Genomic DNA, 144,179 nt, shown 5'->3' with positions numbered 1-144,179 from the left:
TCCTTGTCTTCTGCAGATGGTCTTCTTGCAAGAATGTCTGAGAAAAGTTTTGGTGTTTCTATTGCTCAGTGGTACGCCTGCATTGACCAGGTCACGTGGAAGGTTGCTTGCAGTTTGGTCCTGTCCCTAAAGTGTGTGCAGAGGGAAACACATGCAAACACATTTTTTGAAGCATTTTCCTTTCGGGGAGGCCAGATCCCATTGTTCAGGAGTGTGTTGGCCCACCCCTCAGCTCCTCTTCTTCCCCTGACTCGGTCAGGTGAGCAGAGCCCCCAGGGCCTGCCTACAAGGAATAATAACAGTAACATGGGTACCTGTGTGGTTCAGTTGGTTAAGTGTCTGCCTTCGGCTCAGCTCATGATCCCAGGGTCCTGGAATCAAGCCCCTCATCGGGCTCCCTGCTCAGCAGGGAGCCTGCTTCTCCCTCTCCCTCTGCCTCCCCCGGCTTGTGTTCTCTCTCTCAAATAAATAATAAAAGCTTAAAAAAAATAACAGTAACACTGTCCCAGCAGCTGCCATTTGGGTCCTTAGGGTGCCAGGCACTCTGCATGGTGCTTTAGGTGGATCTTCTCCCTTACCCCAAAACAGCCACTGACTGAGGCAGGACTTCCTTGTGTCCTGCACATTGTATAGACCGGGAAATCGAGAATCAGAGAAATTGAGAAGTTAGCTCAGTGACACAGCTAGTTAATGGTAGAGCTGGCTTTCTGCTCCAAATCCCCACCCCTGGCCTTTGGAGCTCTCAGCCTCTACAGCCTCTACCACTGAGGCTTGGTGCTTGGGGTCCTTATAGCATGTCCAGCAGCACAATGGTGTGGTTTACGTGTGCCTGCAGACGGAATCTCCAGTAGAGCTTGTTAGAAATGCAGATTCCTGGGCCAACCCATGGAACCCCCACCAAAGGATCAAATCTGACATTTATGTGGCACCAGGAACTGCTCTAAGCTCTTTCCGTGTGCAAATTCACGTAGACCTCACAGCCCAACGAGGCAGGGGCTACTATTATTGTTCCCATCTTATACATGGGGAAACCGGCACAGAGAAGGTGGGCAACTCATCCGGGTTACACAGCTCATAAGTGGCAGAACCGGGATCTGCACCCAGGTTGCATTGCACAGCTCCAGCACCCTCTGCCCAGACAGTCTGAGACCCTACTGTCTCAGACAGAGAAGCTTCTCCACGCTCAGGAATGGACAATCTACTTTCAATCCACTGGGCTAATTAGTGCTCAATTGCAAGTCAAAGCTTAAAGAAAATCTCATTAGGCTATAATATTCATATTGGTTCAGCAATCATGCTCCTTGATATTTACCCAAAAGGATTGAAAACTTATGTCCAAACAACAACATGCACATGCAAGTTTATGGCTGCTTTATGCCTAATTGCCAAAACTCAGAAGCAACCAAGATGTCCTTTGGCAGGTGAATGGGTAAATACACTGGGGTCCATCCACACAGTGGAATATCATTCAGCACTTAAAAGAAATGAGCTATCAAGCTATCATGAAAAGATATGGACAAACCTTAAATGCACATGACTAAGTGAAAGAAGCCAATCTGAAGAGACTCCATACTGTGATTCCAACTCTATGATATTCTAGAAAAGGCAAAACCATGGAGACAGTAAATATATCAGTGGTTGCCAGGGCTTGGAGGGAAGACAGAGATGAATACATGAAGCACAGAGGAGTTTTAAGGCAGTGAAACCACTCTGTATGACATATTTTTTTAAGATTTATGTATTTACTATTAGAGAGCATGAGTGCAGGATGGGGGAGGGGCAGAGGGCGAGGGAGAGAGAATCTCAAGCAGACTCCCCCCTGACCGTGGAGCCCGATGTGGGACTCAGTCTCATGACCTGAGCTGAGATCAAGAGTCGGGCACTCAACCGACTGAGCCACCCAGGCGCCTCTGTATGATATTTTAATGACGGATACATGTCATTACACATTTGTCCAAACACATAGAATGTACAACCCCAAGGGCAAGCCCTAAGGTATCCTGCAGACACAGGGTGATTATGGTGTGTCAGTGCAGCTTTATGGATGATAACAAAGGTACCCTTCTGTTGGGGGGGGGGAGGATGCTAACCATGAGGGGAGGTTGTGAGGGCAGGGAAGGCAGAGGAAGTGTGGAAAATCTCTGTACCTTCCACTCATTTTTGCTGCGAACCTAAATCTCTTAAAAGTAAAGTTTATTTTTTAAAAATCACATTTTAGTGGTTCTTGGCTGATCAGCCACCTCGCTGTTCTCTAAATGAGGTGGCATGATCTTCCTGAACTCTGTAAGGACGTTCTTAACCTATCAGGGAGTCAATTCCCCTTTTGGGAATCTGATTTAAGTGAGGACTGTCTTCACATAAAAAAAATGGCACACACACACACACACACACACACACACACAGGCACAGTTTATATGTAATAATGGCAGGGGTTCCCAGGGAACTTACAGACCCATGTTGAAAATCACAACTTAGACAAACACATTAACCTTCTCTCAACCATATCCCCACCCCCACCCTGTGCTCATCTGTTTAAAAATTCTTGATAAGAAAGAAAGAATACATGGGAAAATTATTTGGTTGGAGACAAAGTAGTTTAGGCACAGCTTTACTTTTCTTTGGTTCTTATAAACATTCACCTTAATTAAAGCGCTCATTTTGAGACAAGAGCACCAGCTGCCAGGAGGCAGGATGAGAGGGAAAACCCCTAGGGATTACACACGGCCCCCTGCTTGCTGAACCCAGGATTCTTATTAGTCAAGTGACCCTCTGCCTTGACTAGCTTAAACAGATTTTATCTGGCAGCAGATGTGGGGAACTTCTGCTTTTTCTTTGAAGTCAGCTTTTGCCATAACCTGGAGAATTATGTTCCTGTGTGTTATTCAACAAGTGTTCTTTCCCTACAATTCTACCTTGGGTAGGCAGATTAAATCGATTAGGAAACATCCTCTGATGGTTAGTTTCATGCATTAACTTGGCTAGGCTACCGTGCCTGGTTATCCAATCAAACACTCATCTAGGTATTGCTGTGACGATATCCTATAGGAGTGGCTGACATCTACAAGCAGTTGACTTTAAGTAAAGGAGATTATCCTTGATAAAGTGGAGGGGCCCCATTCAATGAGTTGAAAAGCCTTTGCAGCCAAGAACTGAAGTTTCCTCAAGAAGAAGAAATTCTGCCTCAAAACTGTCGCATCAACTCCTGCCTGAATATCCAGGCTTTCAGCCTAATCTACAAATTTTGGACTTGACAGCCCCATGATTGCATGAGCATATTCCTTTAAATAAATAAATCTCTTTAGAAAGATAGCATCTGTCTATCTATCCATCCATCCATCTGTGTGTATATCCTTTTGGTTCTACTTCTTTGAAGAACCCTGATTGATACACATCCCGAAGAACCCAGCACTCCATGTGGACGATTGCTTTGTAATGAATGATCTGTACGTTATCAAATGTCACCTGCTTATCCCCATCCCACGCTCAGAGCCCCTGGCCCCTGGGAGGAGAGATGTGAAGTCGGAATGCTGAGCTGGGGATGGGCAGTCACCCTGGTGCTTCTCCAGCTCTGCTGGGCAGCTGTGTCACTCTGGCCAGCGTGGGAGGCATGGGGGAGGGAGAGTTTGTTAAAAATGTAGATTCTCAGAGTCCCATCTCCCCAGATTCTGAGTCTATGTGTCTGGGTCCAGAACTCTGCATTTTAACTATCAGAGCGATTCTGCTGCAGGTGATCCTTTGAGAAAGAGTTTGCCAGGATGGCCTCCAAGCCTCCAGATCAGACCAAAGTCCATTCTCCACCCCCACGTCCCCCACCCCTGCCCCAGGACCTTTTACTTTACCATCAGTCCCTCATATTCCAAAGATGGGAGTAGGGGGTCCAGTTTTTATCCTCTGGGTCTCTTGACAAGATTAGTGGCCTGGCCTAGCCATGCCTGTTGAAGGGCAAATGCTTAATAGCAAGAGGTATACACATGAGGCTTTATGGCTTCCATGGTGTGGTGGTTAAGGCGATGGACTCTTAGACCAGCCTGCCCAGGGTTCAAATCCCCACTTAATCCTCTACCGATTATTCTTTTTTTTTTTTTTTTATTCCTTTCGTTGACTTATAGTTGCATGTCACATAATTTCTTTCCTCCTACAACTGTGGGGCTGACATATAGTGGACTTGCTTGACTTGCCAATCCACTAGGAGTGTTGGTCCCCACCCCCAGCCCCAAATTCAAAGTTTAAGCAGCAAAATACGAATGTCTTGGTCTTAATATTCTGGTGGCTTCACAGTTTGATACTGATCTGCAGACTCATTTTATGACGCAAAATGTAAGTAAGATAGAAAGGAACCCGAGACCCATCCCAGGCACTGACCCTGCCACCACGACGAGCTCTGGGGCCTCCTTCCCCCTGACCAACCTCACCAGGCCTCGTTTGCTTGCATTTGAGAACGAGGAATGGGCCTGACCTAACATTTCATTGGAACTTTGTTAAAGTCTTTACCGGGAAGAAAGCAGTCAGCCTACTGGGTGGTGACTAGGGCAGAAGGAGGAGGAGAGCGGGGGTAGTGGTGGTCATAACACGTGAAGATAAGGAGGCACAGGCCCCTTTCTGCAGTGTTTATTCAGTTGACACAGATCTCCCCACCCCCGGATGGCGTTCTGGTATCCAGCTTTCCCTTAACCTTCCAGCACTTGCTTCCTTGCCCCCCCCACTCTTCACCTCTGGCCTCTCCGAGAAAAGGGCCCGGACAACAACTGGAAAAACAGTGCTGGGCTGCCTCAGCCTGCAAAAGAGGTCTCATAGAGTCTATTTAGTTTCTAAGCTCTGATTTTATCTCGTGTATAAAATCCATATGGAGAGAGAAGGGAGGGGAGAGTGAGTGCTGGGGGACAAAGCAGGGGCTTCGACTACAGTAGGTCTGTTTCTGGCACCTGTGGCATCTCTCTCGGGGCTGGGGCTTTGCTCTGTCCTTGCCTTGCTCACAGCATCTCCTCGGGGCAAGCCTGTCTGCTGCTTTGAGAGTAACTGGTGGGAACATTTAGTGGAGGAGGAGGTGAAGACTCAAGGCTTCAACTCCAGTACTGGGATTGCTACCAATGCCATCATCCAAGCTCTACCTGTCTCATCAGCTGGAGAGACCATGAATGTGCGTAACCTGGACCGGTCCAGATCCCTGCCGCCAGCTAGTGTGACCCTGGGTGAGCTCATGAACCTCTCTAAATCTCAGTTTTCTCATCCAGGAAGTAGAGTCAATGTCTCATGAATGGCTTGTGGGAGCCTGGCACATGGTGAGCTAACAAGATGTTAGCTATTCCGTGCTGTTCCATGACCCCGAACAAGTGCCATATTTCCTTTCCTGGCATTTCCCTCCCCTACATTATGGGGTTGTTGGAGAATTGATTGAAACGAGTTGTCAACACACCCTGCAAACACAATTAGAATTTCACACTAGTGCAAGGGGTTGTGATCATTACCTGCCCAAGCCACACCACGTTATTGCTCATCTTTGCCTCTCTATCTGGAATATGCTCCCTCTTCACCACTTTGTGCTTAGCAAATTCTTACTCAACTAAACATACTCCCTCCAAGAAACTCTCTCCAGCCTCCTCAGCCCTTTGGTTATTTCCCTTACTGAATACATGGAATTATAGTTACAGGTTTCCAACCAGACTCTACCTCTAGAATCCAAGCTCTTCTAAGGATAGGAACTATGTCTTGTTCTTTTGTAAATCCAAAGGTCTAGCAGAATATTTTGCACGAAGTAAGGACCCAGTAAATTAATGGATGGATGGGTAGATAGATGGATGGATGGATAGATGGGCTAATAGATGGAGAGATGGACAGATAGATGGGTGGTTGGATGGATGTACAGATGGAGCGACAGATTTTGTAGACATGTCTCAAGAACCACCAACAGTTGATAGCTGTTTTCTGAGCTATCTCTGAATATGGTGTTAAAATGATTCCCTTCTCTTTAGCTGACATTAATCAGTGATTGGTATAATAAACATAGGAGGACTGATGGACTTTTAGCAAAATGTTAGTACACTCAACTCCACATCTAGAATATGCTCTTGGGAGATTTCAGCCTACATTTGGTCTTCCTCAAGGGAGTTTGCCTCCAACAGGCTGAAAGCTTGTCCCGATTGGGAGTCACAGTATCTGTCCTGCTTTTCAAACTTCCCTGAACGATCTGCCATTGCAAACCCCACCAAGTACATCACAGCCTTAGTGACCAGAATGGGTTTCTTGGCATCCTTTATGAGTCTCTCAGGCTGTGGAAAGAAAGCATTCCCTCTCGTTAAGACCGAACATCGTCTTTAACAAAGATCGCTGGATGGGAAACCGGGACAGCTGCTCTTGGCCTGGTTCACCACTAATTTGCTCTGGGATTTGGGGCCAGTCACACCACCTCACTAGACCTCAGCCTCTTTGTGAGAAAAATGCGGACTGTATGAATCTCAACCTCTGTACGGTGTGATTTTACATTCTGCAGGGCCACTGGCCTCCAGAGGGACACAAAATGCCCATACCGGGCCCTCAACCTCGCTCCTCACGACATCAGGAGCCCCTCCCAGTCCTCCCACCCTGCCCGCTCTCTGCCAGAGGACCAATGTGGGGGGACACAGCAGAGGTGGAAGCTGTTCGGCCCAGTGGCTTGGGTCCACCATCTATCAGCTCGGTGGCCTTGGGCAAGTTCCTCCACCCTCTGCACCTCAGTTTCCTTATGGGTAAGATGGAACAATGAAAGGACCCACCTCCAGAGCAGTTAAAAGATGAAAAAGGCGTAACACGCAGGAAATGCCCATGGTGGGGCCTGACACAGTCAAGTGCTGGAAAGATACTGTTTGTTATTAAGGCGTCTGTGAGAGACGGATGCTGGAGCCACGGGTTCGAGCCTCTCCACCTGGGTCCTCCCCGAGGGCTCAAAGCCATGATGCTTAGGTCTGTAGGTTCTAGTTTTTAAAGGTGTGTTCAGCCTACACGCTGTTGGCATGAGCCTGGGCCAAAGAGGGGAGCACGTAACAAGGTACAAAATAGGCCACTGCCCACAGAGAAGATAACGTGGCTGTCCCACTGGCACGGGGTTGATGTTTCCGTGTGCTCGGGCTGCCATTACAAAGTGCCACACACTGGGGAGCTTGTACAACGGAGACTGATGGTCTTCTAGTTCTGGAGGCAGGAAGTCTGAAATCAGGGCTCTCCCCGATTGCTTCCTCCTGAGGGCTGGGAGGGAGAGTCTGTTCCAGGCGTCTCCCCCAGCTTCTGGTGGTTTCCTGGCCCTCTTGGGTGTTCCTTGGCTTGTGGATGGGTCACCCGCCATCTCTGCCTTCATCTTGACATAATGTTTCTCTTGCGTGTGTGTGTGCGCGTGCATCTTTGTCCTGATTTCCCCTTTTTATGAAAACACCAGTCATATTGGATTAGGGACCACCTTACTCCAGTGTGACCTCATCTTAACTAATTGCATCTGCAATGACCCCATTTCTAAATGTGCTCACATTCTGAGGTCCTGGTGGTTAGAGCCTCAACATAAGAATTCAACTCCTAACACCTGGTTTTTGCCTAGGGAGGGGGGCGGCACTGTGTCCACCTATGTCTGTGTGTCCAAGCTCATGGGAGCCCCCCACTGAGTGTGTGCTAGGCCTCGGCTTCTCCACATAGGAGCTTGGAGGTCAAGGTGCTCTCTCCTGTGTTGATTGGCCACCTCTCTGGTGGACTACTATATTTCTCCTCTTTGGGAAACTCTTTAAACAGAGTAGAAATCTTTCCTAGTAGCTCCACCCAGTTTATCCTCTTTCTTCCCTTTGGATCAGAAAGAGCAAATGGAGTGCCTTTAACCTTGGCCTTCTTCATCACTATAGCTGGCATTTATTGAGCACTTGCTTGAGTGCTTGAAACTGTCCTAAACATGTCACACCTAACCTTACAACAATCTACCAAAACAGGTGCTACTATTATGCCCCGTCTACAGATAAGGAAGCTGAAGCACAGAGAGGTCCAGTAGCCTGCTCACAGTAACAGAAGGCCTGTGAGGTGGCCTTGGAGCCACTAGGCAGGGACTTCCAGGCCAGGAAAAGCTGTCCCCAGGAAGTGGCAAGGATCCTGGGATAAAATAGCTGCTTCTAAGTGTCTGTTCTGCCTTTTACTGAGAGGGGTGGCTTCAGACTTCCTTCAGCTGCCCCGTGAGTGGTTAGATTCCTTGCCCTTAGCTGCTGCCAAGTTGGCCTCCTTTGTGAGGGAAAACCCAGTAAACATCAACCCTCGTCCCTCCTCTGCTTGAAGGACATGATTGCTCTGAAACCTTTTCTGAGAAGGTGCTAGAGAAATCCGCAAAATTAACCAAGGTCTGCAGAGGCCTCAGACTCCCTATCCACACCCTTTAGGACTATCCTGGAGGGGTTAATCTTAGGTTTCCCGCTGCTTCCAGAACTTCTGGGAGATCTCTCAATCTGAGCAGCCCCAGAGGCCCATGTGGGAGGTGGGGAGGTCCCCACAGTTCTTGTCATTATAACATAGACCAGACTGGGAGTGTATGAGGCCCTGTGGGGTGTGAGAGGTACCCTGGGCTGGTGTTGGAGGATCCCAATGGTATCCTGTCTTTGTAATCCACGCCAAGAACTTGAGGGATATCCTTGGACTGGTCATCCGGCCTCGACAAGATGGGACATTGTCAGCCAGCCCTGTGAGAGTTGACAGCCCGTAGTGGATTCTCAGAGGGGTGAGGTGAGCTGGGCAGAACCAGGGAGGCGGGATGACCACAGACAGGTGACGGTCCTGGTGTGGGCCTAATGGTCCCTGCTGGGAGGGCGGGATTCTTGAAGAATCTGAGCACCCTCTGTTTACAGCAGCCAATATTAGAAGTGTAGACCGCAAGCAGGAAGCCCACAATGGTGTTCTCCCAGATGCCGTGCACTCCAAGCTGGGGGCAAGGCATTGGCTCCTTTTGTGTTCCTGGTCCTCAAAGTGAAGTTCAGGAAAGTAGGGTGTGAAGTGAGGAAACACTTGGATATGATATGAAAACTAGGAAGTGCTAGCCAAACTTTGTTATTTCACTGGATTCCACTTCTTAGTGGACGAACGTCCTTTGCTGCATGCTTTCTGGGCTAGCTCCCCACCCATGTTGTGAAACTTCTAAAGAACGGGGATGGGCAGGCCAAGGTCAAAGTCACAGAGGGAAGGAAGGCAAATCCCTCGTGTTCTGTCCTCCCTACCATGACTTCTCCTAGGATGAGGTCACTGGTTTCTTCCATGCTTTGTTCTTCTCTATCTCCACACACCGCAAACCCAGAGACCCTCGGATTCCAGACACCCTCCAACCAAGGACTCTCCCTGCCTCCCCCCAGCCCGCAGTCCTCTCCTCCACAGGAAATCTTAGCTGAGGTCAAGCAGCAAAGCAAACAAGTCAATATTAGCTTTGTAACCATCTGGTTACACTAAATTTGTGTTAAACAAAGATTTTAAATCGTTTATAAGGGCTCTCCAGAAATATACTATTTGTTCTTCCATGGAAAGCAAGCAATTTGAATTTTTTTTTTTTAAAGCAAGGATAAAAGGACAATACAATATGTCAGAATACAAGGCTAAAAAATATTTTTCTGGAAAAACAATATTTATAGTATATTGCTGATGGAGATCAAAAAAATCTTTCCGGGACAATTACTGGTGATGTGAAGAGCCACAGTTGAGCATCTTTATACAGAGTGTGGTTGACATCTAAACATAACCGAAACAGTGAGAAGATCATGGTTTCTCACACTCCGTCCCCTTGTCCAATTCAAATTAGCAAGTAAAAACAGTAGTAAACCATAAAGGAGCTTCAACAAGATTCTCTTTGTCTATGATGATGATTCTAGTATTTTTTGAAATATCAAGTATGTAATTCTCGAAAAAAAAGAAAAAAGATTTCCTTGATTTGCTAACATCCAAACACGTACTTAATTTTATCTCTTTGTGCCTTCATGCCATCATTTCTTAGAATGACTCCCCCAAAAGGAGATTGCTGAGCTCAAGGACATGCATCTTTGTAAGGTTTTGAAGACCTGTGGCCAAACTGTCTTCCAGAAACCACACATCAGTTTGTATTTTGGGGGGTGAACTTAGCGTCATACCCTGTTCGCTAACCCAGTTAGGCAAAAAGTGGTTTCTCTTTGTTTTCATATATATTCTATTGACTAAGGAGGTCGAACCCTTTTTTTCATATGTTACTTGGCTATTTCTATTTACTGTAAGAATATTTCTTATTCTCTCCCTTTAATTTATTTTTTAAGATTATATTTCTTTATTTGAGAGAGAGCACAAGCAGGGCAGGGGGCAGAGGGAGAGGGACAAGCAGACTCCCCACTGAGTGCAGAGCCCAATGCAGGATTCGATCCCAGGACCCCGGGATCATGACCTGAGCCAAAGGCAGTCGCTTAATGGACTGAGCCACCCAGGCGCCCCTCTCCCCTTTATCTTATGCTGAACTATTTGTCTCTTTCCTACTGTCTGTCGAAGTTCTTTTTATTTTAATTATATTAAACCCAGTGTTTGTCGTATGTTACAGCTGTTTCCCCAGATATAATTAATCTTTCATGCTTTTTTTAGATTTATAAGAATAAAATATATTTTTTAAAGATTTTATTTATTTATTCATGAGAGACAGCGAGAAAGAGAGAGAGGCAGAGGCAGAGGGAGAAGCAAGCTCCCCGCTGAGCAGGGAGCCTGACGCTGGACTTGAACCCAGCACCCGAAATTGTGACCTGAGCCGAAGGCAGATGCTCAATGACTGAGCCACCCAGGAGCCCAAGAGTAAAATATTTTTTAGAATCATTTCTCCCAATATGTTGTTTTATTGATTTTTTTCCTTCGGTGTTATGCTTAGAACATTTTTCTTATTACAAGTGTACATAAAATCTTCCTTCTTTTTCCTTCCAGGACTTTTATGCATTTTTTAAAATATATAATCCATATGCAAATTATTATCATGGGTGTTATGAGGAGGGAGTCTGGCTTGATTTCTTCCACATGGTTAGCCAGTTATTCCAAAATCATGTATTGAGTGATTTGTCCTGCCCCATTAATTGGAATACCATTTTTATTTTACCTCCTGATTACTTATGTATAACTAGAGCTGTTTCTTTGGTTTTTAACCTACTTTTCATTTATTGGTTTCTAAGATAGTATCAGTCTGTTATATTTTTGTCATTTTAAAAATATGTTTTAATATCTGACAAAACAAGTGCCCTTCTTTCAAAAAAAGAAAGAAAAAGAAAGAAAGAAGAAAGAAAGAAGAAAGAAAGAAAGAAAAAAAGAAAGAAAGAAAGAAAGAAAAAGAAAGAAAGAAAGAGAAAGAAAGAAAGAAAGAAAGAAAAAAAAAAGAAAGAAAGAAAGAAAGAAAGAAAAGCAAGAAAAATCCCAAACTGACCCAATTCACACATTCTGCAGAATCAACTTGGAAATCATTGTCAAGTTCCAAAAACGACTTTATTTGGGATAGAGGCTGAAATTCTAATGAGTAAATGCAGTTAGTTTGGGATGAATAAACATGTTTTCAGTGGTAAGCTTTCCCAACTGTGTTCTATTTATGAAGTGAATTTTGTTTTTAAACTTATTCAGTAAAGTTTATGATATTCTGATCTTAGATCCTATATATTCTCCCCCTCGATATTTTGTATTTTTCTTGCCAGTATGTGTGGATTTCTTTTTTTCCTTTATGTTTTCCTAACACGCATGTTGCTGGTGGGGTGCTAGTCCATTTGCTTTCCTTCTCCTTGGGGGCAAGAGCTCTAGGCCCACAGGCCTTATGAGATCGTCTTTTCTCTCAGTGTCAGAGCTGAGAGAGCTGACAGCAGATTCTTCATAGACTCAAATTCATTGGACACTTCTGGGAATCTGTAGAACACTCTTTCAGAATCTCTTAACACCCCTTAGATGTGACAAAGCAAAACACAGATATCCTGGACACATTTCATATGTTACTCTCTTCAAGTGGTCTGAACTCAATTTTCTCTTCAGCCTCTCCTTCAAGGAAGAACGGATACCCAACACCACTGTAGGATGTCCAGATGGAAAGTTCCTTGATGGTCTATTTCACACTTTTGTGCATCCCTCATGCCTAGCACCATGATGGGCACAAAATCGGGACTCCTAGCATAAATCCCTGATTTGGAACACTTGGAGACCAGACTCTGTTCAATGGTTTGCAACCCTGACTCAATATTAGAATCACTCAATATTAGAATCTTTAGTATCACTGATACCTGGCAATGCTGGTTTAAGTGTTCTGGGATTGGACATCAGTATATTTTAACCCCCCACCCCAACCCAGGGGACTCTAATGCAGCCAGAGTTTGGAAGCATTGCTTTAAATGATGCCCAACCTTTTTATCAAATTCTTTTTTACATGCAGCAGAAATAACCTATGGATGATTTGTGCAAAAAGGGAATTATTTAAATAATATTTAAATTTAATATTAAAATATTTAATATTAAAATCTAGGGGCTCCAGGTCCACAGGCCATTTGAGATCATCTTCTCCTGGGACACCTGGGTGGCTCAGTCATTAAGCGTCTGCCTTCGGCTCAGGTAGTGATCCCAGGGTCCTGGGATCAAGCCCCGCATCAGGCTCCCTGAGCCTGCTTCTCCCTCTCCCACTCCCCCTGCTTGTGTTCCTGCTCTCCCCGCCTCTGTCAAATAAATAAATAAAATCTTTAAAAACAACAGCAACAACAACAACAGTGTGTGAGATCATCTTCTCCCTCAGGTTTTGAGGGGTTGTTCTTAAGAAAAAAATACAAAATCACAAACAGAAAATTAGGCACAAGAGTAAATATGTAGAATGAGGGGGGGAAAGTACCTCATAAACATGAAATTTAGAAATACTACATAATATTTTAATATTTTAATTTTTTGCCTGACATGCTGCTACAATGGATTTCTCCATTTCCTTTTTGGTTGTGGAAACACAGGGTGATAAAATCTAATTCTATTACATTTTCCATAGAAAGAAGAGATAAGTCACGTGTTCTTTTAGCATGGTTGATCTAAATGTTTTTTTAAAGTGGTCTTTTTAATATAGAGTAGTTTTAGATTTACAGGACGGTTGTGAAGATAATACAAAGAATTCCTGTGACCTCTCACCCATTTTCCGCCATTTTCCGCCATTTGCATTTGTTACCACTAATGAAACAACATTGATTGATACGTTACTATTCACAGAACTCTGCACTTATTTGAATTTCATTGTTTTCCCCTAATTTCCTTTTTCTGTTCTAGGATGTCACCAAGGATAACACATTACATTTTGTAATCATGGGTCCTCAGGCTTTGCTGGACTGTGAGTTTCTCAGATTTTCCTTGTTTTTGGTAACCTTGACAGTTTTGAGGACTACTGGCCAGATATTTTATAGAATGTCCCTCAATTTGATTTTGCCTAATATTTTTCTCATGGCGAGACCGAGATGGTAGGTTGTGGAGAGGAAGACCTTACAGAGAAAGTACCACTTTCATCTCATCAGATGTTAAATGCGGTCACCTGGCTGAGATCCAAATTTGTTTTATGTTACTTATAATTTTTATTTATTTTTTTATTTTTTATTTATTTATTTTTTTATTTATTTATTGGACAGAGAGAGACAGCGAGAGCAGGAACACAAGCAGGGGGAGTGGGAGAGGGAGAAGCAGGCTTCCTGCTGAGCAGGGAGCCCGATGTGGGACTCGATCCCAGGACCCTGGGATCATGACCTGAGCCGAAGGCAGACGCTTAACGACTGAGCCACCCAGGCGCCCTGTTACTTATAATTTTTAAAAGTTCCTTTCAGCTCATACCCATCATTGGCCGTGTCATGAAAAGTTGTTGTATTATTGTCAGATTTGAGAAAATCTGTTGAGATTTAGGAGGACTTTCCATAGACCAGCTCCTGGCTCTGTGCATTTTTAATCTTGCTGTCCTCCACTCTCCACGTAATCCCAGGGCCTGGCTCTAAAGGCACATCCATACTACAGTACAAAACCTGACCCTGTACCTTCATGTCACGAGGCTCGGTGAATTGGCATAATGGGTGGTAGAAATGTTTCTGGCCACCATTCTGACCCTAGGGTGGCTAGGAAAGACTATGGAAGTAATCATGAACCACATAAATGTGTCACACTAACCCCAAACTAGATGTATCCTAACCCATTTCCCCTTAGCTTGTTCCCAAAAATGCGACAGCCATGCCAACACCATGTAGCACCAAAGGAAGTGTGACAAATGGGTAGTTGGAGTGGAAGGGGACAGTTGTCTTAACCAACTGCAGTTAAAATAGCTTGCTTTTACAGATTTTATAAAAATGTGAACATGATTAACATGACATAATAAAATTTAAAAAATGCAAAAAAACCCACACATATGAACATATTGCTAGAACGCCCTTTGGATCCTAGGAAGAGGCTCATTCCAGTGAGGAGCCCTGAAATTTAAGAGTCATTAGACTGAACATAATCTAGCTCTGCAAATGCCTTCACTGGCCCTGGATTCAAGAAGCTGCAGCTTGAACCACTAGCACCACCGTCTCTGGAAATGAAATGTAGAAAAGATTCTCCCCCATGCTTGCTTTGCTATGTCACCACCTTCTGATTCAAATCACATGTCATCACCCTGGCTGCTGGGGAGGCTGGGAATGTAGCTGTTAATTTGAGCCTGTGGTGGGGAGGCAAGCTCTAGGTAGGATCCTCCTAACTAAAGAGGAAGATTCATTGCTTGAATTTGCCTAATGAAACATGAAATGATAACAAAAGTGGTTACCTGAAGGAGGAGGGTGGATGTGAGGAGATTAGGAACACAACTTCTTAATGTGAACATTTCTGTATCATTTTGAGGTTTTAAACATGTGCATGTATTATCCAGTGACAAATAAAAAATTTTAAAGGGTAATATAATCACAGGACCAAATGTCACAAGTCGAGGTCACATCTTTCTTTGATCAGCATTCTCAGCAGGGATTAAAGACACAACAACACAGTACACCACGTTTAAATCTGTGTTATTTAATACCACCAAATCCATCAGGCCAATTTGCTGTCCTCCTTTCTTTGCCTATTTTGGCATGCTCCCAAATGACTCATTTTCACAATAGCACCATGAATTGGCAGTGATTACCTAGCTAGGGAGGGGAGAAATGGTGTGGATTTCCCATACAATGCGATGTAATATGACTTGGTTTCTTGCCAGGAGATTTCAGAACAGCTTCTCACACACGATAGAGCCCTGTCAGAACCAAACACCATGCTGGGCCCTGAGGTAGAATGAACCAGTGAAATGATTCTGAAGATTTGCTTATTTTCCAGAGGTGAATCCTTAGGGCTTGTCACGTTGCGCTGGGGGTAGGAGTGGGGGGCGGGGGTGTGTGCAGAATTACCATCCAAAAAGGAAGTGGAAGTTTCCAGAAAGTGTCCTCTGAGGCCATATTTGTCCATCAAGAAGACCAGATTCCTCTTTGAGAAGATAAAGTCCTGGGTGGAGAGGACAAAAAGAGGAGCCAGATAGGATGATATTCAAAATATTTAACAACTTATATGGGATGAAACTGACAACCAGAGTGGACTCCTTGTTACCCTAGTATCAGCTGTACTGCTGATTTTTTTCAACCCTGTTCTTGATCATCCACATCAGCATTTCACCAGGGCTTCTAGAGCTTCTTCAAAGCTCTAAAACCCATGGGATCTAGGAAGAGGAAGGAAAGAGGCAACTAGATCCTAACTACTACCTTTCATGGGACAGTCAGATGATACCACATATAATCCATATAGACCCTGGACAAATAATGGACTGTGCTCCTAGCACTTAGTGGGTGTTCAATAAATATGTTTGACTTAGGGAGAAACATAAGTTCTCCCTAACAGTATGAGTAAGATTTAAGGTGATATCCCTGAAACTCAGTCTATTGCCAGGTACATAGAAGGTGTTCAATAAGTATTAAATATAAATTGATTAAATAAATGTGTTGGCTACAGGCTCTGCCAAAATCTTTACATAAGGATCCTCCACCTGATTTTTGTCTTAGAGACACTCAATACTCCCATTCAAATCCAATATGACCTGGTCAGAGAGGTGGGGGCAGTGGGGAGCTTGCTTCTGAATTGGATTTTTTTTCTTGTCAGGATAGGCAGGAATCTCCTATTCATAGGCTTGTGAAGAATCTTCTTGAGGATGCTTGGATTCACCCGTGGTCACTCTTGCTTCCCACCCCGATGAGAAAGGAAACTTGTCCTCTTTGGATACCATTTGGAGCCTATAATCTGCTCCCACACTCAAGCCCTGTGCCTGACTGTCAGCACACATGGAGTGTCCGTTATCATGGAAATAATTATCTGCTCCACAGCCAGCTCAAGCTATATATAGCTTGGAAACTCTCAGGTGCTTAAATTAGTTGTCATAACCAATGTGATTCCAAATACCTGTTTCGCTGGAGTTTAAAAAAGTTTTTTCCAGTTGGACCACTCCAGTCCTGGATTTTTTTAAACAAAGATACACATCCAAGCATCATAGGATAAGAACTCAATAAAAACAAGCTCCTGGTATCTCAGCCCTGTGTATGACCCCCTTCTTCATGTCTGCTCATTTCCCTATCCAGGCTTTGGGATTTTATCTCCTGTTATAATCCTGAGATTGCCCCTTGGATACAAGGACAGTTGAGTTTCTATCTGATCCTCTGCCACATATTTGATCCTTTGATGTGCCCTGGGGATCCAAGAATAGGCATCCCTGATCAAGAATGGCACCCGTGTGCAGTATAGGATTTATCTTGTCAAATAAAGATTTGGCCTTTGCCCTCAGTTCCTGGAAGATAACCTCTAAGTCCTTGGAATGTCCTGCCAGATAAGAGTGCCTTTGTTTACCTGGGGGCCTTAGCCCATGCCAGAGAGTCTTTGCTAATGATGTGATTTATAGTGGGGGGCCTTGGGCCATATGGTATTAATTTGATGTCTGGGGGGAGCTGGAGACAAAGTTCAGCCATGTAGATGAGCCACAGTAAAAACTCTGGACACCCAGGCATGAACTTCCTTGGTTAATAATAATCTGTTGCTTGTCACCACACATAATATTGTATCATGGAGAAATAGGTGCTCTTGGCACAACTCATGTCTGATGACTCCTGGACCCTGCCCTATACACCTCTTTCTTTGCCTGATTTTAATCAATATCATTTTGCTGTAATAAACCATAACCATGAGCATATGACTTTCCTGAGTTCTGTGAGGTCTTTTAGCAAATTACTAAACCTGAGGGTGGTCTTGGGGACCTCTGAACTTTGCAACCCTAAAAGCAGAACACCAGCATTAACCCACCTGGCCAGAACTCCCATGGGGAGCAACAAGTATCTTATCCCAAACCTTGGGGACATTCTATTCTTACTCTCATCCTGGTTAACAGGTGTCTTCTTAGTCACCCCATGCTTAGAACAGTCTCTTTCTACCACTGAACTTTGCAGGCTTCTCTGCCTCATTCTCAAACCGTGTCAAGCCATTCCTCTTTCTATTTATCTTCTTGTAGAAATATCTCCCTTTTCTGTATTACTACTTTCTTTTGTCAGGCACACATCTCAGGTTCATACCTCTCTAAATGAGATCCTCTTTCTAACAGTCAATTCCTGAACCATCAGAATTCATCCTAGCTTCATGCTAGCATTTGCATATCATACCAGCTTGCTCAAATAAGTTCCAATATACAGACACAAGGAAATCTAGTCAAAAGAACCCAGGAAATTCACTATTTATCACAGACCTACATGTGGAGGTCTTGATATAAAGGCAAAAAGGCAGGAAGCCCCTTTGTTGTACAGAAAGAAATGACATGAGAATTGGAAAAGACAAATCTGCAGGTTTTATAAGACAAATCCATTAGACACAGAGGGAAAATTAGATTTCCTATTCTATTTTTTCAATAGTGATCCAATTAATACTTGAGCTAAATGCCATCTACAACAGTATCATGTTTCCTTAAATCTCTGAATTAAATGCTAAAGAAGTGCAGTAAAAATACATAATTTGAATCGATTGGTAAAGAGCTCCATATGAGTTAATGACAATTAGCATTACAGAATACAGTGGAAGGAAAACAATTATATCACTTCCAAGTACTTACATAAATTTTTAAAAAAATGGTAACCAAATAAACGTCTTAGGGGTCAATTGTAATAAGTAGACAATTTTCCTATGCCATTTCACATTATTTTAATCCAAACTGGTGTTACTCAAGTGCTTTAATAATGTGGAAAACCATTTCTATTCTTAGTTAGGTTAAATATTTTCCTTCCAAGTAATCTCATATTGTTTGGTAACCTTTGCAAAATAGTAATTCTTGTCTCTTGTGAAGTTAAAGTTTGAGGGAGGAGAAAAGATGGGAGGGAGGCTGAAATTAATAACGAATTGCTTGAGTTGAATGAGTTGGCATATATTTTTAAATATTTTATTTATTTATTTATTTATTTATTTATTTATTTATTTATTTGAGAGAGAATGATAGCACAAGCGGGATGGAGGGGCAAGAGGGAGAGGGAGAAGCAGACTCCCCAGTGAGCAGGGAGCAACTGCAGGGCTCAATCCTGGGACCCCAGGATCATGACCTGAGCAGAAGGCAGGCACTTAACCAACTGAGTGACCCAGGCGCCCTGAATGAGTTGGCATATTACAGATCTACAAAATCAAGAGATGGTTGCTTTCCACAGATAAAGTAGATACATCCTGGGAAATGTATGGTCCAAGAAGGTACTATTAACTCTTCACCTCGTTCATTTATGTATTCTTCCATAAACTCATTCATTCAGCAAACATTTCTTTAAGACCCATGTCATGTCAGGCCCCATGTTTAGTTTTAGAAATTCCAAGTTGTGTAAAACACCATGTCCTCAGGGAGTCCACCAGGGGTTCCAAATAGCTACAGTTTGGCATAAGTGGCCTCCTGGTGTGTTCTCAGAGAGCCCAGGGTGGGAAAAACTCACCTTCTTCCTGAGTTTAGAACTAGATATTTTCTAGTCTTCCTTTAAGGTCACATGGGGCCCCATGACTCAGTTCTCACAATGGAATATAGACAAAAGTCATGCTGTCTACACCTGGGTCTAGGCTTTAAGAGATCAGCATACCTACTTCACTCTTTCTCCCCCATGAAACTGAGACACAGTGGTCCAGTTTGGGCCACAAATGAGGACAATGTCCTTTGGGTCTAGGGAACGATGGAGCAATGACTAGACAACCTGGAAGAAATTGAGTCGCTGCCCACCAGCCTGGCACCCCTGAAGGAGCAGATGGAACAGAACTGCCCACACACTTGGCACACTCACTTCAGTTCTGTCACTTGAAGGGGAAAAAAAACAACTATAGTTTTAAAACCATTTTATGATCGAGTCTATTTATTTTATTACGAAAATTTTTAAACATAGAGCAAAGCTAACGGAATTATACAGGGGACATCCATATGCTCCCAACCTGGATTCTACCACCGACATTTTACTATACTTTTCTTCATTATTAAAAAATCTATCCAACTCTCCACCCATCTATTCATCCATCACCCATCAGTCCTTTTTACTTTTTGGACATAATTCACAGTATATTTGCAGACTTCTCCTAAGTACTTCAGCATGCATATTATGAATTAGACTTTAATAATTCTTTTTCTCTTGAAGAAAACTTCATATACAAAGAAATACAGAAACTGTAATTGTATAATAATTGTTGAATTTTGACAAATATTATACCCATATAACCCAAATCCCTATCAAGTAAAGGTCATTTCATTCCTCTAGATGTTCTTTTAGAGTATTTCTGTTACAGCAATTTAGCTTTACCCTAACTCACACAGAGTAATAATTTTAATAATAGCTCTATGAGCTGAACATCTTTTATGTGTCAGGAATTATATATACATATCTTATTTAATTTTTACAATAATGTTATGATGGAGGATGATTAGTTCTGTCCTACAGATAAGAAAAATGAGACATAAGAAATTGTCCAGGTTCACCCAACTGGTAAGTGGCAAAGGTGGGCTCTTGCAACCAGGTATGTCTGATTCCAAGGTCTGCTAACTTCTCTCTATTCTCAGTGTGACTGACCTTGCCCGGGGGCTCAAAGAAGCTTAGCTTCATACAGTAAGGACACTGGAGCTATATCTTGAGCCTCAGTCCTTGAAGACTGAGCTGAATCCACTTACCAGAAGGACAAAGCAGGGATGAGCCTTCCAGGCAGGAAAAGCATCACATACAGAGGCAATGAAGTGTGAGGTTGTAACATTCTGAGAATTGCTAATGTCTTCATCTGCCTAGAGCTTAGGGTAGTGATGTAGGGGCAGCAGAAGATGAGAGTTAAAGGTGACCAGGATTCCAGTGCTTTGCCAAGCAGATTGGACTTGGTTCCCCGGGCAGCGGGGAGCCATCAAAGGGGTCTAAGCAGGGAAATGACATAATTAGATTTGCATTTTAGTATGCAATTTTAGAATACTGTGGGTGATATAGAAAATTATATGGTAAAGATACAGGAGCTAAGGAGACCCATTATGGTACAGGGGAAATAGTCCAGAGGCTTAAGGACCCAAACTAGGGCAGTTGCAATGAAGACCAAGGGCACAGCTGGGGACACAGATCACAGAGTCCTGATAAGGTTATTCCAACTTCCTGAACCAGGCTTCCATCTATTCTGTATGTGCTCTGGTTAAGAAAATCTCTATTTTGTGGTGAGGACCCTAACAACATCCTTTACTCCCTTCCATAGTCTGTGGCTTCTCTTCTAATTCTTTTGTTACTGTCTTTTGCAGAACAGAAGTTTTAATTTTAATGAAGTCAGCTTCTCAACTCTTTCTTCCATGAATTGTGTCTTGGCATCATATCTAAAAAGGCTGGGATTCATACCTAAGTCATGTAGGTTTTCACCTACATTAGCTCTTAGTTTTATGGTTTTGCATTTTACATTTATGTCTAGGATTCGTTTTGAGTTAATTTTTGTTGCTGTCTGATTTTTCAACTCTTGTTCCCTCTTCTTGCCATCCCTGAGAGAGAGAGCAAGGAGACTCAGTCACACATGTGAATCCCAGCCCCATTGCTAATAAGGTAGGCACTCTTGGACAGGGTAAATGATGTTCATGGTCATCGAAGGGCTCAGGGCTTCTGCAAGTCAAACGTACTTGGTTTGGGTTTGGGTTTAGAGGGTAGTCTCGGTGTCTAAACTGCCAATCTTGCAGCCTTGTCTAGCCAGGGAGACTGTTGATGCACAAGCTATAAGGAAGGAAAAGGAAATCTGTGTTTCAGGATGGATGTATACCCTTTCCTTCTGGGAAGTGCTGGGTCTGCCTTCCCTTTCCAGGAGGAATCATGTTGTCGAGTAAGAGCTCTTCCTCTCTTTAGCTTTCTGTCTACAGACCTCAGACCACAAGTTTTCACTTCAGAGTGCACTAGCATCACTTGAAGAGCTTTGAGAAAACATCAGGTCCCTGTACCCTTTCCAAGGAATTAGATTCAGTTGATCAATGGTGCAGCCCAGGACTTGATATTTCAAGAAAAGCCCTCCTAAGTCAGTTTTTATTGAGAATGCTCTAGATAGAATGCATGGGCACTAAACTTGATTAATACTTTTTGTAGAATTAACATTTTGTGACATAAACATTTCTGATAGAGAAAGAATGGCAATACCTTCTTTTGCCCTGGCAGCTGGAAAGCCCAGTGTCCTGGGTTCTCCCCATTGCTGCAATACCTCCCCCTTCCCACCCGCTGGGAACTTCACTCATTCTGAGAGCAGGGACGGAAGGATTTTCATTTCAACCCATTTTAGACTCAGGGTCTGTTAAAATGAAGGACATTGAGAAACCCTGAAGTCAAAGTTTCCACCCAGATGAAATTTCAAAAATTTTCAACCCATGATCATTTTCCTGACCACAAGTTGAAGAGAGACACAATTTTCATCATTGATTTGTGAGAAGCAGACCACATGCCTCCTCTCTCTCCCTTTTTTGCAAACCTATCTTTCTTTTTAGTTTTTTTAAATATTTTATTTATTTATTTGAGAGAGAGAGAATGAGAGATAGAGAGCACGAGAGGGAAGAGGGTCAGAAGGAGAAGAAGACTCCCTGCTGAGCAGGGAGCCCGATGCGGGACTCAATCCCGGGACTCCAGGATCATGACCTGAGCCGAAGGCAGTCGCTTAACCAACTGAGGCACGCAGGCGCCCTATCTTTCTTTTTAGATGTGTCATTTGGCTCTTGGTGGGGACGGGGCGGGGGCAGGGTGTGGTGGGGGGTGTGGTCTTTCCCAGGCCGGAATACAGGCACTCCATCTCTTGTAAGAAGCAAGTACACTTTCTTGAAGAAGAACCCTCCCTGTTCCCCTAGCAATGCTCTAGAAACAGGAACTTCTATTTTTTTCTCCTGTGGACTTTGATGTATTCTGATTTTAATGAACAACCAAGGATTTTCCAGATCTGGGCACAAAAACATCTGTAGGGGAAGATGAGAGTTTTTATTAGAAGGGATGTAGGTAGAGGTGGAGGGTAGTTTAAGGGAGTCTGAAAACATAGCCACTACAAAGCTACAAGGGACACTGGTGTAGTGTCCAGGAGCCACCGGGCAGCAAGGATCACAGCCTGCTGACTGCCCCAGCCTCATGAACTGTGAGTGTGCCATCACCTGTCAATGTCCTTGCCCTGGGCCTTCACCTCTTCTGCCACCAGCCGCCTAAGAATGGGTTCTTCACCAAGGACCCTCTCCATGATCACTCAACCCCCATGGACCCATTTACCTTTGACCAGGATCAGCCAGCTCCACTGTGGGTCACCTTCTTCAAGGAACCCTCGTCCTCATCCCAGAATCTCATGTTCCAGTTTCTTAGAGCTGCTGTGACCAAGTACAATGAACTGGGTGGCTCAGAGCAATAGAAATCTATTGTCTGGGCACCTGGGTGGCTCAGATGGTTAAGCGTCTGCCTTTGGCTCAGGTCATGATCCCAGGGTCCTGAGATCGAGTCCCGCATCAGGCTCCTTGCTTGGCAGGGAGCCTGCTTCTCCCTCTCCCTCTGCTTCTCGCCCTGCTTCTTCTCTCTCTGTCTCTCTTGCAAATGAATAAATAAAACCTTTAAAAAAGAAAAAAAAAAAAAGAAATCTATTGTCTCACAGTTCTAGAGGCTAGAAGTCCCAAGCTGTCAGCAGGGCCCTGCTCCCTCTGAAACCTGTAGGGGAAGGATCTTTCCTTGCCTCTTCCAGCTTTTGGGGGCTCCGGACGTTGCTTGGCTTGTGGCAGTGTCATTCCAATCTCTGTCTCCTTCTTCACATGGCCTTCTCCCCATGTCTCTGTGTCTTTTTAAAAGAACATCAGTCTTGTTATCTGCAACAACATGGATGGCTCTATATAATGGAAACTGAAAGAGAAGGACAAATACCATACCATTCATATGTAGAATGTAAGAAATGCAAATAAATAAAAAACACAGACACAAACAAAAACCCAGACTCTTAACTATAGAGAACAAGCTGGTGGTTGTCAGAGGGAAGGTGGGGTGGGTGGGTGCAATAGATGATGGGGATGAAGAGTACACTCATTGTGATGAGCACTGAGTAATGTATAGAATTGTTGAATCATTATATTATACACCTAAAGCTAATATAACACTGTATGTTGGTTATACTTGAATTAAATAAAAGGACAGCAGTCATATTGGAGTAGAGTGGACTCTATAGTATGACCTCATCTTAACTAATTACATCTGCAATTACCTTATTTCCAGATAGAGTCACATTCTGAGGCACTCAGGGTTAGGAGTGCAACATATCATTTTTTCTTTTTTTTTGGTGGTGGTGGTGGTGAGGATGTGTTATAATTTAACCCATAACAACTGGGATTAGAAGGAGTTTGAATTGGAAATGCCTGAACCCCTACACTGAGTTAATAGGACTCACTCCTTCCCTCCCTCCACTCTTCCTTCCTTGATTTTCCTGCCCTCCCTTACCTTCTCTTCTTCTTTGCCTCCCTCTCTCTTGTCCCCTCTGTTTCTTCTCTCCATTACCTGTGGCCCTGCCTGTTCCCTCATCTATCGGCTCGTCTGTCCATCTGCTTGGGAGGCACAGTGGGAGGCACGGAGGAGGAATGTCAGGCTGCCAAGAATGGCCCCAGCCAAATGCAGCTCACAGACAGTTCACAGACCCTAGGGAAGGGGGGAGGAGGCCAGTCTCAATCTGAATGTCCTTCTGCTTTGCAAACCTTGTCTCCACTGCCATTTTTAGCAGCCGCTTAACTTGCAGAGACTGCTCTGGCCCTCATGCTGTCAGCCCAACCCTGCAGGCGATGCCTTGGCTCTCCCTCCCCACTGTCACAGGACAGCCAGCCTGCTTTTCTGACATTGTGAGGCATTGGCCTGGACAGCCGAGGACAGTGCTGCAGTTGCCATGGAAACCTGAGTGCCTGGGGGTACTCTAGTGGGACTCTGATCGACCACTGGAAAGGCCCTGGACAAGATGTCAAGAGTTTAGGGACAGTGCTCAACCTCTGTGTTAGGTTGTCTGTGGCCCAGGGGACACCCTCACCTTCACTGGGTGCCAGCTTGCTTCTCTGGTGAAGAATTATAAAGCCTGGCTACCTGCTGGAAATGGGGATAATGGGTAATATACAAAACACCAACACAGACTCTTAAATACAGAGAACAAACAGGTGGTTGCTAGAGGGGAGCTGGGTGGGAGGATGGATGAAATAGATAAAAGGGATTCAAAATAAATAAGTCCAGGAGATCTAAAGTATAGCATGGGGAATACAGTTAATAAGACTGTAAAAACGTTGTTTGGTGACCAATGGTGACCACACTTGTGGGGAGCACTGAGCAATGTATAGAACTGTTGAATCATTATGTTGTATACTTGCAACTAATGGAACTGTATGTTAATTATACTTCCCTAAAAATAGAAAAAGAAGCACCAACACAAACTAACATTTAAATGGATTATCTTGCCAGTTGCATGGGGGCTTTGGGTTTGCTGCCAAAAAGCTGCTGGGTGTTTGGGGTTATACTTATAGGAAGGAGTGATGGAGAGAGGGAGAGAGATGGAAGAGAGGAAGGTGCCGTGTTCCTCTGTAGAGAGAGATGCAGGACAGAAGCAGAAGGTTTGGTTTTGAAGGGAGGCATTTGAATCCTGTAGCCCCTACAGTACCACCTGGGGCCTTGGAGATGCAGTGGGGGAGGGGTTCCCATCTCAAACGCCTTCTTTTGCCCTGGGGTCATGGTGTAGCTCAGGACCTCTGAAGGCTTTGCTGCCCTGAGTAGAGAACATCAGGACCAGGCAACATGTGGCTGACGGGCCACTGAACAAAGGGTATGTCCCTTCTGGATCAGCTAGAGCTTCTTATTTAGAGGCTCTTGACAACATGAAATAGTTGTTTATCGATTTACTGGGCTACATGTCATTTACTGTTTACTGAACATGGTCCAGGATCTGCCCTCCCTTCCTCCTGGTAGGAACAGAACTGCCCAGCTGCACTACATTTCCCAGCTTCCCCTGCAGTCACCACAGCCATGTGACAATGCTCCAGCAAATGGGATGTTGTAGAAGTGATGTGCTCGGTTCCCAGGGTCCTGCCCCTCAGGGAAGCTGTTTGCCCTCCACACTTCTTATCTGTGTTGGAAAGTGGACTTGGGAATGGTGAAGCGGTTCCATTGAGGATGATATCACAGGGAGCAGTGGCACAGAGAGAAGGAAGAAACCTAGATCCCCTCCGTGACCCGGAGGATCACAGCTGCTGCACTCCCTACACCGTGGACTGCCCCGCACAGCTCAGACCTTAAACGAGAGAATGAGAGAATAATCAACCTTCTATCTTGTTTTAAATCACTCTTATTTTCATATCTGTTAAAGCTGCTGAACCAATACATCCTAACTGGATCAATAAGTAATCTGCTTTTTATCACGCGTGCTTATTGAGCTCCATGAGTGAAACTTGAACCTACCTTTTCTTGCCAAAATGTCTGCCCACATGTTGCCTGTTTTTTTTTTTTTTTTTCTTGCTAACCAACACAATCTACCACTTCCCCCAAAGGGCTTCTTATATCCAGGAAGTTGGCCCAGTACTCTCTTAAAAATATTCAGATTCTCAAATAGTCCATGGAGAGGTCAAATCAGATGGTTCCAGCCCAGAGAAGAAACTTCAGAGCAAACCCTTGTATTAGGAATTGTAGGAGGCCCTCTGGGCTCCATGACCTTACATCCCAGATTTTTATGACAATTTTAATTTTACATCAATGTCTTTGTAAGTGTGTGTGCCATACTTTTTGTGGACAAATGTGGTCACGGTCCCTATGGCCCCTCAGCTGAATACCATTGCTTTATGCATTTTGCCTTTCTGGTCCTCTTGACAGTTAACCCCAGAAGGCATAAACCCAGCAGACTGAGGACCACTCCCCCTGATCCACTTACCTTGGTCTGCTCCTTGACTTACTTTTTCTATTCTAAGACCTGAACTGAACTGCACTTACCTGTAGAGAAGTGCTTTTTTTCTTTTTTTTTTTGAGAAATTAAGCTCCTTTAGAGATTAAAGTTTGGCTCTCCCAGCTTCTTTACAAACTCACAGTATTAAAAAGTAGGTCATAGAAAATAGTTGTTCCATTTTCTAACCAGACAGTCGCTTCAGGCAGTGCCAGGTCCCCCTCCTCTGGGCCCACCTTCTGGACAGGTCTCCTCTGCAACCCCTCCTCCTCTCTGGGCCAAGGGCACTCACCCTTATCAGCTAAAGCTGTGCTGTCCCCTTTTTCTTGTCATCACTAATTTATGCTCTTGGCCTCCAGGGGGCTCCTCTCTGCTCCCCATCCCTTCTGCTCCTCCCTCCTCCCCACAGGATGCATTATGATGAAGGACAAGGACATTTTATTGGGTCATGGTGCTAGGGCTGGAACTTTTTGTCTGTCCTCAAGGGTTTAATGTTTTGAGACCGTCTTAGATGGTATCATTCAAAAATATCTGCTGGCCCTTCTAGAAGGAGATTATGCTCTGTTGTTCTCCTCCCTACCCCCAGCATCAGGTTTAGCACTGTGATTTGCTTTTGCCGACAAATGCAAGCAAAAGTCCTGTGACCTGTGTGATGTCCAGCAAAAGCTTTAAGAACCTGTGCATGGTTTGCTGGGTGTCTTCCCTCTTCTACAAAGGAGACATGATCCAGAAAGAGACTGCTATATCAGTCTAGATTCCAAAAAAGAGGACAAGAGCAGGGACATAGTCAACCCAAGATGGACATGCAGCTTGACCAAAAATAAACTTTTGTGGCTCTAAGTCATTCTAGGTTAGGGATCATTATTACTGAGCTGGTCTCAGATTGGACAAGCAAGGAGACTGTTGGGTCATGAGAAGATGTTGTGGAAAGATTAGTTTACCTCTGTTCTATGCCTTAGAAAGAATCTTCCCCCCCCCCTTGTTATAGCCTTGCTGTGACCTTGATGTCATCTGCTTTCACATGTGCCTTCTGTTTCCATCACTGCTCCACCTTAAGGCAGGACACAGCATCTCTTCCCAGGCTCCAACAAGAGATCTTACAGCAGAACTGGTAAGCAAGAGTGGTTTTGCTGAACACTTCATAGGGAAGAGAGAGGTTTACATCACACATCTCAGTGCCAACCATCCATTCATGTCTTAGGCAGTTCTGCGTGATACGGTGCATTTGAGCCAAAACACAGGTTCAAATGCCCACTCTATCACTTACTGTGTGATCTTGGGCAAGTTACTTAAATTATATGTCTGAGTTTTCTCTTAGGTAAACTGGGGACAGTAACATTTCCTGCCTACTAGGGTCATTATTATTGGCCTTGGAAAAGCATGAAAGGTAGACTGGAACCCAATTCTTCCTGTTGAAAGCCTGCTTCATGCTTTACTTGGTTTTTCTTGGTAAGCTGAGATATCCACATAAAATGAGGCTGAGTGCAGAAACAATGGCTGACACACATAAATGCACACTAGTGTTAGTTATCACTGCCATTCTTTCTGTTACTTAAAATTCTTCATCAGAAATGGTTGCTTTCCTCCCACCATGTTGTTCATGGTCACGTCTTTCCTTTGACCTTCCCCACAGAGCATCCAGCCTCATGGGCTACAGTCTCCTCCCTTCTAGGTTGTGGCTCTCCCACCCTCTGATTCCCTTGTGGTTTGGGAATCTGGGCTTTGTGCTTTCTCTCTCTCTCTCTCCACACACTTCTCATTTCTCTCTCTCTCTGTCATGTTCCACCTTGGAGAAGTTACTTAGTTACTTGCAGAGAACGGCCTGGAACTTGTACTGCAGCTCCAGTAGGAAGAGACAGTCTTGAGGGATTACATCTCACAACCCCAGGCACCAAAGATGAAAGCTGGATTCCCTCAGAGCCCCTAGCCTCCCAAGCTGGGTCTTCTCACCTCCTCTGAGATTTTAGGCAGTTTGACACGGATCAGGCATTCCTTCAGAGGAAAAGATGTTGGCAATTTGCTCCTCAGTATCTGTGAGTTTCAATGAAGTTACAATCCAGATCTGGAGTATTTGCATTTCAAGGATTATCTCTAAAATACTGGTTAAAGGTATTCCAGGACAAGGGAAAATTCTAGTTAACTCAGGCCAACCAAAATGTAACTGTATTCAAACATCCAGAGCCAGTCTGGGGTGGGGCAGATGACAATGAGAACATGCCCAGAATTGTCTGAAATGATCACATTTACTTTTTCACTAGCTATGTCACAGTTCTGGCTCATTTAGTGTTGTGGTACATTAAGACCCTCGGATCTTCCTCATGGGACCCTTTGATTCTGATGAAGTCAGTCTTCAGGGACTCAGAGGCTGTGTGCCTTTTGGTTTAGAGCATGGGGGTGAGTCAGCAGACGTCCATTTCAATCCAGGTTTCACCCTGAAAAGCAGCATGAGGTCAAACAAATTACTTCTGGGGCTGGCGCTCATGTTCTTCATCTGTGAAATGATAGTGGTGGTCATGATCATGATCATCCCTGCCTCATAGACTTGTTAGGGTTCAATAGGATAATGTACACAAAGTGTTTGGCCCAGGGCCTGGGACATAGGAAATTCCTGCTGCTTCTGCTGTCGCTTTTGTTGCTACTGTTATTATTACTTCAGGTCACCTGGCTCTCCTTTCCACACTTACAAAGTGATCTCTGACTCTCCAAGCCTGCTTTTACTGGAAACTTGGGGAAAAATAGTATTGTGAAGCCAAGTACAGTTGACCCTTAAACAATGAGGGCATGAGGGGTGCCAACCCCCACACCCTGCACAGTTTTGACTCCCCCAAAACTTAACTACTAAGAGCCTACTGTTGACCAGAAGCCTTACTGATGGACATAAACAGTTGATTAACACATAGTTTGTATGTTATATGTATTACAAATACACAGTAGAGGAAGCTGGAGAAAAGAAAATGTTATCGAGAAAATCATAAGGAAGAGAAAATACACTTATAGTACTGGACTGCCTTTATCGAAAAACATCCACGTATGAGTGGACCTGTGCAGTTCAAACCCATGTTGTTCGAGGGTCAAGGGCATTCACTCTTGCTTGTCCTCTGGCCTGCCCCACTTAGTTTACATGCTGCCTCACATCATCCTCACCTGTGGGGTCGGCATTCCCGTTTCCATTTCATGGTTGAAGAAGTGGCCCAGGGAGGTTGAGATACTTCCCAAGGTCACACAGCCAGAAAATGGCAGAACTGGGGTATGAACCAGAGTTTATCTAACCTCGATTTGTTGTGTGTCTGTGTGTGTGTGTGTTAAACAATTTTCTAGCATTTTCTATGCTCCTGGCACTGTTTTAACTACTTCCCAGGTACTACCATGTCCTAATCCCCAGAACCTGTGAATCTGACCTTATTTGGAGAAAGGGTCTTTGCCGAAGTAATTAAGTTAAGGGTCTTAAGATGAGATCGTCCTGAATTACCTGGGCTGACCCTAAATCCAATGGCAAGTATCCTTCTAAGAGACACACAAAAGAGAGGAGAAGATGACCGTATGACAACAGAGACAGAGATTAGAGTGACATAGCCACAAGCCCAGGAATGCTGGCATCTGCCAGAACCTGAAAGAGGCAACAAACAGGATCTCTCCAAGAGCTTCCTGGGGGGCGGGGAATGCAGCTCTGGGGATAGATGTCTTAATTTTGGACTTCTGGCCTCCAGAACTGTGAGAATAAACTTCTATTGTTTTAAGGCACCAGATTTGTGGTGATTTGTTATGGTGGTCTTGGGAAACTAACACATTGCTCCATTTTTGTCAGAGGGGTAACCAAGGGGTGTTAGTTGGGCCCTGATCTCCTATAATGTTTCAGACAACAGGGACTGAGCCAACAGATGCCATGCTATATTTTAGATTGCCTATTCCCTCTAACCAACATAGTTTTCTCGCTGGTGTAGTCTGGGCATGCCTGCCTCATTCCTCACTTGAAATGAGTTATCTCTCAGAGGTCCCCTTAAAAATAGGTTCCTGGTAAGTCTGTTTTCCATTCTCCCTACTTTACCGTAGGATAATGTTAGCAGCTCAGGCATTAGAGTTGGCTGGAACAAGATTTGAATTCTAGATTCCTGTGAGATCATGGACAAATTGCTCTACATTTTGGAGCTCCAGTTTCTTCAGTTGCAAATGGAGATGCTTAACTCACTGGGTATTATAAAGATTAGATAATACATGCAGAGCACAGAGCAAGTGACCTTGGCAATGGTCCAAGGTCCATGGTCCATTTACTCAGTAAAGATAAATGATATGTATTAGTTCAGGCTGCTATAACAAAGATATCAAAGACTGAGTGGCTTAAGCAACAGAAACATTTCTCACAGTTCTGGAGGTTGAAAGTCTGAGAATAGGGTACTAGTATGGTTGGGCTCTTGAAGGACCCTCTTCCTGGCTTCCAGACAGCTGCTCTCTTGCTGTGTGCTCACATGGCAGAGATGGAGAGAGACAGAGAGAGAGAGAGGGAGAGAGAGTGTTCTCTGGCCTCTTCTTATAAGAGCACTAATCCCATCATGAGAGCTCTACCTTCATGACCTAATTACCTCCCAAAGGCCCTACTACCTAATACCATCACACTGGGGATTAGGGCTTCAACATATGAATTTTGGGGGTACACATTCAATTCATAGCACTATGGCATGTTGCTAGATATATTTAAAACCTAGCCTAGGACTTTGTTCAGATATTAAGCAGCAATACATTTAGAGAAGATGTATTGAACCTCATGATTTGCCAGTGATGGTTTAAGAGTGGGCATGGGACCCAGTCTGGGCCAATGAGATGAGAAAGGCAGGTCTGCTGGGGTTTTCTGGGAAAGATTTCATTCCTTATCGGAAAAATAGGCACACGAAGAGGTTCCCACTCATACTTTGTGCCGTCAGATACTGAGATGTAAAGATACAGTGCATAGAGTCCTGGAAGCCATCTTGTGACCACGAGGCAAAAGCCCCAAAATACCTCAGGCATAAAGCTCGGATGTCAGCAAGCTGTGGAGTTCACCAGTTTTGCAAATGCTGACCTCCAACCTCTTGATGTATAAGAAAATAAACGCTGATTGTCTAAGCCACTCTTGTAGCTGAAAACCCTAAATGTTACCCAATGACTTTGCATATTGTATAGCTGTTCTTGCTAGTCATACATTATTTTTAGGCTTACGGGACAACACCTTAAAGGAGTTCATGGCAGCTACTACTATCTGTCACTCTCTCCTCAAAGCTGAAACCAAATTAATTCTCATCCTCAGTTCTCTATCTTCTATTGAAACATTTTCTCATCACTTTGGGGAGAGGGGGCACTTTTTTACCAAAATAATTTTTCCTGTAACTGCTGATACATGGTGATCAATTTCTGTGATGGAAATCTTTCTCACATAAAAATCCAGTCTCAGGGGTGCCTGGGTGGCTCAGTCGGTTAAGTATCTGCCTTTGGCTCAGGTCATGATCCACGAGTCCTGGAATCGAGCCCCGCGTCGGGCTCCCTGCTCAGTGGGGAGTCTGCTTGTCCCTCTGCCCCTCCCCACCCCCACTCATGCTCTCTTTCTCTCTCTCTCAAATAAATAAATAAAATATTTTTTAAAAATAAATAAATAAAATCCAATCTCAGCATGCACTTCATCTGGGGATTGAGTGAGCCAGAGAGCAATTTTCCAAAACCAAATGCTGAATCAGACACAGTTCAGAGCTGTGTTACCTAGATGCTAAATCATGTTCAGCTTTGACGGCGAGCTTTGTCTTGTTTCTTTTCAGTCTGCCCTGCATTAGTTCTCTTGAACAGAGGCCAGATTCTTCCCTCTTCCCCTCAGCAACAGGCAGGCCTCCCTGGAAGGGGCTCCAGAGTCCAGGCTGCCGGGTGGACTGATGGTGACTAATTTAAAGGAGGCTGGGGAGGGGGGGTCCCACTATTCGTGCATGAATACTCTCACTCTGCCCAGTGCAGTCACCAAGGGGCCACACTCCTTGAATTCTAGGACAGCCCAAGAGAATGGCTTCTGACAGAGTGAGAGTTAACCCTTTGCTGCCACATTGCGTATGAAGGGGGTTTGGATGCAAGGGGGCCACTCCTGTCTCCCCCTCCCCATCCCTCTCCCTCTCTGTTCTTATCTCTTCCTCACCTCCCCATCCCCATCTTCACTCCTTAGACAACTACCATGGCTGCCCAGCTGGTGTTCATATTTCCATTCTTGCCCCCTACAGACCACTCACACAGAAGGCATAAAACTGGAAATCACCTGAAATAATCCTGCCAACCTCTTCCTCAAAATGCTCCAGGGCTTCTCCTCTCTCCCCTTGTAAAACACAAAGCCCTCACCATGGTGCTTAGCTCTGCTCCCAGCTCCCCTCTCCCTCCCTTCACAGACACACAGCCCTGGTCCACAGAGGTTTCTCAGTCTCCAAGGTGGCTCCTTGCCCTTGGGCTGGTCACGCCCCAGATTCCTACATGGCTAATTTCCCTCACTTGTGTAAATACCATCTTTTCAGACTGCCTTCCCCAGCCACCTAATTTAAATTGGAACCCTGGCCACTCTCTGTCTCCTTACCTTGACCCTTTTTTTTTGGTGGGGGGCGAGGGGGTGAATCTGAAGATATTTCTGCTTTATTATTTTTTATTGAGATATAATTGATATATACCATTATATTAGTTTCAGGTGCACAATATAATGATTTTATATTTGTATATATTGCAAAATGTTCACCACAATAAGTCCAGTTAACAGCCATGACCACACATAGTTACAATTTTTTTTAAAGATTTTATTTATTTGAGAGGGAGAGAGAAAGTGAGCGAGTGAGCGAGCGAGCCTGAGTGGGGGGAGGGGCAGAGGGAGAGGGAGAAGCAGACTCCCTGCTGAGCAGGACTGCAGGATGACGACCTGAGCCCAAGGCAGATGCTTGCTTAATGGACTGAGCCACCCAGATGTCCCCATAATTACAATTTTTTGTGTGATGATAGCTTTTTAAGAACTACTCGCTTTAAAAAAAAAGACGTACTCGCTTAGCCACTTTCAAATATACAACACAGTATTATTAACTATAGTCACCATGCTGTATGTTCCATCTCCATCCTTGACTCTTTTTTTTTTTTTAAGATTTTGTTTACTTACCTGACAGAGGGAGAGAGAGCACAAGCAAGGGGCAGTGGGAGAGGGAGAAGCAGGCTCCCCACTGAGCAAGGAGCCCGATGCGGGGCTTGATCCCAGGACCCTGGGACCACGACCTGAGCCGAAGGCAGACGCTCAACGACTGAGCCACCCAGGCGCCCTTCCTTGACTCTTTTTAAAGTTGTGTTTCTTGAGGCATAATTTACAAAGACTAATATTCACCCTTTTGGGGTGTACAGCTCTTTGTGCCACCACCACAATCAACATGGAGAATATCTCCGGTACCCCGAAAATTCCCTTGTGCCCCTTTGTAGTCAATTGCCTCATCCACTCTAGGTGGAAACCACAGGTCTGATTTTTGTGGCTCTACTTTTGCCTTTTCCAGAATGTCATACTAACGGAATCATACAATGGGTAGCCTTCTGTGAATGGCTTCTTTCACTTAGCATAATGCTTTTGAGATTTATCTGTGTTGTGTGTATCCACAGTTTGTTCCATTTATTTGCTGAGTGGTATCCCATGCTATAAAATGTACCAAAATTTGTCTAACCATTCACCTATTGAATGGCATTTTGGTTGTTTCCAGTTTCTGGCTATTACAAATAAAGCTGCTATGAACAACTGTATACAGATTTTTATGTGCTCTATGTCTCATTACTCTGTGATAAATGCCCATGAAACAATTCCTGGGTCATATAGTTAAGTGTATGTTTAGTTTTTTCTTTCTTTCTTCTTTCTTTCTTTCTTTCTTTCTTTCTTTCTTTCTTTCTTTCTTTCTTTCTTTCTTTTTCTTTCTTTCTTTTCTTTCTTTCTTTCTTTCTTTTCAGCTGTCAAACTACTTTTCAAAGTATCTCTACCATTTTATACATTAATTTTGATAAAGACCTATGTATCAATACTTTATTTTATGGATCATGCTTTTGATCTCATGTCCAAGAACTTTGACGAACCACAGATAACAAAGATTTTCCCCTCTGCTTACTTTTAAAGGTTTTACACTTTACATTTTGAGCTTAGATCTATGATGCATTTAATTTTATTATTTTTTTAATCAAACGTGAAGTTTAGGTCAAGGTTTATTTTTTTGTTTATGGGTATCCAGCTGTTGCAGCATCATTTGTTGAAACATTAATGTTCTTCTTTGAATTGTCTGTGCATCTTTCTCCAAAATCAATTGTCCATATTTGTGGGGGCCTATTTCTATTTTGTCCCATTGACCTGTGTGCCACACTCTTAATTACTGTGTCTTTATAGTAACTCTCAAAATCAGGTAGCATGATTTCTTCAACTTTGTTTTTGAAAATCATTTTTGCTATTTTAGTCCCTGTCCTCCTTGCCATATAAACTTTAGAATCAGCTTGTCTCTATCTATAAAAAATTATGCTCCTGTAATTTTGATTGGAATTATGTAAACTCTATACATGAATTTGGGATGACTTGACATCTGTGCTATGTTGAATCTTTCAACCCATGAATATAGTATGGTCTCTCTATTGATTTGGATTTTCTTTGTTTTCCATTATCAGAAACCAAAGCTTTTTGTGGTTTTTAACATAAAGATCTGGCGCAATTTTTGTTAGATACATGCCTCAGTATTTTATTTTGGGGGTGAGAGGAGCTATTGTAAAATTTCTTGATTTTTAAATTTCAATTTATACATTGTCAGCATATAGAAATATGACTGACTTTTTTGTGTGTTGACCTTGTATCCTGCAACCTTGTGAACCTCACTTATTTGTTTTAGAAGCTTATTTGTAAATTCCTTGGGATTTTCTACATAGACAACCAAGTTGTCTGCTAATAGGGGTAATTTTTTTTTTCAATCTGGATGCCTTTTATTTCTTTTTCTTACCTAACTACACTAGCTGGGGTCTCCAGTACAATGTTGAATAGGAGTGGTGAAAAGAGACAACTTTGTTCTTGCTCTTAGGGGGAAAACATTCAACCTTTTATCATTAAGTGTGATTTCAGCTATAGTTTTTCAACAAATGCCATTTATCAGATTGAAGAACTCCTTTCCTAGTTTACTGACATTTTTACAAATCATGAACAAATGTTGAATTTTGTCAAGTGCTTCTTCTATAACAATTGATATGATCATGTCGTTTTTCCTCTTTAGACTATTAATATAGTAGAGTGTTTTGATTTTCTAATACTGAAGCAGCCTTGAATTCCTAGAATAAATTCCATTTGATTGTGTTATATTATTCTTTTTGTATGTTGATGGATTCAATTTATTAATCTCCTATAATAATCTTTGCATCTATGTTCATGAAGGATATTGGTCTATAGTTTTGTTTTGTTTTGTTTTTGGTGATGTCTTTGTCTGGTTTTAGTATCAGGATAATGCTGGGAAATGTTCTGTCTTCTTGTTTTACTCTTGTTCACAACATTTATATACTGGCCTCTCTCAGTTTTGTTTCATAATGGAGAGGAGGGCTTGTTTCAGTTTTTCATTGTTCTAGTGTACGTGTCAAGAACAGAACAGTGCCTGGCATATAGTAAGCAGTCAATAATCATGTGTTGCTGAATGAATGAGTATACTCTGCCCGAGTCAAGCAGGAGCAGTGGAAACTGAAAAGGAAAGAGCAGGTGAAACTAGGAAAGGACATTGACTTGAATTGGCTTGGAACTGTGATGATATAAAAATGATGTGGAAGGCAATGTGCTTCAGTAGTAGAGAAAGACCACTTTGGAGTCAGACTGTCTGGATTTAGATTCTGCCTCTGCCACTCACAGCTGTATGGCCTTGGGCAAATGGGTTAGCCTCTTTGACTTTTCATCTCCTCTTCCATCAAATGGGGATGAAGATCGTGCACACCTGGCAGGGTTGAGAGAGGTGAGGATGTATGCGAGGTCCCTGGCAGAGTGTCGGCACTCAATAAATGAAAGATACAGTCATAATAATAGTAGGTTCTTTACTGAATGGTTTCTACAAGTCACCTCTACAACCAGAGATGGAGACAAGCTAAAAAATAAGCCAGAGCAGAATGGAAGGCACTGTGCCCACCTGCCCAGAACTGCTTGAAGGTTGAAGAGTATTTAATGTTTCCTCTTTTGATCCTAAGTAAGAGAGCAAAAGTAATTAGAAAGCCCAAGCTGATTCTGCCATTGGCCAGCATGGCCTATCCCAGCACCTACCTCTGCCTATAGACCTGTGTTATAGCATCTTGGTCCTCACCTGGACCCACATCAGCAGTCGAGGGTCAGGCGACTGGCAGAGAATACTTCTGCCTGTAGAAGAAGGGGGCTTGGAGCTGGGAGACAAAAGAGGGAAGGAATGCAAATTCCCAGACAGAGACACTCAGTAGTGCTTGTGTTCCTCAGGTGGCAGCTAAAGCAGAGGAAGTCAGGGAACTAGGAAATCTGAGCTACCCGCTGGGTCACTGTGATCCTCCAGTGCCCTACAGAAGGAAAATGCCCAAAAGAGAAGACCCGAAACAGGGCCAAGACAAGGACATTCACCTCCCCTGGGATCCAAACTGGGTGTGACTAAAGGAGGAGGACTATGGTGGAGGGGGAATGCACGAGACAGAAAATCCACAAACCCACCCACAGGATTTTGTGAAATATCCATGGCTCCATGTTGCCATCGCTCATGGAACTCCAGAGCCCAAGCCAAGCTCCTGTGTGGCCATGCCCTGCTACCACCCACTGTAGCAGGGGCACCCCCTCCAGGCTCTTGTCCTCACTAGATGCTCCTCACGATTCCTGGCAAAAAACCCTGTACCAGAGCACATACTTATTTGCCGTTATCCCAAACAGCATAAGCAAAGGCCACCCATAAAGCAGTCAGGTGGCCATTGCACCTTTCAGTTCAGGGGAAACGCCAAAATGACTTCTTTGAATAAATCTGGTTATAATATAAGTAACTACTATTTCTCATGAGCAAAAGTACGACTAAAAGTCAACATCATGTCAAGCCTTTTTAATTTCAGGAGGTGTTTATTTTCCCTCCAAAGCCAAGCAATATCTTTTTATTCTGTTTAATTACATACACATGGGGAAAAATCAGAAACTAGAGGTATCTTGAGGTTCCCGGGGCGGGGGGGGGGAGGAGGGAAAGGCTTTCTCCCATCTAAAGGGTAGGTTGTGTTCCTGGCTTGACATTTTATGTTGTCTGAATATGAAATGAGACCCTTGCGAGATTATTGTCCACTTGATGGAAAGCCAGCGTGAATAGCTAAGTCTACTGGCTCACTTGCTGGGTGTGGTCTGGGAGACAAGGGTGAGATGGCAGAGGCCCTGCCCCTTTGGATAAAGAGCGCCACGTGCTCTAACTTGTCTCCCAACTTTGTTCAAGTAAGAGGTGTTTTGCCTTGTGTCACATATACCTTTCCGTCTTTACTAATTTCTGACTGTATACAGGAATGCTTGAGTCTTTGACTTTTATGGAGGAAATTGTAAATAAGGGTATTGAAAAGAGTATTTTGGAAGGTCATAAGTGACTTAGTAATTTTTCCCATATGTTTTAACCTTATATTACATTCATCATATCAAAGATGATCACCTTAAATAATTTCCCATTATCCTCAGTAATGATTTTCAGACCATGGAGATACACACACACACACACACACACACACACACACATATGCAGTGGAACTTGTTTTTCTCAAATTAAATCTTACACAGATCCCCAACATATAACAGATAAAAGTGCAGCTTAAGCTAAGCTCTTCACAAGCCACAGAGGAGAGACTGGGGCCTTGACCAATTCCAACCTTGTTGAAGCTATGCTAGAGTAAGAACCGAACACATGAAAGATGGGGACCTGGTCGCTTCCATGTTTAAATGATTAGAAGGCTAGAGAGCGGGGAGGAAGGAAGGGTGGGAGAAAGGCCAATGTATTCCGGGCTACAGGGCCCTTTCCTCCAGCCTGCACTAGGAAGATCACAGGCATCCAACTCGAGGAAGAGCCTTCTGGAGGCCACATCCCCCCTTCCGGTCTTGGTCACCTGTGGTGAGGTGGAGGGGCCCAGACACATTTGCACATCTGGTTCTGATGATTGAAAACCCATCCAAGTTGGAGTGGCTTGAGTTTCCCAGAACAGCTGCGGCCCCCCGCCCCCCGCTTTCTTCTGGAGAGGTCCTTCTCCTCCTCCCATAAGGAAGGGATTCCAGGCCTGTTCGCCATAGGAAATGTGCTCTCAATAATGTTCACCATCAAATGAAAACACAACTACAACCTTGTTCAAGAGAATGAGAACCACTCACAGTAACGTCAAGATTCTGTTAAAACAGAGTATTTCCTTCCCTACTGGGCTGGAGCAAACACTATCATTTTGGAATCCTTCATGCTCTCTAAGAATGACAGGATATCTAGCTGAAAGCAAGAGCTTGGTACAAGTGCAAGGCAGGACCTCTATAGAATGAGCTGGACCCTTTGTATCTGGGTCCTCCCACCTGTAAAACTAGGACTGGGTTCGAACATTCTGGAATTTCAGAATAACAGAGCACAAGCTTCAGGCTGTAAATTCCATTCTCCTTAAAGCATTTAGCTTTGCGGCTGTCAAAGAATGAGCTCAAATTCAAGAGGCAGAACAGAAAGGAACCAAGATCTCTATTGGTCCAAATCCCTGCATGTCTGGTGGGGTGGTCACGCTTATGTGTCCACTTGGCTAGACGGTAGCACCCAGTGACTTAATCAAACTTGAATCTAGGTGTTGCTGCGAGAAGTATTTTGTAGTTGTGCTTAACAGTAACAATCAGTTGACTGTGAGGAAGATTGCCCTAGATAATGTGGGTGGGCCTCATCGTACCAGTTGAAGTTCTTGAAAAGCAAAAACAGGTTTCCCAAAGAAGAAATTCTGCTTCAAGACTATAGCATAGAAACCCTGCCTGAGTTTCCAGCGTAGTGGCCTTCCCTGCAGATTTCGAACTTGCCAGTTCCCACAATTGCATAGCCAATTCCTTAAAATAAATCTCTTTACATAAGGTAGGTGGTCCCATATTGTTATTGCTAAGAAACAAGAGACAAGACCAGAGCCCAAACCTCCTTGGACTCGTACCTCATTCCTGTTCTTTCTACCAGGGCACACCTCTCTTCAAGTTACTCCGTGACAACCTAAAAACTTACTGTAAAATGAACTTCACTTTCTCAAAGAATTTAGAGATCATTCCAGTAGAACAGCATTTTTCTCTCTGACGCAGAGAAACAAACACTTCTTATGTCGCAACCCAATACATACATATGCGCACAAACACGTTTAGCCTGTAATGAAACAAAAATTTCCTGAAATGATGTTTTTTAGATCCAATACATTTGATCACTTCTATTTCATTTTACTTCATTTTAAAAAAATGCTACTCAGATCCATTAAGTTGCTTGTTTGAGCCAAAATTGCCCATTACAGCAGATGTGTCTGGTGCCTGCAACACATCTCCTTGAGCCACCCCTGATTTCAGTCACAGCTGTGCTGGAAAGTTCCATGTGAGCTCAGACTCACTTTACTCATGGCATCCCACTCCAGTCATGCGGTACACAGACTCTGGAGCCTTGTGTTCCCAAATCAATGACTGGACCCAAGTCTATGCCTCAGGCTCTACTCTCAAGGAAATCCAAACTCAGACCCATCCTCCCTCTCACTGCAGGAACCTTCTACAAGCCACTTCAGACGGCCTCTTCTTTGCTGTTATCTCCAGGGATGACAAGAGTTCTGACTTCCTCAGCTAAGTCTTCCCATTGCTGGACAAGTAAGGGGGACAGAGTGAGCCAGAGGGCATCTAGGGCTTTCCACAGGTCGAGCACTGTGCTAGTATATTCTTTCACTCTCTTTGTTAAAAGGTAGTTTTGATTTTTTTTAAAGTTAAAAACAGGTAAACTGACTTTTAGAGTAGATTTTTTGAGATATTTACATAACATACAATTTACATAACATACATTAAAATGTACCAGTGGTTTTCCATATGTTCACAGAGTTTTTCAATCAGCACCCCAATTTTAGAACATGTCCATCCCTTAAAAAGAAACCCATACCCATTAGCAGTTACTCCCCATTTTCTTCTGACCACCACCCTCACCCCCAACCCCAGACAACCACTGATCTACTTTCTGTCTCTGGATTTGCCTATTCTGGACATTTGCTGTAAATGGCATCATACAGTACGTGCCCTTTTGTGTCTGGCTTCTTTCTCTTAGCATCATGTTTTCAAGATCCATCCATATTGTAGCAGGTGTCAGTGCTTCATTCCTTTCATCACTGAATAATATCTTGTTGTATGGAAATGCCACATCTTGTTCATTTATTTTCCACGGGATGGACATGTTGGTGGTTTCAAAAAGTGGCTTCTTATTTTGAACTACAATCTGCCTTAGAGTTTTATCTTAGCTTTGACCGTCTAGGTTAAGCCATGACAAACATCCTCCTTCTTCAGGCCAGAAGCCCCCTAGCGTGTGGATGCTAACCATCCACAGCTGCCGATGTGGTGGCACGATCTCTGCACCATACTCTTCTCACCGTACTGATCATGTTCCTCTGGCAAACTCCAATTTACCACAACCATCCTAAAAGTGGGATGGTCAGGGAGAATATCATAGCAAGTACTTATCCTTTTAATTATTAATTTATATTATAATTAATGATAAAAGAACAAGTTGAATGAGAATCATACTAAGAGGCTCCAAAAGAGGATGCATATATATCTATATCATCTATCTATCTATATATATACTCTGAGAAAACTAAGTAAGGGCCCATTCCACCACAGTGACATTCCTCTGGGTGAGTGGGAGGGCCCAGCTGCAATAATAATGCCATTCACTCAGGAAGCAGCTCAATAATCTTCTGTGAAGTGGCTCTATACTGGTCTTTTCTCAGCTGTGTAAATGCAACCGCATAATTGCTTTCAGCTAAGGAAGAAGCTTGACAAGGATAGAGGCTACACAGGTGTCCAGGAGAATGAGGGGGGGCGGAGAGGAAGGCAGGGGTGAAGAGGGCCCCATGACTCTCTCGTACTCTTCATCAGCACTGATCATTCCAGCTGTGCTATCTTTGCTGCAGGGGCTTGTCTTCCCACATTAAAAAAGGACTTTTCTGGTACAAGGGCCCATCTTCAATGTGTCCCTTATAACCCCCACAGGGCCTTCCATAGCCCCTATAATTATGTGCTCAGTAAATACTTTTAGAGAATAATAGATGAAAGAATGGATGATGGATGGATGGATGATGGACAGATGGATGGATGGATGGATGGATGAATAGATGATGGATGGATAGAAGAATGGATGGATGGATAGACGGGTGGACGAGCAGACGGATGATGGAATGAAGGGAGAGAAAGAGGGATAGAAACACATGACCAGAAACAGAATCATCACCTCAGAGGTTAAGTAAAAGCTTGTATTGAGAAGGAGCTGGTCCAGTCTTGATCATGGCCAGCTTCTGGAAGCTCTTTTTGCTTCTTCCAGTTGGTCAAAGATGTACCTTTTCCATATACTCGTATCTGTGTCAGTCCTCCCAGCAGCCTGGGGGAATACGGAAGTGCTTATCATAATAATTCAGATAATGTGCATGGAAGGCTCTGTAACTAGAAATCCCCATTTGGATGTGAATTGTGTGGGGCAGTGACACTGTTATTTCCTTAGTGTGTTTGGGTACAGGATGTTGGCAGGTATTTTCTCTGCCCATTGGCAATAGTTGCAACCTGCCACAGCCCTTCTCCTTGGTGCTGTGATTGAAGTCTGAAGAATGTCTGGTAGTTTTAGGAGCCTTAAATGGGATCTCCTTGCCCAACTACCTCTTTGTACAAATAAAGAAACTGAGGATAAAAAGGAGAGGTGACATATCCAAGGTCACACGAGTAGTTAATAACTGATCCAGAATTTGGACCCGGTTTACATGATTCCTACTTTCCTTCTCTCAGACTTTCCCTCTAACATCCTCGCTGGATCATTTTATAAAGATCAGCATTCATCTCAAACACTCTGCCTTTACTTTAATGACAACTTCCTGGCAACCCCAGGAGAGCACAGATGAGCACTACAAATTCTCTTCTGTTCATTTTTTTTTTTTTTTGAGCTTATTGACTTAATGATAGGGTCTCTTGGCTCCTTTCAAATTCATTTTTTCCAGAGTGTCCTTTATCTCCCCGTTTGGCCCAAGGGCAATGAGTTTGAAATTTGCTGGTGAGAATGGGAGCCTTAGAGACCCTTTGAGAACCAAGTGACGTCTCTCCGATGACGTACAACCTCATCACAGGACTTGGTGGGCTTAAAAAAGCTCTTTCAAATCACTCAGGTTATTTCCCCGGGTAGAGATCTGGCCCAAAATATCCAACAGTCCATTCCCAGTGCACTTCTCAAAGCTTAGATGCTGCAAGGATCGTGATCTTCCTGGGAAATGCAGCTGCTGTTACATAATAAGGCTTGGAACTTTCCTGTCTTAGCAGATACAGCCTCCCCCGTTGAATAGGGCAGGGAATAAGAATTCATCAAAGTTATACTTCATATTCAGCTCTGACACTAACACTTGTTGCTCCAAGCATTCTTCAAACTAGAGAGCACCTCATTTCTGCCTCTGGTAAGAAAGCAAGCATGTGGGAGTCAGAAGACCCAGATGGTAGGGGGTCACTGCCTGGACTTATGATGTCCTAACTGAGTTTTAGGTTCTTCATCCATGAAATAGCAATATTGGTCATATCAGCTCTGTCACAGGTCAATATTACAAGTAGTAAAAGTCATTTAAATAAAAAATATGCTAAAGAAAAAATTATTCAATGACACTTGTGAAAGCACGGTAAGGAACTTTTTCAAGGCCGTAGGAGTAGGGATCACTGTAATGGGAAGAATTGGACTCAACTGTGAATACAACATGGATAAATAGGAATTTATAGCCATGGGGCAGGGTGGGAGTAAGCAGATGAAAAATTATCAAGAGGAAATATTAGGGGTAAAGGGGGATTCTTGCTGAAAGCAGGCTGAGGTGATCAGCTATCATCTGGGGGATGGTGGAAGATAAGAAACTGGATCAAATATCAAAAGTCAGGGATTCTGGTTAGGTTGACTTAGCAGGATTCTCACTAAAATTGGACAATGCAGAGATGAAGATGAGAGCCCAAAAGTTAAGCTCTACTTGAAAAGTTCAGTGGAGCCTGAGTAGTTTGGTAGACAAGAGAATCTTTGTCACAATACAAATATATGTCTCTGACTTGTTACAGATGGCCAGCAGACACATGAAAAAATGCTGAATATCACTCATCATCAGGGAAATGCAAATCAAAACCACAATGAGATACCACCTCATACTGGTCAGAATGGCTAAAATTAACAACACAGGAAACAACAGATGTTGGCGAGGATGTAGAGAAAGGGGAACCCTCCTGCACTGTTGGTGGGAATGCAAGTTGGTGCAGCCACTCTGGAAAACAGGATGGAGGTTCCCCGAAAAGTTAAAAATAGAACTACCCTATGACCCAGCAATTACACTACTAGGTATGTATCCAAAGGATAAAAAATAGTGATTTGAAGGGGTATATGTCCACAGATGTTTATAGTAGCCTTATCAACAACAGCCAAACTATGGAGAGAGCCCAAATATCCATTGACTGATGAATGGATAAAGAAGATGTGGTATATATACAACGGAATATGACTCAGCCATCAAAAAAAATGAAATCTTGCCATTTGCAATGACGTGGATGGAATTAGAGTGTGTTATGCTAAGCAAAATAAGTCAGGCAGAGAAAGACAAACACCATACGATTTTGCTCGTATGTGGAATTTAAGAAACAAAACAGATGAACGTAGGAACATAGAAAGGGAAGGAAAAATAAAATAAGATAAAAACAGAGAGGGAGGCAAACCACGAGAAACTCTTAACCCTAGGGAACAAACTGAAGGTTGCTGGAGGGGAGGTGGGTGGGGGGATGGGGTAACAGGGTGATGGGCATTAAGGAGGGCACGTGATGTAATGAGCCCTGGGTGTTACATGCAAGTGATAGATCACTAAATTCTACTGAAACTAATAATACACTATATGTTAACTAACTTGAATTTAAATAAAATCTTTTTAAAAAGTCTTCTGACCTGGTTGCTTGGGAAAGGTTCGTAGCAAAAGGGGAGTGAGTGGAGAAACCGAGGCACCAACTCCTTTAGAAGCCAGGCCAATAAATGACCTTCTGGCCAATTCCACCTTACCTAGAGGTGATGGTACACACTGCCAAACATTTTTTCCTTAGGCCTCAGATGCCAAAAAAATTCATTTCAGGATTTATTTTATGCTTTCAGATCTTGCACATAAGGAAATAGTGAAGCAGAGACTAATGAATGGTTCGATATAGCACAGTAAACCAGCTGGGGGAAAAAATGGTGGATCCAACTGGCTTCCCAGGCGCTTCCCCATTTGACCTGTAGAACTCGGGATGCCAAGTCAGGGAGACCCTACCCGGATTCCCAGTTCTTTCCCTGGGCTCAGGATTTTGCATCACTTTGGCAGGCACCCCAGGGTCCTTTGGACTCCGGGTATGTTTAAAAAATACATTTCTTTCCAAAAGCAAGCTCATGAACCCATTCATTTCTCAAGGATGGCAAAAAGATTGACTCTATTTAACATGTCAAAGGAAGCTGAATTTTCCCTTTCCCCTTCCAGGCCACTGCAAACGTGTCAAACCAACCCCACAAAAGTTTTGCTAGGACGCAGCAGGACAATGGAACTTTAACTCATGTGGTTCTTTCTCACCATCTGTGCTCCCCAAGCACTTCTCAGTTAAAATAGACATATGGAATTGAAGAATTTGCCCCAAAAAGAAAAAAGTGAGAGTCATGAAAAAAACTGGGATGAAGGAAAACTAGATTTTTCAGAGAAGAAATGAGCAGACCAGAGTTGCATGTGGCGAGCAAGCTGTAAGCTCTCACATGCTGATTAATCACCAGTGGGCATAGCCTCCTGGCCTGTTGAACACTGAGGGCCAACACCCCTGGCAGTCACTGCCGCTCAGTGGGCATTGGACAGCATCCTGCAGGTTGGGCGGGAATTTATTACTTCTACCCTACCCTGCTCTGCCTCCAAGGCCTCACTCAGGGCTGCAATTAAACTTTTCAACTTGGAAGATAAACATCAGGGATCCAAAGGGGTTGATTCAGAGGCCTTGTGGAGACAGCTCAGAGGTTGGCCTGGAAGCAGCCAGGGGAGGCCATTGGCTAGAGGAAGAGGCAGACTGAGGGAGGAGGTCTGCATATCTCCCACAGTCCCCCAGGCTGGGGCAGGGGTCTCAGTGGGGTTTGAGGTAAACAGTGTGGTGGGGGCGGGGGGAGGGTGGGAGCTTTATGGAGAGAGGGAAGAAGGGAGGAGAAAGTGAAGGCTGGAGGTGGGGCAGAAAGGAATCATGTGAGGCACACGAGTGAGAGGGAAGTTTCTCTCAAGACTTATGAAACCCAAACCACACAAACTTGCCTCCAATTCTCATTTTCTAAAATTAACAACAGAGTTTCAGAAGTAGCTTAGATTCTGAATTGCAGCTTTGAAGGGCTCTGCACATTTTGGTAAATGTCTGAAAGGAGATCCTGCATCACTGCTCATAGTTCCTTCTGTACCCCAAGCCCCTGCCCCCCAAGTCCCTTTGGCTCCCCTCCCTCTCCCCTCCCAGAATGTTTCTGTATGTAAATGAGGATGCCCTTTATAACGTTTTAGAATTTGTTCTAAACGTTTTAACATTTGTTCTGCACCACTGATTTGTCTTGGCTTTTCTAACATGCTGATGAGCCCCTCTTGCATGAGTTTTGCAGATACCCCAGTCCCCACTGCAGTTTGAAAAGTTTGTGTGAAGCCAGGGAGAGAGCCAGAATCTGATCTAAGGAAGGAGAAGCGTCATTGAGTAGAGGAATGTAAGGCCAAACTATTAGCCATCCCTGATGCATGAAAATTTAAGTAGATCAATTTCAGCCAACAGGTTAAGTTCTAAGTCACCTGTTCTGGTCATTAGTTCTATCCCCTAGGGATTATCTTGTGTTTCAAGTATTCTCTTACTTTTAATGTGCTTTATACTTTTAGCTGAAAATGTTGCTCCAAAGGTGCGGGCAAGGATTAAATGACCCACTCCAGGTTTCAAAGGGATTCCCAGTAACTCTTCACTCCCAAAGGGACCGACACCTGATATCTGAAAGGCCTCTGCCCAAGTACTGGCTTTGAGGACTGGAACGGGCATCTGCCTTCAACTCACCATTTTACAGATCAGAAAATACTCACAAAACTGGAATGAAGAGCAGTCCTGTAACATGTTCATGTGCAAGCAGCCAGTCAGTGCCAAAGTGAAGACTGGATCATAAGACCCTCAGCCCCTATCCTTGTTCACGCATCTCACCAACCCACCCTCCTTCAGGAGTTGGAGCATCAGTAGCAACCTCCTGGAGGAATATCTTAGGCCAAAAGGATAGCAACTTTGTGCTTAAAAAAAAAAATACACAATCTGGTCAGCAGAATGAAGAAACCTATGTCTGGGGAGGTATCCATAAGCAGTTGAGTATCAAGAAGGAAGCAGAAATTTTGGAAGTCTCAATGAAGGGAATAATCTCAATCTTCTGGTATCGATTGAGACCTGATTTGCGACCCAGGATGTAGTCTATTCTGGAGAAAGCTCCATGTGCACTCGAGAAGAATGAGTATTCTGTTGTTTTAGGGTGGAATGTTCTGTATATATCTATGAGGTTCATCTGGTCCAGTGTATCATTCAAAGCTCTTGTTTCTTTGTTGATTTTCTGCTTAGATGATCTCTCTATTGCGGAGAGTGGAGTATTGAGGTCTCCTACAATTAACGTATTGTTATCAATATGACTCTTTATTTTGGTTAACAGTTGGCTCATGTTGATGGCTGCTCCCATGTTGGGGACATAGATATTTACAACTGTTAGATCTTCTTGTTGGATAAACTCTTTGAGAATGATATAGTATCCTTCTGTGTCTCTAACTACAGTCTTTAGTTTAAAATCTAATTTCTCTGATATAAGAATTGCTACCCCAGCTTCCTGTTGAGGTCTGTTGGCATGGAAGATGGATCTCCAGCCCTTCACTTTTGGTCTGGATGTATCTTTAGGTTCAAAATGAGTCTCTTGTAGACAGCATATGGATGGGTCCTGTCTTTTTATCCAATCTGCAACTCTGTGCCATTTTATGGGAGCATTTAGGCCGTTCATGTTGAGAGTGATTATTGAAAGATATGAATTTATTGTCATCGTGTTGCCTGTGAAGACCTTGTTTCTATAGATTGTCTCTGTAAACTTCTGTTCTATATCACTCTTGGGGGCTTTCTCCTTTTATAGAACCCCCCTTAACATTTCTTGCAGGGCTAGCTTAGTGGTCACATATTCTTTCAGTTTCTGCTGGTCTTGGAAGCTCTGCATCGCTCCATCCATTCTGAATGACAGCCTTGCTGGATAAAGTATTCTTGGCTGCATGTTCTTCTCATTTAGTATGCTGAATATGTCTTGCCAGCCCTTTCTGGCTTGCCAGGTCTCTGTGGATCGGTCTGACGTTATTCTGATGTTCCTCCCTCTGTACGTAGGGAATCTCTTCCCCCTAACTGCCCTTAAGAGTGTTTCCTTGGGAGCAATGTCCACAATAGCCAAACTGTGGAAAGAGCCAAGATGTCCATCGACAGATGAATGGATAAAGAAGATGTGGTATATATACACAATGGAATATTATGCAGCCATCAAAAGGAATGAGATCTTGTCATTTGCAGCGACGTGGATGGGACTGGAGGGTGTTATGCTGAGTGAAATAAGTCAATCTGAGAAAGACATGTATCATATGACCTCACTGATATGAGGAATTCTTAATCCCAGGAAACAAACTGAGGGTTGCTGAGTGGTGGGGGGTGGGAGGGATGGTGTGGCTGGGTGATAGACATTGGGTAGGGTATGTGCTATGGTGAGCTCTGTGAATTGTGCAAGACTGTTGAATCACAGATCTGTACTTCTGAAATAAATAATGCAAGATATGTTAGGAAAAAAGAAAAAGAAGAAGATGGCAGGAGGGGAAGAATGAAGGGGAGTAAGTCGGAGGGGGAGACGAACCATGAGAGACGATGGACTCTGAAAAACAAACTGAGGGTTCTAGAGGGGAGGGGGGTGGGGGGATGGGTTAGCCTGGTGATGGGTATTAAGGAGGGCACGTTCTGCGTGGAGCACTGGGTGTCACGCACAAACAACGAATCATGGATCACTACATCAAGAACTAATGATGTAATGTATGGTGATTAACATAACAATAAAAAATTTTTAAAAAAAATTGTTTCCTTGGTTCTAAGATTTGCAAGTTTTACTATTACATGCCGGGGTGTTGGCCTGTTTTCCCTGATCTTGGGAGGGGTCCTCTCTGCCTCTAGGACATGAATGTTTCATTCCCCAGATTAAGGAAGTTCTCAGCTATGATTTGCTCAAATATATCTTCTAGTCCTCTCTCTCTCTCCACCTCTTCAGGGACCCAATAGTTCTGACATTGGAAAGTTTCATGGTGTCACTTATTTCTCTGATACTATTTTCATGGATTTTGAATTGTTTTTCCCCTCTTTTTCCTTCTTTTCTATCAATTGGTCTTTTAGATCACTAATTCATTCTTCTGCCTTGCTTACCCTAGCTGTTAGATTATCTAGATGATTAGATTGGATCTCATTGATAGCATTTTTAAATTCTGCCCATTCAGCTTTCATTTCTGCCCTTAGAGATTCTATGTTGCCATTAATCAACTTCTCCTTTCTAGCTATTGTCTTCACAACTGGTACCCTGAATTCCATTTCCGACATCTTGGTTATATCTGTATCCATTTGTAAATCTGTGGCAGAAGTCACAGTCTCTGAGTCTTTCCTATTTGAGGGTTCCTCCTCCTACTCATTCTGTTAAGGGGTGGTTGAGGGAATGTACAGAGTCCAAATTATTGACCACAACGCAAGCAAGATGCACCTGCTTTATAAGGACCTTAAGGTTGTTGGCCTCTTGTTTTCCCAGCCTTTCTTCTGGGGGAGGGGGCCTGCCGTGCTGTTACTCAGGCAACTCTGTTTGGGCAGAGTTGCCCTGCCCCCTGTGGGGGGGGATGGGCTCAGTGAAAACTGGTTTTGGGGGGCTTTTGTTCTCTGGCGGCTTTCCCTGGTGGCTTTCTGCATCTCTTCCGAGAGTCAGAGCAGAAGAGACTGTTTCCAACCCTCTGCCTCAGAGCAGAGAGATTGCAGCCTCTTCTTCAGTGAGCTCTCCAGACCACACTATCTCCATTTCTGTCTGTGCTGCTATAAACTGCAGCATCCTGGGTTGTGCGCCCCTCCGTGGTGCTCCCAGTCCTCACCTCCAGGTAGGGGCATGTCTTTGCACTTTGTGCTTCTAAAGCCCCCCAGCCACCCCCAGTTCACTCGCGGCCCCACTGCTCTGGGTTTCAGTCTTGGGGGGCTGCCCTAAAGTCCTTTCCCTGCTGCTACTGGTCTGCAAGTCTGTGCCCAGTCCCCAGCGCGGGAGGCTATCACTCACCAGCGGTGTAGGATTCCGATGGCTCGGCTCCCTCCCCCTTCCATTTATCTTTGGATATGTGCCCGTGGAATCACGGCTCCCCGCTTCATACCTTGAAACCAACCGCCTGCGATATTCTGTTTGTAGAGATCCAGATCTATCTTCTTACATCTCAGGCTGATTCTGTCGGTGTTCAGAGTGGTCTGGTAGATATCCAGCTCAATTCCAGAGACTGGTTGGAATAGGACCCCCTACTCCTCTGCCATCTTTTCCCCCTCCTAGTGATGTTATTTTTTTAAAAGTAGGCTCCACGTCCAGCATGGAGCCCAACACAGGGCTTGAACTCATGACCCTGAGATCAAGACCTGATCTGAAATCAAGAATTGGACTCTTAAATTACTAACCACCTGGTGCCTGGAGAACAGTTATTTTTAAAAATCAATGGAAAAGAAAATAAATTGAAGCATTAAAGGATAATATTGAAAATATCACCCAGAAAGACAAAAAAGGTAAAGTTGGAAAGAGAAGCTAAGACAATTACAATCTATGAGTCAAAGAATGCCAACATTGCATGACAGGACTTCTAGAAAGAGAGAAAAGAGAGTATAGAGGGAAAGATTTTATTAAAGAACAACTACAGGAAAAATTTCCAAAACTGAAGGCATTTGTCTCCAGATCAAAAGGGCTAACTTGAGTTTCCTGTACAAAGAATGAAAACAAGACCCCCATCAAGGCAAACCATTGTATGACTTTAGAAGAGCTGGCATAGGAAAATATCCTAAAATTGCAGGGAGGAAAAAAAATAGGCCACATATAGAGGCTTTGGAATCAGAGTGGTATCAGAATTATCAAAAGTAATAATGGAATCTGGAAAACAATGGAAAAATGTTTCTCAAACTATGAGTGAAATTATTTTTAAACTAAAATTTTATATGCAGCTGTGTTAGAATTATCCAGAAAAACAGAACCAATCAGAGATATAGATATAAGTTAGCTATAGCTCTAGGTGTGGATATAGATAAGAGCAGATTTGTTATAGCAATTGGCTCACATGGTTTTGGAAGCCTAAAAGTCCCACAGTGGGCTGCCTGCAAGCTGAACAACCAGGGAAGCCAGTGATACAATTCAGTCTGAGGCTGAAGGACTGAGAACCAGAGAACCATTGGTATAATTCCAGAATTCAAAGGTCTGAGCCAGGAGCTCTGATGACCAAGGGCAGGAGAAAATGGACTTCCCAGCTCAAGAAAGCTTGACTTTCCTGAAGCGTGACTCCTTTCTTTCATTGTTTCTTCTATTTGGGCCTGCTTACACCAGTGAGTGTCGGTCTTTACACGGTCCACTGAATCAAATGCTCATCTCTTCCAGAAACACCCTCATCGACACACGCAAAAATAATGTTTTACTCGCCATGTGGGCATCCTTTTTAGCCCAGTCAAGTTGATGCATAAACTTAACCATCACACCAGCTACTAGCAGTCAAGTGTGGATGTAGAATGGAGTTATTTTTAGATATTCATGAACTTCATTTACTAAGATGCTCCATCAAAACAAGGAAGTAAACTTTTGGGGAAAAAATGATATGAAATCAAGGAAGTAAAGGATCCAAAATGGGCAAGAGTTAAAGAAACCCCCGGGATGGTCATGAAGGAAAATCCTATGATGAGGATAAAGAGAGGTGATAAAATTGCAGTCTGGGGTCTTTCTGGAGGCAGGTCCAGAAATTGTCCAGAAGAGACATACCTAAGATAAAAATGGTACTCGATGTGCTGTTATTCACAGAAATTTCAGCTCCAGTAGAGGCAACATTACCAATTAATGGTAAGTACACAGAAAATTGAGCAAATGTTTTAAATGAGACAATTATTAATGCTAGGTATGGGAAAGAAAAAGTAATCCTGGTCGGCTCTATGGTTCAGCTGCGATTGATATTTACATGGCCAAAATAACACAAACCCTGCATACTAATTTGACCAAACATTGATACAGAGACAAGTCAGTTGGCTGGGGAAGCAGAGGAAGTGTGAGTGTCGGGGTATAAACACCAATACTATACTATACGATCCTGGGATACACAAACATCCAACCAAGAGAAATCAAGAAATTGCAGTATGCAGATGTTATTTAGACACACAGAGGTAAATCCCAAAAGAAACACCTCAAAAGATTTGGGCGTGTTCACCTCGGGGGAGGAAGAACCAGCAAGGGTGGAGGGGACTGCTGTTTTTGAGAGGCTTTTTAATACTGTTTACCTTTTTAAACCAGCGCCATGTGTTTCTCTCGTAGAAATCCAGATTAATTTCTTAAAAAACCTCTGTGACTGTAATTTGGCTCTATCAAAGGGAGTTATACCCAGTGCCACATGATGGTCCCCCCTTTCTATAAGCAGTTCACAGAGAAGTACTGCAACTGGCTGTCAAGTCTCATTCCTAAAAGATGTGACCTCTTTTTCAACCCGGAGAAAATGGAGCCACTAAAGACAAGTCAAATCCAGTTACAGTCAAAATCCAAGTGAAGTGTAGCCAAAATATTTGTAAGCCACAGGTAATGGCCTAGTTACCCCAGCATAATTTGTTGTAACAGCATTTCAGAACACTAAAAAAGTTACCGTTCTTGCACTCTGGGCTCCGATAGCATCCAACCACCCTTACCAAAGCTCTTGTCATACTTTGTTGTACTTCCTTGCTGGTGGGGTTTTTAAAGACTTTGTTTAATGGGCTGTCTTCATGAAGACAAAGACCACAGCCAACTGATTTTTTTGTCCCCTGTGTCTAACACTGTGAGTAATATATGGAAGGCACACAGGCAGGGTTTGAATAAATGAAGGGGGAGGATGGGATGAGTGTAAAAGGAAATAATTAAAGCAGCAGCCGGGATTAATGCTGCCTAATGAAAGTGTAGGGTGAACAGGACCAAAAAAAAAGAGAATAGTGGCAAAGGGACAGGGACAGCCTTGTCCGTGTATCGCTGTGTGCCAGGCACGGTTCTGGGAGCATGATGAACCCTCCTGATAACCCACCAGGCAGGCTATCACTGTTCCCAAGTACAAAGAAGGAATTAATTGGCCCCAAATCACACAGGAAGCAAGTGATAGATGAGCCAGGTCAAGGACCCAGGTCACCTGACTCCAGGGTCTGTGCTCATAAGCCCTTCACACCTGTGGTAAGAAGGAAGGTAACACTTTGAGGTGTGTCTGAAGGGATGCAGCCCTAGAGAGCTGACCCGGCTGAGAGCTCCTGGGTGTTGGGCTTGTTAAGAAAGCTCCAGAGTCAGGAGCCTCTCATGGTTTGTCTCTCTCTCTCTGTTTTCTTCCCATTCAGTTTTCCCTCCCTTCCCCTATGATCTTCTGCACTATTCCTTATATTCCTCATATGAGTGAAACCATATGATAATTGTCTCTCTCTGGTTGACTTATTTCACTGCTGAGGAAGGGGAGGTGGGTGGGAGATGGGGTAACTGGGTGATGGGCATTAAGGAGGGCACATGATATGATGAGCACTGGGTGTTATATGCAACTGTTGAATCATTGAACACTACATCTGAAAGTAACGATGTACTATATGTTTGCTAATTAAATTTAAATGAAAACATTTTTTTAAAAAAGAAAGATCCAGCGGAGAAAGTATCTTTAGTATGAAATGGGAGCTTGTAGGATAAAAACTATTGGGAGCCTTGGGGGCTTTGCCCCAATGCCCTTAGCTGTTCAGCTGGGGGACTGCCCGTGCCTCACAGAGGTTGAGCCTGGAAGGGAAGAGCCAGCTGATGGGACATGACAGTGCCCTGATTCAAGTGGGTGTGGGCCAGAGGAAGGAGCTATGAGATGCTCCTGGGCGGAAACACTCTAATCGTCCAACGTCCTGGTGTTCTCTGGATATCAGGGGAGGACAGCAAGAAGACTGGGCGAGTGAAAATAAAAGCTAGTCCATGAATGTTTCTGCAAAAAACAGAGGATCTAAGGAAGTTCTGGTGAGAGAAATAGCAGGACCAAGGAAGTGTAATTCACAAGTAAACAGAGTATCTTGGGTCCTACCATGACATCAGGGCTTTATAGCATCCCTCAACCAGGGATGAACTGATTACAAAATGGCTGCAATTCTTCACCTCTACCTGTATCCTGTTCTTCCAGTGTCCCTTTGCAGCTCTGACCCATGACCCCTGTGAGGACACCCAGCCAAGCTCAGCACAGCCACCTCCCTGACCCACAGCTAACCTCAGGTTGATGAGCGAGCCCAGCTGAGACCAGAGAACCATCCAGCCTACCTGTGGACTGGTGAGCAATGACAGTGTTCATTGTTTTATCCTCCTGAGTTTTGGGGTGGTTAGGTACTATCACTAACTGCCACAGGAATCATGGGGACAGTGGGAAGGTAAGAGTCATGGGATAACTCAGAGCTCCCTCTTTTGCCCCTCTTTGAGGAACAGATATGGTAGGGCAACAGATGCACCAGCTAGGTTCAGAAGCTGTCAGGTAAATCAGAAAAAGAACACTAGTCACTGTTCAATGAGCACCTACTATGTGGAAGGCAACCTTGTGAGGTAGGGGTGAGGACTGGCAACTACTTCTAGCAGCCTACGCAATACATACTCTCCTTTTCTATTGTCACTAATAGAACTTTATTTGGGTTCTGTACCCAGCTTTAAAAGTGACATTTTTTCAATTTTTTAAATTTAAATTCAATTAATTAACATATAATGTATTAATGTATTATTGGTTTCAGAGGCAGAGTTCAGTGATTCATCAGTCTTATATAATTCCCAGTGCTCATCACATCAACATGTCCTCCTATTGTCCATCACCCAGTTATCGCATCTCCCTACTCCCCTCCCCACCCAGCAACCCTCAGTTTGTTTCCTATGATTAAGAGTCTCTTATAGTTTGTCTCCTTCTCTGGTTTCGTCTTGTTTTATTTTTTCCTCTATTCCCCTATGATCCTCTGTTTTGTTTCTTAAATTCCACATATGAGTGAGATCCTATGATAACTGTCTTTCTCTGATTGACTTATTTCAGTTAGCATAATACCCTCAATTTCCATCCACATCATTGCAAATGGCGAGATCTTTCTTTCTTTCTTTTTATGACTGAATAGTATTCTATACATCTTCTTTATCCATTCATCTGTTGATGGACATCTGGGCTCTTTCCATAGTTTGGCTATTGTGGACATTACTACTATAAACATTGGGGTGCAGGTGTCCCTTTGGATCACTATATTTGTATATTTGGAGTAAATACCTAGTAGTGCAATTTGCTGGGTTGTAGGGTAGCTTTATTTTCAACTTTTTGAGGATGCTCCATACTGTTTTCCAGAGTGGATGCACCAGGGTTTGCATTCCCACCAGTAGTGTAAGAGGGTTCCCCTTTCTCCACATCCTCTCCAACATCTGTCATTTCCTATCTTGTTAATTTTAGCCATTCTAACTGGTGTGAGGTGGTATCTCATTGTGGTTTTGATTTGTATTCCCCTGATGATGAGTGATATTCAGCATTTTTTCATGTATCTGTTGGCCATTTGGATGTCTTCTTTGCAGAAATGTCTGTTCATGTCTTCTGCCCATTTCTTGATGGGATTATTTGTTCTATAGTTGTTGAGTTTGATAAGTTCTTTATAGATCTTGGATACTAGCCCTTTATCTGATATGTCATTTGTAAATATCTTCTCGCATTCTGTAGGTTGTCTTTTGGTTTTGTCAACTCTTTCCTTTGCTGTGCAAAAGCTTGTTATCTTGATGAAGTCCCAATAGCTCATTTATGCCTTTGTTTCCCTTGCGTTTGGAGACATGTCTAGCAAGAAGTTGCTGCAGTCAAGGTCATAGAGATTGCTGCCTATGTTCTCCTCTAGGATTTTGATGGATTCCTGTCTCACATTGAGACCTTTCATCCATTTTGAGTCTATTTTCGTGTATGGTGTAAAAAAATGGCCCAGTTTCATTCTTTTGCATGTGGCTGTCCAATTTTCCCAACACCATTTGTTGAAGAGACTGTCTTTTTTCCATTGGATATTCTTTCCAGCTTTGTCAATGATTAATTGCCCATAGAGTTGAGGGTCCATTTCTGGGTTCTTTATTCTGTTCCATTGATCTATGTGTCTGTTTTTGTGCCAGTACCATACTGCCTTGATGAGTACAGCTTTGTAATATAGCTTGAAGTCCTGAACTGTGATGCCACCAGGTTTGGTTTTCTTTTTTAACATTCCTTTGGCTATTCAGGGTCTTTTCTGGTTCCATACACATTTTAGGATTATTTGTTCCAGCTCTGTGAAAAAAAAAATTGATGGTATTTTGATAGGGATTGCATTGAATGTGTAGATTTCTCTACGTAGCATAGACATTTTAAGAGTATTTGTTCTTCCAATCCATGAGCATGGAATGTTTTTCCATTTCTTTGTGTCTTCCTCAATTTCTTTCATGAGTGTTCTATAGTTTCCTGAGTACAGATCTTTTGCCTCTGGTTAGGTTTATTTCTAAGTATTAATGGTTTTTGGTGCAATTGTAAATGGATTGGTTCCTTAATTTCTCTTTCTTCTGTGTCATTGTTAATGTATAGAAATGCAACTGATTTCTGTGCATTGATTTTATATCCTGCCACTTTGCTGAATACTGTATGAGTTCTAGCAACTTTAGGGTGGAGTCTTTTGGGTTTTCCACATAGAATAGCACGTCATCTGCGAAGAACGAGAGTTTGACTTCTTCTTTGCCAGTTTGGATGCCTTTTATTTCTTTTTGTTGTCTGATTGCTGAAATTAGGACTTCTAGTACTATGTTGAACAACAGTGGTGAGAGTGGACATCCCTGCATGTTCCTGACCTTAGGGGAAAAATTGAGAATGATATTTGCTCTGGACTTTTCATATATGGATTTTATGATATTGAGGTGTGTTCTCTCTATCCCTACACTGTGAAGAGTTTTAATCAAGACAGGATGTTGTACTTTGTTAAGTGCTTTTTCTGCATCTATTGAGAGAATCATATGGTTTTTGTCCTTTCTTTTACTTAATGTAGTGTATCACACTGATTGATTTGCAGATGTTGAACAACCTTGCAGTCCAGGAATAAATCCCATTTGGTCGTGGTGAATAATCCTTTCAATGTACAGTCATATCCTATTGACTAGTATCTTAGTGAGAATTTTTGTATCCATATGCCCCTAACATGGGAGCAGTCAATTATATAAACCAATTAATAACAAAATTAAAGAAACACATTGATAAAAATACAATAATAGTAGCTGATTTTAACACTCCACTCACTGCAATGGACAGATCATCTAAGCAGAAGATCAATAAGGAAACAAGGGCTTTGAATGACACACTGGACCAGATGGACTTCACAGATATATTCAGAGCATTCCATCCTAAAGCAACAGAATACACATTCTTCTCGAATGCACATGGAACATTCTCCAGAATAGATCACATACTGGGTCACAAATGAGGTCTCAACCGGTACCAGAAGATTGGGATCATTCCCTGCATACTTTCAGACTACAATGCTTTGAAACTTGAACTCAATCACAAGAGGAAATTTGGAAAGAACTCAAATACATGAAGGCTAAAGAGCTCCTACTAAAGAATGAGTGGGTCAACCAGAAAATTAAAGAAGAATTAAAAAAATTCATGGAAACCAATGAAAATGAAAACACAACTGTTCAAAACCTTTGGGATGCAGCAACGGCAGTCCTAAGAGGGAAGTATATAGCAATACAAGCCTTTCTCAAGAAACAAGAAAGGTCTCAAATCCACAACCTAAACTTACACCTGAAGGAACTGGAGAAAGAACAGCAAGTAAAGCCTAAACCCAGCAGGAGAAGAGAAATAATAGATTAGAGCAGAAATTGATGAGATAGAAACCAAAAGAACAGGAGAACAGATCAAAGAAACTAGGAGCTGGTCCTTTGAAAGAATTAATAAGATTGATAAACCCCTGGCCAGACCTACCAAAAAGAAAAGAGAAAGGACCCAAATAAATAAAATCATGAATGAAAGAGGAGAGATTGCAACCAACACCAAAGAAATACAAACAATTATAAGAAGATATTATGAGCAACTATATGCCAACAAATTAGACAATCTGGAAGAAATGGATGCTAGAGACGTATCAACTACCAAAACTGAACCAGGAAGAAATAGAAAACCTGAACAGACCAATTTCCACTAAGGAAACTGAAGCAGTTATCAAAAATCTCCCAACAAACAGGAGTCCAGTGCCAGATGGCTTCCCAGGGGAATTCTACCAAACATTTAAAGAATTAATACCTATTCTTCTGAAGCTGTTTCAAAAAATTGAAATGGAAGGAAAACTTCCAAACTCTTTCTATGAGGCCAGCATTACCTTGATTCCAAAACCGGGCAAAGACCCCACCAAAAAGAAGAATTACAGACAAAAAGTGACATTTCTTAACTTCCTTTGCAGTTAGGGATGGCGATATGACACAGTCCTGGTCAATGAGATGTGAGTGGGTAGAGCTCTGGGAAAGCTCTTTCAGAGAGAGGGTGACCCAGCCAGTGCATGCCTTCCGCTACTCATTCCTGCCTACTAGAAAGGCATTGAAAGGATTGGAGCTGTTGCAGCCACCTTCCTACCACGAGGGAAAAGCCAAGAGAATTGTAGACACCTAGACCCTGACATAATTTAGTCTCTGAGCTAACACTGCCAAAACTGCCTACCCCAGATATCATGTTGCATGAGAAAAATATAACCCCCTGGATCATTCACAACATACTTATTGGGGGTTTTTGTTACATGAACTCAGCCTATTTCCAATTAATACTTAGATTATTCTCCCCATTTTACAAGCCAGAAAACCAAGGTTCAGAGAGATTAGGAATTTGGTCATGGTCACTAGTGTGGAGATTTTTGTATTAATTCCCCAATGAGTTCTACCTCCCAAGATTCACATTCTTGTATAATCCTCCCCTACCCCATATTAACTCTGAGCTTGACCATGTTACTTGCCTTGCACATCAGCACAGGTGATGCAAGCAAAGGTTTGATAATGACTTGTGCATTGGAGTTACCCTTTTTGGAATAGTCTCTCTACTGTGTGAAGGCATTTTGTCTAGCCTCCTTGAGGATGAGACCAGATGGAAGAAATAGCACATGGTGAGAGACACCCAGTGGTTCCAATCATGCCAGACATTCCTGTTGAGCCCCCAGGCATGGTGGTGAGGACATCTGGGACCAGTGAGGCCTCACTGCAGCCCCTCACAAAGGCCAGCTGAAGAGCTTCCCACTTGACCCCAATCCAAACTGTGGAATTCTGAACAAATACATGGTTGTCATTTTAAGCTACTAAGAATTGGGGTGGTTTGTTACACAGCAGTATATAACTGCTACAGCTAGCTAGTAAGTGACAAAAGCAGAATTTGAATTTAGATCTCTTTGACACCAAAAACCAGGTTTTTAATAACTACATGCCACCATTGTATTCTTGTTTTCTTTAAATACATAATTCCTCCTGGCCTAGAGAAAGACTTGCTTTGTTCAGAGGGTGGTGCTTTTCCTTTCTACCCTGGGTTCTGGACTCCATGTTCACAGAGTCCTTGTCAAAAACAAGAACAGTTGAATGCTGACTGCAACTCCAGACGCAGCTTTGCTCTGATGTCCATTTTTCATGGACCCCGAAGTCTTTAACACCTGTGCAGAATTCAGTCACACTGGAATTACAGAGATGGAGCAACTCAGAGAACATTTCACTCACCCTAATAATAAAATGTGGCTGTTTGTCTCCACTCCCAGCACCATCTTCAATTTAACAAGGAACATTTTCCATTCAGGGTGTGTCCTTCACCACTGATGCTCCACAGTGCTCAGTAATCCTGAATTAACTCTTCTAATACCAAGACCTGCATCTCATCCCCATCCCTGGCAACCAACACTCCTTCAAGAAGACCTCAAAATAGGTATATGGAATTGAATATCTTCTGCAAAAGAAATGCCCCTGAAGAATTATGTTGAACTTCTACATTCTGTGGCGCTAATGAGAGTTAGAGACGGAGACCGTAGGAGTGGTGAGGGATTTACCAGAAGCAGTTGGTACCAGCTTCATCCAGGGCCCCTCTGTTTATCCCGTGGCCCCTCATCTTCCAGTAGGTTAGACCAGCTTCCTTCTGTGACATCCTCAAGGCAGTGTTCTGGTTTGGGAAGTCACTTTCACCACATCTATTAGTCAGAGAAAGTCACAAGGCCAGCCCATTTTGGAGGGGTGGGCAAGTAAGACTCCATTCCTTGAGCTGCAAAGAATTTATAGCCATATTTAATCTGCCATACTATTTTTGGGGTGAATTTTCTTGCTGAATATTATTTGCACTGAAGAGTAGGACTGGTTTCTATAAGAGGAATGCTTAGTCATCTGTTCATCTTCTGCCCGAAGAGAATAACTAGAATAACCTGACAGGAGATGTTGGGGTTGGCGCAGACACACAGCTTAGGGCAGTGCAAAATCATAGAGCAGGTCAGCTAAGAGAAAGACCAGGGTCTGGGGCCTGCCCTGGAAAGGCACCTGAGAATGTGTTCATAGGTGAGAATCAGAGAGAAGCTGAGGATGCTGGGAAGGCTGGGGGGAGGGATGGATTGGGCACATACCTACCATGTGCCAGGTGCTTGACACAGATCATCCCTTTCAGTCCCCATAGCAACTCATTGTGATCCTAACAGCAAACTGTCCCATCGTGCTTACTATGTGCCAGGCACTGTGCTAATCACTTTACATAGAGTAATTCAGTTAATACTAGCAACAACCCCAAGATAGATACCAATGTTTATCCCATATAAAAGAACGCTAAGACCCAGAGAGATTAAGTGACTAGTGCAAGGTCACACAACAAGTAGGTGATGGAGTTAGGTTCAACCATGCACAGATAAGTAAGCTGAGGCTCAGCGAGATTAAATCACTTGCCGAAGGACACAGAGCTGAACTAAGATTCATGCCTACATCTGTCTGACTCCCAAGTCTGGGCTCCTTGCTGTAATACACTGGGTTTCCTCAGGGAAGGATTTGCTTCAAGAGAAAGATTATTCTAGGCTCTTCCAGAAAGAAGAGACTGGCTGCCATGGAAGAGGCAGACTGGGGTGCTCCGAACTTTTTCATGTAACAAAACTAACATGAAATCAACAGTGGGCATTTGTTTAACAACAGCTAAGAACAGACCATGTGAGCTGGGCCCTAACAATCCAAGTGGAGTAAGAAGAGATGGTATGTGCCTGGTACTTGCATTGCTTTTCTTTTCCTTCTATTTTGATATTTCATTGCTTGTCAGTAAAGAGAATTAACTGCTTCCTGTCTTAAACAGATGTAGGCGTCTTTAGGCGAGGCTGTGTGCAAACACAGGCAGCGTTTCACTGGGAGATCCATTGCAGGCTCTTCTCCTGTCTCCCCCAAATTCACAGCTGGCCCATCTGGTCGGATAGCAGCATGGATGTCTTAGAGAGAGCAAAGAGCCCAGGCCAGAAACACCTCTTAGGGCGCCCCAAGCCACAGGCAGAGAGGAGGCTTCCCCCTGACCCCAAGCCTGCTTGTACCTTCCTTGAGACAGCATCTGCAGGTTCCAGCAACGAAGAGGGAGAGGATGGGTCTAGTTGGAGGGCTGCCATGCTGGGAGCTGTCGCAGGGAAGGCAGCTTGAATGCTAATCAGACTCAACATATGCCTGACTAGAAAAAGCAGAGAAGCTGGCACTGGATCCATCTAGGTCTGTGCTTGGAGAAACAGCTCCTTAAGTTTTGTCAATCTGTGTGCTATGTTCCAGAAAATTCCATGTAAGCCTGAGGGACGAAGCCTTTCTGGGTGGAGCTGAGAAACACAAAGTGGCTACACAGATGTGGGACCCTGGCAGGGATTTGAGGGTACCATGGGTGCAGAGCCAGCCCCTCTGAGAAGGGAGCTCCATCTTCTTACTCACAGCTCACAGCCTGGGCCTCTGAGTTACCCGTTCCAAAGACAGAGCACTTCAGTTATCGACTTTTTCATGAAATGACTCATGTGTGTGCATGAGCTAGAGTGAGGACTGTGGCAGAGGCCACAGTGGATCAGAATGGCCTAGCGAGTTAAAATCTCTGGGGAGTAGAAGGGTCCCTTTAGCACAGCAGCAGATGTTGGAGTTGAGGGTTGATGTTTCCATTAGTGTGTCCCCTTGAGCCTCCCTTCCCACTGTCTTCACATCCCCCAGTATCCACAGGGTTCCCATGGTGGAGGTAAGTCGTCCCCTAGCTCTTCCTCACTTACTTGGTGTCTGTCCCAACCAGGCTTCCTTCCCTCCCCCAGGGCTCCACAGAGCAGGCATCTCTTCAGTACATCCAGTCCCTGTCTGCACACACCATTCCTCTTGTCGAGGAGTGGAATTCTTCTATAAAAGCAGGAAGACTCTCTCCTCTCTCCCTCCTAGCCCACCTCCTCCCCTCCTCTGCTTCTCCTACCTTCTCAACCCTTTCTCATCCCTCAGCCTCACAGGCACTTGTCTGCCCTCCAGCCTGGTCTGGGCTCTCGAGTGCATGTCACTCTGTCCCCCTCATACATTTCAGGCCACAAAGCATCATCAGAGGCCTCCTGCCTCTTATTTTGGGCTCTTGTCAGGTGGACCCACTTGTGTTCCTTCTGGCCTTGAGCCCCGCCCCCAAGAACACCCTTGGACCTTTACAGCAGGTTAGAGCTTTGGCACCTTGGGGATCCACTGGGACCTTGGCAGATTATAACCCCTGCCAGGGTCACCCCAGGGGATTGAGTGGCTTTGAGCCCAAACTTGGAAGTCCTAGAGGAGAGGTGTCCCAGCAGATACTGAGTTCGATTCAGTCTAACTTCCTAGAATCTCTCCAAACCCCCCAAATCTCCCCAAAGTGTAACCCAGACAAGGTCAACCCTCTTCACTGGCAACAGAGAGGGAGGGAGGGACAACCATGCATGCAATGGCTAAAACAACCCTGCTTGAACTTGAACTTGGTACTTGAACTCGGTCATTATGAACCGGTTTGCTGCTGGGATTGTGATTTTGGAGGAGCTGAGAGTGACTCACTTCATTAAAAGCAAACACACTCTATGTACACCCAACTCTGTTTCCCACACAACCCCAGTGCACATCAGGGGCTTCCAGAAATGTTTGTTGATTGGGGGAATGACCTTGCCCTCTACAAGGCTGCCACCATGCTGACACCCACAGGAAAGGTGTCTGGGAGCTCCCTGTGGCAGGGAGGTCATCCAATGGTGATCTTTTAGTTTGTTTTCTCTAAAGTCCTCACAGCGGGTACTGACTGTTCATATTTTATTGCAAAAAGAGTTACAAAACCTCCCTCCCAGAAAATCAAACGCTGCTTTCCATGTTGTAGGAACAGCATGATTTAAAGCTCCTCAGAGCAGCGCCAGGCAGAGTGATTCATACTCTCTTCAGAGGCAAGTCTGACATATGCTGCACACGTGTGCCCAGTGTAGACCGAGCGGCTGGGCTGGATTCTGAGAGGGGCCCACTCAGAAGAAAATTCTTTATTTTTACCCTCTGCCAAAAATGGAACCTCACCCCAATCTCCCTCATAAATAGCACAACTAGCAGGCCTTGCCATTTCAGAAGGCTGCCTAGAAGCACAAAATGCTCAGTTGAAGTTAGACCACAAAAGGACAACTGGGTTTATAGAAATTGAACTAGACTCATTACCTAAAAATGAAATAACCCAGACTTCTAAAAATTACAGTAGTATTTATTTCTGGCCAGGCCCCTATGTTTGTATACTTTTATTGGTCATGCCTTTTGAAAAGACATTCTGCTGCCCTAGCCATAAAGGGCCGTTTCCCAGGGCAGCGGAGAACCGCTGACGGCTCTGGTTGACACTAAAAGGAAAAGTTGGAGGAGAACACCTCCTGAAAAGTCGAAAAGACACAGGTGTGTGGTGACTGAAACGTCTGGGGTGGATTTCTGTTGTGGTTTTTACAGGCAGCTAGAGAGTTCACAGCTAGAAGTAGCTCTAAGAGTAAGATTCAGTCCTTGCAAGGAACTAACTTGGCAAATATAATGTTGCTTTGTGTTAACACTATTATCCCAAGACACATGAGATATGACAGAAAAACATCCAGTCACTCCCCGGAAAAAGATAACTTGACTTATGATTGAGGCTATCGGAGATGAAGCTTCTTGCCCAATATTGTGCAGCAAATGTGAGTCTTTGGTTATGGCTTCTTTCCACTGACTTGTCAGGCATGAATCTCAACAGCTCAGGAAGAGCTGGATCTTACCCAAGCCCTCTGCCTGGGGAAGTGGTCTTTGTTTGTGGGCAGAGAAGGCAAGAATGGGCAAGGGGACAACAATAATGTCTGTTTTGGCTCCAGTGAAAGCATCGTAGGGATGTTTCTCACCCACCACCACTGAATCTATTCTGTCTCCTGGTTTGCAGAGATTCTCATCCTAAATGACAGATCTTTCCCCCTGTTGGGCCAAATCTAGTCATATGTTCCTATGGTACATTGAAACGACCTCCCACCAACCCCAAGAGATGTGTCCACATCCTAATCCCTGGAAGCTGTCAGTGTGACCTTATTGAGACAAAGCGTCTTTGTAGATGTGATGAAGTTGAGGATTTTGAGATAAGGAGATCCTATGAATGGGCCCTCAATGCCATCACAAGTGTTCTCAGAGGACACTTGAATAAGGAGGGGCATTTGACACCCAGGCGGAGAAGGTGGTGTGGAGGCGGAAGCAGAGATTGGAGTGATGTGGCCACCAGCCAAGGGACGCCCACAGCTGCCAAAGGTGGAAGAGCTTGTCTCCTGGACCCCACATGGGGAATGTGGCTAAGCTGATATCTTGGTTTTAGATTCCTGGCCTCCAGAACTGTACAAAAGAAATTTCTGTTGTTGTAAGCAGCCACATTTATGGTCATTCGTTACAGAAGCCACAGACAACCAGCACCGTTCCCATCCCGGCTAAACTGAAACCCCCAAACTCTGCTATCACAGAGGCTGTTTTTCCTGTCTCATCATCGTTTCAGTAGATATTTACTGAGTGTCTACTATGTGCTGACAATGAGCTAGGTGCTGAGATGTGATGGTGAGCAGAGCTATGAACCCCATCCTCAGGCACCTTATGGTGGGAGACATGGTCAGTAAGCAAAGAACCACAAGGCCATCATTACAGTCTGCAGAGTACAGTGCACAGTGACAGGTGATGACACAGTAACGACGCCGTGTGGACACTGAGGGAGTGAGACCTAGAAAGACTTGGACTGCAGTAGGGGAAGTTATAGGGAATGGTCTGCAGGAAGACCCAGAAGCAGGAAGTTGCAGAACACAATCAAGCATTCCCAAAGAGCAGAAGGGAAGAAGGGTACTCGTGGCAGGGCAGGGAGAGAAGACCGCCCAGGCTGACCCTGGAGTCCAAGAGTAAGAATTTATGTCTCTGTCCTAAAGGCATGGGGACCACATGTTTTATGCAGAGGGGTGGTCCAATCGGACTGAGGTTTCACAGGGATCAGTCTGGCTGCCAGGTGGAAAGGAGATGGGCGGGGCCAGGCCAGCGAGGAGGCTCTTGAGAAGACAAGGCCAGAAATGGTGGTGGTTTGGACTGGGACCTAGCAGCTGAGACAGGAGAAGTGAGTGGATTCCCAAGAGATGCAGAAAGTCAACTTGGTGATGGAGTGGAGGTGGTTGGTGAGGGAGGGGGTGATGTAAAGGATACATCTTGGGCTTCTTGTTTGTATCCTGAGCACAATGGTGATGCCAGAGCCACTGGAAGCTCTTGAAGGAGATTGGGTTTGGGGAAAGAAAATAATTAGTGTTTTCATTTAAAATGATTTGACTTTTCAATTTTCCCCAAGACCATCCACTTTAGGCCTACTATCTCAGAGTCTTGTCCAGAAATGTTATTCCCCAAAATGCCCTGGTTTGAACCAATAAATTATTTGGTCCCCTTAGGCTAAGGTTTGTGTGATTTGAAAGGCCCTTGAGACATCCACGAGAAGATTTTTGAGAATGTAGAATGAGAAGAGGAGGGCCAAGGAGTGAACCTTGATGAACTTTAATAACCGAGGACAGTTACAAAAGCCAAGCAGGACAGCCAGAGAGAGGAGAGAAGCCAGAGAGTGTACATTCCAGAGTAGCCAAGAATGTTACAGGGGGCACATTGCCCTCTCCTGTGGTTTTCCAGGAGAGAGGTCAGCAATATTTGACTTTCTGGGCCATGCAGTTTCTGTCACTACTCCTCAACTATGCTGCTGGAGCAGGACAACAGCCTTAGACAATATATAAACCATGTGTGTGGCTGTATTCCAGTAGAACTCATTGACAAAAATGGGCAGAGAGACAGATTTTGCCCACAGGGAGTAGCTTGCAGACCCTTACCTTAGAGTAACACTCTAGGTGCCTATTCTCCTGATTCCCCCTGTCCCGGGAGGTGTTGGGACTGATGGGTATTTTACTGGAGAACACAGGCCATCCCCTCTTTGGGAGATCTCTGCCTGACAGCAGGGAGCTCCATGATGCTGAAAGTCACATGGAGCAGGACATCCAGAGCACACCTAAAGCTATTCTGTGTGCCACCAGTGAGAGAGCTGTGATGTATCCTTATTCTGGGGTGAGGTCTTGTCAAGCCCACTTGACTAAGAGAACTAACCACGGTCTCCAAACCTAGTTTTATCAGAAATGAGAGGCAATCTCAGAAATAGTGTGGCCACTATGGAGTCTCATTCCATCTGTTTTCTCTTCCAACTAATGAAAAACTATGGAGACCTTGTTGGTAAGTAATGCATGCAATGCCTGTCGACATCAACAGTGGTTGGCAAGCAGAGTTGGTGTGAGATGAGATGCAAATGGAAGCATGGCCTTTATGCCTTTGGGGGTTCTCCAGGGTGCCTATGTTTTTGTTTCTACCCCACTTTCAGATACCTGCCCTTGCTCAACACTAACATTAGGTTTGTTCCAATTAACCAAGTACTATGCATTCTTTATTAATAATAATAATTATTATTAGAAAATACAGACAAGCAATGAAAGAGGAAATGAAAACCACCTTTAGTCCCTACCCAGAGATAGTAATTATTAATAGTTTGATATATATTTTTCCAGATGCAAAAATGAGATCATAGTGTCCATGTTGTTTTGTAACCTACTTTTGGCATTTAAAATATAATAAGTAACTTTACATGTTCCAGAGCAGGAATATACACCATGATTTTTAGAGTGGCATGATTCAGTCACCCAATCTTCTGTTACTGGACATTTAAGTTGTTTCCAAGTTTCATCAGTAAAAATAACGCAGCAGTGAACACCCTTATAACCAGTTATGAGAACATGTCTTAAATTATTTACTAAAGCTAAATTCCAAGAAGACAATCATGACTATAAAGTAATTCTTCAGAAAATTAACACATTCCACATCCTTCTAAGGGGACCTTGACTTGAAGTAAGTTCACCCATAGAGGAAGAGCAGGTTCATGTCTGTGTTTGGATGCTTAGTTCTGGCAATCCCCCAGACAGCTTCTGAGCTAGGGGGTTAGAGCCCAAAGAAGCCCCCAACCCCAGAAAATCACATCAGCATGGAGTCTTTGCCCCTGAGAGGATGGGCTCTGTCAATCAATCCTCAATGGAGACACCAACAAAGTGGAAAGATGAGGAGACAAGATGACTAAGCCATTTGGAAGAAGATGAGCTGAGAATACCCCACATATTGGGTATGGGCTCCTCTGCCATGGGAAGAGTGGTGACTCTAAAGTTTCCTCACCTCTTCTTCTATGGTTTAAATTCTGTATTATTAGGGCTTAGCAAGTTTCTCATGGGGGTTGGGAAAGACTTCTTGGAGGGCCCCCTCAGGTGTTCAGATCTAATAGGAGTAGAAAACAGAGGCAAGGGGCCGAAAGCTGGCTCTAGGATTGAAGGGGAAGAAGTAGGACCTCAAGGTTCCCTCTGGACCACCCAGCCCAATTCAGAAGGTCAGGAAAGAGCTAGACTAGGGTCAGAATACCTGCCTTTTGCCTTGGTCTCCCCTGTTGATTTTCTTAGGCCCAATGAGGGGCCACAGACAGGCTTCAGTGCCCACAGCAGAGCAGACGGCTCCCTGAAAAGGGGTCAGCTCCCCAAATCACCCCCTAAGCCCCACATCACCTAAGGTGCTTTTGCACTGGTTCTCCAGCCCACCATGCATCCAAATCACAGGGAGCAGATTTAAGACACAGTTGCTGAGACCCCAGAGGTTCTGAATAAGTCAAGGGTGAAGCTCCGGCCTTGGTCACAGTTTCAAAAATGTTAAGAACCACTGATTAATCTCTTTAGACCCATATCACTGGCTTCACATGATTTAAGAACAGAATATAAAGGAAGTCTCTGGGCTTTGGAATTGGCTGATCAAAGCAAGAATTTGGAGAATGGGAGTAATAATGGATAATGACATGCACCACTGTAAGGTGGCTAGCACACAGTGAGTACTTGATGGATGGCAGCTCAAGGCTTTGGGGATTAATTACTTGCATGGGTGCAAGAGGAAAATATAAAAGGAAATGGGAGAATAGGCAGTAAGAGAAGTAGGGAGACAGTCTCTGTTGCTCATCAAGACTGACCTGAGAGTCTTGGCATCAAAGAGAACTTCAACTTTTTGTTTTGCCGTGAACAAAAGGCAAGAGGCCAGTCTTAAATTTCAGCTCTGGGGTCCAGAATTCCTATTTTTGCCAGTGTGTTGTGCAAATCATGTAAAGATTGAGTGGCCATTTAGCTTTATCTTCCCTTCCTGGCCTGCTGTTAGACTGGAGGCTGGGATCTGCTTTGTGTTAAAGATTATCTCCCTGGAGAGAGTGTAATCTGGTCTTATGTCTTGTAGGTGGAGGCCAACTGCTTTCCCACAGTCTAAATCTGAATCCTGCTTTCCCTACTATTCCATTTTGCAACAGCGATTGACCAAAGGGAAGAATAGAGGACTCCAAAAGGCATCTAAAGCTTTGAGTCTAACAATAGGTGTTTCTTCCTGCATGGTTAGGATGATCCCTTTATCTAACTTTCAAGGAGGCTGATCCAATTCCAAGGATGACTCTAAGTCAGGTGGTCACATGATGACTTTCAAGTTCTGCTGCAAAGTTGGCTCTTGTATGAATGAGTCCATAGTACCTCAAGCATTCTTTCTTCCTCAGATCACTTTACACTTCAAGATTCTGGTCTCTTGATTTTTTAATTGATCTTCACTTGGCACTTCACGCTTGGAACACTTTAGCTAGAAGGGTCTTTGTCCCCTTCCTCAGAAATTAATGGTGTGTGCGGAAACTTTAGGTGCACCGGGGGAGTTCCAATTAAAAGGCTTGCATTGTGGTCTTCTGCAGAACAATCATCCTTTGAATACGTGGCTGTTCACTCTGCCCAAATCTGTCGTCTTTGCAAGTTTGAGTTCCGTGTGTTAGAGTTTCTTAAAATAGGACTCACAGTTGAACCTCATTCAGGTTCTGAGATAAAGCTTTGAGCTGGGTCTGCAGGGAGCAGTGTGAGTGAGCTGGTGTGTAGTGATGACGGCCCCAGCCTCACACTGGGCTCTAAATCACAGCTAAAACCCCAGAGCTAAAAGCATCATTCCTCTCTGGCACTTTCAATTTAAAAGCCATGCTATATTTTTGTTTCCAATTATAGAAGGAGAAAAATAAAAGCATCTGGAACTCATTACTGTCCCTTTATTCCACACCATAACTTTAAGAAAGCAAAATAAGCGCTCTCAAAAAGGCACGGGAAAACAGAGGAAGCAATGCTTCCAGAACTAAACCCTCACACCCCAGCCCCCGATCCCATGTGCATCTCTGTGGCCACATTGCAAACACATGGAGCGTGGGGTTTATGACAGAAACCTTGACAGCTTATCGGCTCCTACAGGGAGGAAGTTCCAGGAAGCCTGAGAGTCACCTGGCTTTTCAGGCTGCTGGCTTCCTCTGGCCATTCCTAATGTGCAGCACTTGACCCCCTGCCCAAGAACCCAAGTCCACAAGGTCAAGCCTTGTACCAAAACAGCTGCATGGATTGCAAGAATCCTGGTTCTAAAAACCCAAAATTCTAGTAGATGTTTTGGAAGATACCAGCTTGGAGAGAGGGGAAGACCATATGGCCCTTAATGTCTCACACAAGATTGAGACATGACTACCTGTTGTCTCAGGACTTGAATCAAACTCTTTTATGCCACATGAGGCCCTTCCTGGTCTGCCCCCTGCCACTGCCCGGGATTTGTTATCACTCATTCTCCCTAAGCATGCTGTCTTCTGACAGATAATTTCTTTCTCTAAACACACCACAAACATTCATGTCTTTGCTCAAGCAGCTCCATCATCTTCAAAGCCCTTCCTCAACCCACTTGCATGTCTATGAAATTTCTACCCATTCTTTTTTTTTTGAGAGAGAGAGAGAGCATATTTGTGAGTGGGGGAGGGGCAGAAAGAGGGAGAGAATCTCAAGCAGACTCCACGATGAGCGCAGAGCCCACCAAAGGGCTCAGTCCCATGACCCTGAGATCATGATCTGAGCCAAAATCAAAAGCCGGATGCTTAACCGACTGAGCCACCCAACCACCCCAACTTCTACCTATTCTTGATCATCCAGCTCACAATGCACTCAAAATAGTCACTGACTGCCAACACTAGTCCTACAACAGACAAAAAGATGAGGTCCTTGCCTTTAGGGAACTTAAAAGGGAGACCCCATTCTGTGTGATTCATTTTTAGCCAAAGGCTAAGGTGCATCTGGCCCTGAGGGTTGTATTAGCTTCCTATGGCTGCTATAACAAATGATCACACATTTAGTGGCTTAAAACAACACAAGTCAATTATCTCGTAGTTCTATTGGCTCGAAACCCAATGCATGTCTCACTGGGCAAATATCAAAGTATCGGTAAGGCTATATGACTTTCTGGAGGTAAGAATCCATTTCCTTGCCTCTTCCAGCTTCTGGAGGCCACATGTTTCCTTGGCTCATGACCCCTTCCTCCATCTTTATAGCCTACAATAATGCTAACCTCCTTGTCACATCAAATCATGCTGACTTTCTTCTGTCTCTCCCTTCTGCTTTTAAGGTTCTTTGTGATTTCACTGGGCGCATCCAGATCATCCAGCTTAATTTCTTGCTATCTTAAGGCTAGCCGATTAGCACCTTCAATTCTACCTGCAACCTTAATTCCCCTTCACCTTGTAATGTAATATATTTATTAGTTCAGACTAGAATGTGGATTGGGCTGGGGGAGGGGAATGATTTTGACTACCACAAGGATAAAATGATAAAGGGGATACTGTCATTTCCCACAAAGAGACTTTTCTGCAAAGCCTTCCTTATAAACACAGGCAGGATTAATAGCCTCTTTTATATTCCCATTACACTTTTTGCACTTTATAAACGTCTCTTTTACAACATTTAACAGACTTAAAGCAGTGTTCCCCAGAGCATAGGACATGTGATACTTGGTATTTTGCATTTAGCCATTTGCATTTTAATAAGTATGCATTTGTGTTCATATGAATTTGAAAAGCATAAGTAGCCTATCCAATCTGTGATATAATCTTTCTTTTAATATTAAATTGGCTTAAGCTTTTGAAGAGTGAGACAAATAAAATATGAATTAGCAGTACATGTAGTATAGGCCACAGCAAAAACAAAATGTGAGGGTGGTACTTGAATGATTGTAATCTTGGAAAACCTCTCCTAGAGTTAATGCCCTCCAGAGAAACCCCGAGTTCCCTGAGGGCAGAGAATTGTCCATCTTCTCATTATTGTGTCCCTGGACCCTAGTCAAGTTCCCAGAACAAAATAGGTGCTCGATACATATTTGTAGGATCTACAGATAACTAATTAAATGTCTAACCTCTGTGTTTCCCTCACCCCTTCAGGACAGGAGCTGTGCTTATTAATTTTTATATTCCTGGAACTTAGAACCTAGCACAAGTACTCAAGTGTCCATTGAATGAATGAATAACATAGGCTTGAATCGTGATTCAAATGTATACATTTAGATTATTCCCACATTATAGAAATGCAGCTAAAGTAATGATTGAACAATCACTATCTTCTGTTTTAATTACTTTATTGTAGTGGGATTTTGCTACAATGTGTACCCTGTAGGAAATAATAGATGAGCATACAAATATTGAAGAATAGATGTACCTATTGGGCCTATGATTCTTAGTAGTGGTTTAACAATTGAAATTTACACCAAGCATAGGAAGGTGAAAATTGATATGTGCATGCAAGCCTCTCAGATTTTCCCTCCTGGTTCCTGAATCTTCTTAGTAACATTTGGTGGATGTTTCCTGAATTACATGGTTCATTAGTTTATTTCTGCATTCATCATCATGGCAGGTCCATCGTGTGCAACATTAAGCTATATATAAAGGACACAAAGATGAAAAGACCAGGTTACTATTTTTGACACACTTATAGTTCAGTAGGGCAGAGATGCACACTTAAACCTATTATTGCTGTGCAATTAAAAAAAGCTAGACCAGGAATGACAACAGGACCTGGGAGCACTGAGGGTGAATTTATAGTTTGAGTTCAACCAAATTAATTAAATGCTAAAACAAAGAAAGCAAAGGTGAATCAATTCTCTGTGAAAGAATATAACAGAACCAGAATTCCACAACATAAACCTCATAATATCCAGGATATAATAATAATAAAAAGAAAACTACTCAACATATGAAGAACCAAGGAAATGCCACTCATTTTCAAAAGAAAAAACAACCTATAGAAACCAAACAGATGTTGAAATTAGCAGACTTGGATTTTAAAGCAGCTTTTGATTGACATTTGTTGATTTAAAAGAAAACAGAGGACTAGAAATTATTTTTTTTTAAGGAGCCAAATAGAAATTCTAGAACTGGAAAACACAATATCTGAAATTGAAAGTTTACTGATTGTACCTGAGAGTAGAATGGAAATGATAAAGAGTAAATGAACTTCGGGCACCTGGGTGGCTCAGTTGGTTAGGCGACTGCCTTCAGCTCAGGTCATGATCCTGGAGTCCCAGGATCGAGTCCCGCATCGGGCTCCCTGCTCAGCAGGGAGTCTGCTTCTCCTTCTGACCCTCCCCCTTTCATGTGCTCTCTCTCTCTCTCTCTCTCTCATTATCTCTCCCTCAAATAGATAAATAAATAAAATCTTTAAAAAAATAAATGAACTTGAAGATATATCCATAGAACTATGGATCCAATCTATGTATCTGTTCAATCTGGAAAAAAAAAGAGAGAGAGAGAGAGAGAAAAGATTGAAAAATTAACAGAGCCTCAGGAACCAGATGAAAAATAATCAAAAGGTATAAAATACATATAATTGGAGGCTCAGGAGAGCGGGAAAGTTTGGGGCAGAGAAAATGGTTAATAAACAATGGGTAAAATGTTCCCCATTTGCTGAAAGACATAAATTTACAGAATGAAAAAGCTTAGCAAAGTCTAAGCAGAATAAATATGAATTTTGGTCTGAGTGGAAAAGACACTGTGTGTATAGGTTTGCCTTTCTTGCCTGAGGTGCTTCTGCCAAAACTATCATCTACAGACTCACAGAGTGCTTTATTTAATGTCCTAGTATTCCAAATGGCACTGCTTCTGAAAAGAGAGCTCATACTGCAGCATAAAAAAATACAACCATGGACCCATGCCATGGAATGCCCTGGTCCAACTATCATCCTTAATCAGCTAACCTGGTGGAATGATGGAATAGCTTTTTGATGATTCAGTTGTAGTGACAGCTGGGTGGCAATATTTATGGGACTCCAGAATATGGTATATCCTCTAAATTGGCATATGGTGCTGTCTCTCCCATAGCCCAGAATTAGATATCAAGGAACCAAGGGGTAGAAGAGGTAGTAGTTTCTCTTATTACCCTTCATGACAACGAATGAAGTTTTTACCACCTGTCTGCATGATTTTGGAGCCTGTCAGTCTAGATGTCTTTGTTTCTATCAGAAAACACAATCGTGGTTCTGTTCGACTGGAAGCTGAGACTACCACTTGGCTACTTTGGGTTCCTCTTGCCAATGAACCAACAGGAAAAGAAGGGGGTTACTGTACTGACTTGGGTCAGATTGAGCCCATAGAAACCAGGTGGCCACCACACAATGGGGGCAATGGAGTATGTCCGAAACATAGGAGATCCTCTGGGGCACCTCTTAGAACTCCCATGTCCTGTGATAAAAGTTAACTGATGTGAGTGTATTAATACCAATACTTAAAATGGTTAAGATGGTAAATTTTATATTCTGGGTATTCTAACATAATAATAAAAATTTTAAGACAATTTTTTTAAAAAAGTTAATGGAAAGCTATAACCCAACTTAGGCAGAACTGCTAATGGTACATAACCTTCAGGGATAGTGATTTGGTTGACCTACGAGGCAGGGAACCATGACAACCTAAGGTGCTTGCTGAGAACAAAGAGAATATGGACTGGAAAAAGTAAGTGATCAATACCAACTATGACCACATGATTAATTGAAGAAATGAGGACTTTAGTCATTATTAGTATTTTCAAGGAAGGATTCAGAAGAGAAATGACCATCACCCAACTCTGGATAAGGTGAGACTTTGTGTGTCCTTTTGGGGGGAGAAGTAAACATGTTTTAGGTTGTGCAGGAATAGTTGTTCATCATGTTTGGTAGAAGAATTATTTTTCTATTGTCTTTATTTGGAAGTAATGGTTAGAAGAGGTGTGTTTAGGTGCTAGGCTGGTAGATTGTGCTGAAGTGTTCTATCAACAGCTTGGTTAACTTGGAAATTTCACCTCTGGAATCCTCTTCCTTGTATGGTTCTGGGTTAAAATTAATCCAAAGGAGAATGCCAAAAGATTTGGGAGACAGAAGTGAAACATCACAATTGCTCTCCGAAGGACATCATTAGACGCAGAAACAGCAAACACAGAGATGCCCAGGGGACCTCAGCTTGTCCTTGTTCTCTTCTGCTCCACATCCAGTGCATCTTCCTGATTGTAGGTCCCCATGACCAACAGTGACCCAAGGCTCACTGCCAGATTCAGTGGCAGCTCCACTCAGGCAGCAAATTCCCGTGGACAACTCTGGAACCTCCCTATTCATGGCCCTACTTTGGTGCTTGGATGTACCAGTCTTCTTAAACTCTCCTGAAAGCTCCAATTTGTCTGCCCACATCAGTGCTTCAGGAAGACTGGTTAGTAACTTCATCTCTCACCATCTAACTCTCCTTTTGAGACCTTCTCTTCTCCACTGTGTAAGGTCTACTTACTCAAATCAATTCTTTTTCCCATGGCACTCATAGTAGTTCTACTTCCCTGGATATACCTTTGGTTTACATACCAGTGAGGAAGAGGTTAAGCAATGACTTGAACATTTATGCTAAAAGCTCCCACCCATCAGGATGCATTTCATTTCTGCTTAGGTTCCATTGGCCAAAGCAAATCCATAGCCACATCTAACTTCAGATATGGCAGGGAAATGCAATTCTTCCATATGCCTAGAAGTAAATCTGAACTAGAATATTTGCAAATATACTACCACCCATGACAACCACCTATAGGATAATAAGTAAATGATCAATAGATATATGGATATGTGGATGAATGTATACATGTGAGATTTTAAATATTTATGAAGAAGATAAAAATAAACTTCCGTTCATCAATTCTCATGCACTAACCTTGTGTAAAATCATTTTACAAGCTTGTAATTAGACCTCAAAACCTCCCTATGTGTCCATTTTTCTTATTCCCATTTTGCAGAGTACAAATTCTGCAAGATCAGGGAACACACCTCTTTTTTAAAATAAACTTTACTTTTTAGACCATTTTTAGATTTGCAGAAAAATTGAGAAGATAGTAGAGTTTTCCATATACCCACCGACCCCCACCCAGACACATTTCCTCTACTATTGACATCTTACATTATTAGTATGGTACACTTCTTACACTTAATGAATCAATATTGATATATTGTTATTATTATTATTTTTAAAGTCACTTCTTTATTTAGATTTCCTTGATTTTTTAGTTAATGTCCTTTCTCTGTTCAAGAATCATATCCAGGATACCATATTACATTTTATTGTCTTGTCTCCTTAGGCTCCTCTTAGCTGTGACCATTTCTCAGTTTTCCTTTTTTTTATGACAATGACAGTTTTGAGGAGGATTAATCAGGTTTTTTTCAGGCTTTCCCACTATTGGAATTTTTCTGATTTTTTTTCTCATATTAAACTGGAGTTATGTGTTTTAGGGGAGACTGTGCCTAGTTGTTCACTGAGGTCACTTCATTGCTAGCACAAGACTGCACACAGAAGTTCTTTAATAAATGTTTATTGAATAAATGGATGTCTACCAGCTAGAAAATGGGCTCAGAAAGGTTAAGAAATGTGCCAAAAAATACCCAACTAGTCAGAAGCAAAACTAGGATCAGAATCCAGGACTCTCTGACTGAGCTACTCTTCCACTTTCCAAATACATCATATTAGCTTCACAACAATTATAACAAAAGTTTTCAGTTACTTTTCTAGATAATTTATATATGTTGTTTCTATTTTCTCAACAATATTTGAAGGAATGTGTTATTATCTTATATTATTAAAGCTTGGTGATATCTAGGAACTTCTCCAAGGCTACACAGTAGCCTGGATTTGAACCAAATCTGGCTGCCTCCAGAATTTCTGCTCTTCCTGTCACCATTACAATGACCTTTCAAAGATGACCAAATGATTTTCCTCCTTTAAAACTTTCCAAAGACTCCCTCTAGCACTGCCCATAAGACTCCCTACTTTTCTGCCTGCAGCCCAAGCTCCGGGCACAGTGAGCTCCTGGCAGCTCTCCTAAAGAATACACCACTTCATGTGTCCGCATGTACTATTGTCATGCTTTAAACATATTTCCTCACCAACCTCACCCCTCCACAGTAGAAAGGGATCTTATTCATGTTTCATCTATCAATTTCAACTCCTAACTCTACAAAACAAACCTTCTCTGACCCTTCCAAGCAGATTCTATCCTACCCACTTCATGTGCCCAATGTTCATAGTACATGTTTCTACTGTTGCATTGGTCATACCATTGCAACACTATTCATTTACAGCTGCCACTGTCTAACCAGATGTTGAACCCCTCGGTGTTGGAAACCTGTCTCCTTCATCTTTGCATCTACCATATATGGTACAGTGCCTGACACATTACCAGTGTTCAGTATGAATGAATGAATGAATGAATGAATGAATGAATATGGAAGGCCATATAATAATCTTCCACACAAGGACATAAAACTCCTGAAAATGAACTGAAGGCTGCCTCTATAGTCTCCAAGGCCAGGGGCACGTGGCCAACCTCTCCAGGAGTTTTCAATCTTGCTGTAAATGTATCTTGTTGGCTCCATAACTGAGTAATGCCTGGAACCTGGGAGTGAAGAATTGGCCTATTCTCAGTGCCTAAGTTATTTAATGGGCCAGAAATCCAGCTGAGCCTCTTCTGTCCTTTTGCAAAGAAAATGCAAGAAGAGTCTCATCATAAAGCACCTTAAAGGCCAAATATCTATTCCAAAAAGACATTTTCATCAGCTATGTATAAGAGCCTCAAATGCATGATTTAATCCCCCTTCCCTTTTGCTGTCCCTGAGCAATTCAAAGTAGAGTGAAAACCTGGCAGTTAATCAATTAACTTGATTGGAGTAAACAACCAAATTAGATCATTGATGATCATGTTTGCCAAATTTCCACCTCATTCTTTTTTCTGGGTACATATAGCCCTGAGGCTACAGATTCATTTACAAGCAAATTGCCAATTCTCCTGGTGAATACTTCTGTATCTTTAATCTCACATCTTCCATTACCCCTCTGGCTCTTTTCCATCACTTTAGAAAACAATGAGAGAAGGAGGAATGCTCACAGCACGAGGACACTTACTCTCATGCCCAGTTCTGAAAGGAATCTGCTGGCTTCAAGTTGGCAAGTCAACAGAGGCCAAGGTGATGAACTTGCATTTCCTTCCTATGTCAGCATCCAAAAAGTGCCTTCTCTGTGTCCTTTGCCAAGAGAAGTGGAAGTCTCTTTCTGCAGGTCATGTGTTGAATGTGACTTCTCAAAGAATTGATCTTTTCTCCCTGGATTTTTACCTGCTGCCACTTTACATGGCTGGTGCCTGAGAGAAGCCATATCCCCCCCTTGCTTAGCTAAGGCTTTTTTTGGCCACTGTTGGGTACATGAACACTGTTGGGTACATGGAAGATTAAGTGGCAAAGCATTTCTAGATTTAAAAAAAAATTCTGGACTAAAACCTAGAGGTCCAAAAGAGGTAATCTTTTGTAATGGAGGTAATATGGCCTATGTGGAAGGGTTGTTTTTAAGGTTTTTAAGGTCAACAAGGCAAGAGTGTCAAGTATTCTGCACAGATTTTAATCAATTGCTGGGAGGCTTGGGGATGGAGGCTGGAAAAGATTGCAGAGCTGGTATTAGTATAGCTATTGTGGCAATATTCAATTACTGGTATTAGAATACTTAGGATTTCTCAAAACTTTCAAGAAACACATTTTCAATTGTCACAGATTAACCATACCCTTACATTGGGTCCTGCTGGCACCGATGCATTAAACTTTTTTTCATGAGCACCTACGTCATACTAAAGTGTTGTTCTACAGAAAGAATGACAAACAAGACAAATAACTCGCAATCCAGTTAACAGGCATTATTGCCTGCTCACTCCTGCAAAGCTGACAAAAAAAAACCCTCATCTTGATCATTCCTTCCCACTCCAAGGTCTGCAAACAAGGCAGAGAGGCAGGATTAAAACGAAGTACTGAAGACAGATCAATGGTTGCTCAGGATACAGAGTAAAGTGGCTGGCTACAAAAGGGATGCACAAGGCAATTTTTTGGTGATGTCAGTATTCTGTGTGGTACTATGATGGTGTATACATGACTCTATCCATTTGTCAAATCCCATAGGACCGTATCTCACAAAGAGTGAACTTTAATGTATGCAAATAATTTTAAAAAATCAACCAAAAGTCAGAGAATCCCAGGATGACAAAAGACTCTATTTTACAAAATGTATGACATAAGCTCAGTAATAGTGAGCATGCCAATTAGTCAGATATGCATTTCTAAATACCATTCTCTAATAAAAGAAACAAGAGCCTTGGGGAAATGGCCAATTCTAGGGCTGAAACAGGGAAAATACAAGATGAGCCTGGAGCATCTTATAGTATCAAGAAAGTAAGGCAGTGTTAAAAAAATAAAAGGATGGAGGCATGTCAAAAGTACAGAGAAGCCAAACTGAAGGAGCTCCCAATGGCCAAAGTTGGAACAATTTGAGCAACCAATAAATAAATAACTAAATAACAAATAACAAAATAAATTACATAAAACTGAATTATAATCCCAAGCATAAAATAATTATATATGAGTCCATCCTGATATAAACATACGATTGAATCGATAAGTAAATAAGTGAGGAGACAAATCTTCCTTAAAGAATTCCAAATGGTTATATAGATACTCCCCTCTAAGAGATGAAGCTTAAGTCCACCCCCTCGGCTTGAATGTGAGTTGGACTTTATGACTTGCTTCCAAAGAACAGAATATTGAAAGTGGGGAGGGTAAATTTACAGTGGAAAAACCATTCAAGTATCTTGGCTAAGTGATCAAGGTTAGCATCACAGTAGTAAGACAGGTTGGTAGCATGTACACCCTGATATGATGTGATCAGAAAGGCATTTGTCTTCCAAAAAATAATAATAATAACCACAGTATAACCATATGACAAACATCAGCTAAACCCCAACTGAGGGACATTCCACAGTATAACTAGCCAGTAATACTCAAAACCCAATGCCATGAAAAACAAATACTGAGGAATTGTCACAGATCATGGGAACCAAAGGAGGCATGACAACTAAATACAATGTGGAATCCTGGGTTGGATCCCGAAACAAACAATGAAAAAGGACATTAATGGAAAAATTGGTTCAATCCAAATAAAGTCTGGAACCTGCTTAATAGTAGAATACCAAATTTTTTTAGTTTTTAGTTTTAAAAAATATACCATGGTAATATATTAACATTGGGGGAGGCTGGGTGAAGGGTAGATGAGAACTCACTGCGTTATCATTGCAAATTATATGTCAATCTAAAATTTCTTCCACGGGCGCCTGGGTGGCTCAGTTGGTTAAGCCACTGCCTTCGGCTCAGGTCATGATCCTGGAGTCCCAGGATCGAGTCCCACATAGGGCTCCCTGCTCAGCAGGGAGTCTGCTTCTCCCTCTGACCCTCTTCCCTCTTGTGCTCTCTATCCCTCATTCTCTCTCTCTCAAATAAATATTTAAAAATCTTTAAAAAAATAATAAAATAAAATTTCTTCCAGATAAAGTTTATTTTAAAAGAAATGCAATTTGTCAAAATCCATAGAACGTACAACACCAGTGTAAACACTGATGTAAACTAGGGACTCTGGGTGATGATGATGTGTCCATGCAGACTCATCAAATGTGTCACTCTGGCTTGAGATGTCCATAGTGTGGGAGACTGGACATAAGGGGTGTATGGGAACTCTATTTTCTGCTCAGTTTTGTTGTGAACCTGACTGCTGTAAAGAAAATAAAGTCTCTTTAAAAAAATAACTGCAGACTTTTAATTCTAGCTATGATGGAGTAACTTCTTAGCAGGCCAGTGCTTCCATTAAACACACACACACACACACACAGACACACACACACACACACACACACACATGAAGAGGAGCTGGATTAATAGGGAAAAAACCCAAAACCTGTTTGAAGGCATTAAAGAGCTTTCAAGGAAGCCAGGACTTGAAACAACATATCCCAGAGAGAAGCAAACTGCATTGAAGAACCCCAACTTTTTACATGAAGCTTTGAACTTTGGGGCATTTGCCAACCTTTGTGTGGGGCTGAAAAGCCAACCAAGTTTTACAAAATCTCACATGGTGAGAAAGACAAAAATTGGAATTTGTGGGTGCCAAAGCAACCAGGTCTTGAGAGGTCAAGAAGAGAAGAAAAGCACAGGAGGTGAGCCTGACACTCAACATCAGCTTTTTTATTGAGGCATTTTCTTCTTAGGAGGCACGATGCTAGGAAGTCAAGTAGAAAGAGCTGAAAATCAGAGCAAAGTTTTCAGTTATTTCACAGTGCTGAGAAATTAAAATCCAACCTCAGGATTCACTAAGAAGGAGCCCCAAGAAGCTTCTCAGTTCTCAGACTGAGCCTAACAAAACCCATAAGTCAGTCTTGAATTTTCTCAGTCCCTGATTAGATTGCATTGAATTTCCTTCTGTTGTCTGCCAGAGTATAGGGTAAACCCTCTCTGGAGGTAGATAATATCATCCAGAGCGCTATAACATCACACACAGCATCCAGCATTCAATCTAAAATTATCAGGCATACCAAGAAGCAGGACCAGAAGAACAACACACACACACAGGTACGCATATATTAAAGTTATCTGACACAGACTTCGAAGTAATTGTGATTGATATATTTTAAAAACTAGATTACAGGGTGGACATTTTTATCAGAATAGAACTGGAGAACTGAGAGAACTATTTAAAAAAAAAAAACAATGAAAATGAGAAAACTAAAAATTATGACAACTGAAATTAAAAACATGGCATATGAGTTAACAGTAGACTACACACAGCTAAAGTGAGAATTTGGGGGCTGAAAGCAAGGTCAGTAGAAAATATCCTGACTTTGCACAGAGAGCAAAAAGAATGAAAAATACAAAACAAAACACACACACACACACACACACACACACACACAAACAGCACAAGACACAGAGCACATGGTGAAAGAGCTAATGTCCATGGATCTGCAACAATATTTGAAGAGATAATGGCTAGGGATTTTTCAAAATGAATGAAAGTTATCAAACTACAGATTTAAGGACTATAGATTCTAAGCAGAATAGACAGAAAGAAAATCACCCTGTGGCATATCATATTCAACTGCTGAAAACCAAAGACAAGAAGGAAAGTCTTTAAAATGGCCTGAGGAAGAATATATTACTTTCCAAGGCACAAACATAAGACTGGTATCCAACAACAATAAAGGAGACAGAAAACAATGATATGTTGCTATGGACTGAATGTCTGTGTTGCCCCCCCCCCATTTGTATGTTGAGGCCCTAACCCACAATGTCATGGTATTAAGAGGAGGGGCCTTTAGGGGGTGTTTGGGTCATGAGGGTGGAGCCCTCATGAATGGGTGAGTACCCTTATAAGAGACATGAGAGAGATGATCTCTCTCCACCATGTGAGAACACAGCAGGAAGGCAGTAATCCGCAAGCCAGCAATAGAGTCCTTAACAGAAAATGAATTGGCCAGCACCTTGATCTTGGGCTCTGCAGCCTTAGAACTATGAGAAATAAATGCCTATTATTTAAGCCACCCTGTTTACAGTATTCTATTATAGCACTCTGAGCAGACTAAGATAGACATCATTTTTAAAGTGCTAAAAGAAAATAAATGCCAATATAGAAATCTACACCCAAAAAAAAAATCTCATAAAAGTGAGAAAGAAATAAAGGATTTTTTTTTTTTTTTGTATTGTTGCCCACAGATCTGTAGTAAGGAAATACTAAAGGGACTTCTTTAGCTAGGTAGGAATTTATGGAGAATGAAAATCATATTACATTGTATGTCAACTATGCTCCAATTTAAAAATATATACTTATGAAAGAATTAAGGGCAACAGAAAGGATAAATATATGGGTAAAACTAAATGTATATTGACTAGACAAAAAAAAATGTGTTGTGTGGCTTTCTGTATATCTAAATAAAAATGCTTATGTAGCAATACAAAGGGTAAAAGAGGGAAATTGCGTGAAAGGGTCTTAAGGCCCTAGCATTATCTGGGAAGTGGTAAAGGTACTAATTAATAAAAGAATCTTTGAAATGGCAGTTGTGATATTTAAGGTGACCAATAAAAGAATAGAAAATATATATATATAACAAGCAAACAGAAAATAGTAAAAAATACTTAATTACTTTAAAGCTGTAAAATGAAGGGAAAAAGAAAATAAGAGAGATGCAACAAATAGAACATAAAAAGTAGGATAGTGGATATAAGACCAAATATAATAGTAACTCATTCAGTGTAAACAATTTAAATTCTCATCCAAAAATTAAAGACTGGGGAGGCACTTCTAGGTTGGCAGAATAAAGACTTCCAAAATTCCACTCCTCCATAAAAGCAAAAAGAACACTAGCAAAAATTGTCGAAATGAACTTTTTCAGAACTCTGGAAATTAACCAAAGGCTTGCACTAATATGAGGAACATTTATTCAAGAAAAACAGCCGAATATTGGTGAGGACAAGTAAGTGTTAGGACATTTTAGCATGTACCCTATTCCCACCTCCTACCCTTTCCAGAACTATGTAGTAGCCTTGTAAACCAGCAGCTTCGCAGCCACAGTAGCTGTGAAAAATAGCCACCTAGCAGCCCCTGGAAGGTGCATAACAGGTTGGAAGCTCCCTCAAAAAACCCATTCCCTGAGAATCGTCATGATCTGACCTTTCTGGCAGCTCCCCGGAAAAGCCCATTCATAAGCCTTCTCTTCATTGACCTAACTCAGAGCTGGCTCAGTGGATATTTATCAACGGTAGTCAGTGGTAATTAATTAACATTACAGCTGCCTCAGTTGGCAATGCTAGTTGAGTCAAACAAGAGACTGGCCAAAACACAAAAGGAAAATGTGGAGAGTGAGATGTCCATAAGGAGGTTTGGGAAGACTCTAACATATTCCTTGAATCTAGAAGGTCATGCTCATGGGCAAGACACATGCCTGCCCGGGAAATATCTGAGAAAGCCTTAATCTCTTACCTCTGACCTTGAGGCTCTTTACAAGAAGAAGATGAAGACAAGAACAGAGTTGTAAATTACTGGAACATAGAAGGTATACCCCAACACATATGCGAAATTCCTTGGCAAAGTGTAGGATACTGACTGGCATTTAAAGAAATCTTTGTCTAATAATTAGATGAGCATTAAGCTAACCAAGCTTCAATGGCCACACACAAAAGAATAAACATTTACAGAATAATCCCAGGAAAGTCTCTGAACAAAGAAACAGAAACAACAACAATAAACCATGAGGGGAAGAGAAAAATCTGATTTCCAGAGTTGCCACATTATATTATTTGAAATGTCCACTATTCAACAAAAAATGGCAAGACATGCAAACAAATAGGTAAGTATGTCTCATACACAGGAAAGGAAGCAGTCAATAGAAACTATCCCTGAGTAAGCCCAGATTTTGATCTTACTATACAAAGACTTTATTTTTTTTAATATTTTATTTATTTGTCTCAGAAAGAGAGAGTGCACACAAGCAGGGAGGAGGGGCAGAGGGAGAGGGAAAAGCAGACTCCCCACCGAGCAGGGAGCCTAATGTGGGACTCAATCCCAGGACCCTGGGATCATGACCCAAGTCGAAGGCAGCCGCTTAACCAAATGAGCCACCCAGGTGTCCCGACTATACAAAGACTTTAAATTGGCTATTATAAATATGTTCAAAGAACTAAAGTAAATCATGTCTAAAGACCTAATGAAAAGTATGAGATTGATGTCCCACCAAATAGGGAACATAAATAAATGGAAATTATTAAAAACAACCGAACAGAAAATCTGGGGTAGGAAAGTAGAATAATTGAATGAGGAATTCATTAGAGGGGTTCAACAGCAGATTTGAACTGGCAGAAGAAAGAATTAGCAAACATGAAGGTATGTCCATTAAAATGCCATAAAAAACGAAAAAGAAAAAGAATAAATAAAAATTAGCAGAGCTTTGGATACCTGTTGGACAATATTAAGCATACGAATGTATGCATAGTCCCAGAAGGAATATAGATGTAAATATCCTCAATAAAATTCTATGAAACTAAATCCAGTATTATATAAAAGGGTAATACACCATGACCAAGTGGGACCTATCCCAGGAATACAGAGTTGATTTAGCATCCAAAGACATATCACTGTAATACACAATACTCATAAAATAAAGAGGAGGGAATCATACGATCATCTCTAGTTGCAGGAAAAGCATTTAAAAAAATTTAACACTCTTTCATGATAAAACACTCAATACATTAAGAATAGGAAGATACTTCTTCAATCTGATAAAGGGCATCTAGAAATACTCATATTCAATGGTGAAATACTGAATGCTTTCCTGTTAAATCAAGAACAAGACAAGGATGTTCATTCTTGCTACTTCTATTCAAAATATACTGGAGGTTTTAGCCAGGGCAGGTAGGCATGGAAACAAAATAAAATGCATCCAAATTGGAAAAAGAAAAAATAAATTATCTCTTTTGGCAGATGACATGAACTTGTGTATTGAAAAAATCCTCAGGAATCCACAAAAAATCCACTCAAACTAATAAATAAGTTCAGCAAGGTTTCAGGATACCAAATCAATATACAAAATTCAGTTGTATCCCTATGCACTAACAATAAATAATCTGAAAATGACATTAAGAAAACAATTTAATTTATGATAACATCAAAGAAGGAACTACTTAGAAACAAATTTAATAAAGCAAGTATAAGATTTGTGCTGTGAAAACTGTAAAACATTATTGAAAGAAATTTAAAAAGACCTAAAGATATGCAAAGACATTCCTTGTTCATAGATCAGAAGACTCTCCACAGTTAGGAGGGTTATATTCCTCCAAAGTGATCCTCAGATTCAGTGTAATCCTATCAAAACCCCAGTTGCATTTTATCTTTACAGAAACTGACAAGATGACCTTAAAAATTCATATGGAGGGGCGCCTGAGTGGCTCATTCATTAAGTATCTGCCTTCGGCTCAGGTCATGATCCCAGGGTCCTGGGATCGAGTCCCACATTGGGCTCCTTGCTCAGCGGGACGCCTGCTTCTCCCTCTCCCACTCCCCCTGCTTGTGTTCCTACTGTTGCTATCTCTCTCTGTGAAATAAATAAATAAAATCTTTAAAAAAAAATTCATATGGAAATGCAAGGGATCCAGAATAACCAAATCAAGTCTAAAAAGAAAAAGAAAGTTGAAGAACTCACACTTCTCAACTTCAAAACTTACAAAAGTGTGTACTGGCATAAGGATATACAGACAGATCAGTGGAATAGAATCAATAGTCTAGAAATAAACTTTCACTTTTATGGTTAACTAATTTATTTTCAACAAGGATCCAAGACAATTCAATGGGGAAATTCAACAAATGGTGTTGGGACAACTTAATATCTGCATGAAGATAAAGTTGTATTTAACCTCATTATCATAGGTTATCAACTCAAAATGGATCGTGGTCCTAAATGTATAATCTAAAAATTATAAAACTCTTAGAAGAAAACATAGGGGTAAATCTTCATGACCTTGAATTAAAGAAGAGTTTCTTACATATTGACACCAAAAGCACAATCAACAAAAGAAAAAAAGACAGATAAATTGAACTTCATCAAAATTTAAAGTGTTTGTGCTTCAAAGGATACTTCAAGAAAGAGAAAAGACAACTCATAGAAGGGGAGAAAATATTCGCAACTCACATACCTGTTTAGGGACTTATGTTCAGAATTTATAAAGAACCCTTACAGCTATAAAAAGACAAATACCCCAATTTAAAAATGAGAAAAGGACTGAATAGATACTTCTGCAAAGAGGTTATAGCAATAGCACATGAAAAGAGGCTCAATATCATGAGTCACTAGGGAAATATAAATCGAAAACACAGGAGACCACTTCATACCTACTACGATTGCTGGAATCAAGATAGACCATAACAAGTGTGGGCAAGAGGGGGGAAGAGCAAGATGGCGGAGGAGTAGGAGACCTGGATTTCATCTGGTCTCAGGAATTCAGCTGGATAGGGATCAAACCATTCTGAACACCTACAAACTCTACAGGAGATCGAAGAAAAGAATAGCAGGAACTCTCTGAACAGAAAAGCGACCACTTTCTGAAAGGTAGGACATGCAGAGAAGTGAATCCGAGGCGATATTCGGGAGGATAGATAGCGGGGGAGGGGGCCTCCGTCGGCCGCTTCTGGCAAGTGATAGAGCCGTGGAGCACAAAATTGGAACTTTTAGAAGTTGGCTCTGCTGAGGGACGTCACTCCAGTGGCAAGCGGGAGGTGGAACCCTCGCGGAACAGTGTGGTCTCAGGACCCTCGGGGTCACAGAAAGACTGGGGGTGCCTGAGTGCGGCAGAGCTCCCGGGTATCGGAGCGGGGAAGCCGGCTGCAGAGACGGAGCCGAGGCGCGGGCTCTCAGGTCGGGGTTGCCATAAACTGCTCCTCCAGTAGGGACCCAACAGGCAGCAGATCCGGGGAGACTCCCCTTCCTCCCCTGGGAGGAGCAGTGCGGGAGTGCGGCGGGATCTGCTGGGTTTGGAGACTCCACACCTAGTCAGGTGCCAGAGATAGAAACACGGTCGCAGGCCAGGTAGCACAGAGTGCGGCGGGAGACCGGGGAGACAGGAGTAACTGCTTTTCTCTGGGGGCGCACTGAGGAGCGGGGCCGAGTTCTCGGCTCCTCCTGGTCAGAGACTGGGAGGCCGCCATTTCACTCTTGTCCTCCAAAGCCTTACAGAAAGCTTTCAGGGAACAAAAGCTATGGAGAGCAAACCCGAGCAGATTACTTAGCCCAGACCGGCAAAGGCGGGGCAATTCCGCCTCCGGCAAAGACATTTGGGAACCATGGCAACAGGCCTCTCCCCCAGAAGATCAGCAGAACAGCCAGCCAGCCAAGACCAAGTTTACTGATCAATGAGAATGGGAGAACTCCAGAGCTAGGGGAATACTGCGAGTAGAATTAATGGCTTTTCCCCCATGATTCTTTAGTCTTTCAAAGATAATTTTTTTAATCGTCTTTTTTTTTTTTAATTTTTCTTTTTCCCTTTTTCAACCAACATCTTATCAATCCCTTTTTTAAAAAAAACTTTTTTATTTTTCATTTTTAGAGTCATATTCTATCCCTTCATAGTAGTTACCCTTATTATTGGTATATATATATATATATATATATATAAGTTGTTCCCTCTTTAAAATTTTGGGGTAGAGTTTCTTGTAACAGATCAAAATATACCCTAAATCTCTAGTGTATGGCTTTGTTCTAGTCTCCTGCCTGATCACATTCTCTCCCTTTTTTTTTAAATCCTCTTCTTTCTTTTTTCAACCAACTTCTTATCAATTCCTTTTATAAAATCTTTTATAATTTTCATCTTTACAGCCATATTCCATCCCTTCATCGTATTAACCTTTATTTTTGTACATATATAAGTTTTTCTTTCTTAAAAATTTTAGGAGACACTTTCTTCTAACAGACCAAAATAGGCCCAAAATCTACTGTGTGGCACTGATCTATGCACCAGCCTGATCATATTTTATCATATTCTGTTTTCTTTGTTTTGTTTTTGTTTGTTTGTTTTTATCTTTTTCTTTTCTTTTTTTTTTTTTTCTTTTTTCTTTCTTTCCCTTTCTTTTCCCCTGGTTTCAGGTCTCTTCTGATTGTTTAGTGTATATTTTCTGGGGACGTTGTTACCCTGTTAGCATTTTGTTCTCTCATTCATCTATACTCCTCTGGACAAAATGACAAGATGGAAAAAATCACCTCAACAAAAAGAACAGGAGGCAGTACCAACTGCCAGGGACCTAATCAATATGGACATTAGTAAGATGTCGGAACTAGAGTTTAAAATGATGATTTTAAAGATACTAGCTGGGCTTGAAAAAAGCATGGAAGTTATTAGAGAAACCCTTTATGGAGAAATAAAAGAACTAAAATCTAACCAAGTCGAAATCAAAAAGGCTATTAATGACGTGCAATAAAAAATGGAGGCTCTAACTGCTAGGATAAATGAGGCAGAAGAGAGAATTAGTGATATAGAAGACCAAATGATGGAAAATAAAGAAGCTGAGAAAAAGAGAGATAAACAACTACTGGATCACGAGGGCAGAATTCGAGAGATAAGTGATACCATAAGATGAAACAACATTAGAATAATTGGGATCCCAGAGGAAGAAAGAGAGAGTGGGGCAGAAGCTAATTGGAGCAAATTATAGCAGAGAACTTCCCTAATTGGGGGAAGGAAACAGGCCTCAAAATCGAGGAGGCACAGAGAACCTCTCTCAAAATCAATAAAAATAGGTCAACACCCCGACATCTAATAGTAAAACTTACGAGTCTCAGAGACAAAGAGAAAATCCTGAAAGCAGCTCGGGAGAAGAGATCTGTAACCTACAATGGTAGAAACATTAGATTGGCAACAGACCTATCCACAGAGACCTGGCAGGCCAGAAAGGACTGGCATGATATATTCAGAGCACTAAATGAGAAAAATATGCAGCCAAGAATACTATATCCAGCTAGGCTGTCATTGAAAATAGAAGGAGAGATAAAAAGCTGCCAGGACAAACAAAAACTAAAGGAATTTGCAAACACAAAACCAGCCCTACCAGAAATATTGAAACGGGTCCTCTAAGCAAAGAGAGAGCCTAAAAGCAACATAGACCAGAAAGGAACACAGACAATATACAGTAACAGTCACCTTACAGGCAATACAATGGCACTAAATTCATATCTTTCAATAGTTACCCGGAATGTAAATGGGCTAAATGCCCCAATCAAAAGACACAGGCTATCAGATTGGATGAAAAAACAAGACCCATCAATATGCTGTCTCCAAGAGACTCATTTTAGACCCAAAGACACCCCCAGATTGAAAGTGAGGGGTGGAAAACTATTTACCATGCTAATGGACACCAAAAGAAGGCCGGGGTGGCAATCCTTATATCAGACAAATTAGATTTTAAAGCAAAGACTATAATAAGAGATGAGGAAGGACACTATATCCTACTTAAAGGGTCTATCCAACAAGAAGATCTAACAATTATAAATATCTATGCCCCTAACATGGGAGCAGCGAATTCTATAAACCAATTAATAACAAAAGCAAAGACACACATTGACAACAATACAACAATAGTGGGGGACTTTAACACCCCCCTCACTGAAATGGACAGATCATCTAAGCAAAAGATCAACAAGGAAATAAAGACTTAAAATGACACACTGGACCAAATGGGCTTCACAGATATAGTCAGAACATTCCATCCCAAAGCAACAGAATACACATTCTTCTCTAGTGCCCAGGGAACATTCTCCAGAATAGATCACATCCTAGGTCACAAATCAGGTCTCAACTGGTACCAAAAGATTGGGATCATTCCCTGCATATTTTCAGACCACAGTGCTTTGAAACTAGAACTCAATCACAAGAGGAAAGTCGGAAAGAACTCAAATACATGGAGGCTAAAGAGCATCCTACTAAAGAATGAATGGGTCATCCAGGAAATTAAAGAGGAATTAAAAAAATGCATGGAAAAAAATGAAAATGAAAACACAACTGTTCAAAATCTTTGGGATGCAGCAAAGGCAGTCCTGAGAGGAAAGTATATAGCAATACAAGCCTTTCTCAACAAACAAGAAAGGTCTCAAATACACAACCTAACCCTACACCTAAAGGAGCTGGAGAGAAAACAGCAAATAAAGCCTGACCCCAGCAGGAGAAGAGAAATAACAAAGATCAGAGCAGAAATCAATGAAATAGAAACCAAAAGAACAGTAGAACAGATCGACGAAACTAGGAGCTTGTTCTTTGAAAGAATTAACAAGATTGATAAACCCCCGGCCAGGCTTATCAAAAAGAAAAGAGAAATGACCCAAATCAATAAAATCATGAATGAAAGAGGAGAGATCACAACCAACACCAAAGAAATACAAACAATTATAAGAACATATTATGAACAACTCTATGCCAGCAAATTAGATAATCTGGAAGAAATGGATGCATTCCTAGAGATGTATCAACTACCAAAACTGAACCAGGAAGAAACAGAAAACCTGAACAGACCTATAACCACTAAGGAAATTGAAGCAGTCATCAAAAATCTCCAACAAACAAAAGCCCAGGGCCCGATGGCTTCCCAGGGGAATTCTACCAAACATTTAAAGAAGAATTAATACCTATTCTTCTGAACCTGTCCCAAAAAATAGAAATGGAAGAAAAACTTCCAAACTTGTTTTATGAGGCCACCATTACCTTGATCCCAAAACCAGACAAAGATCCCATCAAAAAGGAGAATTACAGACCAATATCCTCGATGAACATGGATGCAAAAATTCTCACCAAAATACTAGCCAATAGGATACAACAGTACATTAAAAGGATTATTCACCACGACCAAGTGGGATTTATCCCTGGGCTGCAAAGTTCATTCAACATTTGCAAATCAATCAATGTGATACAATACCTTCATAAAAGAAAGAACAAGAACCATATGAGCTTCTCAATAGATGCAGAAAAAGCATGACAAAGTACAGCATCCTTTCTTGATCAAAACTCTTCAGAGTAGAGGGATAAAGGGTCCATACCTCAATATCATAAAAGCCATCTATGAAAAACCCACAGCAAATATCATTCTCAATGGGGAAAAACTGAGAGCTTTCACCCTAAGGTCAGGAACACAGCAGGGATGTCCACTATAACCACGGCTATTCAACATAGTATCAGAAGTCCTAGCCATAGCAATCAGACAACAAAAAGAAATCAAAGGCATCCAAATCGGCAAAGAAGAAATCAAACTCTCACTCTTTGCAGATGATATGATACTTTATGTGGAACACCGAAACGACTCCACCCCAAAACTGCTAGAACTCATACAGGAATTCAGTAAAGTGGCAGGATATAAAATCAATGCACAGAAATCAGTGGCATTCCTATACACCAACAACAAGACAGAAGAAAGAGAAATTAAGGAGTCAATCCTTTTTACAATTGCACCCAAAACCATAAAGGTACCTAGGAACAAATCTAACCAAAGAAGCAAAGAAACAGTACTCAGAAAACTATAAAATACTCATGAAAGAAATTGAGGAAGACACAAAGAAATGGAAAAACATTCCAGGCTCATGGATTGGAAGAACAAATATTGTGAAGATGTCAGTGCTACCTGGAGCCATCTACACATTCAATGCAATCCCCATCAAAACACTGTCAACTTTCTTCAAAGAAATGGAACAAATAATCCTAAAATTTGTATGGAACCAGAAAAGATCCTGAATAGCCAGAGGGATGTTGAAAAAGAAAAGCAAAGCTGGTGTCATCACAATTCCGGACTTCAAGCTCTATTACAAAGCTGTCATCATCAAGACAGTATGGTACTGACACAAAAACAGACACATCGATCAATGGAACAGAATAGAGAGTCCAGAAATGGACCCTCAAATCTCTGGCCAACTAATCTTCGACAAAGCAGGAAAGAATGTCCAATGGAAAAAAGACAGTCTCTTCAACAAATGGTGTTGGGAAAATTGGACAGCCACATGCAGAAGAATGAAACTGGACCATTTCCTTTCACCAAACACAAAAATAGACTCAAAATGGTTGAAAGACCTAAACGTGAGACAGGAATCCATCAACATCCTAAAGGAGAACACAGGCAGCAACCTCTTCGACCTCAGGCACAGCAACTTCTTCCTAGAAACATCACCAAAGGCTAGGGAAGCAAGGGCAAAAATGAACTATTGGGACATCATCAAGATAAAAAGCTTTTGCCCAGCAAAAGAAAGTCAACAAAACCAAAAGACAACGAACAGAATGGGAGAAGATATTTGCAAATGACATATCAGATAAAGGGCTAGTATCCAAAATCTATAAAGAACTTATGAAACTCAACACCCAAGGAACAAATGATCCAATCAAGAAATGGGCAGAAGACATGAACAGACATTTTTCCAAAGAAGACATCCAAATGGCCAACAGACACATGAAAAAGTGCTCAACATCGCTCGGCATCAGGGAAATCCAAATCAAAACCTCCATGAGATACCACCTCACACCAGTCAGAATGGCTAAAATTAACAAGTCAGGAAACGACAGATGTTGGTGGGGATGCAGAGAAAGGGGAACCCTCCTACACTGTTGGTGGGAATGCAAGCTGGTGCAACCACTCTGGAATACAGTATGGAGGTTCCTCAAAAAGTTGAAAATAGAGCTACCATACGATCCAGCAATTGCACTACTGGGTATTTACCACAAAGATACAAATGTAGGGATCCAAAGGGGTACATGCACCCCAATGTTTATAGCAGCAATGTCCACAATAGCCAAACTGTGGAAAGAGCCAAGATGTCCAACGGCAGATGAATGGATAAAGAGGAAGTGGTATATATGTACAATGGAATATTATGCAGCCATCAAAAGGAATGAAATCTTGCCATTTGCAATGACGTGGATGGAACTGGAGGGTATTATGCTGAGTGAAATAAGTCGATCAGAGAAAGACATGTATCATATGACCTCACTGATATGAGGAATTCTTAATCTCAGGAAAGAAACTGAGGGTTGCTGGCGTGGTGGGGGAGTGGGAGGGATGGGGTGGCTGGGTGATAGACATTGGGGAGGGTTTGTGCTATGGTGAGTGCTGTGAATTTTGTAGGACTCTTGAATCACAGACTTGTACCTCTGAAACAAATAATACATTATATGTTAAAATAAAAAAAAAGAAGATAGCAGGAGGGGAAGAATGAAGGGGAGTAAATCAGAGGGGGAGATGAACCATGAAAGACGATGGACTCTGAAAAACAATCTGAGGGTTCTAGAGGGGAGGGGGGGATGAGTTAGCCTGGTGATGGGTATTAAAGAGGGCACGTTCTGCATGGAGCACGGGGTGTTATACTCAAACAATGAATCATGGAACACTACATCAAAAACTAATGATGTAATGTATGGTGATTAATATAACATAATAAAAAAAAACAAGCGTGGGCAAGGATGTGAAGAATTTGGAACTCTCATGCATTGCTGGTGAGATTGTACAATGGTGCAGTAATTTTGGAACGCTGTTTGGCAGTTCCTGAAAATGTTAAACATAGAGTTACCATATGACCCAGTAGTTCCACCCTATATATATATCCAAGAGAAATGAAAACATATGTTCATAAAAAAATTGTACTTGAATGTTCCTAGCAGCATTTTTCATAATAGCCAAAAAGTAGAAACAACCCAAATGTTCATCAATGGATAAATGAATAAACAAAATATGGTATACCCCTACTGTGGAATGTGATTTGGCAAAAAACAAGAATGAACTACAGATGATGAACCTCAAAAACATTATGTTAAGTGAAAGAAGCCAGTCACAAAATACCGCAGATTGTATGATTCCATTTATATGAAATGTCCAGAAGAGGCAAATACATAGAGATAGAAAGTAGATCAATGTGTGCCAGGGGTGGAAGGTGGGATAACGAAATGTGGGGTTTCTTTGGGGAGTAATGAAAATGATCTAAAATTAGATCAATGTGATGGTTGTGAAATTCTGTGGATGTACTAGAAACCACTGGATTTTACATTTTAAAATGGTGAATTTTATGGTATGTGAATTATATCTCAATAAAGATATTATTTAAAAACAGCAAAGATTGTCATACTGGATTTTTAAAAATATATATGCTGCTTAAAAGATGCCTTAAATATAAGAAAGTTGAAAGTAAAAGGATGAAAATGATAGACTGCAAACACTAACCAAGAGAATGCTGGTGTAGCTATCAAACAAGGTAGGTTTTCAAGCAAGAAGCATTACTGGAGATAAAGTGGAATATTTATCAATAATAAAATGTCAAGCTTCTATAAAACTAAAACTAAATTTTCTGCATTTAATAACATAGCTTCAAAATACACAAAGTAGAATTTGAAACAGTGAACAGAAATAAAGACAAATGCACAGTACTCTCAGTAACTAATAGGAAAGAAGAAAGAGTCAGTTTGGATATACAAAATTTGAGCACCATGATTAAGCAACTTCACGTAACTGACATGTAGAACATGATAGTCAATGACATAGAGTATACATTCTATTCAAGAGCACATAAAACATTTATTAAAATAGACCATATTGGGAATAAAACAAATATCCACAAATGTAAAAACACTAAAATCAGTCTGCGTAAAATCTCCGAACACTGTAGAATTAAGTTGGAAACAAATAGCTGAAAACAAGAAATCTTCAAATGTTTTTAAACAAAGTAGTTTATTTCTAAAAATCCATCTTGAAATGGATGATAATGTAACACAATATATCAAAACTTGTGAGTTGAGGGCGCCTGGGTGGCTCAGTTGGTTAAGCCACTGCCTTCAGCTCAGGTCACGATCCTGGAGTCCCTGGATCGAGTCCCACATCGGGCTCCCTGCTCGGCAGGGAGTCTGCTTCTCCCTCTGACCCTCCCCCCATCTCATGTGCTTTCTCTCTCTCTCAAATAAATAAATAAAATCTTAAAAAAAAACAAAACTTGTGAGTTGAAACTAAGGCTGTGCTCAGAGGGAGATTTATATCCTTAAGAATCCATATACTAGGGGCACCTGGGTGGCTCAGCTGGTTAAATAAACATCTGCCTTCAGCTCAGGTCATGATCCCCGGGTCCTGGGATCAAGTTGGGCTTCCAGCTCATCAGGGAGCCTGCTTCTCCCTCTCCTCCCTGCTGTGCTCTCTCTCGCTATCTCTGTCTCTCTCAAATAAATAAATAAAATCTTAAAAAAAAATCCACATACTAGAAAAAAGAGGCTGAAAAATCATTATTTTGATTATGCTAATTATAATTATAATAAATCATCATCATCTAACTATCCACCTCGAAAGTTAGAAAATGAATAGTAAAATAAACCTAAAGAAAGGAAATAATAAAGACAAGAGCAAAAATTTATAACACTGAGAACAACTGTGTAACAATTGAAAATCAACAAGCCAAAACTCAACTTTTTGAAAATACTGATAAATTTCAAAGAAGAAATAGTGCAAATCTTACACAAAACTCTCCCAGGGAATATAAAAAGAGGAGAATGCATATAAAACCATTATATGCAATGAAAATAATATAGATAGAAACCTAATAAGGACATTATAAGAAAGGAAAATTACAGGCAAACCTCTCATGAAAACAGATGAAAAATCTTAAACAAAACATTAGCAAGTCAGTTCTAGTGATAAATAAAAAGGATAATCCTTCATGACCAAGTTGGAGTCATTCCAGATAGACAACACTAGCTTAAAATTTATAAATCAGTTAATGAATTCACCATATTAACAGAATAATAAAGTAAATTACATGACCATCTTAGATGCAGAAAAGCATCTGATAAATTTCACATCCATTCATGGTCAAAATTTTAGCAAATAGGAATACAATTTTCTCAGTCTGGTAAGAGTATTTTTAAAATCTCTACATTATGTGTGATATTGATGGTGAATTACTGAAAGCCTTTCATTTGAGATAAAACATAAAACTCGATACCTACTTTTACCATGTCTGTTTATATTGTATTGGAGGTCTTGGCTGTTGCAAAGGGACCAGGAAAAAATGTAGGAATTGGAAAGGAAGAAACGAAAATGTCATTATTCCCACATAGCATGGTTACAACATGATTGCATAGATAGAAAACATAGAATTTGCAGACTATGAAGTAATTTTAACATGGTCATGGATAAAAGGTCACTTTAGAAAAATCAAATGTAATCTATACAAAAGGTATGAACAATTAGAAGATGAAGTTAAGGAGGGCATGTGATCTGTTGAGCACTGGGTGTTATATGCAACTAATGAATCATTGAACACTACATCAAAAACTAACGATGTACTATATATATGTTGGTTAATTGAATTTAAATAAAAAAATAATTCACCTCAAAAAAAAGAAAATGAAAATTTTAAAACAGCATTTACAATAACATCACAAAAGTAAAATTGTGGGAATAAATATAAAGATCATTTTCTTATTTAAGCTACAAAACATTGTTAATATTATGTTACTAATTATTAATTGTTAATAAGTAAAGGGTTAGATCATGTTCCTGGGTGGAAAGATATAACATTGTAACGATGTCAATTATTGATCTAGTAAAAATCCCAGCAAGATTTAGATTTTTTTCCTTGGAAATCAACAAGGCCTTCTAAAATTTATATGGAAATGTGGAGGAACATAAAAGCCAAGACAGTTTTGAAGAAGAAATTAGACTATGATTTTTGTTGCTGTTGTTGTTTTATATAGTCATTGTTTCCTTAGGCTTATCCAAACGTTTACATTTTTGTTTTTCCCTATTTCTATTGCATTTCAGACTTTCCCTCTGGGTTCATTTCTTTTCTTCCTGAATTATATTCTTGAATGTTACTAATAAATACTTTCCTAGTAAACTATATCAAGCCAGCTCTCTTATTCTAGGTCGATGATGGCTTCTTTCAGCATTTGGAAAATATTATCTTAATGTCCTCTTGCTTCTATTGCTGATTTCAAGAAGCCAGCTCCCAAACGAATTGTCATTCCTTTGTAGGTAATCTGTCTCCCCTCATTTAACATCTCTTTGTCTTGGTGTTCTACAAGTACAAAGTACATTTTCTTTAACCTGCTTGAGATACATTGAACTTGCTGAATCTGACAATTCATGTCTTTCATCATTTTGGGGGAAATTCTAAGCCATGCTCTATCTCTTCAAATATTGTGTCTCCACCATTCTCTCCAGTCTCTCTTTCTGATGAAACCCAGGAGAGACCTTTTCAATCTGCCTTCCACATCTCTTAGTTTATCTTCCTTATCTTCATCCTTTTTCTCTCTCTGCTGAATTCTCAGTGATTTCTCAGTATCTATCTTCAGCTGCCTAACCTGCTATTTAACCCAACCGTTTGAGTTCCCAATCCCAACTATTATATTTTTTATACCTAGAATTGTATTCATCTCCCTGGTCCTTTGTGGTAGTGTCTTGCCCCATAGTTTAATCTTCAATACTTTCTCTTATTTCTTTAAACATATGAAATACATATTTTATATTTCTCTTTGCCAACTTAAGTCTCTGGAATATGTACACCAAGGTGGTTATAACCAGAATGAATTTTAGCTTCAAACCCAAAGTTAGGATGCCTTGAGACTTTTCTATTTCTTTTCCCCTATATTCAGATTCAAAGCCAACATGGCTAAGAATCTCCACTTTTTATCTCTGTGACATGGGCTTTTTTTTTTTATGCTTGTATTTGGGAGAATTGACTTTCTTTGGGGGAGGTCTCAGGTTTGGTGGGGATAGGTGGTTTCTGATTCACCCTAGAACATTGTGTGGGGCCTAGATCATCTCCTATATCCTCCCTCACTCACATACATACACACGTGCACACACACATGCACACAATCTACACGCTAGTCCACCAAGAGCCTGCAGATCATCCTGGGGTAATTACTAGCTGCAGCACTGATTTGTCTCCTTCTAGGCTCATGTCTGACCTTGAAGGGTTTCTCTCACTTCACTGCCAGTCACCCAGCTGTTAATTTTTCTTTTCTTTTATTCAGTGTTTTCAGTGCTCTCTATTGAAAGGTTATCTTCAAACACCAAGATCACCAATTTTCTAGAATAGGAAGTGCAGGCTGAAGGCTTTCTCATTCATAAATGAGAAATAGCATACCGTCAAGTCGAATGACTGTCTTAGTCAGTTCTGACTGCTATAACAAAGTACCACAGACAAGGTGCCTTGTAAACAACAGAAATTTACTTCTCACAGTTCTGGAGGCTGAAGTCAGATATCAGGTTGCAGATTGCCAACTTCTTGTTGTATCTTCACATGGTGGAGAGCAGAGAGAGAAGGCAAGCTCCCTCATGACTCTCACAAGGAGTCCTCCTAACACCATCCCATGGGGAGTAGGGTTTCAAGATATGAATTTTGGGGGGCACAAACAATTCATAACAATGGATTTCTTAAGTTCAGTGTGACTTACAAAGGGGTATAGGATAAATAAATCCAAAGAGGGGTAGAGAGGAGTGTTTCTGTGAAGCTGGATATACAGAGTCTTATTGATGAGATTAAGATTGAAATCCACATCTCCCAATTTCCAAGGTTGGAAAGTTTTTAGGTTTTCTGACAACTTTCTTCAAAGAATAAAATACTATACACAAGACAGCCAACAACAGAGCTCACCAAACCAATAGCCTATTGAACAAGGATGTGCTTAAGAGAAATCCAGAAATGCCTTATTAATGTAAAGAATTCAGAAATTTCTACATTCAGCAAAGCAAGCAAAATTTATTTGGGAAATTAATCAGACACATCCCTTCCTTAAGGAATTTCATGTACCAGACTCACTTAGTACCACTCTCCGCTTCCAGACTTTGGTGAAAATACAATGGTCTTTGGGTTGGTTTCTCATTTGCAGACGAGGTAGGTCTGCTTCTCCTGAGGTCAAAGTCCCCTTCATCTACAGAGCATAGCAGAAGCCAACTCCCAAGGCCTCTGCTGCCAGACCCTGTCGTGCCTTCATCCCTGCTCTCCATCCACAGCTGACCTTCCTTTCCCTTTCCCCATCCAACCTCCCCAGAGTCCCCCTCCCACAGCCCTCTACTTGATGATCTTATTAATGCATTGATTTTGTCTAACTTTTCACTATCACAGAGATGCTGCCATACATGTTCTTGTGCACAGGAGCAAGTTTCTCCAGCAAAAATACCAAAGAGTGTAATTGGTGGATCATGGGGATGCACATTGTCCACTTTCTTAGATGTCACCAGAGTGCTTGCCAAAGTGGTTTACCAACAGCACTACCACTTGCAGGTATGGCCAAGTCCTGGTGTTTTATATCTTTGTCACCATGTTGTACTGTCCAATTTTAATTCTTAATACAACCAATCCAATGAACTCCTCTCTCTGACCTGCTGATGGGCAATGAGTAACACATTTGTGTTGTTCTGGGCTTTTCTGTACATTGGATCTAAAAGAGAGGTCTACAGTTTTCCTGAAGACTGAGCTGAGGTCCACTGATTGCTCCCAGTGGCTAACTGGAAGACTGGGGTTTTTCTCTAACTTACCTGGAATGAGAGCACAGGCCAGTGAGAAGGAGAAGGATTGCTGAGGTTCTGAGGGCCAAGGGGTTAGTGCCAGCCACCCACACTGCTTACTAGCATGGGTCTTGGAGGTGAGGTTGGCATGGCACTGACCCTTGGGCCAGTGAAACCAACCTAATAAAAGAGAGGTCAGGTAATGGGAATCCCAGGTCCTGGGGCCAAAGGACAAGGAGATATCTGGCCTTTTGATGACAGATGGCAGTCCAGAGAAGGCCTGGTAAAGAAGGGGCATGGAAACAGTAATGATGGAAACCAAGGTTCTGGTAGATCTCTGAGCATGTCTGGATCTGAGATAAGAGCTTGTCTGTCATTCCCCTTGTCTGTGTCTAGAGGCTGCAAAGGCAGCAGAGTGAGAGTGCCTTTAGAGGCAGATAATCTAGGGTCTTTTACTTACAGATCCTAGATCTGAGGCACTTTACTTAACTTCTCCCTGCCTCAGTTTCCTTATCTGTAAAGTGAGAATATTCATACATATTTATAGGATTGCCATGAAAGGAAATAAGATAATATTAATAAAATGCTTAGCAAAGTTCTGGTCCATAGTAAGGACTCAGTAAAGGTTTTTATTCTTACCACCATCATTACTGATACATTATTCATTCTATGGGGGAACCTGGGTAGCTTAGTCAGTTGAGCATCCTACTCTTGGTTTTGGCTCAGGTCATGATCTCAGGGTTGTGAGATGGAGCCCCATGTTGGGCTCCACACTCAGGGGAGAGTCTGCCTGAGATTCTCTCTCTCTCTCCCTCTGCCCCTCCCCCCACCTCCATGCTCCCTCTCTCGCTCTCAAATAAATAAATAAATAAATCTTTAAAAAAATAAAATAGGGATGCCTGGGTGGCTCAGTTGGTTAAGCATCTGCCTTCGGCTCAGGTCATGATCCCAGGGTCCCAGGATCGAGTCCCACGTCGGGTTCCCTGCTCAGCGGGGCGCAGGCTTCTCCCTCTGTCCCTCCCCTTGCTCGTGCTCTCTCTCTCTCTCTCTCTGTCAAATAAATAAACAAAATCTTTAAAAATAAATAAATTTAAAAAATAAAATAAAATCATGATATGTATATAAAACCTATGACCGCTCCATCGGATCAAGCTGCATTATCAGGACTGGTGTCTGATTTCCAACCTGGACATCAGTTCTGATTGATTGGCAGTGGCTGCCTGTTGAGAAGGATTCCAGGGTCATCCTTGGACTCAGGGAAAGGAGGAGACTGTGATCCACTGGCAATGTCCGCCATGGCTCAAAAGGACAAGCAGTGGCAAATGGAGCCCGTGCCTCCCCATGATCTGCATTTCACAACTTACCTGGTAGGAAATACTGATTCAGGAATGTTCCCTTTCAAGTTTCTAAGAGAGGACCTATAAATGGCCCAATAAGGACTGCTTTTTAAACGAGGCCAAGTGCACATGGCTCTTTTAAAAAGTATATTGAAAGTGGGCACTGCCTCCTTTTCTGTCCTGAGTTCTGTAGAGAATTTCCATTTGCTCACCACACTGCTGCCTGCAATAGTGGGAGAGCCTCAGGTGGGCTCCTCATAAGCAGAGGTGGCACTTAGCTTTTCACAGCTGCTGCTATAAAGCAGAGAACCCTGGGGGAGGAATAGATTCACATGAGAACATGGGGCAATGGAAAAACCTGGGGGACCCACAGGCCTGGATTCTAACTTCTGCAAAAACCCACAGCATGGGGCTGGGTGGACCAGGTGACTTCTCAGAGACCGGTTTACTGTCTCTAAAATAAGGTAAGTGATCTCCAAGGTCCCATAAAAATTTTTGTTTTTCTGTCCTAGGAAAGGGAAGGCACCTCTTGTACTTACTATGTTTTTGAAAGAGAGAGAAGTGTGCAACTATGTATATGTGTGCATAAATGTACAATAATATAATATGTGCACAACAGTAGGGCCTTGACCTTCATGATGGACATCTTCCAGAATTTTCCTAGGTTACCAAATGGTGAAATAATATAACACCCCAGATTTCTCCTGGGCATTAGTTTTCCCAATGAAAAAAAGATTCATCAGTACAAAAGATGATGTTGTGTTGGGTCACCTGGGTGGCTCAGTCAGTTAAGCGTCTGACTCTTGGTTTTGGCTCAGGTCATGATCTCAGGGTCCTGAGATCAAGCCTTGCATCTGGCTCAGCACTCAGTGTAGAGTCTGCTTGTCCCTCTCCCTCTGCTCCTCCCCAACCTCTCTCTCATAAATAAATAAAATCTTTTAAAAAAGATGATACCTTGTAAAAGCAAGGATGCAAGAACAAGTTACCTTGGGAAAGGAATTTGCAGCTAGGAGCTGTATCATGTGCTAGTACCCTTCGCCTGCCCACCCTACCCCACATACTCCCTCATCCACACACACACAGACTTCTTAGCCTACTGAATCAAGACCCTATATCAGCAAATTCTAAACTCATACATGTCGTCATGGAGCTCTGATGTTGAATTTACAACTACTGAAACTACAATGGTTAAATTCACCACCACAAAGTGTCCGTCACATACACATTGCTTAATGCACCCAGACAACCATTACTATGGAGTATGTTTTAGTAATAAGGCACCAAGAAAATTAAATAATAAAACCTGCTATTTCTTTTACCCAAAGCTATATGAAATTATCATGGAAACGTCATGGCAATTTCCCCAATGCATAATGAGTTTTGCACTTTCCTTTTCTCATAGACAATAACCATAATATATAATGATTTCTTGACATAAACTCATAAGAATGACTTTTAATAACTGTCCAGGTTTTCTGAACAAGGGAGACATGTCTCTTTTTAAACCGACCACCTTGGGCATGGCTTTCCTGACTGCAGTCGTGTTGTCCCTCTGGGTTCTTCTCTTTAAAAACTGCTTGCCTGGGCCGGTGAAGGAGCCTCAGGGAAATCAGGCCCAAACTTTCAGCACACATTGCTTTTGATCCAAAACATGGTGCCGTGGGAAGGGATGATCCAGCGATTTCCCAGATCCATTGTGCATATCACACGATTTACTTTGCTTCAAGTTTAAAAGCCACGTACAGAGATTTGGCTCTTTCCAAAGCAGGTGGACACAATCCAATCCACAGAGGGCCTGAATAGAACAAAAAGGCAGAGGAAGGGCAAATTTGCTCTCTGTTGAGCTGGGACATCCTTTTTCTCTTGCCCTTGGACATCAAAGTTTCCAGGGCCTTCAGACTCCCTCTGAATTAAACCACCTTCTTTCCTGGTTGTCCAGTTTGCAGACAACGTATCATGGGACTTCTTAGCCTCCATAATCCCATTAGCCAATTTTTCCTAGTTGTCCAGTTTGCAGACAACATATCATGGGACTTCTTAGCCTCCATAACCCCATTAGCCAATTCCTGTAGTAAATCTCCTCTTCTCTTTCTCTCTCTCTATATATATTCTATTGGTTCTGTTTCTCTGGAGAACCCTAATATATAATAGGGTTAAAGCACTCTTTAAAGGAATGGCATTCATTTGGATTTTTTAGATTACCAAGTTAGGTGACTATCAGGTATTTCCAAGTTAACCTCTGAATCCTCCTTTCTGTCCCGCACTCTTCTTTGCTTACTTCAACATGGCTGTGTCAACATTGCCACCTCCGGAAGCCCCTGGCATCACAACTGCCCCCTGGGAATGCCCAGGGTTCAGAGGTTCTGTCCATTCTGATGCTTTCCTCCAAACACAATTTGCTTATTTTCACTCCTTTTCCCATATGAGACCTTGAGGCCAGGCATTTTCAAAGACATCATCAAGGGAAGCTAACAAATGGGGATTTCATTCCCAGACCGAGGGGATAGCAAATAATATGTCCAAATGCCATATTCTTACTCACTTATAATTCTGCTACCAGGCTGAACAGAAAATGCCAGATCCAGATTACACTGGTTCTTCTTTAGGAAACAGAATATTTGAAATCTTTTCTCAATCTCTGTTCTTGCATTGACTGTGAAAAGGTCATCGGCAACATCCCAATTACCCAATCTGTCCTCATCTGACACAACTCCATCAGCATTTGACACCTACCCACCCCGTTCTGGTAGCTACCCCCTGGGACTCACAGAGCTTTTCCTCCCCTGCATCCCAGTCCCTTAGGACCACTGAGTGTCCTACTTTCACCTTCAACTCAGTGCACAGAAATGCACTTAGCCCTGTCTCACAATAGGCTGGTCTCCCTCTGCCCATGCCTTCATTTCTACACTCATATGGCACCATTCTCTCAGTCATCTGGGCACAAACCTGGGCTCCTTTTAGCTGCTCCCTCTCCTCATCCCCCGCAACTGACCACTAGGTCTTGGCCATTCTGCCTCTGCATGGTGCTCCCAGGACACCCACAGTTGGCCCACCAGTTTGGTCACTTCCTACATCAGGCCCCAGACCAGCTCCTGCCAGGCTTTCTCCTACAGGCTCTTCTCTGGGGGAATCCAGCCCATACTTCCATCATGAATTAATCTCCCTCAATACTGCTTAAACCATCTTCTGAGATTTTCAATGGTTTCTACTGCCCAGAGTATCTACCTCAATGCTTCACTTGCCAGCCAATGGATTATTCACTTGACCCCCATTTAACCCAGGTAGTTCAGACAGGTCTATTCATTCTCTGGACCCTGTCATTTGAGGGGATCCCATCTCCCCGACAACTGGTTTCTACTGGGGGAAGCCCCCCACCCTTTTTGGGGGGGGTGAGTGGTTTCTCTGACTGGTTAATTTAGGAGAAGGAATGGGGCATCATAGCCCAGTACCTTTCTCTTCCTTTTATATCTTGGGAGCCAGGCTGCCCACTCAGTGAACCCAGACCCACATTTTAAGAGGCAGCCCTCACAACGGGGAGGCCAATCTGGGTCCCAGACTGCCTTTGCGGATGCTAGGAAGCCAGCTGCCTTACTTGTCAGCATGACCCATATCTTCCAATACTAGGTTTTTCAGTAGTAAAGGTGATTTTATTTTTTGCCTCCCATTTGCCTTATTCTTTTTCACTACTTCTCAATTAATGTAGAACTCAAGGGAAGAGGGGAACTTTTTATTGAGCCCCTTTATGTCCCAATAATACAGCAACTTCACTGCCTCTGGTCTCATTTTCCCCCCTCCCAGGAACACCCACCATCTCCCTCTGTCTGTCTAGTTCTTAGCCTCTTTCTAGGCCCTCCCAAACTCTCACATCACTGTGAAGCCTCTCAGGCCCCTGGCCCTCCCCTTCCTCTGCACTCACAGCCCCTGGCTCCTCCTGCCACTTAGCAATCATGTGCTGCCACATAATATTCCTGGAAACCTCATCTTGCTTTCTGGTGGAAGTCCTCACCTGTTCATATTTTGCCTTCCTGGTAAATTATACCTGAGGTCAGGGACATTCCCTTCACACTCATTGTCATTCTCACCCTCCAGAGCACCTACAAGAGGTCCTGTTCAAGGAAAGCTTTGGGTAGCTGGGTGTTTAATTTGACCATGAACAGTGCACAGGTGGCTTCCTGTTTTGCTGTCTCGCCCCAAACTTCGAGGAGGCCCAAGGCGTGGCTTCAGGGCCATAGTAGCATGGTCTTTGTAATTTCTCACACTGTGTGGCCTCAGACAGAAACTCCACCCAAAAAATGGAGAAACAGGGGTGCCTGGGTGGCTCAGTCAGTTGAGCATCGATTCTTGATCTGGGCTTAGGTCTTGATCTGGGCTTAGGTCTTGATCTCAGGGTCAGGAAATCAAGCCTTGCATCAGGCTCTGCACTGGGTGTGGAGCCTACTAAGAAAGAAAAGAAGAAAGAAAGAAAGGAAGGAAGGAAGGAAGGAAGGAAGGAAGGAAGGAAGGAAGGAAGGAAGGAAGGAAGAAAGAAAGAAAGAAAGAAAGAAAGAAAGAAAGAAAGAAAGAAAGAAAGAAAGAAAGAGAAAGAAAGAAAGAAAGAAAGAAAGAAAGAAAGAAAGAAAGAAAGAAAGAAAGAAAGAAAGAAAGAAAGAAAGAAAGAAAGAAAGAAAGGAAGAAAGGAAGGAAGGAAGGAAGGAAGGAAGGAAGGAAGGAAGGAAGGAAGGGAGAGAGAGAGAGAGAGAGAAAGAAAGAAAGAAAGAAAGAAAGAAAGAAAGAAAGAAAGAAAGAAAGAGAGGGAGAGAGAGAGAAAGAAAGAAAGAAAGAGAGGGAGAGAGAGAGAAAGAAAAAGAACGAAAGAAAGAAAGAAAGAGAAAGAAAAATGGAGAAATGATCACCATGACTTAGAAGACTTTCACAGACCCTTTTCTCTGACCACACAGATCTATTTTGTCCCAAATGTTTTTGTCTTCAATAATGAGCAAAATACAAGATAGCAAGCACATAACACAGGCATGTTAGCTTGTCATCTCCCGTGTGCCTGTGGGCTCCTTCAGAACAGGCCTTATGTCTCTTCGGCCTCCCCAGTGGTGCTGGTGCTGTGTAGAGGTAGGTGCTCAGGGAACATGGGTTAGCTCAATTTTTTCTTAACAATGGGAATCACCTCCAAACTCTGATCATATTCTTTGATTATGTAATATAGTATTTCTTTGCTTGAGGTTAAACTTTATGCTTCAGCTGCATATATAATAAAGAAGAGTACAATGCATATACAACTAATTTAGGGTATGTGTATGTGAAAGAGAGAAAAAAGAGAATGAAGTATTCAGAGACAGAGAGAGACTTCAGGGAAGGCTTTAGACCAAGTGCCATTCACACGAACAAAATTGTTCTCAGTACAATCATTTCACAATTCCCTAAGCCTCCATGAGCACTGGATGGGTAGATATACCTCTGATCCTAGGCAACAATTGGCGAACAAAACCATACGTTCCTGTCTGGTGCCCAGGGTTCAGAGAGAGCCCATTCTACCAGAGAACAAAGGTTTGGGGGAAAAGCAGTTCCATGCACAATGCAGCATAATGATTGACAGGCTGATTATTAGGTCGAGTTGTCCTCATCTGGCCTTTTTTAAGTGCAATATGGTATGCATAACATGACATATGAACGCTAAATTCCTGGCAGTTCTTGCAAAGGAGACAATGCCACTGGCAGCCTGACACCAGAGCAGCTGGGAGGGGAAGGCTTGGTTTCTGCACATTAACACATTTGACATTTGGTATCGAAAGGGAAAAGCTAATAAATAACCCACCAACGAAATCACTCTGTAATGACAGCTTTTATTACCAGCCAGTTAAGCCTGCACTCCAGCTCTGTCCTTTCAAGCCATCTGGCGTTGAATTCTTATTTACTTACTTTTATTTTCCTGGGGCTTGAACTTGGGAAGTGAGCCTCCCGTCAGTGTCATATTTTGAAATTAATTCAAGGACGAGGGCAACGGCTGGTTGTAGGTGACTCAGCACTAAGGTCTGCCGAAAATGGGAGTAGAGAGAGATTTCAGCAGTTTGAGTTTGGAGCTGCCCTTCTTGAAGCCTGGGACCAGAGGAGTGGGGGAAATTCACCTCTTGATTACTATCTCTTTTCAGAGCCAATATGCATAGTTTTTGCCTCAAATGAATCCGACACACATTTACCAATTATCCACTATGTGCCCCCATAGTATCAGACATTCTAGGACATACAAGCAACACTATTTAAGATGCAGTCCAACCCTTTAAGGCCAAAGCTGACAGGCCAGCAAAAGAGGCCCTTGCATAATAAACCTCAATAAGACATGAGCTATAATAGGAATAAACACAGAATAGCCATGGGGTCAGAGATGAGGGGGTAATTCCTTCTTCCTTGGAAGAACCTTCCCAGAACTGTGAAGGGCCCAAGGTTTTCCTATTTGCAAGCTAACAGAATTAGCTGGTGTTATGGACTGAATGTTTGTGTCTCCCTCCAAATTCATACGTTGAAACCCTAACCCCCAACATGACGGTATTTGGAGGTGTGACTTACAAGAGGTAATTCAGTTTAGATGAGGTCATGAGAGTAGAGCCCTCATAATGGGATTAGTGTCTTTATAATGACAGACCAGAGCTTTCTTCCTCCACCATGGGAGCACAGAGCAAGAAGGCAGATGTCTATAAGCCAGGAAGACAGCTCTCACCAGGATCCAACCATGCTGGCACTTTGATCTCGGACCTCCAGCCTCCAGAACTGTGAGAAATAAATGTCTGTTGTCTAAGCCACCCAGTCTATGGTATTTTGTTATAGCTGCTTGAGCCGACTAAGACAGCTGGCCAGTTTCATGGATGCTGCCCAAAGACACAAGACTCCTGAGTCAGAGACAAAAGACTTCATAACTCACAGCAATAGCTGTGTCAACTATGTGCAGTTTCCCCAAGCCCAATCCCCACAGAGTGACACAAAAGAGGCCAGGTGACCTGGTACACATGGAGAGTTACATTGAGAGAGAGGAACCCTGAGCATAGGGAATCCGAATCTTTTATAATGGATAGTAAGCACGCCTGTCCTTTGCCCCAGAGAAAGACAGTCACTCTGTCTCTCAAGGCTATCCACTCCATAAAAATCCCTGAAAAGAGGGTCTAGACCAAAGATAGTGAGTGCCTCGTTCACAGATGTGCAAAATTACACAAAATTACTCCTGTGAAGAACTGATTTCCAACAGAGGCCATCAAACCAATGAATGTCAGTTCTCCATCAAAAGATTTTCTAAAGCCCAAGACACATTCAAAGAAAGAAGCAGAAATTTTCTCAAGGTTGCATTTCTCTCAGGTTGGGCTAGCTATAGGATCCCCTTGAAATACAATCCATGGTGACACTTCTGGGACAAACCCCCTCAGCTGTAGCCCTATGAAATGTAGAAGGAGCCATGGAAAAGCAGGCTAGGTGCAGAAAGCCACGTGGCTCAGCGTGCAGGTGCAACAGAAGTGAGACAGGAAGAAGCATTGCAGACCCCTCATGAACTGCTCTTTGTCCAACCCCACAGCTGCATGTCTGGCAGCTCGCTGCCTCAGACCTCATACTGCAAGGGCTTCCCTATGGGCTATGGGCTATGGGCTTGGTTCCACACCTTGCTGTTTCTCTTACCCCTTGACCTTTTATCATATAGTCCTTCTTGTCTTTCTCACCTCAAAACTCAGTTCACTTGATTCACTCCTCCTCCTTTCAGACCTGGTTCAAATGCTGTCTCCTATAGGCAGCTCTCCTAAATCATCTCAGGCTGGTGAAGTACCCTTCCCTGTGCTTCCTGGAATCCTCTCTGTCCACCTCTCTCACTGCCCTTCCACACCACTCTTGGTTTTCTGTGTCCTTTCTCCCCACTGGACTCTGAGACACCTGGAGCAATGTCATTTCCTTCCTGTGCCCCCATCATGGCGCCCCAGCACTGAGCAGTTAACCAACAAACACTCACTAAATGAATGACTCTCACTTTCTCTTCCACTCTGTCCTTGACATCACGGGTCTGAGTCCACAAAGGTCTAAGACCATTAGCAAATGTGAAGATTACAAAATTCAGCCACGTGCTACAGAAAACTCGCTTATTTTCAAGTAGCCCCCAAAGTGTCATGAGGTAGTGAAATTTCGTTCTTTTTCTCCACTATGATTCTTTTACTATTTCCCCTTCTTTTTCTCCTGAAAAGCAATCATCAGCTGTATCATCCCCTCTCTCTTTTTCCTTTATTCCCTCTTCCCTGTGTGTGCACAATCATACCAGTTGTATGCAACAATATTGCATAATCCCCTGGAGACATAAAGGAACCACCCACCTCTGTTTTGCAGGATTAAAAATGAGAAGTGAAAGATGCCCAATTGTCTGGTGGTTCCAAAGCTTTGTTTTTGTTTTGGGAGCTGGTGATGGGCACTAGTGATAGATACCTCTGAGAATCTGATGAATACATAGACCCTCTCCCCACCTAAATTTATATACCCACCTACCCTTAAAATTTTGCAAACAATTGCCTTGATAGAAGTCCATGATCCCCTGGTTAAAAAACAACACTAAACAAAGTGCCCAAATTATGCCCCTTACTGCTTTAATTTTCCTCGGTCCTGAGCCTCTGAAGTGAGAGAGCACAGAGCACACATTATCAGAAGAGGGCTCAGGTCCTGTAGCTCTTTGTAAAGTGAACCAACCATAGGATATGACAGCGGCGACCGAGTAGCAGATGGTGTGCGACCATTTGACGACTTTGGTCTCACAGCATGGGGGTGATAAATAGGCAGAGAAGCCATGAAAATAGTTTTCCATAATCTTTAGCCCTGTGAAAGTTCAGCTTGATCTAGAAACTCCGCATTCATTAATCCTACCTCCTTCAGCTCCTGGTCATTTTGAGGTCCTTCTGCTACTGCAAGTCTTATTGAACCAGCAAAATTGAGTCATTTGTGCCATAAATACATTCCCTGTGTGTGCCCCCATCCTCCAAAACACACAGGTTTCCCTGAAAATCAAACAGAACAAGTGTAGAATGAAGGAACTAGGCATCGCATGTGTTGGATTTATAATCTGAGTTCAGCCATAGGCACCCGTCTAGCCCATGGGCTGTGTACCCTCTGAAGGTAGGGACTACCTTCATGTTCATGTCTGCATCCCCAGACCCAACATATAATAGGAGTTCAACAAATAAATGCCCAGTAAATGAATAAACAAGTGAAAGGATGTTTATAGTCTGAAGTTCACCATAAATTGCTGGGGCCCCCATTGTCTTTTCTCTTCAAAGGTGCAGAAATTAACTATATTCCACAGCCCCAAATTCATCTCCAGTTTTCAGCATAAAGCTCACGCCACTCTTTTACCTATGCTCTTTCTCTCCCAATTTAAGGGGGGCACAGGTGTTTGGGGACAACAGCAAAGCGAAACCCATCAGAGGAAAGTGAGACCATCAACCATGGTTGTTATGGACTGAATGTCCATTCATCTGTTAACTGCTGATACCTAATATGATGGTGTTAGGAGATAGAGCTTCAGGAGGTGATTAGGTCATGAGGGTGGAGCCCTTGTGATGGGATTAGGGCCCTTATAAAAGAGACCCCAGAGAGCTCTTTCGCCCCTTTTGCCATGTGAAGTCAGCCATCTATGAACCAGGAGTCAGGTTCTCATCAGACACCAAATCTTCTGGTGTCTTGATCTTGGACTTCCCAGCCTGCAGAAGTGTGAGAAACAAATATCTGTTCTTTATAAGCACCCAGTCTGTGATATTTTGTTATTCAGCCTTAACAGGCTAAGATACTGGGCTTGATAGCACCTAGTTCATATTCTGCTTTTTGGGCTCTGTTGATTACTGTACCTGGACCCCCCTTCACTCACTGGCCCTGTGAGTCCCCCGGGTCTATCAGCCAGCCCAGATGGGATGAGCATCCTGCATATGCATGTCCTAGATGGTCATCAGTCCTAGATGCCCATATACTCATAGTGACCTTAATCCCAAATCTTCCACTCAACTGCCCACGGGCAACCCCACACCAGCCTGCCCTGGGGTCTCCCTGGGGTGTCTGACTTCTATTCAGGAACAATTTCACTTAGTTCTCACCCCAGTCTCCACATCAGGCCTCCTTCATGTCTGCTCCACCCTCCCTGACCCCGTCCAGAGCTTGGCCAATTCTGCTGGGGGCCCCAGACTCCCAGGACTCTGAAGCCACAATGGAGCTGTGGGAGAAGAATGGAGACTGGCCCCCTCCCCAGCTCCCTCATCGGGATGTGTGACAGTCTCACATGGTCTTTCCTGACTCTCCTCCTTGGCCCCTTGCCCTGACCCCATGGTCCAAGAGATGTCAGGTGGCGCATCAGTGCGGGGTGGGGAGCACGGTAGAAGAAATGCTAACACTTCCTTCCTTTCCCTGCATTCATGGCCCTCCCTTTCCCCCCTCCACCCCACTCAGGTGCATCCCTGCTCTTCAGTCCTCCCAGAGTCCAAATGCTCATGTTTTGCTGAATAACCTCCTGGAAGGAAGATCAGGGACCTGTCAGGCCCCATGAGCAGCTGGAGGTCTTTACCAGGGACAGCTTGCAGGACTCCTAGGAGCCCCGACGCAGGCACCTGCAACCACTTCCAGGTGGGCCCCCACCCCTCTCTTGTTTACCTGATTAGGTCAGACTAAATCAACATCAAGGGCTCCCCAAGGGCATATGAGAAAATAAAAGGAGCCACACTTCGCTTTCACAATAATGAAAAATAAGGGAAGACAGCAAAGGTCCTATGCCCAGAATCTGTCTCGGATTTTGATTTGTTTTATTTTAACATGAGCTGAAAGGGGCCCCTGGCCGCCTCTTCCCCGGGAGCAGTCAGCACAGTTGGGGAGAGGGCAGGAGACGGCCAGGCCGGGAGCTGGGCATGCTGTTCCATCCTTAACAGCAGGGAGAAAAGGTCTCCCAAGTCCTGAAGAGTTCATGGCACAGTTCTGCATTCGTCGGCACTTCAAGCCACTGAGGATGATGGTCTGAAATCCACAGCCAGGCCCTGCACCGGCCATGGGAATAGGAGCCCACTGGTTTGGGCCCAGAGGGAAAGTATCTCCTTCCTTGTTATCAAAGTTCCAGCAATTGGTTCTTGACATGTTAGATAGATGTTAGATGATATATAGATGATAAATAATAATAATAATAAAGATAGATAATAGAGATGATAGATTGATTGATCGATCGGTAGATTAGGGTGCCCGGGTGGTTCAGTCAGTTAAACATCCAACGCTTGATTTGGGCTCAGGTCATGATCTCACGGTTGTGAGATCAAGCCCTGCCTCTCGTCAGGCTCTGTGCTAAGCACAGTCTGCTTGAGATTCTCTCTTTCCCTCTGCAACCCCCACCCTTGCTCATGCGCACTCTCTCAAATGAATAAATAAATAAATAAATAAATAAATCTTATTTTAGAAAAGATAGCTAGATAGGCAGATAGATAGATACCGACACCCACTCAAGCTGAAGCCCTAAAGAACTCTGGAACTGCACCAATAACTTCAAGAGAATAATCCGTAGAAAGAAACGATCTCTGTTTCCTGTCTGCCCTCACTCAGCACCCATTCCCTTCCTTTAAGAAATGTCTTCTACTTAAGAGCGCTACTGCTTCCAATGGTAAGCTGTTAAACTCTCTTCTTTTGAGACCACAGATTCATCACTGCTTTGGTTCTGTTTTATTTTTCTGATGCGTCAGCACACACCTTTGCAAATGGCCAAGAAGGACTTGGTGACCATTTGGGCCTAAAATTCGGCAATGGTTTCTCGGTGTCAGTTCTGCTACTGCCTGGGACCTGAGAACTCACTGCTGTGGGGCTGTCCCGGGCTTTGTGGGATGTTTAGCCCCATCCCTGGCCTCCCCCCACTAGATGCCAGGAGCCTCCCACCTCGCCAGATGTGACAACCAACAGCAAGACTCCAGAGGCACGTAAATGTCTAAGGATAAGTGCTTCCACATTGAAGGGACTCGAGTCATCTGTCCACATCCAGAGTTTGAGGGGAGCAGGTGCATTCATTCAGGATTAGCGTCTCTGCACTGTGTTAGACTCCCAGGGAGTTTGGCCTCAGGATGGCTTTTGGAAAATTCTGAACCAAGGAAATTTCTGAACCAAGCCCTCTCTTCACATTCTCTGTCCTCATTATTTCAAAAAAGACATTGACTTATGGTAGTTTCTTATGTCACCCCATGCAATTTATCTCCATTGCTGTAGCTCTCCAAGGCTTTCCTACCTGTTTCCTACTGACCCACATTCACTGTCCATCTATGAGTGTTGCGTGATGCACGGATTTGTGTCCCCACATCTATCAGTCAGTTCTAGCCACTGCCCAACAGATGATAAAGCCCAAGGACCCGAAAAGAAAGTATTTGTTGTCGTCATTGCTTTGTCTTGTTTTCTGATCGCTCCTGTCTTTATTAATGTCTGGCAAATTATATAGCTAGTAGATGCCTTCGGGTTATCTTCTGGAGATATCAGTGATATGACAATCTTCTGGAGATATCAATGATAAGAAAACATTGGGTATGGCTTACCATGAACAGTGACAAGATGCTAACAGTTTCTGTTCTGACATCATGATTATGTAAGGTTCAGCATGTGCCAAAAACTTTTAATGCTAATGAATGAGTTCTGAGCAGTGAGAAGGAAATGCATCATCTGCACTTTTGTGCATAGGCTCAGACATATGCATCAGGAAGGACATTTCATGGGCCCAGAGGAGCTCTATGGCTGGTAGCACTTCTTCAAAAGGACAATGCTTTCCAGCTTGACAAAGGTTTCACCACCATTTGATGGAACTGAGTCAGGTGCTATTTTGCAGGTAACCTGGGTTAAAGTGGCATCCATATGTATAGATGGCCAATCCTGCTGATCCCATGGAAGAGGTAATTTCCACTTCTAGAACACATGTAGACTCTTAAGAAGGATGGACCCAAAAAGAAAGGTTTTGAAATTGATTCAGTATTGCTGGTTTGCTTGCGGCGTCTAAGAAAAGGTCTCAGTATCCATAAGGCTGAAACTGCATATTTTGGGCAAATCCACACAAATGAAATAAATCAAAATTAGAACTATTTAGATCGTTTCTGTACAAACCGCCTGCCTGCTCTCTAATGAAAGCCCAGGAGAGGAGAGTTTCTTTGTAATCTCCTCCCCTTTTCACTGGAGGGCGGGAAACACTTTTCAAAGATGCCCTGGGGCTGGAAGTCAAGGGAAGAAGGACAGTGGTTGGCACCTGAGGTCTCCCCCACCAGCGCCTCACGCTTGGCTCAAACCAGGCCGCCACTGTTTCTAGTCCTTTGTCATGCTTTTAATTCCAAAAGAATGGCTATTTTGTTTGGCTTTTACCCCACTTCTCATGCAGTGCGACATGTCTGTGCCGTCACATGTCCAAGGAAGTGAAATAGAAGAGATTAAAAACAGATTTGTCTGGTGAACAGGTGTCGAGCATTATTGAATAGCAAACTAAATATAAAAAGGGAGACTAATTAGACGTCCAGCGTCTCTCGGGCTGTGGGTTTCAGAGCTCATTAACTCTTGGAAATGCTCCTCAGACAAGAAGACCACATTCCTGTATTTAAGGTTTGTGTGTGTGGGGGGGGTCTGTGTCAGGGAAGGAAGAGGGTCAGGGAGGGGGATAGTACTGCCTGACAATGCCAAACAATGAGGAACACTGATGAGAAGTTGCTGTCCTAGTGAGAAGAAGCCACTCTTCTAGAACCTTGCTCCTTGAAGGGTGGTCCTCAGACCACCAGCATTAGCGTGCCCTGGGAGCCTGTGAGATGTACAGTCTTGGGCCCCATCCCAGAGCTCCCGAATCAGAACCTGTATTTCCAACAACTGATTGCCAGTTGACTCATATGCACGTTAAAGTTTCAGAAGCACTGATCCTAGGACTGAAGTAGAGTTCATGGTGGGATGGGGATGGGGTGAGGCTGAGGAGCCGTTTCCTGAAGGCGCAGATTTGGGTGGGATCCTTGGTGGTTGCCTAAGGCAGGGGTCAGCAAACTTCTGTAAAATCTAGACAGTAAATATATAAACTCTGCTGGCCATACAGTCTTTGTCACAACTAGTCAACTATATCCTGTGGGGCAAAAAACAAAACAAAACAAAACAAAAAACACCAGTCATGAACACTATGTAAACAAATGGGCATGACTGTATTCCAGTGAAACTTTACAAAAATAGGAGCTGGCCCAATTTGGTTCATGGGCAGTAGTTTGCTGACCCCTGATCTAAGGGAACAAGTATGTCTTCATACAGTATGGAATATTCTAGACCAATTATGGGTTGGATTACATCTGATCCTAAAACTTGGGGTCTCACTAGCTTCTGAACCCAACTCTGTCAGTGAGACAGAATACTTTATTTTATTTTTTTTAAGATATTATTTATTTATTTGAGACACAGCGAGAGAGGGAACACAAGCAGGGGGAGTGGGAGAGGGAGAAGCAGGCTTCCTGCCGAGCAGGGAGCCCGATGCAGGACTCGATCCCAGGACCCTGGGAACATGACCTGAGCCGAAGGCAGACGCTTAACAACTGAGCCACCCAGGTGCCCCATGAGACAGAATACTTTAAATCAGGGCTTTTGGGGACACCTGGGTGGTTCAGTTGGTTAAGCACCTGCCTTTGGCTCAGGTTGTGATCCCAGGGTCCTGGAATCGAGTCCCACATCAGGCTTCTTGCTCAGCAGGTAGTCTGCTTCTCCCTCTGCCTGTCACTCCCCCCTGCTTGCACTCTCTCTCTCTCTCACAACTAAATAAAATTGTTAAAAAAAAAAAAAAGGTCTTGGGGCTCCTGGGTGCCTCAGGCATTGAGCGTCTTCCTTCGGATCCCAGGGTTCTGGGATCGAGCCCCGCATAGGGCTCGCTGCTCAACAGGAGGCGTTTCTCCCTCTCCCACTCCCCCTGCTTGTGTTCCCTCTCTTTGCTGTGTCTCTGTCAAATAAATAAAATCTTAAAAAAAAAAAAAAAGTCTCAAAAAATTAAAAAAAAATCAGGGCTTTTTCTTTGAAAATTAGGGACATGTGATCTAGCCCTGTTCTTCAAACATGCTTCTTTTTTTAATATATCTTTTTAAGATTTTATTTATTTCTTTGAAAGAGAGAGAGCCCAAGTTGGGGGGCGGACAGAGGGACAAGCAGACTCCCTGCTGAGCAAGGAGCCTGACATAAGGCTTGATCCCAGGACCCTGAGATCATGACCTGAGCCGAAGGCAGACGCTTAACTGACTGAACCACCCAGGTGCCCCTCAAATATGCAGCTTATTGTAAGAAATGCTAAAAACTCAGGTTATTGCAATGAGTGCTTGGAGCCCTTGTAATTATCTCCTGAGATGACCCTCAGTAGGTAAGAGAAGCAGAGAAGGAAGAAATCAATTACCTAAGGTAAACCCCATATAACTCACCAGAGCTTATAAACATTTTAATCCAGCTGTAAACTAGAGCTGGGGTTGGTGTCCTTCACATTCACCTTTCATGGCCAATCTTGCTGGCTGCCCACAACAACCACCATCAAGCTGTCTGCCAACTTGGGTCTCATCCTGACTCCTCCTTCTTAGTGTGCCACATGGGGGTCTGGATCGCAGAAAGCTGTAGAAGAGGAAAAGAATCACCAAGAAAAGACTGACAGCCAGAAGACCTTTGATGCTGGGTTAGGCACCATCTCCTGACATTGTCCTGCAAAGATTGGCTTAGTTTTAGGCAAAGGGCCCACAGATACTTCTGGGCCTCTTTAACTTTCGTGACCTCAAAGCAACCCATGTAAAATTCCATTTTCTTGGTTTGGGTTCCCCCAGGAGCAAAGCCCAAGACAGAGATTCTAGTGCAGGTAGTTTGTTTGTGAGGTGATCCCAGAGAACCCTGATAGGAAAGTGTGGAAGTGAGACAGAGAAGGGAAGGAAGCCACAAACGTACGTGCTATCAAGCCAGATTTGAGGCTCAAATCTCAAATCCATGGGCATCCTGGGAGCCGGTGTGGAACCTGATTCAGAATTATCTCACCTGAGGGGCAAGGGAGCTGGGATATTTATATACCAACCCCATCAGCCATTGGTTGGAGGATGCTTCCAAATGGTGAGAATGAGGGGAACATTAATTCCCTGAAACATCCTTCCAGACTGTCCCAGGTATAAACAGGCCCCAGCAGCTGGAGGAAGCCCCAGCAGCTGGAGGAAGCCCTCAGGCAAAGTCATAGGTGCTGGCCAGATGGAAATCAGGATGCCATGCAGAGAAACAGTGAGCACCACGGGGGTGGTGTCTGGGGTACCAGCAGCATCTGCCAGGTCATCATAGACCACCATTCTATAAACACCCTCTCTGAACATATAACTGAGCACAGATTCTTACTAACAGACAAAGAAAATTGGCATCCATGTGGGCTGCATTCATTTGCAAATAACAGAAAATGTGACTAAATAGAGGTTTAAATATATTAGAGGTTTTGTTTTCTCACATAACAAGAAATTTGTGACTCCATCAAGTCTAACATGGCGACCCCCACGATGCCATCAGAGACCCAGCCTCCTTCTGCCCTACCATCAATCATCCTTGTTATATGACTGACCTCCTGTTGGTCAACTAGTGGCTGCAAGATGGCAACTCCAGCCTCAGCACCCTGTCCAGGGTGGAGGCAAGAATCAGGGAAAGGGCAGAGGTCAAGAATCACGACAGCTAAGTGAACTCCATTTAAAATAGCATTCCTACAAGTCCCACCCATTTGCATCCTATTCATCAGAAGTCTCTTATCTGTAAAGGAGATGGGGAGATGGAGATTTAATTTTATATAATTGCTGTATGAAACAAAATTGAGGTTCTGTTGGTAGAGATGTAGAGGACACATGTTGAGTAGGAAATTAACAGTTAGTGACACAAAAATGTTTCCCACACACACACCATGACGTTGACATACTACTAACCTGAGGTTGGGGGTGGGGGTGGGGAATATATATCCTGGATATATCCTATATCCTTGAAAACTATGGACATTTTGGACTGAGGATAAAGAGAAGGGAACCTAATCTACACAAGACAAAAATCAAAAATCCTTAGGGCAGATAACTAACTAGGGCAGGTTCTGTTACTCCAAATGCCATACCATTTGTTGGTCACTTAAATGACTTATTTTGCAAATTTGGCCCAGCATTTGAATAAAGATGGCCAGTTTCTGTGAAATGGGGTGTGACGAATCCTAGTCAATGAATCAGAAACAAGAATGACATTTCTCTAATAATGCGGATGGTTTTTTTAAGTCAACAGTTTTAACTTTTAGTTACACAGATTAACCTTGGCGATGATTCTTCCCTTGTTTCCAAAACTCCAAAAATGGCAGTAAAGGAAAAATTTTCATTGTAAACCACAAGGACAAAAAGAATGGGGCAGAAGCCCAGATAATAGATTACAAAGTAGAAGGAGGGTGTTAAGTGATGAGTACAGCTAATGAAGCTCCAGAATACATACAGAGAAGTAAGCCAATCCCCCGCCCCATGAACCATGGAAATGCCCAGGAAATGGAGACCCCAAATACACAGAGTGAAAGTAAGTCTCAAGGCCAAACAAAAGGACAGTCTCAAAGTATACACAGGACAGTTGAGTCTCTATTTTCCCACCCCTATCTCCTAGAACTGATATAGGAAACTTGTTCTGGAGAGAAATTGAACTAAAGAGGCTGTCAACTCGGGCAAGCAGGAGGCAGATGGAGAAACACAGTTAAAAAAATGAGAATTAAGTGAAAGTGTATTTACAAAATGGTGGAATCCTCATACCCTCCCCCACTCAGAACTCTGGACGGCAATTAAACTTTTCTCTTGAGTGTCTGAAAAACACCAGAATAAAGACCTCCAGATGTTGACATTTTGGGATCCCCAGTTGAAATGACTGCCTCACTGTCCCCTGATTCTCTGGCGAAATCTACCCATTAAAAACCACAGAAATTTCTAGAAATTTCCATTCAGTTTTGTATTACCTCACTCAAAAATGAATAGAAAGCTGAATGTTACCTGATATTCAAGGAAAGCCCTCGACATTAAAGACAAATAATAAAACAAACTAGGGATTAAAGAACCCCAAGTTCTAGAGATACTGATGGAAAGAGAATATTTATTTTTATTTTTATTCTTTTTTAATTTTAAGTAGACTCCACGCCCAGCATAGAGTCCAATGCAGGGCCTCTCCCTTTCTGTCAAATAAAAAATATTTTTTAAAAAATAAAATAACATAACATAAAATAAAATAAAATAGCAACAATCCTAAAGTATGACTTTCGATGGACAACAAGAGTTGATAGATAACAGACATTGCTTTTCATGCACTTGATGGCCAATTCTGGGAGGCATTCTGTATATGCCTCAGAAGTCCTGGCAGAATTAAGCTCACCCTTGCCTACCCCAGTGACTTAACTAACACACCTTTATATGGGCTTCTCCTTCTTCTGGGTCATTCTCCCCTCTCCATCACTCTTGGTTTCTGGGATCACATCTCCAATAAACTACCTGCACTAAAAACAAACCCCACTTTATTCTTCTTCCCCCACCCCCTACTTAAATCCACTCTACAGAAGCTAGTTTCTACCTCACCATTTGAATGAAATCTAGAGCAAGTCCTCTGATTTGTATGTGTATGGAGAAGGGTGTCTTTATTAAATAACTTACAAGCTTTCTGGTCATCTACAATCATAAAAATGCTTCATTTCAGTAATTGAAATTTCCAGACCTATCTAATGGTATGGATGTCACTTAAATTTAAAGCTTTGCCCCTTTGACTATTCAGGTCTATGATAGGTTGACTGTCACAGGGAGTGGACAACCCAGGCTTGTGCTTCTTCTCTCTGTTTTCAGTTTGCAAAGCAAAAGTTCTAGCCTTTTCGGGGTGGGAGCAGAGGGAAGAAGGGAGAGAGAGGTATGGAGATAAGAAGGTTCCCCCCTTTTATTTTGATGAGTGCTATCATGAGATGGCAAAGCTATTTCTGAGCTGGGTGTGCGTTTAGAGATGAAGCCCTCTCTTATGGGGTACTTTGGGAGAGAGTGGAGATATCCCCACCCCAACAATTCTTGAAACTTTCTCACCTATAATTCTCTTGACAGAGGCAAATGCTTTTCCCTGGCTGGCCACCCACTGTTTCTCCTTCAGCTCTTGGGAATCCAGTGGTCTACCCCCTTTCAGGATCAAGATGTTCTCCCAGACTGTCCTCTTGGACATAGGTGACCTCTCTCCTGTGGGCCCTCTGGCCCAAGTGACATGTCCTTCAGTTTTTGCCCTGACAAACTGGGAGTGCCGGGCATCCCCAACGCTGCCACCTTTTTTGACCCTACCACCAAAACCACAAGGTCTCATCTTCAGATTTATCAGGAGTCATTCAGACACTACTAGGTGCCCTCAAGCTCTTGGAGCCTTGGAACAGGCTCTGAGGGGACCCACGGAAGCCCATTTCCGTAGGCTGCAGGTGAGGGGAAAGTACCACCCATCACTCCCATATGTGTTGGTATGGGACGGGGCTGGGGGAGTGTTGGTGTTACAGTTCTCAGCATTTTGACGGCTCTCTCCAAAAATATTCTTCTAATCCCCAACTTCCTAGGTTTCTACAGCCCCTTTTCATAGACTGGAGCGGGGTGGTCAGCTAAGGGCAAAATCTAGTTACTCGATTCTCCACTGCAAGTCCTGCTTTGGTGACCCCCATCCCTCACTTTAGAAAGTGGGAATCATTACTATCTGTTGTCTTGGAGATGCAGCCTAAATTGGGAGGAAAAAAGGGGGGGAGTCCCTTCTTAACATCCTATTACACATAATATGCAAATCAGCTCAGCAGTAAAAAATATTTACAAGTCCTAATAATGTAAACGCTGAAGACTGCTTTAAGCAAAAATGATGATGGGAACATAATGGGAGATGGGGAACAGAGTCAAAGAGCCGTTTCATCCACAGAGTGTAAAAGTCAAGGCTCCTAGGTGCAAAAAACAGGCATCACTCTGCCTTGTTAAAGTAGGAAATGAGGGCATCTGAGGATAGAGCAGGTGCACTCCAGAATCTCTGGGAGCAATGTCTGACATACTACAGGCTGCACTGGTGGACGTCCCAGTCTCCAGTGCCTGGAACCCAAGCTGCAGCCAGTACATCACGCCACTGACACCCTGGACCATGTGTCAGAGCCTCTTTGGCCTCCCTAAAGCCAGACCTACACCTCCATGGGACACCAGGAGACTCCCTCCTCTGCGTGCCTCTTCCCTCACGTGCTGACACTTCAGAATCAAAATTTGCACAGGTGCATCTGATTGATGACGTCTAAATTACATTCCTGCACCCAGCTGTCAGGGAGGTGGAGAATGAGGATTCTTATGGCTTCTATCTTGGGAATGCAGGAAATGACCAACATATGAAGAGTCTTCAAAAAAAAATAGCAAGCCTCTACAAATAACAAATGTCTACCTCCAGAAGCCAACAGATAATGATGAAAACTGATAAATCCAAAAATTGCAGACAAGCATCCTATCCAGAAAAAAATGATGGTCAATGCCACAGGAAACAGCTCGAGCTGAATGTCCTGGAAAGTAAAGGGTAGTAGGTTAAGGGATAGCTGTTTTCTCAGAGCAGTCGTTGGGAAATGTGGATTTGTTTTACAGCATGTGTTTGTGATACTCTGATAAATATAAAACTGTTAAAGGGGTCACACTTTATAAGCAACAGACTTTAAAAGTGATGCATCTCAGATAGCCCAGGGCAGCTAGCCTCGTAGAACCACATGCAGCCAAATACTGTGTTAGCTGCTAATCTGCCCCCAGCTATCTGCTGTGGAGCTTGCTGCTGGATCTCTTGCTAACAGTTCAGTGTTGGCATCAGTGGGGAAACAGATTGGCTCTTGCTGGACTTTTTTCATCCACAATAAATATGAAGACCATATTAAAGTTTAAAAGAAAATTATAATACCAAGTTCACCAAACATTCCTCGATGCAGGATATTACATTTTTACAAGGCTATAGTTTCAGAGCCAGACCAGAAGAGCCCACTGTGTCTCTTACCTCGTGTGGCCTGCGCCAGCTTCACAGGTGCACTAGCCATGCACAAGGACCCCACACTTGGTTTAATGCTCTGCTGCTGTGGTCTCAAAATCCTTAATAAATTTTTGACAGGAAGTCCCTGCATTTTCATTTGGCACTGGGTCCTGCAAACTCTGTAGACAGTCCTGCATGTGCCTTAAAGTCCCAGACTAAATTTAAGGGTTAAACAAAGAAGACGTATTAGTCGACATTTTAGCGTATTTCTCTCTCTCTTTTCTCTCTCTCTCTCTCTCTGTCTCTCTCTCTCTCTCAGCAACTCTTAATCTGGGGGCTCCTGAAATTGCACACAAACCTTTCCGGGGACATGTAGACATGCACACATGCGTTTTCCTCAAGTCTTCCTAGTCTTTATCAGATTCTCAAAAATTCCATGACCCCCGACAATCTAAGAATCACCAATGAGATTTGACCTTCCGGTTCTTCTTTAACAACGCGGGATAAATGTGTAGTTCATCCTAAGGTGACCTCTCAATTTTGTTGACAGTAGGTGGCATGTGAATTATAACGGCATCATGTGTTCAGTCTGTAGGCTGAACCATGTGCTCGCATTTCTCATCACCGGGCGTCCCTTCCAATGGAGGAGAGAGTGCCAAGCAATGGGCAACCTTCCCTGTTTAAAGTGGTTGGAAATGGTACAGCTGTTAGTCAGATTCTCCTCTTAGGCAAAAATTCAGGTGCTTAAAAAGCAAAGTTGTCTGTCTGGAAGGAGTCATTTTATGTATGCAAGGCAGCTCATCAAAAGGAAAATTCATTTGATACAGTGTGGCTTTAAGAGTTACTTGCCTTTCATGGAATCCTCTTGATAATAATAAACTCTGAAAAAATAGAATCAAAGCATGTTAAAACTGGATGGGCTCCTAGAGACGGATGGGAGCTGCTCACGCAAAAAGTTGAGCGTATGTTAAAGCATTTTAGGGACAGTTTGCCAAAGTTTATTTAGTCTTGTGATTTTGACAGGTTAAATGGACCTTTGAGATCTTTCTTCCTCAAACACACAGGCTCACTTGCATAATTAACAGAGTCCCAGAAGAGCAGGGGGTGGAGTCTTAGCTCCAACATCTTGCCTAGGATTCTAGAGTGAGCAAAGGGCTTTCATGTCCCCAAATTACTATATTCCATCTTTTCGATTCTCTTTGGCGTAAGAAACATCATCCCCCTTGTTCAGGTAAAGAAATCAAAACCCAGAGAAGTTGCCTAACTTGCCCAAGGCCATAGAATGGGGAATGGTGTTGCTGACCCTTAACCAAATTCTCCTTCCCCTACCTCTCCAGCTTTGGGAGACATCCAGGCAATGACACTTCCCCAGATGGGTTCTCTGCAAATCTGGGTGGATCCAAAATTCTACTGGGAGGCTCTGGCTCCCACTTCTTAGCTCCGTGACCATAGGCAGGTCACTTAACCTCTCCATGCCTCAGTCTCTTTAACCTTATAATTGGAATAATAATACTACCCATCTCACAGAGCTTCGGTGAGAATTAAGTGAGTTTTTATTTGTAAAGTGTTTTTTAAAAGTCCTAGCTCATAATAAGCACGATGGTGTTCACTGATATCATTAGTGGTAATACTATAATAATTATTCTTCCATGTCACCAATATTGGAAATTATTTTTAAATAGCTTCCATAATTTGGAGACAAAAATAATCAGGAGACAGAAAAGAAGAATCTTGGTGTTGTTTCAATGGTCACACTTGGAGACCTAGAGAGATGAATTCTTCTCTATTTGCCATTTATATTTATTTTGTGCATGGCCTAACCGTGTGCTCATGCATTTTTTTTAAGATTTTACTTATTTATTTGAGAGAGAAAGCAAGCGAGCATGAGCGGGGGGGGAGGGGCAGAAAGAGAAGCAGACTCCCCACTGAGCAGGAAGCCCGATGCTCCATCCCAGGACCCTGGGATCATGACCTGAGCTGAAGGCAGACCCTTAACTGACTGAACCACCCAGGTGCCCGTGCTCATGCATTTTTAACACTGAGCCAAGAAGGACATTGGGTTGACAATGTTGATTGAATGGGATTGATCTATTTTAATGCGCCCTGCTCCCTCCTCATCCCGTACATTGAACAGTGACACTAGGCTGTCACAAAGGTCTCCTGAAAATTAATTTCATCGTTCACTTGGAACAAAGTTTGAGGAGCAGAAATGCTGTGTCTGAGAACTCAGAGTGTTAACGACTCCATGGTTGGGGGAGAAGGCGAACAATATGACCCCCTCATTTTTCATAGAGGCAGCAGAAGTGGATTGACTGTTATTCCTTCAAAGACGACTTTTAAATTCACATGCAGTCTGCTGTCCCTTCTTCGTCCAGCCAGTCAGCAGCTCACACAAGCCAACCAATGGGCAGGATCTTTAATCGGAGAAATGGAGGAGTTGATGTATAACTGTTCTGGCGAATCACACCTCTCTCTTCTCTCTCTTTATCAATTTCAATCAGGAAATTAAATGCACCCCCTCCCAGCTGTGTTCTTTAACTGGCACCTCAGACACTAACTCCTAACGACAGGATCTGTTCTTAGAGATGGCTACCCCCTTACTCTGACCCTGTTTGCAAGGTGCCTGGGAGATAGGTACGCTCAGCAACCCCCCTGCCACCGTTGAGCTTTGCCCATGATGGAAGCTTGAGGAAGGAATCTATTTTAGTTGGGGATTTGAAACGTCTCTTTGTGAGTTTCCTGTTCCTCTTGCTGACCATTTGGCCGGACAGTTTTTTTTCTTTCTTTCTTTTTTTCCTTTTTTTAAAGATTTTATTTATTTATTTGACAGAGAGACAGAGAGAGAGACAGCAAGAGCGGAAACACAAGCAGGGGGAAGTGGGAGAGGGAGAAGCAAGCTTCCCGCCGAGCAGGGAGCCCGATGTGGGGCTCGATCCCAAGACCCCAAGATCGTGACCTGAGCCAAAGGCAGACGCTTAACGACTGAGCCACCCAGGTGCTCCCGGACAGTTTTCTGATGGACTTCATAATAATGCAAGCTGCAACAGCAAAAAAAAAAAAAAAAAAAAGAGGAAAGAAAGATGACCAGAGTACTCTGTACAGAGTGTGGCCCAAACCACATGATTTCATCCCCATCTGCATGGACAGAATCACTTTATGTTTTTCAGAGGCTAAGTATCTGGTAAGACCCGAGACTCCTTCTTCTCCTCTGCCGACCCCTCCCTATCTCCATACCCACCAAGAGACTCCACAGCTGCACTCCATCCCCCCATACGCACTCTGATTTCAGCGTAACAGATATTTTGGGGGAACTGTTTGGTAAATAAGAAGTCCTTGGTGAGAAAGGAGGTCTAAAATGACAGAGGCCTTTTAACCAGAGGGTGAGTATGGACAGTACTCATGAAACGAACCTGCTGGGGATAGGACAGAAGGAGACAACTCGGGGAAAGAAGGCTAACATCCAGGCGACCCGGTGTGTTTTTTGTCTGAGTAGCTGGATGATCTTCCCTTATATAAAGTTGTTATTCAGATTACTAAGAGAGGCTTGATAAGTGTCAAAGGCAGAGCAATCAGAAGACGCGGCTTTAATGCGTCCTGAAAATGCAGTCATGCCTTTGTCCTTCTATATCCCAGGGTTTGCAGGAACACACAACAGCCCACTGCAGCCGTCCCGTCCCTGAATGCCCTGGGCTTCACTTCTCAGCTGCAAGGCCCCAAATTTTATCAAGCCATAAAGGATGCTGTTCGAGAAAGAGCTGGAGAAGTCAGGCTCTCACACCCCCATCCCCAGGAGATCTGAAAGCCAAGTGGGGAAGAGAGAGTGACGGCCGGCGTCCAGAGGCCCCATGGCCTAGGGAGGTGTGCAGCTGCTGGGGACACCGGGCAGGAGGCTCCCAGGCTGGGGCACCTGGTGCCTTACCCAGAGACCCAGTTCTTTTCTAGACTCCATTCCCAGAGTTGCTCAAGGACTCCCAGGTCCCACCTTGTCAAGTTGTTAGAGAACATCAATTCAGATGACATGCTGTGTCGCTGGGGGACACACATTTCCAAACACTGTTGCTGGGAGTGTGAATTGTTCCTATCTCGGAGGTGGGCAACTCGGCAATATCTAGCCAAATAAAAAAATGCACCTGCTCTTTGGGAGAGCCATCCCACATACACAAAGTGCACTATTACTAGGACATCCACTGCAATATCATTTGAGCTAGAAAGAAATTGGAAACAACCTAAATGTCTATCACTAGATGACTGGTTGTGTAAATGATGACATACATACAAAGGAAATCGACATTGCCATTACAAACAAGAATCACCCCTGTACAAGCAATCCCTGATACAGGATTAGCTCCATGACACTATGAAGTGGGAAAGGAAAGGGCACAATACTGTGTATAATATGCTACTATTTGCCCACAACGTACATTTGTATGTGTACGTGCTTGTGTGTGCCCAGAATTACGTTGAAAGTGTCCCCAAGAAACTGGTTAACTGCAGTTCCTTCTAAGGACAGAAGCCTGGGGTGGCTGGGAGATGGCAAAGGAGAGAGAGTTTCTTTGCATTATGTATCTTTTTCCACCTTTCAGGTGTGGACTGTGGTCAAGTATTCATTTTTTAAACAAAAAACCCCCACATTTAGCTGTAAAAGGCATTATGACGGTTATCAGGAATTCTTCTAATGTTCTCAAGGTTAGAAGTCCAAAATCAGTCTCACTGGGCTAAAGTCAAGGTATGAGCAGGTACGAAATCTTTAAAAATCTCTAGAGGAACATCCAGTTCCTTGCTTTTTCCAGCTTCAAGAGGCTGCCTGCATTCCTTGGTATGTGGCCACCTCCACTCTGGCTTCTGCTTCCCTGGTCACATTTCCTCTCCGACTCTGACCCTCCTGACTCCCTCCTAGAATTAATTAAATTGGGCCCAGGATCGTCCACAATAGTTCCCAGATTCTGGGAATCAGGACATGGACATCTTTGACGTCCATTATGCAGTCTACTGCAGGGAGCTTGGGAAAAAAAACATTTCTGTTCTCTCTTCATTACTTTTTACACCTGTTCTCTTAGAAATGGGAGTGAACACTCTGGTGGGCACCTGCCATTCACCAGCAAGGGTCACGGCATTAAAGACCTCACCCTCTCACTCCCTTGGGTGCCCGTGCCCTTGACCCTGCACTCCTCCATGTTTCTTCTCTGATGAGCATAGCAATCGGGTCCACCTGCAGGGCCTGGAAGCCTTCACCCTGGGACGGGACATTCGAGAACGCACTACATTGCCCTGGGGGTTTGCTCCAAGCTCCACATCTTGGCATCTGGTGAGGCCTTACCCAGGTCGTCCATTGCATCCAGTCCATTGACATTTCTGACAATGCCAGAAGCACTGGCCAGAGCCCTGGAGGGTGAGACACTTCCCGCCCTATTTTTTTAGGTATAAAAAGTTGACCAGGGGCCCCTTTATTAATTTTCTTCTATCATCTCTTGAGTTTTAAAAGCTTTTTTCTTCCAAACAATTTACATTTCCTAAGTAGCAGCCCGTGCACTGTACTCACAAACTAAGGCATGATTTCCATTAAGCTTTCAAAAATACCCAAGACTGGGGGCGCCTGGGTGGCTCAGTCAGTTAAGCATCTGCCTTCAGCTCAGGTCATGTTCTCTGGGTCCTGGGATCGAGCCCCATGTCAGGCTCCCTGCTCAGCAGGAGGCCTGCTTCTCCCTCTCCCTCTGCCTCTCCCCCCGCACTCGTTTTTTCTCTCTCTCTCTCAAATAAATGAAACCTTAAAAACACACACACACACACACACACCAACTGAAACACATAAACTTCCATTATCATATCTAGGGACAAAAGTCTCGCACGTCCTAGGGGTCCAGATGGGGAAACGCAGGTACAGAAAGAACACAGAAGACAAGAGCAATGCTAGTTAGTGACAGTGCCAAGAGCACCTGGCAGAGGGTTGGGACGCCCGGACCAGTGTCGGCTCTGCCACCCACTAGCTGTGCAAAGTGGGGAAGTCACTTTCCTGCTCACAGCCTTGGTCTCCTCGTCCAAAAACTCACAGGCCTCTCCCCAAGGCTCTGATTTTACAGCCCCAGAGTGGGATTCAGGCCTTGGTGTTCTTAAGTGCTCCCCCGATGACGGTAGTGTGAAGCCAGGGCTGAGACCACTGGTTGAACAGGATCTAGCCACCCCAGAGAACACCCCAGGCCCCTGTCTGACAGCTGGCCCAGGACGCCCGGGGGAACACGTGGGACTCTGTATGCGGGGTCGGGGGGCAGCTGGGAAGGCAGGTGGGGCAGGCCACGCGATGCCTAGAGGCTGCAAACATTGACTCCCAGGGCGCTTGGGCCACCTGGTGAGGCGAAGCGGGAGTGCTCTTGGCAGTTCTGACATAGCTCATCAAGTCAGCGACGGCCAGAGCCTAATGTGATTTGAAAGCTTCTGAAGGAGACATTGCAAATCAGGGTCACAGCCAGGGCCTGTCAGCAGGCTTCTGCCCAGGCTCGCCCCGTGGTCCCTCCCAAGGGGGCATCTTCTGCCTGCACTCACCTTGTCTGAGCTGAATCATCTTTCCACCAAAACTTACAGGGGCAGCACTGGGGGGCAACATCTAGGAGACAGCTCTGCCTCTGGTCTGGCTGTTAAAATCTTCTCCACTAGCTGTTCCTAAACAGGAAAGATAGTGGCTTTCCAGCAAAGCCGATTCTCCAGACGGTGTGAGCCTGGTAGGCCCAGAGGCAATGTGTGAGGTGGGTAGTGGGTTGGGCCTTGTGCTGATGTCTACTAGGGAACAGCCTAGGGCTTAAATGAGGCCAGGGTAGGGCACGATATGTCACCCTTGCTGAGATCCTAGGGCAAGTTGGTGTCCATCTCAGAGGGAGCTCTAGGGGGAAGGCAGAAGCTGGCTGGCTGTAGAGCCTTTCTATTGGGACATAAAATTAACTGCTGTCTTTCTTCTTTGCCCTGTTACTCATGCCTTTTGCCCTACAGAGGATCCGGAGGAGCCTCCCGGCTTATTTGGAGTAGCCATCAGTGGCCTGTTTCTCTGGCATGTGATGATTTTGTCCCATGATTATGGTGATCTGATATCTGAACCCAAAGCTGAGAGACACAGTTTGGTATAAGTTGTTTTGATGGTAGGTTTTCCCATTATTTGGAACTCCATGTAAACAAAAAGATAGCCAGATAGAATACCGAAATCTAGACCATGACAAAAAATCTAACATTCGATGATGAAGTTCCAAGACTTTGTGGTGCCATCACCATAAAAATGCACGGGGGGCGGTTGCAGGGGTTGGGGGAATGTCAGCAAAAATGGTGGAACAAGGTAGATGAATGGTTCACTAAATAATAGGCCAACCAAGAAGCTAAAAAGAAAAACCTAGGGAATGAGCGATTCACAAGGGGTTTTGAAAAGCTCCAACATATTCCTGGCCTTCTAGAAAGCCACACACATGCATAGGATGATAGGCATGCCCCGCACCGTGTCACGCTCAGGAAAGACTGAGAAGGCCTTAAGCTCTCACCTCCAGCTGACCTGGAGGCTCTGTGCAAGCAGGAAGTGAAGGCTGAGGTGAAGTTGTAAACTGCCTGTCTTGAGTGTTGAAGGTCTGCCCCCCAGGACACACACAGAGCTCCCCACAAAGTTCGGGAGACTCATTGGTTCTAGACATTTAAGGAAACTGTCGCATCATGAGCATATCATCAAGCTAAACGAGCAGAGACTATAGCCATCCATGACAAAGAACACAGACTTTCCAGGATTAATTCAGAAAAGCCACTGAAACAACACAACAAACCCTGGAGAGGGTCAAGATTCTGAGGCCCAGAGTTGCCACATGATATTATTTAAAAGGTCCGGTGTGACCTATGATACATCAACTCCTAGGTATATATTCAAGGGAAATAAACATCCAGTTCACTTAAAAACATGTACACAAATGTTCCTAGCAGCCTACTCATAATGGGAAAAGAAGAAGAAAGAAAGAAAGAAAGAAAGAAAGAAAGAAAGAAAGAAAGAAAGAAAGAAAGAAAGAAAGAAAGAAAGAAAGGAAGGAAGGAAGGAAGGAAGGGAGGGAGGGAGGGAGGGAGGGAGGGAGGGAGAGAGAGAAAGAAAGAAAGAAAGAAAGAGAAAGAAAGAAAGAAAGAAAGAAAGAAAGAAAGAAAGAAAGAAAGAAAGAAAGAAAGAAAGAAAGAAAGAAAGAAAGAAAGAAAGAAAGAAAGAAAGAAAGAAAGAAAGGAAAGAAAGGAAGGAAGGAAGGAGGGAAGGAAAAGGAAGGAAGGAAGGAAGGAAGGAAGGAAGGAAGGAAGAACCCAAATGCCCATCAATGGATGAATGGATAAATAAAATGTAGTATATGAATACTGTGAAATACTACTTGGCAGTAAAAAGGAAGGGAGCATTGACACATGCTACAATGTGGATTAACCTTGAAAACATTATGCTAAGTGAAAGAAGCCAGCCACAAAAACAGTGGCCTCAAAACTTTGCCCTTCCTCCCTTTTTCTCTGCAGGGTATCAGAGAGGAGAAGAATCTTCAGGAACTTGTGAATCATCATTTTCTCTCTCTTGTCCAGCTCTGACAAACACAGCAAGACTGTTCGTGTTTGACAACATGATGTAGCCACAAAGAGGCGAGTGTCTAAGCTCCCTTAACCTTTCCATCCTATGCAAACAAATAATAGTCCTGTTTACAAAAGAGCAACAGGTTTCTTTAAATAGGCCAGAGTTTAATTGCTTTCCTGGGTAAATTCTTTGTTTTCTAAATAAAGGCAAGAGTCAATGAATTCAATGAGTTCAGCTCAGTTCAGTGAGCATCGCAGTTGTTGGCTGTGCAAATGACCTATTTAGAGATAAATCGAATTTCTGAATTTTCTTCAGTTGTTTTTAACCAAGGGTCTGGTACATCCATTGTTCTGTAATCTTCTGGGTGGAGGTGGGGGAGAGAAACAAAAGCAGTAACAAATTAATTGTATCTTGTAATCTGGAGGAAACTACCATTTGGGGGTTTGCTATTTGGTTTACGGGCAAAAATTGCTATGTGCAGTGACACCGTAATCAAAATGACTAGCGATGGGGAAGGAATTTCAGGCATACTGGCTTTTTTTAATGCTTAGGCACAGAGAATAAAGTGTGCAACATACTTGGTTCTGTTCAGAATCACTCAGGTTTTTTCTCTATAATTGCTTGACCTTGGCCATTTGTTCTGTGCTGCTTCTTATTTTACTATTTGGGGCACAGGCAATCGTCTTGCTGGGAGTTGTAATTTGGGTCAGCTAATTTTGCAGGGAGGGGACCCTAATTAGATCACCAGGTTGTAGGCAAAGGCTTGGGTGGCTGGGATTCACAAAGATCCCCCTCCCCCGCACCACTACCTCCACTCCCATGGGCTGGTCTGCCTCCACCTTGCCCCTGGCTGTGGCCATTTGATCCAAGGAGGGAGATGCTGGACTCAAACTGGGCCAAAATTTGAAAAGAGACACAAAGTGGAAGGTGTGCTACAGAATACTTGACCAGTATTTCTCAAAACCGTCAAAGTCATCAAGAACAAGGAAGGACTGAAAATCTCACAGTGTAAAGGATCCTAAGGATTTACACTACTTAATGTAATACCGTGCCCTGGATAGGACCCTGGGACAGAAAAAATGTTATTAAGTAAAAAATAAGGTTAAGTAAGGGGCACCTGGGTGGCTCAGTCCTGTTTGGCATCTGCCTTCAGCTGAGGTCATGATCCCAGGGTCCTGGGATCGAGCACCACATCGGGCTCCCTGCTCAGTGGACAGCCTGCTTCTCCCTCTGCCCCCGCCCTCCCCCGCCCCCCCCCCCCGCTATCGTGTGTGTGTGTGTGCGCGCGCGCGCGCGTGCACATGCGCGTGCAAGCACACTCTCTCTCTCTCCCTCTCTCAAATAAATAAATAAACTCTTTAAAAAAAATAATGTTAGGGGTTCCTGGGTGGCTCAGTTGGTTAAGCGACTGCCTTCAGCTCAGGTCATGATCCTGGAGTCCTGGGATCGAGTCCCGCATCAGGCTCCCTGCTCAGCAGGGAGTCTGCTTCTCCCTCTGACCCTCCCCCCACTCATGTGCTCTCTCTCTCATTCTCTCTCTCAAATAAATAAATAAAATCTTTAAAAAAAATAATGTTAGGTAAAAAATAAGGACATTTGAATAAACTATGGAGTTTTGTTAGCAGTAGGGGGTGAATATTGATTCATTAGTTGTGACAAAGGCACCATAGTAGTGTCAACAATAAGGAAATTGGGTCTGATTCAGTAAATCTGAAAATCTTCTAAGATCAAAAGTTGATTAAAAAGACAGAGAGACCAAAAGTGGTTGGAGCTGTGTTAAGGCTCCATCCTGAGCAATCCGTATGGTTCTGTGGCTGAGGTCCCTGGAGTAGCCCTAAATTCCTGGCCAGCCTTATGATTGTTCTCTGATTCCATAAGTTCTTTCAATTTCTTTCCCATAGTCCAAAGGCACTGAAGTTAGCCAGGATGAATTCTGTGGCTTGCAACCAAAGGATCTTGTCATCAGTTTCTGCTTCTGAGTCCTCAGGAAAGAGGTAGTGCCAGTTCTCAGTTTAGAAGGCAATGGTTGGGCCATAAAATGAATCGCGTTCTATAATTTCCACATAACTTCCTTCCTGACTGAACTTTGTAATGGTTTGACAGGGAGCAGCACCTATTCTCTTCGTCTTCTCACAGCATGAGACCTCTACACACTTCTCTACAGAGATGGTGCCTGTGCCCATGGCAGACATCGCTAATTGATCACAATACTCATTCTCTTGAGTATGAATACAGAGTAATAGATGCTGGGGTGTCCCACCCAGACCTTCTTCATCAGCAAGTAGACTTGTCCATGTCCCAGCTGCTATGAATGTTGTCTGCTAGAGGCTCACAGCTGCCCTCATTTCCAGAGAATTGCCTTCAACTAAATGAGAGGTGCCTCACCTAAGGTAGCCTACCACCAACAACTGACAAATAAGGGGCTAGGAAAGTCCAGCCCTCTTGCCTCAAGGTGGGACCAACTCTGAGGTGTGATTCATGTGCCTGGAGCCCCCAGAGGATCATACTGAAGCTAGGCTGCAGCTGAGACTACATCTTCATGTAGCTCCTTCCATACCCTGCTTCCTCCGCTCCCTTTCTCTGGAGAATCCTCCCTCAATAAACCCAGAGCATTGGAATCCTGTCTCAGTTTCTGCTTCAGGGAACCCACCAGGACATATGATGCAGAATCCTTCTCAACATCGTGGCCATGCTGCCAGGACCAAGATAGGAGTTGACACTTGAGGTAAAACCTGTGGGACATCTTTACTGGGAATAATACTAGTGAATAGGATAAATTATACCAGCACGAAATACACAGTGACAAAGATGCCAGGAGCCTAGATAACCTGTCAATTTAACCACTGGCCTCTGCAAAGACCGAGGAGAGGATACAGCCTGCAGAGTAAACAGCCTGGGACTTCGTTGTTGAGACACAGGGTTTAGGTATGGTTTGGAGACCTGTCCACCCGTATTTCTTCTTCTTCAGTCCACCACTCAGGACAAGTTTTTCTACAGGAAGGGCGTCTGCAAGCCAAAGTGGGGAAAGGTGGGGATAACAGTCCTTGCTCCAAGAAGCTGTCATGTCTAATAGCGGGAGGCATTTCTCGCTCTCTTTGGCTGAGTGTTATAGTTAAGGAGCAGGTGCACTGTCTTAAAAGCATTTCTACAAGTGGCATCAGGGAAGTATCACAGTTGGGCATCTTTATTACTAAATATAACCTTGCTTTTTTCCATTCTATTGTTTAATGCCAGCTGAGTTTTACAAAAACGGAATGTATTGGGTAGGAAATGGGTAAGACTGTCGAAGTACAAACCCAAAATAACAGTGGCAAAAAATAAATCAAAATCTATTTATCTCTCATGTAGAAGGCCAGGCTGGTATGGTGGCTCAATGGCACAGATCTCGAGGGTGTACAAACTCCTTGTACCTTGCCGATTTGTCATCCCTGTGGTGTCACTCTTGTCCACTGATGGTCCAACACAGTTCTAAATTTCAGACCTGGATGTGGCAAAGGGTAGCAGAGAGGGCGTCTGTCTCTTCCTTTTAAGGGAATGATCTGGATCGCATATCACGGTGGCTCACCTTCCACTGATCCAGGAGTTTGAGACACAGCCACACCTAACTCCATGGGAACCTGGGGAAGAAAAAGTTTAACCTGGAGTCCAACTAGAAACTGAGCATTCTTTTTACTGTGAGAGAAAAGAGAATGGGTATTAGGGGACAGCCAGTGAAGTGATAAGATGTCAGGAACACAGGCAATGACCGGAGAAATGAATGGCATCATCTTAGGGAAAGTGGGTTGATTGATGGTCTTAGATGCTCCAGGTCAGTGCCTCTGGCCACCACGTTCTGCTTTTCTTTCATGGTGTCTCTCTTTCCACATCAACTTGCTTTGGCCAATGAAATGTGGGCAGAAGTGATATGTGTCACTTTCAGGCAGAAGGTTTCAAGGCCAGCACATGGTTCATGGTGTCTCTCTTCCCTCTGCCATGAGACTAGGAATGTTTTAGACGTCAGCCTCTGAACTGCAGATGATGTGAACAGAGCCCCAGCTTCCCCAAGACGGGTAGACCGCATGAGGGAGAAATAAACCTTGATGTTGCTGTGAGCCAATGGGATTCCCAGGTTGCTGGTGGGTTACAGCAGCATAGCCCAGCCTAGCTGGACTGATTCAGCACCGTACCATCCTGCCAGTGGATCTACCATGGAGTCCTTGTTCAAAAAGTACAGCCCATTGACATAAGCATAATTGTACTAATGGATGCCGTTTATTGAACATTTACAATGGGCTAAGCTCAACAACATTATCATTAAACTTCACTTGGTGTGGCTAATCAATTTACAGATGGTTCCTAATGCTTGCACTTTGTAACTCATCACTTAAGGCACACAGGGTACTGCTACTTGAAACAACTCTACTGGATGAATCCTTTTATAAAACAAGAATCTTTGGGGTATGAGCCTTGCCCCTAAATACCTTTTCTGAGTTCAGCTTTTCACAAATGGCAAGACTATAAAATTTTATTCCCAGTAATTAGGAGAAAATGATGATATTAATGATTTTATTATTAATTTACTACTTACTATTAAAAGGATGGCTAGGATATTAGGACTGCTCATAAGGGAAGAACCACTAAAAGTGGCTAAAATGAAAAGGATGTTCCTAACTAATTCCATCAAAAGCAAAGAGGCAGGGAAGCTCCAGGGTTGGTTCACTGGCTCAGTGGTATCATTGAGGACCCAGATGCCTCCCATCTTTTTGTTCTGCCATCCTCAGAATGTCAGTATCATCTCCCCTCATGGTCCCAAGGAGGCTGCCACAGTCCCAAGCACCATATCCACTTATGACAACGTCTAGCAAGAAAAGAGGGGAGAAAAGCAGTGCTGCCTCACTCGTCTCTTTTCCTAAGGCAAGAAAGCCATTTCTGAAGCCTCACAGTAGATCCCCACCTGTGCTACACAGGCACTTTGCCCATACCCAGCCACAAACAAGACCAGGAAAGCAAAGTTCCGGCACTGTGGGCCTCCACTGTTGGAACCTGCAGAGCTAGATAGTCAGGATGGGAGAGGTTGTACCTGCAGTAACAAACACCCCCAAATCTCAATAGCTTAATACAACTCATGTTTGTCTCATATGCTTACACCAAAAGTCCATGAAGTCTCTCAAGGATCCAGAGTGCGCCATTTGTAATGCGAGGCCTCCTTGGTCCCTACGGCAGAGGAAGAGGCAGCTGGAGAGTTATATACCAGCTCTCCTTTACTTCGGTCTGAAAGTAATTTATGTTACTTCCACCTTCTTTAATCATACCTTGTCCCATGACCCCACCTTGTTGCAAGCAAGCTGAAATGTGTACAGGGGTGTATGAAACCCCATCTCCGCTATACTGGTTTTTTCTTATTATCACCTCTCCCTCTGTTACTCTCTTGCCCCTTCCTCAATCAACTCCAATACCATTGCCCTTGTTTCTCTGGCTCATGTTGTCTCACCCTTCCTAAGATATCCGTGGGTCCAAGTCCTTCCTGAATCTTAATGACTTCTACTAAGTCAAAGCATTCTTTCCTCTACCTGTTGTTGCCGTTAAGAAGAGGGAGGGATGGGTTTGGGGTGGGTATGGATCGAGAAAGAAGCACACAGGAGTCTCCCATTTCAAGGTGTGGTTCACTTTTTCCTGAAATGTCTAAATAATCATTCCAACCTCATACCATTGAGGATTCATTTCCTGAAAAAACAAAAACAAAAAAACCTTTCTCAGCTCTATGAAAGAGACGCAGATGCACTCCTGTTGACATAACATCAACTTTATAATTTCAGTTGTGTGAAAAAAAAATCCTATATGTGCACTGGAGAGAAATCTTAGCAAAATATGGATAGTGTTTATACCTACGCAATGGGATTATGAGTAATTTTAATTTTCTTCTTAAGAGACAAATGTAACCCTTTAATGATAGGGACAGGGGAGGGACTTTTTTTTAAAGGAGTCAAGCTTCTTTCAGCCCCAGGTGTCTCTTCCCTACAGTTGCACTCAGGGTGACCAAGGGAATTTAATTCCTAGTGCGAACATCAAGTAGTAATATTATCAGGGATTCATTTTCTGATGGGCATGTAGGAGACAGGGACAATGGGAAGGATATTTTACCTGAACTTAAAGTTGAAACCACCTATATGATTTTCAGTGGCCAGAAACCACCTTCCAACCTGCCTGAAAAATCTTCAGAGCCTCGCTGATACTGGTAAGGTTTGACAGAAAATAAAATTCCAGTCATTTTTGCCCCAAAATGTTGGCAAGAAAGCTGAAGAGGGTAAAGAATCTCCATCGCCACAGGCTTTTTTGAGCCGGCCTGTTATTTATAAGACTTTTGCCAGGAGAAGTTCCCCATGAAGGGACAGACACAGGTGGGCATGTGTGAGCTGCCACAGAAGAGAAATGAGATCCTTGACAGACTCTGGGCCATGGGAGGCTTTCATAATATTCTGGCCAGAGAGAAGCCACGAGAAAGAAAACAGAATGGGAGAAAGGCTCAGCCGAGTTCTACTTTCTGGTTTTGTGTTTGCTGCTTCTCAAATAATGAAGCTCAGACTCCCATCTGGCTCTCCGTGGAGGAAAAGTGCTACAGGGCTGGCACATTAATTACACACTGGGGGCATTTTCCCAAGGAGAAATTCTTCAGTGGTTTGAAAGAAAAATACAGAGCAGTTCCTGGGTTGTTCGCGATCACATTTCCTGAACCACAGTCTTCTGCTTCTTTTTGATAGTGCAGAAACAAAGGCAGTTCTAACTAAAGAAACAGGGACCTTTGATGTTGGAATCGAATCTTAGTTGTTGGGAATCACGTAGGAATAATAGGCCCACGTTGGAGGGGGGAGCACTCACTGACATCAGGGTTAGTGTGCTGGGAGGTTCTAGAGACAAGCAGGACCAACACTGACCACTTAATGTGGTGCTGGGCAAAATCAAGGGAGAGAACCAGACTCTGTTTCAACATCTGTAACATGGGGATAATAACAGCCCATGACATTGTTGTCAGGATTGAGTAAGGCTTGGGTATGCAATAAAAGTTGACTCTCTTTCCCTCCACAGCAAGTGCACATTCATCTCTCTACCTGGGGGGCCTGTCTTTGTATGCATGCTATACACATAAACTGCCACAACCTTTGCTGTCCCAGAGTTTTATTATTGTATTTATTACTATTATTATTCTTTATTCTTTTTTAGATTTTTACTGATTTTATTTTATTTTATTTTATTTTATTTTATTTTAAAGATTTATGTATTTGAGAGAGCGAGAATGAGAGAGAGAGAGTACATGAGGGGGGGAGGGTCAGAGGGAGAAGCAGGTTCCTCGCCGAGCAGGGAGCCCAATGCGGGACTCAATTCCGGGACTCTGGGATCATGACCTGAGCCAAAGGCAGTCGCTTAACCAACTGAGCCACCCAGGCGCCTGATTTTTACTTATTTTAGAGAGAGAGAGCATGCGTGCAAGTGCAGAGGAGGAGCAGAGGGAGAAAGACAAGCAGGTCCTCACTGAGTGCAGAGCCTGATGTGGGGGTTTGATCCCATGACCCTGAGGATCATGACCTGAGCTGAAACCAAGAGTCAGACACTTAAATGACTGAACCACCCAGGAGCCCCACTATTATTTATTCTTAATGTCACAGTTCCATTGCTGTTTTTGAACATTGGTTGGTTTTCTTTTTTAATTACTTACTCAAGAAAATTTGTCCAGCAGTCACTTCTCAGGGAAATATTACTGCCAAGTCCATCTACGCACCTTCTCCCTGGATTTATTTATTTGTGGTTTATTTTCCTAGCAGCCACTACAATTCCAGAACACAGGGAGTCTCGTTCGTGGCTCACTTCTGGGAGACTTGACAGATGCTGGTTAAATATTTTAGAAATTTCTCTTTATAGAAAGGAGCTAAAAAAAAAACAAGGTCGCTCAAGCTGCTAAAATGTGGTCCTGCCCTTCAAAGTCACATTTAAATGTCAAGGTTGTATTTGGCTTTCGGTGTTTTGAGAGGGGCCATAGTGATTTTATATTTATGTTTTTTTAAAGTCAGTACGATGATCTTACCTATTCATAACCTTCATACACAAGTTCATGGCTCTGAAAATTAAACATATAACTATTCACTTTCAGGTTTAAGCAAATCATTTGGTGTGGTTATTATGAAAGTAGAACTTCAGATTCTTCACCAACCAAAGAAAATACAATCAAAATCCAAGCAACATTCCAGGAGAGAGCCGCTTTATCTGAAGAAACAAAGTGTCAGGCTGATAGTGAGAAATGGGCAAGAAGATAAGAGGACCCATTCCCATACATGTGACACCGTGTGGCAACTTAAAAATAATGACTTGCAACAGTTTCCCATCGGTGAAAATGGTGCGTTAAGACAATGCGTTTGATCCTTGCAGAAAGAAGAAACATGGAGTCCTTGAGAATTTAGAGAGCTTCCAAGCCAACCTCTCCACGCTTGTCACTTGTCTCCTGGAGCCGACTAAAACATCGGAGAAGGGACAGGGAATTCTCAGGCCCTCCCTAACCCCTGACACCCATAAGAGAAACACATGTCAACACCCAATAGCTCAGAGACATCACAGGCAACATTTCCTTATAAAGAGCGCCATTATGAAAATGGCCTTATCAAGTCATTTCCGCATCCCACAGAAGGCTGAAAGAAATTTTGCTTTGTTGATCTCTTGACAATCAATCCCTTACTAGAAAAACCCTTTACAGTAGTAAGAAACAGCCTGACACTGACTGGTTTCCCAAAATGAGCCACAATCCCCTCCAGGATGAAGGACAATAAGGCTTCCCACGACTGTCACTTCTCAAATACACCTGGATGTGGACTTTTGAGAAGATGAGAAGCAGGGCCAAATTCCTCATTCACATTATTTTATTGAATAAAATAGGTAATCTTAGATATAAAAAACATTTCACTTTTCCCCCAGGATTTAATATAACTATTTCATTTTGATTGAAGAAAAAAAAAGCCATAAACCATAAATATATTTCTTCACCTGAATTGGGCTATCCTAAAAACAAAAACAAAAATATTTCTCACCACTGCAACACAGCAAAATGTCTCTGTCTGTTCCTCATTTGTGACATAGTTACTCTGTGAACAACAATCCTCCCTCCGAAGGTGACCTCTTGTCTGTCTTCTTGAATATAGACGGCACTCAGCCCATCCATCGTTTGTCATTTTATTTAACAAATGTCATTGAGTACTGCTATATGACAGGTGCTATACTGAGCTGATATAAAGGAATGCCACCAACCCTGCCCTCAAGGAACTCGCAGGGGCTGGGGCGCCTAGGTGGCTCTGTTGGTTAAGCCTGTTGGGTTCATAATTTCAGCTCAGGTCATGATCTCAGGGTCATAAGATCGAGCCCCACATTGGACTCTGTGCTGGGGGTAGAGCCTGCTTAAGATTCTCTCTCTCCTTCTTCCTCTTGCCCTCCCCTGCTCTCTCTCTCTCTTAAAAAAAAAGAAGAAGAAGAAGAAGAAGAAGAAGAAGAAGAAGAAGCAGCAGCAGCAGCTCACAGGGCTGTGGGCCTGAGGTAGAGGGACCAGGGCTGCAAAGAGGCAAAGGTGAGAGGCCAGTTCCATCTGGTAATATTTCAAGAGAATTCTTCCAATAAAAGTGTGAGCTAGTCCTAACAAATGAGTGAACTCTTTATTTGTTTATCCATCTCCCCAAGACAGTGTGGTAGTAGTGGAACAAAACAGAGGAACTAGAAATAGATCCACACAAATATGACCAAGCGATTTTTTACAAAGGTGCAAAAGCAATTCAGTGGAAGAAGGATGACCTTTTCAACACATGGTACTGGAACAAATGGATGTCCATAAATCAAAAAAAGGAAACAAAAATCATAACTTCAGCATAAACCTCTTACTTTCTACAAAAAAAATTCAAAAAAGATGATAACCCTAAATGAAAAATAGAAAACTTTAAACTTTTAAGAAGAAAACATAGCAGAAAATCTTTGGGATCTGGGCTTAGCAAAGAGTTCACAGGACACCCAAGAAGATAAAATTGTTAAATTGGGCTTCATCACAGTTTAAAAGTTTTGGTCTGTGAAAGCATTTAAGAGAAGGAAAAGACAAGCTCCAATATTTGAAAATCATATAACTTGGGGCGCCCGGGTGGCTCAGTCGTTAAGCGTCTGCCTTCAGCTCAGGTCATGATCCCAGGGTCCTGGGTAGAGCCCCACATTGGGCTCCCTGCTCAGTGGAAGCCTGCTTCTCCCTCTCCCACTCCCCCTGCTTGTGTTCCTGCTCTCGCTGTGTCTCTCTCTGTCAAATGAATAAATAAAATCTTAAAAAAAAAAAAAGAAAAGAAAATCACATAACTGATCAAGGGGACTTTTATCTAGAATATATCAAGAACTCCCAAGAATCAGTAAGGAAACAAACAACTTTAAAAAAAGTCAAAAAGCCTAAACAGATACTTTACCAAAAAGTAATATGGGTGACAGATGAGCACATGAACAGGTGTTCACCATTAATCCTCAGACAAATGCAAATTCAAATGCCCACGAGGTACAACCTCACACCTATTAAAACAGCTAAAATTAAAAATCTGATAATAGCAAGTACTGGTGAGGATGTAGAGGAACCAGAACACAAAAATGTTTCTTATAAAGGTGAACATAAACTTCCTATATAAGCATGACCCAGCAATGCAGACCTTAGGTATTTACCCAGAAGTGTAAGCATATGTCCATTCACAGATTTGTATGCAAATGTTAATCTGAAGGAGGGGGTTGTTTTGATTTTTTTTTAAGATTTTATTTAATTATTTGAGAAGGAGAGAAAGAGTGAGGAGAGGCCGATGGAGAGAGAGAATTTCAAGCAGGCTCCACCCACAGCATGGAGTCCAATGCAGGGCTCGAGCCCATGACCCTGAGATCATGACCTGAGCTGAAATTAAGAGCCTGAATCTCATTCAGGATCGAGGCCCGGATTGGGCTCCCTGATCAGCTGGAAGCGTGCTTCTCCCTCTCCCACTCCCCCTGCTTGTGTTCCCTCTCTTGCCGTGTCTCTCTCTGTCAAATAAATAAATAAAATCTTAAAAAAAAAAAAATGAGCACAGAGCCTGACGCGGGGCTCAATCCCAGGACCCTGAGATCATGACCTGAGCTGAAACCAAGAGTCGGACGTTTAACAGACTGAGCCACCCAGGCGCCTGAGGTTTTGTATTCTTAATAGTCAGAAGCAAGAGACAGCCCAAAGGTCCCTCCAACAGTGGATGGGAAATGAGCTGCAATACAGTCACAAAATGGGTCGTCACCAGCAAGAAAGAAGAACAGCTCCTGCTTCCTGCAGCAATGTGGGGGATACCCAAAGCATTATGCTAAGTGAAAAAAAGTCAGACACTAAGACTACACCCAGTAACCTTCCCTTATTATAAAATTCTAGAAAAGAAAAAAACCCCACAGTGACAGAAGGAAGAACAGCAGGCCAAGGGTCAGAGATGAGGAGGGGATTAGTTGCCAGAGGGCACGAGGGAAGTTTTGGGGTGATAAAATGTTCTATATCACAACTGTAAAGGTAGTCACATGACTCTATTTGTCAAAACTCATCGAATTGTACAATAATTTTAGTTTCCACTAATTTTATTGCATGTAAATTATACCACAATAAAGCTGATTTAACAAAAAAAAAAAAAAATCAATGGGAGGCAAAAACCCATAGGTGAAGCCAGGAAATTTTAGAAAAGGCATTGCAATGGAAGAATTTGCTCCAAGAGATACCAAAATATACCATAAGGTGATCATAATTTTCAAAGTGTGCTACTGATACAGCAACAGACAAATAATCAACTGACATAGAGTCCAAAACCTATACAGTCCAGATCAACGTACATATCTAGTAAATATTTTAGGAAGCAATTTAAATTAGTGGGGGGGAAATGGACTATTGAATCAGTTGAGTTGAAATCTGGAATCTATTTGGAAAAAGAATCAAGTTAGCTCCATAATTCACACCATTCTCAAAAATTAAATCATAATTGGTTAATTGGTCGTTGACCGAGCATAAAGGCTCACTCCATTGATCTCATTACCGTGTTAAATGCTGAGGAGTCCACTTAGCAGGTTCTGGTAAGGTCTTACCGTAAATAAAAAGGATTCTACCCACACTAACTGTAGGCACTTCTGCCATCTGATGCGAGGTGGCATCAATCATCACAGTAGGAAAGTAAATATCTACATTGTTCCCTGCCACCTGCCCAGACAAAGAATAAAGAAAGGGCGAAGTCCCTGCTAGCTCTTCTGAGATGCCAAAGAGTAAAATTCCAAGGAGACAGGTGATCACAAGGGCGCTTTGATGCTCCTTGGATGTCCAGGGGAGGGGCTGAACAGCTAAAATTCTCTCTGCGTAACAAGAGGAATTTTGCAGAAATCCCTTCAAAGAGCAGGGGAGCTGCAGTGTGGCAAAGAGGAAGGCAGGGGAGAATTCCTGGTGGCAGGCTGGCCAAAGGACTTCCAAAGACAAAGCGGGCTAGTGGCTGATATGCAACGTTAGGTTGTCGGTGTCCAGCAGTATGACCTCCCCTCTGTCACATCAGGTGTCAGGAAAGACTTCTCACTCTGCATTGTGTGGGTGGGTGGTCTTGGGGACAGCAGCAGTGTGGAGAAGCTTTTCTTCCCTATTCCTGGTATTTCCTCTCATGAGGCAGGACATCCATGAGCAGAAGTCTCCTCCATCATTTGTTGGAAAGAGTTATGGGGCCATCACTCAGCCCCTGGCTCCCTTCCTCATCCTTCAGAGCTGGCCAGATCAAGATCTGGGACACAGGCATTGGGTCTGTTCCTCCTTACCATCAGTTTTATAGACCTGTGTATGATTCTGTGGTTTCTATTAGGAAACTCAATCACTGTGCTCCTGGGTTACACGCTCCTCCCCTTTTTCCTTATCCTCAGTTACTTCTGGATGCAGGCAAAGAGGGGAGGGGATGATTCCTTGAGCCCTCAAACTCCAGCAAGGGGTTCTGTGTGAAGTAAAAGCCCCAAGAGTCATCCAAGTAAATAGTGAACCCAGGACAGTCTCCTCGTGGGAACATTCCAGAACACAGAGTTGAGGAGACCTTCCTGGGGTTATCTTGGTCTGACTCCTATTCTAACTCCTTCACTTTGTCACCAGGGTCCTGGCAGACCTTTTCCAGAGCCTTCTCTCTTAGTAACTGGCCTTCAGAGTTTCCAGGGCAGCATCTGGAGCTATGCAAAGACATCCCAGCGGTGTTGGCCACAGCTGGAGCCTGGCAGACAGGGTGACGGCTGAGGGGAACAAGCAGAAAGTGACTTTCTCTGAGACTTCCACCCAAAGCATGTGCTGCTTTGGCTCCAGAGGGCAGAGTTTCTTGGTTTGGTTTCGGGGGTTGGGGGAGAAGCACAGAAGAAAAAGAGATGAGTTCCTTTTGACAAAAAAAAAGTCAGCCAGTCATGGAGGATGGCTGGCTCCCGCCCAAAAAAGATTATGGGAAACACCCAGTTTTGAGTAAGCACAAATGTTTTTTTCAGTTACTCTAGTCAACACCAATTACTACTCCTCACTTCGGCACCCTGTCCTTAACCACTTCAAG

This window comes from Eumetopias jubatus, unplaced genomic scaffold (genome assembly GCF_037043125.1).
Source record: "Eumetopias jubatus isolate StellerSeaLion01/CBP00866 unplaced genomic scaffold, mEumJub1_p1.0 scaffold_1, whole genome shotgun sequence".
Taxonomy (NCBI): domain Eukaryota; kingdom Metazoa; phylum Chordata; class Mammalia; order Carnivora; family Otariidae; genus Eumetopias; species Eumetopias jubatus.
This window is presented reverse-complemented; position numbering follows the sequence as displayed.